The sequence below is a fragment of the Chroicocephalus ridibundus genome, chromosome 7 (assembly GCF_963924245.1).
Source record: "Chroicocephalus ridibundus chromosome 7, bChrRid1.1, whole genome shotgun sequence".
NCBI classification, from domain to species: Eukaryota; Metazoa; Chordata; class Aves; order Charadriiformes; family Laridae; genus Chroicocephalus; species Chroicocephalus ridibundus.
Genome location: NC_086290.1, coordinates 31,756,768 through 31,877,475, shown reverse-complemented (window position 1 = coordinate 31,877,475; position 120,708 = coordinate 31,756,768). Strand labels below are relative to the sequence as shown.

Below are 120,708 nucleotides of genomic sequence, written 5' to 3'. Positions count from 1 at the left end.
GATGCTTAGCATATCTAGATGTAGGCCAGGTTATTGCTTCAAATCTAAGCTGAACTGGTAATGATCTAGCGGTTTGTTTACCCCTGCGACAACGGAACCTAGCTTTAGGTTGGTGCTCTGAAGTAATAATGCCTGAGAACAAAAACTAGCATTAACTGATACATCCTTCTTGAAAGTTTCACTTCTAAAGACAACTTCCTGAATTGCTTTAAAGCGTGCTAATAGGAAATGTGAGGAAGTTTCTCTTGCTGCATTTGTTCTCAGGATGATAAAGGTACACACAACAGTGTGTGTACTACACAGAAGATAAATTGAGAGTTCCTCTGCTCCTTTTGAAAAAGGGACTTCCAATTAAAAAATTAGAACAATTATTGAAAGTGGAAAAAAAGAAGTCTCTTTCCACATACATTGTTAATCTGCAAAGAACAAGTCCACAAAGTAGTATTGAGATCAAACATTATTTAGGACGATAATTTAGAATATCCATAGTTAGGTTACTGTTTTTATGTTGAAACCATCTAAACCTTTTGTGTAGAGAGTACAAGCTAACCATGAACTCGTGGGGATAAAGAATTACAGGATATTCTTTGGGGATCTGGGGAGGTTAATATCCCTTGCAATTCATCCTGAAATAAGCCGGTACTGGCAACTTTCAGTGGCAGTTTATTTGACTAAATAGGCCAGTGGTCCGATTCATTTGTGCCAGAAAGGAGTGTTAACATTGACTTAAACTACTAGGACAAAAAGTACCGTTCTTTTGGGGTTTTTAGTTTTTTTTAATGTTAAATTTTATTTCTTTAATTTATATAATTTACTTGACTTGGTGTTTTAATATATTGTATGAGGAAAGCAGGCAATATTTTGATTTTTGGATGGTGGGTTCTCATTGCTAATTTACATCTTGAAGTTCTAATCCTCGTTCATGACATTATCACTTATACAGGGACAAGCACGGTCAGACAGGATTAGAGAATTAGCACAGAGTGAGACATCCAAAACCATTTCTGCTGTCTTTTATTAGACTTCTGTTTGTTTTGAGTGGCAGTAGATAACTGACTTATAATTACAGAGTCTTTAAGACCTCACTCTTTCTTTGGAAGGTCTATGCCCTGCTGAAAATTTTTTGTCATTTACAGGGTCAAGCAACAGAGACAGGCTGAAGGTGCTGCTGTTTGGAAAACAATAACTACAGAGCTATTGAGTGTTGGCAGGGGACGCAACCATCACCCCTATATCCAGCAGATGAGAGAACAAGGAAAGAAATACAAGATTGATATGACCCCTGTTTTTCTTCTGGTTGTACCCATATTAGATCAAAAGACTTCTAGGAGAATTAGTGAGCAATGCTGCAAGAGAAAGCAGAGGTGGGAGCCCGGTGATGGCAGCTGGTTGAACTTCTTTAAGTCATCCAGCTATTTCTGTAGCATTTGGAGTGAGAAGGTACTTTCCCAGTCCTCCTTCAGGCTGCTTGGAAGGAATATGTTTTATCCCAGACTGTCCATTCTCTAGTTCTTGGCTTTGTGCAGGGTGGGCAATGGCCACTTAGGCCAATAGGTTACAAAAGGAGGTGGCTGTTGGACAAGTGCTCTCTGCTCAGCCAACATTAATAGCAGTTCTTCCAAATGTTGCCAGTTCTTTGTGCACCAGGTTGTTCTGTATGCATTGAGACACAGCAAATTTAGGAAGTAGATATACTTCTGGAGGCTGCAAGAAAATTGAGATTTGTGTGTGTATGTATAGCCTCACAGAACGCACACACACACATGTAATTATGTATATGATTTTTTTATCAGACTCAGTCATTTGTTGATAATAACTTGCTATAAACAACTGTTGGCGTGAAGCCATTTTCAGTCATCCTATAAAAAGCAAATAGCTTGTTTTCATGTGACAGCTCGATGAGGCAAGAACCTTAGAAACTGTTTATAGTAGGTACAGCTGCTTTACGAAGACAGTCATTTAAAGATACATATTTCCTGAAGTGTTAGCTAACTTGCTTGTGTCTTGAAAGAACTTTTAGCATGGCTGTTACCTTGGATTGCTGCTTCTGTGCTGAGCAGCCAGTCATTGAAATCTACATTGTAAATTAGTCACATACTCAGTAATTTGATTATTTTTTATTACCTTTGAGTAGAGAATATAGAATCCAAGCTGTTTTCAATCTGACATGCATTATAGAAGAATTAGAGGTTTTGTCCTAATTAAATATTTAAATTTAAGAAAAGTTAATAAAATCAGTAACAGCTGTGGTCAATGACAGTCTTTCTTTTACTTCAGTGAATGTAAAGTCAGACTTCAGGAAAGGGTCTGAATGGTCTGTGAATCATTAGTGATACTGCTGCTTTCTCCAGCCAACATCAAAAAGACTTTTTCAGCTTGTATCAGCTGGTATCCAGGCATTGTATGTTTGCCTCGTAATTTTTAAGGTGCTGGCACTTAGCTATGTGCACGCAACTAACTTAAAGGATTTTTTTTATTTTTTTTTTTGGTCAAAAATGAAGAAAAGGGGCAGAATTTCCTCATCTGACTGATATTCCCTTACAACGTTTGCACTCTGTTCCTTTAGGATGGCAAAGGTACCAACTGCATTAATCCTTTTTGATACTAGAGGGAGCTCATGGCTTGGACAGTCAGAGTGAAACGTGGTATCTTGGACAATTCTTGAGGAAACACAGATGGGAAGTAAAGTGGCATTGATGACTATAATGCACCTTTTTCCAGCACTGGCAAAACTAGAAGGGCTGAATTTATCTGCTTAGGAAATTACACATGGCTTTCAGAGACACTCAGATAATGAAATGCTGCAGCTGCAATTTATTCTATGTCTGAGCACCTCTCTGTCACGGCTGGATTTATCTTCACAGCTTCCTCTGAGGAAATAAGCCCTCTCATATCCCTGTGAATACATGGGGGACTGTAACACAGGGTGCGCTCACGGTAGTGCAGCTTTCAGACTGTACCTGCCATAGCGACTTCGGTCAGGCATCAGTCTTGCACCTAGGCAGGAAAGCGGCATGTAAATGTTCTTGAGAAGTCCTGATGCGCTACATTTCTTTGCTCAGCCAGTTCCTTGAGGCACAAATGCAGACCTGTCACGATACCTTCTCGCCCACCATAGCAAGACTTCGGTTGGAAGAGAGTGCTGGGATGGACAAAGCTAAGAGACATGCTTCTTAAGCCTCTCTGTGTTGCGCCCTTTCCCCAGCTCTGGCTCAGCCAGCAGTCGTGGAGCTGGAGGGTGGCCCCTGTCTCAGGGTAGGGAGGAGCTGACAGCAGGTATCTCACGTGCATTCCCATGAGATACCATTCAGCAGACAACTGTTCATTGGATTTGAGGCAGTGAAAGGCAAATACATCTTGGACTCATTAAGGTCTCCTCTGAGACAATGAAGGCTGTGCCAGCCTGGTGGACCTAAGGCATCCAAGAATTTCATCAAGAAGATGAACAGCCAGCACTAGGCTGTAGAGAAGGCTGTTTCTCACTGGCCAGAGGTGAGGAACAGAGAGCATTAGCCAGAACAGAAGATTGGGAAAGGAAGCTGGCAGGATTTGTACCCTGGAAGAGCCCTGATATGGGAAGGAAGTATAGAGAGAGAGCGTAAGCAGCATGACAGTATTGCTGTGTGCAGGATTGGATGATCAGAGAAGAGAATGCGTGCATGTGTGAACAGGTGTATGAATGCACTGTACATATACATACGCACAAAGAAGTATTCCAAGGGGAATTTTCCAAAGTACCCAGGAACAGATTTGAAAGCACAAGGTAACATCCTGAAGCGTGTTTGACTGACTCTTTTGCTGCCTCCCTGTGTTTCTGCACTGTAACAGGGCAGTTGCAAGCAGATTGGTCACCAGGTCTTTGGAGGCTGAAACGCAGCCGCACTTGAAATGGGCTAGCTTAAATATCTAAGTTAAGTTTGCATAATTAAAGCAAATTTAATTTACGTTACAGCCATTTAATCACTCAGAGTTCTTGACATGTGGACTTCTAATCCTAGTGACCACTGCCTCTATCCTGTTTAATTATATTTCAACAAATCCTTATTCCTTTAGAAGTAGCTCAGCTGTCAGTGTGATGCTCAGTGAGGTTGCTGAGAGTGTCAGGGCAACCGTAAGCGGACAATCATGTTCCTTCAATGCCTGAGGAAAAGCAAAATTAACTGCTCTGCTGAGTTTTGGCAGATCTGCCCGGGAGAGGGCAGTGATGCACAGACACACACTCTGGCAAGGGGTGCTGGTGGCTCGCATAAACACAGACTTTTAATAGCCATCTCCTGCACGTACAGCTGAACTGTTCTTCTTCTAACTTAGTTTATTCTAAATGTGAAGTGTTTAATGCAAGATAAACAAGTGCAATACCACTGGATAGAAGCGTGAGGCTTTTTTGACCCTTTCCAGTTCAGGGGTGCGAAGTGTTCAGTGTCATGATTTTTCTCTTCCGCATCAGCAAGGAGGGAGCAGTGTCCTCTGAGGGGCTTTCAGGTGCTGTCAGGCCAGCATAGACGTAACGGGGAGCCTTTAGCCTGCTCTTCACCATAATAGCCATGGTGGGGAAAGTACAATATATCAGATAGGAAGGACCATACAGACAGGTGGATATTAGATATTACAGCCAGAAACAATTGGATATTACAGCCAGAAACATGCTCTCCTGCTGGAATAGATGCTGTTCAAGAGGCTAAAGGGCTGAAGATGGGAAGGCATTACAGCAGGTTGACTTCAAAGATACCTGTGCTTAAGTACTACAGTTTTCCTAACATTAAGTGCTGATGATTGCTATGATTAATAGCTCAGTCTAGTTTGTGGAATAGAAGATACTAGGATATACCTGGGTGCAGAGGGCTGAAGTTTTTCTTCTCAGTATCTTGTAACACAATTGCATAAAACTAGATTGCTTGGGCTTTACTCTTAAGGGATGCTGTAAGTACCAAAAGATGCTGTTACTTGCTGTCTTATAGGTGACACCGTAGAGAATCCTCTATCCAAGGCAGTCATGTTCCTTTATCACCTAAGCGGTTCATCTCCATGAACACCAATGACATCATTTTTATTTAGCTGGATTCCCTGTAAATTCTGTCAGCCTTTTTTTTCCTTCTTTCTATTTATACCCTAACAATAGACGTTGAAATTAAAAAGGCTCAGACTATTGTAGCACATATTATTTAGGTTTTACAAAGTGGTTGATCATGTTCTTGGATGTACTCTGAACATGAGTACAATGATGGATACATGGAGTAAAGAGGATTTTAGCTCTCAGGACAGTATTTGTATAGGACCTGCAAGCTATGGGGAAAGTATATCTGTGGGTCACGTTTATGCCCTTCGTCCTCATAGTGTAGAGAAAAAGAGCCTTGAAGCTGCTCTAATTTGTGTCTAACTGCAGCTGCACCTGAATGGCTACAATATCAGCCAGAGATCTCAGGAATGCAGCAGCAATGCAATCTTGCTTCTTTCCTCCCTACGCTAATTGCTAATTAAATTAGCATTAAGATGAACAGTCACTGTAGAGGAGTGCAGAGGAAGACTCTGAAGGTCTGCCTGTAACTTCTGATCTGAGAAGAAAACAAGCAAATTTCTAGCAGCAACAACTAGCAATAGCCAGTTGTTAGAGACATTTTTTAAAATAGAGTTAGCAGATTGCATTTGTGAAAGCTCTGGTATCTCAGATGACTTCTAGATGGGATCAGTTTCAGATCTCTCTATCCAAACTTTTACAGGGGAGTTCAGGCTGGAAGTCATTGCTGTGTAACATCTGTTCACTGATCTCACTCCAGCCCTAGGATTTTCTTCCTACAGCATTTGCTGCCCAGCAAGGAGCTCGCATAGGCTGCATGTACGTTGCATGCAAGCAGTGCCTCGTGAGAGATCCCTGAATTGGCAGGAGGCTGTAGGCTAGAGAGGGATTGGCCTAGGCTGTGGGTGCAGGATGGCTGTTAGCACAATGCCACAGGCAGGTGACTTAAGTGCTGCACTCAGGTGTCAGTATTAGTCCCAGTCCCAAAGCTGGCAGGATTGGCACTCGCTACGGGATCTCTGCACTGAGCTTCCTGTCATAGTATTGATATTCCTCTTGTCTGCTCTGTTAAAGGCTCCACAGGGAGAGTGAGCAGTGTCCTGGGACAAGAATCAAGTCAATGCCTGCGACTGAGAAGCTGGAGAAACCATGGACTGTACCAAAACAGGCCACAAAAAGCTAAGAAATCGGGGTGGGACCAGGACAAGGAGAAAGATGGGCCTGGAGCAAAGGTAGGCAGGGAGAGCAGAGCACAGACATCTCCGGAAATGACAGTACTGAACATTCAGCTGCATCCCTTAAGGCTGCCTATACCCTTATAACATGGGGAGGCTGAACACAGTGCCCTGATGATCCCAGTCCTTGGATTTTTTGGATACAGAAGCCACATCAGATGATTGGTCAGGAGATGAGTTCATGAACAACTTAATTTTTCAGTCCCTATCAGCGTAGAGTTTAAGTGTTCTCAAATGTATCCTCACAGCAGCATTCCCCTTTCTGAACAGGGAGATGGAGCTGTGGAGGCAAGCAGCTTGCCGGAACTCACACAGGAAGCCCATGGCATGCCCAAGGAGTAAAGGCAGAAAGTCACCACACTAATCTGGCTTTCCTGCCTTTAAATCTTTCCAAGTAGGACTGCATGGACAGGCAAAAATGTCACAGAATTGCTGCTGTCCTCCCAGTTCTTTTGGGGCCTTGGTCTACTTGGCTGTTAGTGAGTACTTCTCCCCTGCACCACTTTTGTTGGCCAGGAGAATGGCCAGCAGGAATGAAGAGCGGAGTGCAGCAAGTGCCAGTTGAGGGCATTAGAGGGAAAGGTTTTTGCTAAACTGGCAAAGCAAGACCTGTTTTGTAGAGAAAGAGCTGAAAGCATACCAAGACAAAGCAGGGAAGTTACACTGAACTAAACCGGGATGTGCCTGCAGAGATGAGTATCAGCTTCCTGTCCCACAGTTCAATGTGTCTTCTGCTTGCAGTAGTTTGCAAACATACACAAATGATTTCCTGGAAAGGCATCTTTTACTCCTTGTTACTCCTGTTCATTTTCCCCTGGGTTTGAAGGCACAGTTGCAATTGAAAAAGTGGCTCAAATCTACCTTAATGAGCTCAAACACGATTCAGGGCATAATCCAAACCTGCATAGGCCATGCAGACCTATTCATTGTTTAAGTGGGATTCGGATCAGATCTCGGTTAGATAGTTTAATTAAAGTGTGTCAGGATAACAGCAGTAGAGTGAAGTAGAGCAACCTGGTAGGAATCCACTTACACTCATTGTCTGTTAGCCTCAAATGGTAGAATTAATATGGGAAAAAAAAGGGAAAACTGAGGAGAAAATATCCCTGTACTAAACTATAGGTGTTAAAGAGCAAATCTAGATAGAACTGGCTTGACAAGGTCCAAAGTAGTCATTCCCTGCTCCCTGCAGGAACTATACCTGAAGAAGAATAAATTGGACAAAGACTAGACCACGAGATGATGACTCTCAGACTGAAGCTTTTGTTCCAAAACCTTACTCACTGTGTTCCCATCTCTTTCATACTAGTTGCCTCACCTTCAATTGTACTATTTTGGCTGAAGTTCCAGGAAATAAACCCACCAGCCTCTCATTGCCCATCCTCTCTCTGTCACTGCTGTGAGCTCTCCTCCCTTCTACCACAGGACCATCTCGCTTCAGCCTGCTATGCACAAGCTGCTCGCTGAGTTTTCCTTCACACAAGGTCTCAAACCTCCCCTTTCTCATGACAAATCTCTCTGTCTGTCTTGGCGTTCCCTCCTTTCCCAAGCTGCAGTTGCTTTTTCTGTGGTAAGAAAAGTCATCAACCAACTTCTTTGGGTTGTTTTGGTTTGTTTAGTTTTGGGTTTTTTTCACCTCTCCATTCATTTCCCCTTGTGGTGGATATCAACAAGATCTCAGTTATTTCTTCTGAGTTGCTATTTTGTTTTTGTTCAAATATTGTCTTCATTTGCAACAAAGCTGACTGTATTATCTGCTAGTCTCAAAGAAGGATGACACTTGGACACTTATAAAGCAAAACCCACACCAATCAGAGGCCAGGTCGCATGCTCCTAGTAACCCATTGGTTTATGTATCAGTGTATTGGCTGCGTCATTTATATTGCAAAATCCATATGCAAAGGCCTGTATATGTTTAATGATTATTCTTCTAAAAAGAAAAAGAGACTATGAACAGAAACTGTGATTAACATGAAGAATGAAATGCTGAAAATAGGACTGATTTTCTGTTTCAGAAGCATGATCCTCCAGACATTTCAAAAGGGGGAGAAGGAATACCACTGATCTCAGAACACTGCAGTAAGACTCTGGAGAAAGAACTGTATCCACTCCCTAGCTCTGCCATGGCAAGAATGACCTCAGGTATTGTTATTTAATTTCCCTGTGACTTAGCTCTCTATGTGTAAAGGGTGATGGCTCTCTTGACTTGCAAGATTGTTCTGAGATGATTTGATCCTACAGAGATGAGTCAGAGGAGCACCTATGAAAAATTTCTTTTGTTACAAGAGATGCAGTTACTGGTGAAATGTTGAAAGGAAAAGGCCAAAATAATGAAAATTTCAAAACTACGAAGCCCTCAGGAAATAAGGGTGAAATCCTCTGTGGTGTCTGTTTCTTCAAACCAGAGTCTTGTGGTTTAAGCAGTGAGGAGTTCCCACATAGCTTTCTTCCTCTGCTTGTGATAAACCTTTAGCACCAGGACATTTGCCCAAGTGGAGAGGGCTGGGTGGGTGTCTGTACAGATAAGTTTGTAATTCTACGCCTCAGCTGAATAAAACCATTTCTCGTAACAAGAGAGGCAGCACTGACATCGTGTGGGTCCCAAGTGCAGTTCCTGAGACTGTTGACGTGCACACATACAGGTACGCAGGCACTGCTTTGTCTGCCTTGTCTCTGCAGTCCCCGGGCCAGTTCTACAGTGCAACCATCCATTAGGAGTGCATCATTTGAAGGTGAGGTAGAATAGCATGATGTCCAGGGCTTGGCTTCAGTAAAAGACTGGCACAAAGTTGGGGGAATCATTTCCTTTTATTGTTCTTTAGTTTCCTCATTGGCTAAAAATTAATCTAGCCGTTCCCAACCTCGTAGGCAGAACACCTGGTTGAAACAGGCTATATTGTTCTTTATTCATATGTGTGTGTTTCATTACAGTTCACTGTTTGAATGCTGTCTTTTGCAGGGACCTCCTGAGACCTTTCATCCACATTTCAAATTTCAACGTGCATCTGGCCTTGTAATATTGCAAACTGCCTCAAAAGTTGGCTGCTTACAACTGGTGTTTGAAGATGAGGACAGTCTAGGAGCCTTCAGAAGCATTTTAGCTGCATGGTCCTGAGAGTGGCTCTGAAGGGTCTCGGGCTTTTGCCTCAGTCCATCTCTCCATCACCAGAAAAGTGCCCACAGAGAGAAGGTAGGAGCCATTGGCCGTTGCTAGATCCCAGCCTGCCTTCTCCAGCAGCGTGGGGAGGGGAGGCTGCTCTGGTCCTGCCTTCCCAGCAGCATCTCCCAGTCACAGCTGCTGGATAATGGACAGCAGCCCCAGGTTTTGCTGCGAGAACTTAATCTGCACTGTCGTCCCTCATTACCTCCACTCAGTGCCGTCGTGTCCAGCCATGAAGGGTCACAAGATGACATGAGAGAGGTCGGGCGGGGCGGGGGGGTGGTGGTGTATAAAAAGCCCTGGCAAGCACCGGGAAATATGGAAAGGCTAAAAAGAGAACAGCTACCCAAACGATGCTCCTAGCGGCTCGGTGGGGATGGGGCTGAAAGCGGCTGGGTTCACACTAAGTTTTCCCGAAGGTCACTCTGCAATATGCTCGGCTGTCAGCGCCCATAAAGGCAGCTCTCCTCACAGCGCGGGGGTGGGGAAGGGAAGGAGGTTTGTTTAGAAGCATTAGCGTGCCCCTCCCCCGGCCCCATTAGCGGCCCTTATTAAACCAACACAGACAAAGAGCAAAGATGCCCTCGTTAATGGAGAGTCTCCGATAATTACTCTGCTCTGCCGCTTCTTTTGGGGCCTGAATAGCCTTTGAATAATGTTTCTCTTGCTGTGGTTGCAGACAATACCCTCGCAGACTGCTTTAAGCGGTGCCAATCCCATTAGCAGAAGAATAGCGGAGCTTTCGGGATGGGTGGGTGCGTGCGCGCGCGGGGAGGGCGGCGGGCTCCCAGTGGGAACCGGGCCGTGCTGCCCGCCGCTTCCCCCGCCTCCCCTGCCCGCCGCTTCCCCCGCCTCCCCTGCCCGCCGCTTCCCCCGCCTCTCCTGCCCTCCCCGCGGGCTCCCAGTGGGAACCGGGCCGTGCTGCCCGCCGCTTCCCTCGCCTCCCCTGCCCGCCGCTTCCCTCGCCTCTCCTGCCCGCCGCTTCCCCCGCCTCTCCTGCCCGCCGCCGCCTGGGAAAGCAAAGCAGGGAGGTGCCGGGCGAAACCGCGTGCCCGAAGCAATCTCCCTGTTCCAGCAGCGCCCGGGCTGGGCCACTTGCCAGAGTCGTGTTGCTCCTCGCTGCAGGAGCGAACGGACAGGCACGTCTGCTCGCCAAAAGGGAAGGGAAGAGCTGGGAGGCAGAAGCCGGCAGGAGCTACGAATAGGAGCGCCCCCAGCCTTTGCTCGTGTGCCCCAAGCACAGCTCTCCTCTCGCACAAGATACCAACGGGGACGGAGATCCAAAGAATCTCCGAAATCAGAATCACACTGTGCTGCTGCTTTACAGATGGAGAAAATGAGGTGACAGTCATCCCTCTGCATCCAGTTGATTGCAGAGCATGAAAATGGCTAGACCGCCCAGTTTCGGGAGGGTTAATTTTGTGCTGCACACCCCAAGCAGGGAGCTAATTAGTGTGTTCAATAGGTAGCTATCAACCAAACTTGGAGGAGTTGGAACAACTCTACCTGAGCCTTTCTCTTTGATCTCCCCTTCTGCAAGATAAGTGAAAATAGTGTATAGCTGGGCTGGCTGCGGTGTTTAATTTAATCATCTGTTGATATTTATTTTCACAAATATGAACTCAAGGAACAATCATCAGAAAGGTTTCATCTTGTGCTGAACGTGCCAGTTAACGGCCTTTCTGTGAGGTAATAGCTTCTATGTAGGGAGTCAGTAATTAAAATGTGTGAAAAAAGGCCCCTTCTTCAGAGGCAGCGGGGAACGACAGTGGGTTTCACGCTCAGCCGGTGTGAACTGACAAGTCTGTCAGTGGCCACAATAAATGAGCACTGCTCCTTCCACATTATGCCAGCGAAGGACGTGGCCAAAGGGTTCTTGAGAGTTTCCCAGTTTGAGAAAGATGTTTGGATTCTTATCAACAGGAGTCAAGCTCAGGAATACATGGTACAATGATCTGGTCTTTAGAAGATGATTCTGCAGAACTCGTGGGATATGTTCAGATCTAAAGAGCATTGGTCCTGCAAACTCTCCCACAAGGAAAGCAGCTAAGTTTCTAGTGTTAACAGATAGAGCCATGTTCTCCCTCTTTCGGTATGAACTCTCTAGACTTCTAGAACCTCAATCAAAAAGCTAAGGAAAAGCTGACATTCTGCTCCGAAGCAGAAGGGAGGTGAGTTCATTTACGTCTTCATTGCGTGGACCTACAGGGCACAGCTTGTTTCCTCGTACTGTTAGCCACCAGGTGGCTCTGTGCACTCTGTTCAGTTTGGGGCTGTCGTCGATGGTTGACGAGTAAGGGGGACAAAGCTGGAAACCAAGCTGTGTGGAAGCTTTTGTTGGATAGGCACCACTATGTATATCCTGCTCATGACTTCATGTTGGAGGATGGTGATGTGCTTAAATAATGAAAATTGCAGATTCTGGGACTTATATTCTTAACTAGATATAGCCATAACAAGAATTTTTTTTTCCAAGGTTCATATTTCTTCAGAATTAGAATGTGTTTTCCTGCAGCTTTGAAGGAGAAGGTTGGTCATTTATTCTTTTCCATGGGTACACAGACTGTAGGAAGAGAAATTTCTACCAGACTGGAGGAAGAAAACATTGAGCCACCTGATCTCAGAAGGGTTCAATTGTTTTAAGCTGTGGTAGAGGCATATGTGATGGATCATAGATATAAAAATGTCATTTAGAAAGGGGATGGAATCTCTTCCTCCTGCCAATAAAATGGTGACAGTTGTTTATAAAGTGCTTCTTAGACAGAATGGAAAATTAAAAACTTCAACCCAAACGGTTCCTTAACATGTAAAGGTGCATGTTAATTGTATTTTGCCTAGAAAATGGAAAGTGTTACCCATCCAGTCCTTGCAAAGAGTTTACAGCAGATAAGAACTGAGTTAGGAATATCTGCGTCTGAAAAAAGTGCTCTTTAGAGGGCTAAGAAGAATGAAATTAAGGGACCGGTATCAGCCTTTTTTTATTATGTGTTCCCCTCCTTTCTTGGGGGAACATAGTGTTTCCTGCAGACCCCTGCAGAGCTGCAAGGATTTTGCAGGGGCCTGGGAAGTGTCTGGCAGAGCATGGAGCCCTGGCAGGAGGGGTCTTTCCCCATCTCCTGCACAGCTGGGGATTGCACAATGCCAACCAGTGCAATGCCTGGATGTATTTGGCAAATACCAAGTCCCAGGGAGCCCCGTGGGAGATGCTTGGGCTGTAGGAAAGAGAGGGAGGCAGCAATAGCGCCTGACTGCATGGAACACCTTGACTTGACTTGGCTGCTAAGAGGACTGGTGTTGGTTTGGGTTCATGGCACGTGGTCACTGTCCTTCTGCATTTCTGTCTGACAAATCTATGCTCTTTTTTTGAATAGAAGGGTGATTCTTCTTGAACAAGGCCTCTACTGTCCTGCCCTAGAAACAAATTATGTCTATGCCCTTCTGCAGCCTGAAATCGCTTTTCTGCTACAGGTAGAAAATGGTATATGGGCCACTTCACAGCAAACCATCTGAGCACGAGTGTAATGTTGAACACAGGCAATTTCTTTTCGACGCAGCAGTGAAATCAGAAACAGAGGAGGGATGGTTTTATACACTTCTCCTTGAACTGCCTATCTGCTCTCCTCCACTGACATTCGTGTCCCCACAGGCGATGGACCAGTGTGCCCTGTGCCTCCCATGCAAGTATGCCGGCCCTGGAAGGGGAGCTCATAGTTCATAGTCAGCAGAGAAGCAAAGTCCTGAAGCAACGTCAGACCCAGGAGTCCTAGAGAGCCCAAGAGATAAATGACATGGCACCATTTGAGAAAAGGCTGGATGGCAATAAATAACATGGCAAGTGAGGATACTGCCTTGTCCTTTGGGGGATCACAGTGCATACAATTGAATTAGAATAAAAAGATCAATCTTTGACTGTTACGCAGTGAAGAAGCCATTCATCTTTAGGAGCAGGACTTGAAATGTATAGTGCTCTAGTAATATATTATTTGTAAAGGCCAAGATTAATTAATTTTCAGTCAGATAAACTGGTATTTTTTTTTGTACCAAAGGTGCTCATTCATCCTTGCTGTCACTGAAATGAGATAACCAATACGAATGCAACTTTGTTAATTGCGCCAGTCACATTTTGCAGTATATACTAAATGGTTGGTGTGTGAGGACAGCTACTGATGGAAGCTAACCTAACACCTGCCTTTTGTCGTGGATTGTGAATCCTCTGTATGGACTCAGTTCAGCACTGCACTTTCGTGCAGTGGCGCTTCAGCGCTGACCTCGTCTCTGCTGCTCATCGCGGCATCCCTGGGACCCAGCCAGCGGAGCAGCACAGCGCCCGTGATTTTAAATGTGTACATGCCGTGCTGCTCTGAGTCGGTCTGCATCCACTGCACATCAAAATTCAGGTACACCCCTGACCCGTGCATGGGTATTTCTTGCCATGAAATGATTTTTACAGGGTGATTTTCACTTTGCTGGGGGGGGGGTGCCACGCCACATGCCAATGAAATAAGCCATTTGTGATTGTCCAGTAACTTTTTGTTTTCTTTGGGTAACAGGCTGTGCCAGAGGGCTTTCTGCTGCCCCGTGGCGGTGTGAGTTCAGGCAGGGTGCTGCTCCCTGCAGCCTTCGCGCCTCGGGAAGCGCGCTGGCACCTGGGGTTGTTGGAAACCCGTTTAGCATTTTGTGTTTCCCTTCTCTCCTGAAGTCAAGCAGCAGCTCCCTGAGAACCTCAGCAGCTTTACGCATGGAAAGCTGGTGCAACTTTCATGGAAAAACCCGAAGGTTTTCCTGTTGCTATTTTTTTTCCTTAAGGGGAAAATGAGAAGCTGGCGGGCTCCTGGGACGCGGTGAGGGCCGAGCCGCTCTCCCGCCGTTACTCTCACCGGCGGCCGCCGCGCCGCCCGGGCGCCTCTGCCCGCGCCTCCCCGAGCCCCGGGGCTGCCGGCCGAGCGGGCGGGCGGGCGGCGGCAGGAACCTTGGTGCCGCGGAGCCGTTTCCCGCGGCGGCCGGGAGGGCTTTGCGGCAGGACGCGGCCCCGCCGCCCGGCAGCGGCGAGGAGGGGCCGGGCCGGGCCGTGCCTGCGCGCCGGCGGCTCCGCTCCGCGCCGGGCCGGGCCGGGCCCTGGGGAGCCCCTCCTCGGAGCAGAGGCAGAGCGCGGCCTCCGGGCGGCAGGTAAATACTCCCTTAGGTCGGTGCGGGGGCTGCGAGGGTCCCTCAGGCGGGGCGGGTTTCCCGCAGCCTCGGCCGTGCCGCCCGCCCCGCGGGCGCGTAGTGGGGCTGTGTGCGAGGGGCCGGGCGCGGCTGTGTGTGTGCTTTATAGCGCAGACACGTCTGGAGTCATGTGCCCATCTGGAAAGGCACGTTCCCGTGTGCCTGGAAAAGCCCTGTCCTTTAGTTTTCCCCACCCATCGCCGCTCACGGTCTCAGCCGGAATTCGGGCTGCTCCCCCTGGGTAGGGTGAAATTCCAGCGTGTGTAGGCACAGCGTGCCGGCATCGCCCTCTGTTTTAACAGCCCCGGGCACGACATAATGCCATGGTCGTCTTACATTGCAGTAAAATTGCTTCTTTGACGGAGCAAGCACCCAAACACAGCCGGTGGAGTTATACCTTCTGGGATCAAACAGGCCCAACAGGAGAGTATCTGTTCTGTGGGAATGTGTGCTAGCTGGGGTTATCAGCGGAAATGCCAGGATCACTGGCATGGCAAGGTAAGAGAAGGGAAAAAGGTCGAGATTAGGCTTGTGTAAGGAATCATGACTTGCTCCTGAACTGTTTTCCGTTCTGCAAATATGCACTTATGGCCCTGATCCTGCAAAAATTTGCAGACAAATCTCATTTTAGGCACTGCATAATCCCACTAAGTGGCCACAAAAAGTTGCAGTAGATAAGAATAAAAAAGCATTGGAATCTTAGTAGGACCAGTGCCCATACACTTTAAGCAACAGTAGTTTCCATCTTGCCACTTCCAAGGCTTTTTTTTATCCAAAATTAGTGAATTAAATTTGGGATTAAAAAGAAAACCAACAGAAATCTAAAATGTGAAACAGGGCACTGTATAGTCGAATGAGCAATCCCATCAGTCTACAGTGACTAGATAGATGATTCCTGTAGAACCTTATCAGACTGAAGTCACGTTATGCGTTAATATTTCAGGTTCATCAGATGTTTTGAAGTTTCTGTTGGGCTTCTGCTAAGATCTTCAGTAGTAAAGTTGTAGTTCCGTTTAGAAAATGGCAAGCGCTTGTGCTGAGTAGTCACACAAGTCTGTAGTGGTACATGTGGTTCCGACCAGCCTGCGGGGTTAGCTGTTGTGGCAGGACTGCCAGGACCTGAGGGTGTGGGTTGCTGTGGTGGTTCGCCGAACTTCAGCATTATTTGGATCATTGCTTCCTTTCCTTCTCCTGCCCCTCTTCCCCTGATAATTAATGTGCCAAGCCACTGTCGTCCTGGCTGTTTGAAAGGCAAGAGAGGAGGGCTTAGAGTCTGGTTTGAAATGAGTTTGTTGTTAAACACTGTATTTCCATCAGTGTCTGCGTTCAACCACTAATAATTATGGGAAATCCAGGTCTCACTGTACAAAGGCTTGTACTGTCCCAGCTGAACTCCCTGGGTACCACCGTTAGAGAGAGGAGTTGGCTACAGTTGCGGATCAGGGCTGCTCAGAAATCTGTATGCTGGACAGATTTGGATGTCAAGTATATTTTCTTACAGCGGTGGCATGATTTCAGAGAAGAAATGTCTCCCATGTTCTTGTGGGACATGCTGTGTTTCTTATTCTCTTTCTGGCCTCTGTGGCGATGGCAGATGTTATTCCCAGCTGTGGGGTTATACTGGTCTGTGCTGGAGCTTGATCATTGCTTCCTAATTGGCGTGCCTCAAAGCAACTACCCTGCAGAGCAAAGTAAAAATTAATTGTGTAGTCCGGCATAGATGGTAAAGGATTCAGTTATTATATTGCTATTTATACTAGCTAGTGCTTCATCTAGAAAGGTCCCAAAGCATCTTACTGTCCCTGAGTCCTACTTATAAGGAGATAAATGTCTTCATCTGGCAACCCCCCTTCTGTATGTCCTTCCTTGCTCAAATGCAGCCTCCTCTGGGTGCAGCAGGAGATTGGTGCACACAACAGCTGAAAGCTCAGCAGCCTGATTTCCAGCAGTCTCTGTAAATGAGTCCTGGAGCAATATCCCCAAGAATGAAATGTGCCTCTTATTTCTGTTCAGAGCTCACAGATACAAACTGAAAATGTCTTAATTTCTGATCTCTTAAAAAAACCCAAAAGTCAAGATTTTAAGGGCCATCTTTTCCGTTCAGCATAATTCTAGAAACTGTGAAGTGGGGAGGTGCTTGTAAAATTTCAGTTTGCATCAACCGGAAATGTTTATTTAAAACAAAAAAAAAGTTTTATCTCACCTGGCATATACAAAGTTCTGGTACATCATGGCAGATACAATTAGAAATATTAGACTGAGTCATGTTCCTTGTTGTTTCTTGAATGTCCAGTTCAATCATGCTTCCCCTTGTACTGGAGGAGGTTTGTATTGTCCCTCTTGGATACCCTGTTCTCTGACTGTCTCTCTTTGTGCTGAGCTCGGGAGCTCAGGCTGTTTTGTGGTGTCTGCCTGGCAGAACAGGCAGGAGTTCTAGTAGCCAACAGCAGCATGTAAAATTAGACAAACCTGTACATGCAAAGCAAATGAACCCAAGCATAGAAATCATCCACCCTCCCTTGGGTTGTTATTTGGGACTACGGGTGTGTTAAAGACCACACATCCGTGCCTCAGGCCAAATCACAGCACTGCTTCATTCTGTTTGTCCACATGGATTTTGTGCCTGTAGTGTGAGTTTTGAAGTGTTTGCATCCAGACAATCTACAGGGGCAGTGCCAGGACTCGGGAGAGCCTCTCTTCCCCTATGCCTGACGTCCTTCCCTGTGAGCTCAGCCAGCCAACAGGCAGCATGCACAGGAGGGTAGTCTGGATTTTAGTCTGATGTAAGCTGTGAAGTTGCTCACATGCTCATGAGATTTGGCTGGGCTGCAGCCTGGGCTGTGGGTCACCATCCCCTAACTCCCCTCCGGTCAGCCTGCTTTGCTTTCTGTTCCTTCCCTTGACAAGGGTCCTTCACCCTTTCTGGAGTCCTAGTCCAGCTACTGAGATTTCAAGTGGTTACTCATCCACGGGAAGTGATACAGTCCCTCATTACTTGGTGGTGCTCCCCAGCTAGGAGGGATGTGTGTCAGATGGCTGGAAGGCAAAGGAGTCAGTGATAAAGATCTCGGGACAGCTGTACAGCAGTCAGTCTCCGGAAAAGAAGAGCTTGCTGTGGTCCGTCTTCCTCCACTGCTGAGTCCTCCTCAGCCTCTGGACCCAATTTGTTATGGTGCAGCAGGCTGCTGTGTGCTTTTCAGCTTGGATTTTCTTATGTTTTAATTACTGTTTCCAAAGTGCAATTAAAATTAAAGATAATGTATACTATAAGCACTGTTTATTATTCATTACTGTGTGCTCATCCCTGGATGAGCTGTTCTGTAGCCGTGATGTGTTAGTTCCCCACGCAGGGAGGCTGCCTGGGGAGCTTCCTTCTTAAAGGCACTGGGTCAGATCAGCAGCTGGGGGATATCTGTGCTTTCACAGGGCAAGACTCACGTCTCCTTGCTAGGGGTCTGCTTCCCCTCACAGATGGTGGCCTTCTGCTTCCTCCCTGGTTTCACCACTTTCTTCATTTCATCTTTTCTCAGTTGTTTTTTGTTTTGTTACATTTTCTGTAGCGTGGAAGAGATCACTTCTGTCTTTTAGCTTGACTGAGATTAGGCACCAAGTTAATTCCAGCTGTTCTTGCTCTTTGCCTGTCCCTGGGTCTAGCAGGCAGGATGTGGGAGCTCTTCTTCACTGATAAATGTTGGCAGTCGATTTCATCCTTAAGGGCAATGAAACTATAGCAGACAGGTGGGTTTGCAACCTGGAAACGGTTAGCCTTACGTTCACAGTTATGCACTCTGGTGCCTTGCCCTACAGCCAAGCATTCCTGACCAGAAAGCCTCTTTCTCCAGTTTTTGTGAGTTTTTCCTGGTTATTGTCAGTGTTTTTTTGCAGGAATATCAGTCAGAAGGTGTTTATGTGAAACACTTCAAAATTGGGATTGACTGAAAATTTTAAGCAACTAATTTCTCAGTTATGTGTTGGGGAAAGAGGCTTTTGAAGAGGGGCTTTAAAAATGGGATCTAAAGACAATTATCCAGGCCACATTGAACCAACCATTGACTATCATATGGCAACCTCTTTGAAACTGTGATCCCCTGTTCCATATGAAAAGTTTCTTGTAGTTGTATCTTTTTTGTGAGGCACTGTAAATTTCATCCAGACTTTAACTCCACGTAAATGATGACTTTAACAAGCTTCTGTGTTGTGTTGCTCACTTGGCATCCACAGCAGTAGGTCACCTGGGGTTTTGGAATCACTCAGGGAGAAGGCTTACCTTGTGCCGAGGGCCCAAAATACAGCCAGGATATAAGAAAATGTGACAGTTTGCACAGGGACGGTGTCCCAGCTAACAGTCATTCCCTGCAATCATCCCTTATGAAATTCCTAGTTATCAGTTGCCTCTCCAAATTGCGTATGAGAGGCAAACAGGAGTGCAGCTTTCAATTGCTGCTCGGAGAACTGGCCACTGTGTGCACGGGATTCGCAACTGCTAGGAGTGTAAGTGTTTTGAACCAGGACTGCTCTTTGGTTACATAGGGGTAGCACATAGTACAGTGGGTCTGACTGGGGTTGTTGTACGCCGAGGCTTCAAGCACAGCAGCTATAATGCTATGCTTCCTGTACAGCTAAAGGAGAGAGGGCTTCTGTCTGGGAGAGAGACCTAGATGCCATCATGCTTTGAAAGAAATTCTGGTCAGAACAAGTTGGTGAATGTTTACTGAGTGGGCCTTGCTATACTGTAAATAAATAAAGCATCATCTGCTGTCTAGTTACAGCAGGGGCGTGCTGGAAAGCACTCCACAATACCTTGTATTGTGCTGCCACTGTCAGTTCTTCAACTTTTTCTGCAAGCATTCTGTGCCAGTGATGTATAGAAGTGCATAGGCAGTGGTAAAGACTTTGTGTGTGACAGTCAGCCATCTGTGCATCCTCGTTCTCTTGTGTACCCATTCGAGTGTGCCCACCTGACAAATACAGCTCAACCTCTTAACTAAGAGGTAGCATGTAAGTCTTTATAGCTTTTTTCAGGGATTCTGCACAGCAATGCCTAATTTTCAGGGACTGTCATTGACCTAAGTGCGTCCCATTTAGATTCTGGACGATACTTGGCTGATGGGACTAGTCAGAAAGTCAGACTAGTCAGCTAGTCAGAAATCCTTGCAGCAGCAAAACACGTAGGCTGTGATTGTTTAAGGTGCCACTGAAAACAATCAGGTCACAGGCTGAGGTTGCTCAGACTTAGAGGCAGAAAAGTTGCTTCAGCCCCGGTGGATTGTATTAAAAGAGGCTGTACATCCATCTTTTCTTCAGATGAGCTGTTATTCAGACCAGGCTTGTCACAGCTCATAAACTGGACTGTAGTGGTCCAGGCCTGCAACATACCAGAAGTAAAGGAACCTGAGGCCGCTTGAATTAGAATCTGCTACCAAATTGTTACCCAGTTGAAAGAACGTCTCTTTCTGTTTTCCGTGTTGGCATTGGAGTTTCAGCCCACAGTTGCAATGCAGTGTGAGATAAGCAGAGCCGGTTCCCACAGCAGGTTCCAAGGTGCTGAGAAGGGGATAGGGCAAGCTCTCCAGTGACTGAGGCACCCTTGCTCTCTGTTTGCATACAGGTAACTTGTAAAAATCCGCTTGTAATCCTGAGATAAAATTCTCAGAAACACCCAAGTCTTTGCCAGGAATTTGAGCCTAAGAGTCATTAGCAATCATTGAGACTTGGGGGACTTTTAGCATTATTACCTGCTTTTTGCTGTCTTTTGCTGGCTTAGAGCTCCTCTCATTTATGCATTTCCTCCTGAACACATTGCTTGTGAACATCCATTGTTCCTTTATGATTCTCTCTCCAAATACAAAAGGAAAGGGGAAGTTCCTATTTATCCATTGTGTATCACTTGTTTTATACGTCTCTGCTACCTGTTCAGTGAAGAAGACGTCCTGTGAGCACCAAAATCAACAAGACTGCTTATTGAGTTGTATGATGGCTCCTATTCCTCTTTCCTGCTTTCCCCCTCTGCTTCCTGGTGTTTTCAGATCCATGTGACACTAACCACTTGTGCTGTGGCTAATTTGGAGAGACCCAAGTGGTGACACTGGCTTTCTCGAAAGCATAAGGGACGGAGTTTTGCCTGTGCTCCCTTAGCAGGAGGGTGAGTTTGGGCCTGTTTCCTGTCCAGTGTTGAACAACAGTTCAAGAACTGCATCTTTAAGGACACTACTGCTCTGTCACACCTAGTAGAAGTTACCTGTGCAGTTCAAAAGAAAGGGAGAGAAGGAAAATAACTGGCAGCTAGGCAGGATGGTGGCACAAACCCTGTTTCCTTTGGAAAGCTGAATGGATTTCTTCAGTTACTGGTTCCTAAACACATGCTGGCTCCAGCTTTCTCTCCTGCCTGAGCTAGAATGAACAGTCCTGAACATAATGTGTAAGCTGGGGGTACACAGCGAGTGCCTGTTGCAGTGGCCTGTATCCCCTGCAAGATTGCTTTCTACTCTTGCCTCTTCCATGCTTTTTAATTTTTGCCATGCGATGCCTGGGTATTTTCCCTGGCCTGTGGGGATCCAGAAAAGCAGATCAGGAAGTTAAATAATCTCTTCCAGCGTGTGTTCCTTGGCATTTACCGGCCATGATTTTTCTCTGCTGCCAGACTGTGCTGTCACCTAGGTTAAGTCCTTATGGCTTGTCTAAGGGAAGTAGTCTTGACTAAAGTGGACTTCTGTGTCTCACATGGCATGACCAGCAATCCTTCCTGTTTACCTCAGCCATATGAGTAATGTGGCCACTGTAAACTCATGACAGTAAAGACTTTACTCATGTTGTGAATGCACGTTAAACATCTGACTGCTGCATCTTCACGGATGAAAGCTGTATCTGTGCTAGACAGACATACAGAAAAGCATGTTTTTCAGCTGCTGTAATCCCTGTGTCCAGCAGTTTTTGCTAAGTATAATGCACCGTGTTCCTTCAGCTTTTCTTTTTTTTTTTTTTTTCAGTAAGACTAGTTCCCAGGGGCCTGTATGAGCTGTTAAGTTTCTGTTTCCCATAACAAATCCCTGCTTACACTTGGCTGTAACTTTGGCAGTCTTTAATGGTTCGCAGTGATGCTTCTCACTTCCTGTGCTTTTCACTGCTTTGGTCTGAATGTCTTTGGAAAATTTCAGGTGTTTCCAAGGAACAGTACATAAGGCAATACATTTTACAGTCATTTAAAAAGAGTTCAGCCTATCCTATTGTTTGCCTTTTTATCCCCTTCATGTGAAGGAAGTGATTTCCACTGGTTTCCCTCCTGGAGGAGATTCTGATGGAGCTGTTTACTGCCATATCAAATTTTGCTTTCATTTGGCACCAAATCCATGCAGAAGTCTGAACTAAAATTTTGTTGAGTGCCACTGTCAGAAAATACCAGATTGTGTTTATGGAGGATATGTGATTGCAGAATCCCAGCACTAGTGGGAATTACTGGTACAACTCTTTCTTTGATCTAAGGAGGTTCTTGGTGGTGTAGGGAAGGGATGAGCCTGCCACCATTGAGGTCGCCTTTCACATCTTTATTGAGCAGGGCAAACAGACTAGTTTGGAAGGTATGAGTGCTGCAATTTGTGAACCGTGTGATGCAGGGGCCTGTAATCTTCTCATGACCTTGTGATTCAGCATCTTGCTGGATATGAGGTCAGTTTGTAGTTCAGCGTCACCACGCTTGGCTGCATGACACTGGCTCCATTCTGAGAGGATCCAGAGAAACGTGCAGCCACATGAAGCCTCCAGCGTTTAATAATGAACCTGTTAAACGTAAGTGTCAGTTTTTTCCCCTTGCTTTTCACCTTTCCTAATGATTTAAAACAAAGGAGAGAGCAACATTAGATCTGCTAGCAGTGAAATGCTTTAGTGGCCTGTGCAAGCCTTTCTGGATTCACCCCTGTGAAATGGCATCTCTGCATGGGCCAGCCTGTAGCTTTCACAGTTGGGGTACGATTACGTTAGGGCTGGTTTTATTCAAGTGAATGCCTGTTGCAGTTTTGCAACTTCAAAATATCATTCTTGCTTTAAAGACATGCCATAGGAGGATGTAGAATAAGTGGACAGGTCGCACCACATCATGTCCCTCAGCCTGTTCCTGGAGCTCCCAAGCTCTAAGGTGCCAAGGAGCAGAACTCCGTTGTGGGGTTGCTGGCAGGAATGAGCTTCAAGAGTGAACTCCATGGTGCGATTGTCTATTGCTTTTGAAACTCATTTACTTGGAGCGTGTCTGCAGATATCATGGTCTGAACTGCTGATCTGTTAGGAGGGAGGGTGAGCTGCTGCTTTTGAACCCAACTGTGTGATGGCTGGCTGCAACTGAAGCAGGGATGGGAGGAAGCCTGCGGGTGATTGTGGAGGGAGTTGGTTTGTGCTACAGGATTCTGTGCCCCGTTCTTGGGGGGCTGCTGGGCTTCCTGTCTTACTATAGGAAAGGGTGACTATTTAAACGATTTTACTGGTAGAAGTTAGATGAATAGACTGTTCTGGATTAAAAAAAGGACCTTAAATAGAAGTATTATCTGTGTTTGATGCTTTTTAATAGGTGTTTTTTCCTGGTAGGTGTAAATCTTCATGGGTCCTGGTAGCTCAGCAGCATTCAAAAGCTAATGAGCTGCTAATTATCAGCCCTGCCCAGGCTAATTAGTTCTGTTAAGAGTGTATTAATCTAGGCAGAGCTCTGAGCTAATGCAGCTTTGCTGCTCTAGGACTTTAGCTGATGTGGTCAAAACTGGGAGGTAGATCTCTGAGTTTGGTCTGCTCTGCATGTAGAGGCTCTAGGTACTGTGATTTCTCCTAGCAGCCATGAGAGCTTTCCTCCCGCTAGCACAAATGCCCAGTCTCCAGGTCCCAAGAACTTGCACGCATTTGACTGATCTCCCCAATTTAAACATACCTACTGTGCACTTCCCTCGAGCATGGCAGCACTGTGGAGGGAACTTCAAGAGGGGGAGGTCAGAAGGCAGCAGGCTTGGTGGAACAGAAATCGGCAATGAGACACCCCATGATTGCACTAGAGGTGATAGAAACTCCCCTTCCTTCCTCCTCACAGGCGTGAGCTCAGGTGCGTCAATACAGCTTTTCAATAGTTCTAGCCCTAAAGCCCTTTTCTATTCTTATGTTTTGTCCAGTGAGTCGGTTGCTTGGAAATAAAGATCTGCAGATTTGTGATGGTGCAGGATGTGGTATATTTTGTTTTGCTGGTAGGTTGCTTTGTCTTTCTGGGGCTTAGGTTGCCACGTGGTTTCACTTTGGTTCCCGGTTATATTCTAGAAAGAAACTCTATGTGCAGTACTCTCCAGCAGCCTAATAGCATTGATTTATTAGGCAAATATCATTGTTCTGTTTATGCAGACAAGTAGGCAAAGCAGCTGCTGTAAAACTCATGCTGATCTCCTAAAATTGGGAGTGCAAGCCATCTGGGAGAAAAAGGCAAACTATTTGAGGCTGGTTGGCCTATTCTAATAACCCTTCATTTCTCAACTTTTTCCTCCAGCCCCATGGGAACCTGTACTCAGCATTCCCTAGGTGGCTGTATTTGTGATGTTGGTCAGTACCGCCTCTCAGTGCAGCTTTCTAAAGCTTGGTTAATAAATGGGATCCCTTTGGTTCCCCTTTATCTGGTGCCCCATCCTGCTCTCTGCAGGTTCCAGTTCCAGAAGTGATAATACACAGAGTTCACAGACAGTGAACAACAGAAACCCCAAAGGGCTTCTTCATCACAATAATGTTGGTGCCAAATAAAGGAGAAGGTAAAATCAAGGGGACTGTGACTGTGAAAGGAGTGATGCGATGAAACACACTTGTCTGGGAAAAGGCCCTTACTGACATGATGTTTTGCTTTGCTTTACAGGTACTCTCCGTCACTATGAGCTTATTTTATAGAGGGACTGTAGCCCGCTTGATCAGTGACTGTTAAGTCTCCCATCTGAAGGCGGGTTGATTTGGTTCCTTTCTGCCACTAAGGATTGTGGTTGATGAATGTATTTGCCCCACCATCTCTAAGTTAATGGTGAGCCAAGGACAGACGTGAAGCAGCTCCTTCCCTGGATGTTCATGTGGTATCTTTTTAAAGCATCGCAACATCTCGGGCCCCCTGGTAGCACAGGATATGGAGGCTCTTGAAGTTGATGACATCAGCCCTGCCTTGGAAGTGACTGAAGACTTTTTCAATAGTTTTGATACTAAGCTTGAAAAGATTGTGCAGCCCTCTGAGGTGTACGGTGTACAGGAGGTCCCCGAACTGGTTGGGCACGAAGTATTTGATCAGATCACAGAGAGCAGGAATCTGAGGAACGTCGCCTCCTTAGCCAAAAGTAACCTCATCTGGGATCACTGCAAAAATGGCCTCTTGGAAACCAAAGCTCAGACAGCATTCCCTGCCAAAGACCAGCGCGTGGTGCAGAGGGGAACAGCTGCTGACAACCTTGCTTGGGCAGGGGAAGGGGAGACCGCAGCTTTTAACATCTTCAATATCTGCCAGCGGAGGAGAGACAGGCCTCGCTCAGTGAATGACATCCTGGTGCAGAATGAGGAAGCCTCTACGTTCAAGCCAGGACACAACAGGTCACGCTCCGATATCAGCCATGTAAACTGGGGAGTGGTCTTCACGGGCACCTCCCTGCAGCAGCCACCTGCACCTGGTCAGGACAATAACTGTGCTCTGCTCTCTTACCTGGCATTAACCAAGGGAGAGGACATCCAAGGAAACACAGGTTTGTGCTGATGCTTTATTGTTTCTGGTGATATGGGGACTTTCCTATTTGTTCTTAATATTTATCTTGAAAGAGGAGCTGCATGTTTAAAAAAACCAAACAAACCCCCCAAAAAACAACTGTGAGGTAGCTCTTAAGATGATAGAAATCAGCACGGCTCTGTTATCTTTGATATAGCTCTGTCTGTTTGCCTGCCTAAGGATCAGTTTTTAAATGAATCTTGACTTCCGTTCCTTTCACTGTTTGATAAAGTAAGCTTGGTTTACTTTTTGCTTCTATTTTGTTCAGTTTGACTCAGGAAAAAATAATTTATTAGTTGCGTATTTCTGATCATTTCCTTACCTGATTTTCCCAAACTAAAAAAACTTTGAATGCTAAAGCTATTGGGAGAATGGCAAATCCAAACAAAGGCAGTTTTCATAAAAGGTAAAGAGTGGCCATTAAAAAGAGGGCATACAAAGCTTTACTGTAAGGCCTGAGATCTCTGCTCTGTTTCCTTAAGAAATGCTGGCTATTCAGTCCATAAACAATTAACAAACTCAAGCATGCAGTTTGTGCTTGTCAATATTAAGGCATCTCTGCCAGCTTTGTATGGGGTACAGGAAGCCTTGTTATCAGATTGAGGCAGGCGTCTCCAGTGAGCCATATGAAGGGATATTTCGGCAAGTGATACTTTTTCCTTTTCCTTTCTCGAGCACTGCACTGGAAGAGGTTGTGCTCAGGGCTTCGGAAACATTGAACCAGTGTCTCCATCTCCATGATTTATTTTGTATATGCCAGAAGGGGACTGGGCGCTTAGGGGGAAGAAAAGCAGTTAGTACCACAAAGGTTTTATAATCTAAATAAAGGCAGGACCTAACAAAGGAATTTAAAAATCAAAGGGTTGTGAAAGCATGCGTGTGTGTGTATGGTGGAATGGCTCCAGTTATGAATAGATAGCCTGTTTAGGGTTAAAACAAGCATTTTGGCTTAGGTTTTCCAGGTAAGTCAGCTGTTTCGGAGCATGAAAAGCAGGTGCCTAAATGGTTGTGTTTGTGGATGTGTGCGTATATAAATATATATAATATGTAGGTATTTATGTATGTATGTATATATACATACACAACCTGTAGGTTATTGTATTATATTGTGACATAGTTGCTGTATCCCAAAGAAGGGTGCTCCAGGTTTACAAAGGCAAGTATTCGTGCTGTTATTTCTGTTTAGGGAGATATACTGTTTTCTGCATAGTGGGGTCTCTGGTCTGTGTCCTTCCCGTGGAAGGGATGCAGAACAGGAGACAGAGCTCTCAGTTTCTGTTAGCTGTATTCTGGGCATCTCATGGGTTTAACTTAGCATGCAAAACTTTTAAAATCTAGCCATTAAATGTCAATACATGTCCCCGATAGTGTTTTAAGCTTAATCTTTTTGGCACAATTTCCCCATGGAGCCCTCAGAAAAAGAAAGGGGTTCTGTTACTTAGACTGTTTATAATAAGAAATACCTAAGCCATCCTGCATTTAAAGACTTGTTCATGTACTTATTCAGTGAGAGTGATTTCAAGCTGCCACTGGATCCCCAAGCTGCAAGAAGCGAGCTGCCAATCCAGCTGGTGCTGAGCAGCATGGTCCGAGGCCAAACAGGTCCTCCCTTCTGTCAGTCCAGGGCTTAGGCAACTGCGGGAGCACATTGGGGCGCACCCTGATGCGTTGCACCTCTGTCTAGGGTGAAGCAAAATACATTTGCTCCTCCCTTACACACAAATGGAAGATGGTGTGATGCAGCTGTTCATAAAAGGAAGCAAACTAGAAACAATGATGTAGGTTTTTCTTCACCTTCTGTCAAACAAAGAAATTTTATTGGGAAGTGCAGTGCTGGGACACTATTGCTTCCGAAGTCAGGGACCGCGTATTGCAGAGTCTCACCCCTCCTGGGTGAGAGTCGCCGCACTTTCAGAAGCTTCAGCCGTTCCAGTCCACTTTGCTTAGAGACGACAGACCCTGGGAGATGTGCCAACCCTCTGGAAACCCTAAAAGGACCTTGCTGTATCCAGAGTCGAGTCTATACCGGGACTTCAAGACAGCGTCTAGAAGAGCTTGATAGAAAACCTTCTGTGTTATAACCATGAGAGGAAAAGACAAGAAACCCACTCTGTGTACAGCTGGATCTCACTGTGGGATTCCTGAAGCTAGGTTGTGTCCAGGATTCAGTCACCCTACCCAGGATTCAGCGTGTACCCAAGGCATGCAGCTTTAGTACTAGCAGCGGAATTCAGCGGTGCTCTTCCCAGCCCCTCAACAGGCACATGTGCTGTTTAAATGCAGTTAATGCAATGAAGTTTTTCTCCATACAGGAGAAGTGAACAAACTGTGTTAGTGTGATATACTCCTTATTGTTATGATTTCGTGTGAAACAGTTTGTAGTTGTGAGTTATAACTGTGAAGACCTCCCATCTACAAAGTAGTTTTGTGAAGTATAGCAATATTAGCACTCGTAAGAAAAACAGAAATTGACAGATTTCCATGAAGAAAACCCTTGTTTTTACACTGTCTGCAACAGTCTCAGGTATCTTATAGCCCATCCATTCCTCAGTTTCTCTGTGGTACCATGAACAAGTCCCACTGCTGTGCTCAGTGCTGCCAGAAGTGTAGATCTCTTCAAAATGGCTTTTTACAGAAGAGACTCAGTATGGTCAAGTTCTGGGATTTCAAAGGTGAACCAAGCAAGGGAGGGAAATGGATTAGAATGAGTGGCTGAAGAACTTCTCCCAGTACTCACCTGAATCCCAGCAGCAGACAGTACGTCTAAGGTTCTCGGCCCATGCTTTTTCTGTTGCTTTTTGCAAAGGTGCAAGGTATTTGTCAGTGCCTGCTGTGTGCCCTCCAAGAGCCTTTCTGCATGGGATGTTTGAAGGCAGCGGTACCTTCTTTGAGGAAGGAGAACTTCTGTGCTCTGAAAATGCACTCTTTTCACCTGTTTCCTTAACCTGTTCTGTTCAGCTGCTGTGCAGGTTTTAGAAGGTAGCCGTGGTATTTCTTCCCTCTGTGTTCACAAGAGAGCCTGCCATAGAGTTTGCTGCCACTGTGAGCTGAAAAGAGAAAAGCAAAAGCAAGAAAGTAGATGTTGCAGGTACATGTATCTGTGACTGGTAATTATTCTCCACAAGAGACTGAAAAATGTAATTTAAGGTTGGATAAAAGCTGCTGCAGTGGTTGAAGGAGTCATGGTGGCCACAGCCTGTGGAGACATCCCTTTCCAGGGCTTGAATACATGTTAAATGAATGCATATGAGATACTGGGAGCAACTTCAGCCACTCTTTTCAGTCCTCATTGCAGTAAAGGACTTCCCTCTGGAGCCTGCAGAGGTCTCCCAGTCCTCTGAGGCTGACCGAGTTGCTGCATAGATTAACTCTTCACAATTTTTTTTCCCCTTATCTTCATAGTATATTTATTACTATGAGCTTATCTGTTCCTGCTGCTTGCTTTTTTAGAATACAAATAAAATGAAACTGGATCCTTTCCATGTACTGGGAAAGAAAAGGATCTGAAAAGAAGCTGTGCCTTTTGGGGCAGTATCTCCTTAGGCTTGCTGGCAAAACAGCTAGTGTACTAGAAGTGAGCACTGTCAGAGCAGTGTCAAGCCGTAAGCGGAGCTAGCAAAGACGGAAGTTGTAAGCAAATTCAGCACAGGCTTTTGTATTTCTGGGCATGTGGCCTGGCAAACAAAGGGAGAATGCTGCTTCTGTGGTATCCAGCAAGAGCTTGCTTAGATCAGTAAAACACAATGTGTGAGCAGTTATCTTTCTTTAATGGTCATGTGGATGTTTGAATGAAAACACAGGCACTCCCGAGAGTGTGGGTGCTACAGTACTTTTCCCGGGTAGCTGTGTTGTTTGCCTGCCATGCCTGTGAGCTTGGGGAACTCCAGAGCTGTCATTGCGCTGAGCACCTGCCCGCTGATAAACTGTCCTGACTGCAGAAGGCTGATGCCTTGTGCCCCTCTCCAAAAAGCAGCGACGCAGGTACTCAGCCAGCCCCATTCGTTTTGGCAGTATGCTCTGTCAGTAAGCTGAGCCTACGGGGTGTTTGCAGCACTGTGGCATGGCAAAATACCAGAGAAAGGCAACTGCCTTAAAACTGGCCAATGGGCCCAAATTCTACTCTGTCTGATCAAGGCCAGGATTTCACCACCTCCTTTCAGCAGACTGGTTTTAAAAAAATACCTTTTCCCCCCCCTCCCCTCCCTCTTCACAACTTTTTATCTGGCTGGGAGCCTACTAGTGATCATTTGGGCCGCTTTGAAGGTATGATTTTGTACTCAGTTGTGCAGGGGATATTTCAAGAGAGCTTTGAGCCCCTCTTCATATAGTTCTTGTACATATTACATACTTTTCTAGTGTGTTTTTGTGGAGGTGAGACGTCTAAATATGTATTCATGAGCAACGCACCACTGATTCACAGGCTGGGCATTGGAGGTGATCCTTGAATTCTGAGGAGTCACTTTACAGTGCTGCTTTCTCTTATTCTGGTGCCCACCCAGACTTTATGTTAGGGTGTTTTCTTTGTTTGCCAGATGTCCTCACCTTCAGCATGAGTAGTGGTGGCTGGTATTAGCTCTGTGCCTGTGACATCGGCTCATGCAGCATTTAGTGGTATATATCAGTGTGTTGAGCAGGTTTGTGGTGGTGGGTCACAGGAGCAGATGGCAGTGCCATCAATTGCTGACGTTGTTCTGCTCCGGGAGGAGCTGCAAAGACAGCTGGCTGGAAAAGCTAGCAGGTAAGGGAGCTACTGCGGAGGTGGAGGTAGCCAGAGATCCTGAGAGGTGTGAAACACTGGAGGTGTGACATTGCAGCCTTCATGCTTCCCCTCCAGTGATGGCCAGGTAAAGCCTAGCTCCTGACCCATCTTCCAGGGAGGTTTCTGAAGCCCAATTGCCATTTGTGATTTTGCAAAAAGCACCCCTGTAGCACTGTCTTTTGTCTGTGGTGTGGAGAAGCTGCACAGCCAGGGCAGACCAATAGCCTGTTAATTGCCGCTGGGATGGCAGGACATTATAGATCCGTGGTGTTGTGCAGAAGATAATGGTGCTGTCATCCAAGCGGCAGATGTGCGGAAACAACACTTCTGCACCTTCCTCTCTGGAGAGCCGGAAGCCTCAAACCACTTGGAAATAATCCTGGAGGTATCAAGCCAGTTGGAGAACTGATGCCCCCGCTGTGGCCCATTTATTTTCAACATTAAAAGGTAGTCAAGAAAAAAGTAGCCGTACTGCAGAGATTTGAGGCCTTTCAAGACTTAAGGAGGCAAAAATGTTATTTCAAATCCAACGTGACTTGGATGCCCTCCACTGTGGGGGTCCATAAGCGCCAGGGACTGTCTGTGCCTCTGGCAAGAGATAGCCCCTTCTCCCAGGAGATCATGGCTTAACTACACCACACAGTAAGGATAGGGAGGGTGCGCAGGGACAAACAGAGGTGAGGCGCTTTGCCCAAGATCAAATGGGAGTATAATTTGGATCACCTCACTTCAACTCATCTGCTGGATGATACTTCCCCTCTATCCCCCCTGTCTCATTTGGGGAGCGCTGCACTTGTTCCCTGCAGGCTCACTCCTGATTGCTCCTCAGGCTTGGGCACCCTCCAAGCTGGAAGGGCCATGGGGTCTGGCAGAGAGCAGCAGCAGCGGAAGGGGCTAGGTTAGGCAGCTGCCTCGGGTGGAGGGAAACGTGTCCTACTCCACTGCCTTGGCTGGGAGGCTGTGGGAGGGTGCAGAGTGATGGAGAGGGGAGTGCGGTGGGAGGCGATGGGAGGGGCTCATATACAGGGGATGAATTCACAGTGCAGGAGGATTACAGTTAGCAGCACTGATGAGTTTGGTTGTGAAGCTGTTCTGGTTGGGAGGGTTATTCTATATGGAGATTCTTGTTCTGGAGTTACAACACTCCATAAAGCTAATGAACAGAGTTTTCATCTCCTGGGGCAGTGCTGATTGCTTCCAGTGATGTTGTGGTGACTTTCATAACTGAATTTTCAGGTTAGTTGCTATTATTCCCTTAGTGGCGTCAGCTAACTCTGCTAATGTGAACTGACCCTGTTTTTGTAGCTTTGACAGTCACTTTATACCCTTTCTTCCTCCTTTTTAAAGCTGAATTGAGTGAATTTATTAAAGAAATCAGCAAATCCGTCTTCATTTGATAGTCTCACTTATTTTGCAAGTGCTGCTGTTTTATGCATCTCCTAGCATCTCTTTCAACTCATTATGCTTCTGTCTCTTCCGGAGTTGAGTCCTGTTTTGGGTTGGTCTTGCCCTTTGACTGAATCCAGCCTTCTTCTCCACTGCCCCCTTGGCACAGGCACTGTGTCAGCACGCACAGGGTGCCCGCGGTCTGCTCAGCAAACACTATGCAAGTGTTCGACTTGCTGCAGAGGAGCAAAAACAATTGGATGGAGTGACTGGGCAGCCAGGATCCTGCAGAGTTTCTCGTATGTTTCTTGTGCATTGCCATACCTGAAAGGAAACACATAAAGAGTAATTTGTTCAGGTTCTTTATCCATTGGTTTTGGCAGTTCATTCAGTGAGGAGCTTATTTTTGGTAAACGGCTAAGCCAGCCTCACTAGCGATGCATAAGTCTAAAATTAAGAGTTTGCAAGTTCAACATTTTCAAAGCAGGTTTTGCTTTCCCTAAGCCTAAGGAAGGTGAAAAAGAGCGAATGCCCTTCTGGTGGGGAGAGATGCTGTTTCTTTATATAAATTAATGCAAACTGCTACCTGGTTAAAAGTAGTGGTCTCTTGAAAAGAGTTGGCATTGAGAGAAGAGGCCAGATTTGGCTCCAGGACAGCCATCTGCTGGGAATTTGTGGCTAAATATCAATGCTATTATTTCAGCTCCAAGTGGAATCAGATCTACTCGCCTGAAAGAGATACACCTGCAGAGTCAGATGGGAAAACAGGTGGGAAGAAAAGGTTGTATGTTTAAGTAGGAAGGAAGTGGAAGTTGTGGGTCTGACTCACACTGGCTGAGGCACTGTTTGTCCCTGATCCAGCAAGCCCCACCAAGCAGGTGACTAGCCCAACCCAATTTCAGAGCATTTTAGGGCCTAAAGGTGTCTGCTGAGTTCTATGGAAATCAGAGAGGACTATTGACAAAAACTCTGTAACCTAATGCTCATCTCTTACTAAGCATTAGGGAACCCAGAGAGGAGTGCCACCCCTAAGAAACTAGGCGTTTCTGCTTCTGCCCTTTTCCAGGTTACTTGGTATTACTGTCATCCAAAATGTTTCAGTGGTGGAAAACAGCAGGTTTTTCTGCCATACCAACAGGGACACAAGTACAGTCGGTTGTTCAGGAGCATATATCTTCTGGACATGCTGAGGTGACGTTTGGGCTCTCTCTCCTATGGTGCTGATTGCACCAGTTGCCCCCAAGTGTGGAGAGGGGTAGGTGTCTGCTTGGTGCAGGGTTCCTGTCTGGGACAAGTGGGCAATTCCCAGAGGAGAGGAGAGACTCTGAGGAAGATATTGCCCTGCCCCAGCTGCTGAGTCTCTCTTTGTTTCTCTCTACCTCCTTCTCCCTCTTCCCTTGAAATTATAACTCCAAATGGCTCAGGCGTGGGCCATTTACTGTGATTATTTCCTTTTTTTTTACTCTTCCTCAATTTACTCTCCCTGTCTCTGTAGGGAGAAAAAGAGATGCAGTTTCTGTTTGGAAGGTGGATGGATAGATGGTAGCGTTTGCTCTCTGAGTGGAAGGTATTATCTGGCACACCGCACGTCGAGGAGATAAAGGAGCAGAGGGTTGTAAAGTGTGTGTGTATGTGTAGCATATGGATTCAACCTGTCTCTGCCAGCATCTATTGCCTGGACCTAAACAATACAAGGCATTTGAATTTTAATCGACTTGGCTACTGGTTCTGTCCCAGTTAGAGTGAGAGTCAGTGGAGCCGATTCGCGGGAGCTTGAACGGAGGGAGGGGGGGTGCCTCTGAAAGGCAGGGAGAGATAGCCTTTCTCTAACTTAACAAAAGACAAGCAAACCTGTGTGCAGATGAAGGGGGAGGTGGCTGGGGGAAGGTTACGAGTTGTCTTATTATGGAGAAGCTTGAACTGTCATCTGTACTTGATGGAAGCGAGAGAGATTGCCGTTGGAGCTGCAGAAGCGCTGCCTCCCTGATTGGATTAATAGAAAGGGAAGATGACTCTAGAATGGCTGCCCATTATCTGCACTACAAAGGGATTAGTGTGGGTTTCAGAGAAATTAATGGCTTTTGAGTTAGCGCAGAAATACTAATGAATGTCAGGGCCAGAGATGTACGGTGGACAAAATTGGTTCTCTTTTAGTGTGTGTGTGTATGTGTGCATGCGTGTATCTATCCATTTGGGATATGAAAGTGTGCTTTTTCTCTACCATTTTGAGTTTTAGATTAGGCTTTCAGTTTTCATATTTAGCTGAACTACTCTCGAGTAGCTTATTTGTTGGCAAAGTATAGTTATATTGATTTCTTTTCCACCTTTTCAGACCTAGTGCCAAAGGAGCAATTTTTAATTGTTGTTTTGGTTTTAGTCATATATGCAGGAAATCTTCGTAGATAAAGTATAGATTACTTTGAAGATGGTGTTAAATGCAAGCTCCATTCTGAGTAAGTGATCTATGTGGGGAAGCTGAGGCTGAGCTGGCAAGGCCAAACTGAAGTGCGTCCTTTTTGTTAGTGCAGATGGGAGGTAGCATCCTTCCCCCATTTTTTTAACCCCCATGAGGTTTGCATACTCGCATTAAGTATATCAAACAGTTAATTCTCATGTATGTTCAATGTGAAAGTTTAATTGAAACTTGTCTACTTAATCCTTATAAATCCTTAAAGTTGGTCTTCACTGAAGAGCTAGCCAAAGCTTTTACACTGTTGCTGAATTCTTCACCTGCCCACACACGAAACTCTCACAACCAACTACAGCAATGTTTTCAGCCAAGGACGGGAGCATCTCCTCAGACTGTAGGTTACAGCCCAAGTTCTCCTTTCTCACCAGTTGGTATCAGAAGCCCCTTTGACAGTAACTAAATCCCTCATAGTCCCTGACCCTCCTTGGGCCCCTGGGAGGACAGACAGACTCACCCATTAGCCAGCAGTGGAGAGAGCAGCTTGGTCAGCAATCCTGGCCATATTAGCTGGGAAGCCTGGTGCAGATGGGCATGCAGTAACTTCCATACAGGCTCATCTTTGGCTCTTTGTTTCCGAGCTTCATCAAGCCCAGATGCTTCTGTTCTCTTAGCTCTGCTTTGAAGACATCTTAGGTGCACTCAGAGCTGATCATGTCTAAAACTTGTTAGACCGTGGCCTGTTAATGTGAGTGGTAACTGATTAAGCTGAGATGCTGAAAGTATTTTGTGCCTTCAGCTGTTTACCCTATCCTTCTTTCAAAGGTTGTCAGCCTGAGGGCAGAAACCACGAGTGAAACAACTCCCCACAACTCCCGTATTTCTGCTGTTTGTAACAATACATGTTAAAGATCAATTAATGCTGATTTTGTTTTGACCTAATTGTGCCAGGCAGTGGATGAGGAGCTGTTCCCAGGTGGCTGCCTTCTTCCTGAGTTGGGAATAGCAGTCTCCAAGGGAGATGGACAACTGCAGGCAGAAACCTTTTCACTTGTGTCTGTTAATTTTGCCACCATTTGTAAATCAAGACCTATCGCAGGTACCCTTACTGGAAAGGTGAAGTAGAAGTCAAAGGGGAGCAAGAGTTTGTTCCTCAGGGCTGGGTTGTTTTGGGGTGCCAACTATAAAAGTCAGTGTTAGAGCATAACAGTGAATGCCACTGAATTTATACAGGTACCAACAAAAATCCCAAGGAGCCACATGTCCAGCCCAAGGTGAAGATACAACATTTGCATGTATCTGGCTGAAGTGGTGCAAATCAGACTGGAACAAATTTTGAACAGAAACCTTATTTAAAACTCAGAAGTGCTTTAGATAATTCCTTTTAAATTTGTATTACTTTTGTGCCTGGAGTGACTCATGTATGGCTGGTTTTGTAGGGATGAAGAAATGCCCCTCGGCTTTGCTTTGGGCCAAGGTTTATGAAGGGGTCTGCTTTGCAGCACTTGAAGTGCTAAGGTGCTTAGATAGACGTGTTCAAGTCTGGGCAGCCTCTTTCTTTTCATTTTTGGTCATGTCTGCTGGTCCTGAGTCCCATTCTTATAAATCAGCAAAGCTCCTCTCTAGTAAATGGAGCTATGCAAGGTATTTTGGTCCCAGGTCGTACTGAAATGTGGTAAGAAACTGCTGTTGCTGGGCACAATTCTCCATTCCCCATGTCCTGGGTAAGTCCAGGTGCCAGATGCGGTGCCCGGCTGCTGGCAACGGGGCTGTTCGGGCCAGATCCCATGCTGTGCCCCTCAGCCACAGGTGGGACCTCTCCGGCAGAGTGCGTTTCAGAAGGGGCAAAGCACGCTATGATGGTGTGAGGAGCAGCCCAGGGTCAGAGGAGGAGAAGGCACTGGAGACCCTGGGGAGATCATGATTGAGCAGGTATCTCCCATGTGGAACCTCATGCTGGAGAAAGTGGAGATTTCCTGAAGGAACTGTGGCCATGGAGAGCTCACGCACGAGCAGGTTTATCCTGAAGGACTACAGCCCCTGGAGAGGACCGACACTGGAGCAGGAGAAAAGTGTGAGGAGGAAGGAGCATCAGAGAGGAACAGACCATGACCCCCTGTTCCTCATCCCCCTGTGCTGCTCGGGACTGGGGCGAGGTAGAGGGGTTGTCTGTGAAAGCATGAAGTTGAGCCTGGGGAAGAGGAGGGCAGGAGGGAAAGGTGGAGTTCTGATTTGTATTTGTTTCTCTCTGTCAAAATCTATTTTAACTGGCAGTAGATTACTTGATAATATTGTACCCTTCTCGACTAGGCTCTAGGAGACTTGTGGTATTCTGTTGCTGTGTCACTATTCTCCTGAATAACCTCAGGAAAATTGCTTTGTTTCTCTGTCCTGCTGTTTCCCCGTCCCCTTTTTGTAAAGTGTTTTGGTACCTCTGGGTGAAAAAGTGCGGTAATTGTACCCTTTGGTGTGAAGGCTATTTCTGTGATCCCATCCTCCAGATACATCATGTGTGGGCAGGAGAGATATATAAGCCAGAATGACATAGCAATTTGAGATGATTATTTAAAAATAATTAATGGTAACTTTCTCATTTTGTTTCCTCCAGAACACAAGCCAATGTTCCCAAATATTCTGAAGAAGGGATACGTAGAAATTAGAAGAGACAATGACAGCTACTGGCAAACCTGTTACGCTGAGCTCTCCCCATACAAACTGTACCTGTATTGCTTGGACAGCAGTGGCAACCAGACTCTTCCCACCGTGTATCCCCTCATGCATTTTCAAAGGGTCACTGTTAGTGGTTGCATTGAAACCAAGGTGGTGGACGCTGTCTTGTCAGACAACTCGCAGCTACAGCTGAAGGCGGAGTCCTCATGGGAGGCTTTGGACTGGGGACACAAACTCTGGGAGGCAGTGCGTGCTTCTGTGCCTGCTTTCACAAGACAGCAGGAGAAACTGGAGAATGTGCCAAAGCCTGAAAATAACAGTGACCTTTCTCAAACCAATGGATTGTTAGAAAAGCCCGTGGAGCTCTTGCTATCCATGAATTTGACTGAAAACACTAAAGAGTACCAAAATATTCTCAAATCAGGGACTCTTTATAGGTTAACTGTCCAGAATAACTGGAAGGCATTTACTTTTGTCTTGAACAGGTCTTATCTCATGGCATTCCAACCGGGTAGGCTTGATGAAGATCCTCTGCTGAGCTACAATGTCGATGTGTGCTTGTCGGTGCAGACAGATACTCAGGATGGCTGTGACTCTTGCTTTCAGGTCATTTTTCCTCAAGATGTCCTCCGCCTGCGTGCAGAAACCCGTCAGAGGGCCCAGGAGTGGATGGAGGCACTGAGAGCAGCAGCCAATGCTACTAGAAGTTTAACTCAGAACCCACAGGTCACACTTAGGAACAAGCCTGGAGATCGGCTCTTTGGAAATGATCTTAGAAAGAGCAAGCGCCAGTCTGTGACCACCAGCTTCCTGAGCATCCTGACCACGCTGTCTCTAGAGAGAGGGCTCACGGTTCAGAGTTTCAAGTGTGCAGGTAAGCAACCAGGCTGCAGCATCTTTACCCACTCCCCTTCCACAGGAAAAAAAAAATCACTTGGAAGAGCATGTATGTGTTTTGGCAGCACACAGCCGTTCCCTGCTTCACACTATGGCCGTAGACACTTCCGTGTGTTAGCCTATTTTTGCTCTCTGTAAAATGTGGAGAAAAGCCTTTGTGATATTTAGGGATTCACCTGCATTTCATAAGCAATGCTGAAACATTAGATTCTGCGCATGTAACATATAGCACTATATGGGCCAGGGCTGCCTTAACAAGGTGGCTGAGCTGTTTTCTTTCTTCAGGACACTGGAAAGGTGGTCCAGAATCAAAGGGATTTGAGTTCTGAATATGATGCAACTTTCCGACTTCTATCGATTTTGTTTCCTTTTATTACCGTGTCTCCTCCAAGTTCTTTTTGGAGCTCAGTTTCACCTCTGGGTCATCTGGGGAGACTCCTCAAAAACATATATGCTTCCCTGAAACACTGTTGTTTAGCGACATGTGTTCCATGACTGAAGTTCAGGCATGAGCTTATCTGCTTGGTTCTTAAGGCGGGGGTGAAAACATGACCTTAAGCCTCTGCATCTAATTGTAAATCTTGCTTCATTTGAATGCTGACTCTATTCTGAGGCAAAAGCATGATTTTATCCAGTTTGGGAATGAAGTGAAAATAGAGAGGACCCGTATGAATGCAGTTCTTTGTCCTTTTACTTCAGCGGGGGCCGTCTTTGTGGAGCAAATTTGGGAGCTTTGTGCCTAAATTGTACTCTGGCTGGCTTTAGTTGTATCCACTTAGAAATAGTCAGCTGTATCAGAAGCGGCGTTTCTGGAGGGTTTTCTTGTTATGGGAGCTATGAGGGTCCTGCCTCCTCCCCACTCTGCTCTGGGGTAGAGGAGCTGTCTGATGTGGGTGTCTCCTCTTGCTCTGGAACCACACATGGCTCTGGGGGGGCTCTGTGCGGGCCCAGGACCTGCTGGCTGGCCTGAATCCCTTCCAAGGGAGACCTGAGCCCCAGAAGTACTGGGTTGCTGTCTGAACTGGCTGTGGGTGCAGCTGGGTTCGTCCTGCTCTGGTGGTCACCTGCAGGTGGTGTTCCTGCTCACCTCTCCACCATGCGTTGCGCCCACCTGGCAGCTGGAGCATCTTGAAGGTTGGCCTCACTGCAGTTAATGATTTGGTCACACTGGGGCTTCTGTGTGAATTCAGTTCTGTTCTTGGCCACAAACTTTGTGTGACTTCACGTCCATTTTTTCTGGGAGTAATTATGTGCCAAGCTACGGCTGAAACTGCAGGTGCCTGGGTCCTGTGATAACTGATTAGCTGAACACTATTGGGCAACGGTCATGTCTTACCTCTAAGGGTAGTTGTGAGAGTGAAAGCTGCAGGGAGACTCTGGGAACGGCTCAAATAAGTACCCCAAGATGGATCCAGCCCAGAGTGTTACCCAGCAGACAGACTCGTGAAACTCAAGAAGACAGCAGAACTGACAGCCTCATTCTAAGATAGCGTCCCAGATGAGGTTAAAACTTTATTCCTTTCTTCTCGTTTCTTTTAATTCAAAGCTCAGTAGAGGAAAATTTTGTAATCTTGCCTCATTCTTTGACTGAGGTCCCAGAGAGTTTCAAGTGAGCGTTTCCAATTACCTCCTCAAAAATAGGATCAGGCCCTAGGATGGCAACAAAATGAATGTCTCTACTGTGACACAGGTTTTAGTCTTGCATTATATAGTATGGGAGCAGACTTTTCTGTGTGAAAGGGTGGATTTCCTCTTCCAAACGTGGGATGATTTGTCTGTACTCACTTATGTGTTCCCAACAGAAATAAGGTGCTCTGACCGTGTCAGCGTTACATGGAGTCTTTTCCTAATATACAGGCGTTCCCAGTGCTCCTGTGATCTCTTTTTAGTCTGCAAAACTGAGCAAACACTCTTGTGCAGAGAAATGTGAGTTGCGGAGAGTCTGTGAGAAGCCGGCCACTGGGATTCCCCGTCCCTGAGGATGGGGATGCACGGGCGCTTATGGTAGGAGCAGACCCTTTGCCATCCTTGAGAGTCAGCTGGAACTTGTAGCTGTTACCATGGTGCATAGACGTGAATAACTGTAATTATAACTGGGAGAAACTGGGGACACTTGTGTGGCTCAGAAAAGTTTGTGCTGAGGAGGCTTTGGAGGCACAGCAGCCAGCTGAGGCTCACTCCATGTACCTTGCTCCCCGCGGTCAGTTTGCGCCGTTCCCGGCGTGGGCTGCTGTTTAACCCAGGGGGCCTGCTGTTGGTAATTACAGCTTGCAGGCATTGAGAGCGGGTTTTCCCCAGGGCTGCTGGGAGGGGTAAGCTTGGAAAAGGATGAGGAGGGGGGAGGAAGAAAAGTTTTGCTGTGAATTCTTCAGCCATTTAGTGCAAATTCCTGTAATTACCGTCTTTGTGTCCTGTCCCAATGGCACATAATACAGCAGAAGCCTTTCCTAATTGAGACCTTACAGGAGGTACAAATCCCTCCTTTGTTCGGCCTGACAAATTAGTGCCAGAAAGTGGCAAGGTCCGAGTGGGAATCAAAGGCAAGCAACACAAAGATGGAACTTAAGGCTACAGTAATAACCCTCTCTAGTCCTGCAGGGGTGGGAGGGAAGGAAAAGTAATGACCAATGAAAAATGAAGGGGTTTTTTGTTATAAATTCCCTTGACATGACAGCACCTCAGGGCTGCTTTATTTATTTAGGAAAAGTGATTAAATAGTAATACAACAGGACAGACCATTGTCTCTCAAGCTACCCCCCTTCCTACAGACCCCTGCTGTCTTGGCTAATTGATTGACAATGAATCTCTGATAAAGAAGGTTGTTGGGAGGACCTTATGTGGGGACACGTTTTGTTTTTTTTTTTTTTTATTTTCTCTTTGCGGTCTTTGTGGGGTTTCCCTCCTCGGTTTTTTTTCTGTTTGAAATGCCCTCTGCATCCCCCTTTCCTCTTCTCCCTCAGCAAAAGCTTTTCAAGGGACTGCTTCCAGACAAACAGCTGACACTCACAAGCAGGTAGGGAAGAATATGAATGTCGGTGCCTCGCTATTGACAGGTTTATCTTGGAGTCTGACTAGCACTTTTCAACGCCTGATAGAAGCCAGGGCGGTAGTGTCAGATGTAGTCATGGGGCAGGGGGGACAAACTGTTGATACACTGGAGTCAGAAGGGCAGTCTGAAAAAAAGTTTTCTTTTGCTTGGTGAGCAGATACAAAAGCTTCTCCCCACATTTCTAACCCTTTGTCTTACTGCGGAGGGCAGGGCATTGTTTCTCATAATTTCCAAAAATTAATGAATAGGCCACTGATTAACAGTGGAGAGGCATGTTTTTTATAAACACTTTTACCTTTGCTGCCAATATTATATTTTTGGCTTGGAACAGCAATACATTTTGGAACGTGGGGTTAACTAGAAACTGCTGGCACTGGAATGGCAGCCTTCTCTGTCCTTTGCACATTCATATAATACAGGCTTGGTCTTGCCCTGTTGCTGGGGTACAGCAAGGTTCCCGTGGGAAGTGTTTGGGGCTCTGAGCAAGAGTGGCATTTGTGAGCATCGATCTGCTCAGGTGAGATTTTGGAGGGACTTATCCCTTGTCTTTAAATGGGTATGAAGTGAAAGTTGGTTGCAAGTCCAAGCAGGTAAATACCAGGTTTTATGATTTGTTCTTTAATAAGTGGGAAATGAGAGACATGCATCATGTTAGGATGATATCTTGGGGGGGGGGGAGAGATGTTATTATCTTTTATGTCTTTATTTCACCTGGATTCAAGAGAAATCCCCAAACTGTTCATGTTACAAAGTTGGGATGAGGTGGCTTTCATCAAAACATGTGTTTGGCAAGTGCAGCATCTTGCAGACAGCGGTAGATGGATGTAAGTACTCCAGTGGCTGTCCTGTCTCCCTCTTGGGCCATCTGTGGGCTCCTGGGGAAGGGCAGGTGTTTCTCCTGGAGGAACTCTACTGGAGGTCTGTAAGGAGCAAATGTCCTTGGCTGCCCTTTACTATTGCAGTTCCCTTGGCGTGTGCCTTCACGTTTCCATAGATGGGGAAGACAAACAGCTTCTGCCCTTGCCTCCAGTTTTTGCGTTGCTTCTGTTCTTTTGATGTCTCTCTTCCTTTTCACCTTTTATTTTTTCCCTCCCTGTCCTTTATTAAAGCAAGCGTTTTTCCAGAGAAGTCAGTTGTGTCTGCCAGGAACTCTCGTTGCTTAGACAGCAAGTCCTAATGGATGTGGGAATTTCTGCCGTCTGCAAAATGTGCTCTACACCCTTTTATTTGACTGTGTGGCTTTTCCGTGCTCCTCTTCTGGGGTGCCTTCTGTCTTTCCCTCCCTGCTTTCTCCATGTCCTGCCAAAGGGATAAATACTGCTATTAGGGCTCCGCTGGCTTGGCTGGCTGAGCTGAACACTGGGTGCAGAGAAGCCAAGATTAGTAAATGGGCTATTTCCTGAGCTTGCAGCCCTGTCAAATTGAGCAGCAGGTGGAAAGCTGGTTGGCTTTCAAGGAGTCATCCTGCTTCTAGTGCCGTGATCAACATGGGGGACAGTCCGCTGCAACATGACCAGCTCATGCAGCCTATGCTCTAGCTCACCACACTGGTCTGAAACTAGCCCCTACTGAGGTAAAAGTAAAGTTCCTTCCCCTCCCCCCCACCTCCAATGAAAAGAAAGTATTTTCCTAGTAGCTTGCAAGCCAGTAAGTGTGATTTTAAAAAAAAAAAAAAAAAAAAAGGAAAAAAGCATTAGCCAGGTTCGATGTTGACTTTGTTCAACTTCTCAAAAAGCCATATAGTTGAAACTTCTCAAATCCAGATAGTTGAAAAGTGTGGGTGCCTCTTCCTTGAATTTAGCAAATACTTTGTGAACAGTCGTCACACCCAGCGCCTATTTGTAGCATGTCACTGAAATAAAAATACTAGGGGACAAATCTTGGCAAACATAGCACAATAATAAAATACCAGAAGGTCCTTTGGAAGCTTGTCAGAGCTCTTGTCACATTTTTAGTCTGAAATAACAATTGTTCTCACCTGTCCAGGGCTTTTAGGATTGTGCTTTCTAAGTGCTGTGTCTATTTTGTGCTTGGTTTCATTTCAGTTGATCTCTTTGTTCCAAGACTTCAGCAGCTTTTTGCCTTCCCTGTATATGAGAATCTGTAAAATCCCTTGAGAATGTGTTTTGCACTGTAAAGGTTTTATTGTTTAAGTATCTTCACTTTAGACCAGAGTCTTCCAGTCTTGTATGTGACTTTCAGGCTCTGCTTCTATTCATTCAAAAGTAAAACTTCCACTGCTACCAGTGGTATTTCTAAACTCTTACTCTTTGCTATCCAAAACCAGCTGAGCAGAAAAAACATCATCTGTGTCTAAAATAGTATTTGGAAAATACACCATGTCTAAACAAGGCCACTGACTTGTTGGGAGGAGGAGGGGAAGGTTTCCAGACAAGGGTGACTTGAATTTGTGTAGGAGGGAGTACTTAATTTGCAGTGGACCTGCATGTTTCAAAACACAAGGTTGTTGGTCCACAGTGCCTTGCCATGTGATAGCTTTTGTTCGGGGAAGGATCAGAAGATACTGTATGGTATCTCATTTACTTGCTTGTGTTGATTAAACCTGTTATCAGTGATCAGTTATGATCTCAGAAGTCCTTTAGTCTTCAGCGGTAGGGTGAGTGAGCTCTTCAATCCAATTCTAAAATGGCTTGACTAGGAGGAATGGCAGCTTTGTCTAAGCTGGTAGAAGGTTAGGTCCTTCATCTTCCTAGATTTGGCTGGCACCTTTGCAGAGTGGGATTTTCACCTTCATAGGATTTGGTTTGGGCTTGGCCTGCTGCTGACCAGAAGAGCAGTTTAGATGAGTACTTGGCCAGTTTGGTGCCTGTCCTGTGCTCTGATGTGCACTTTGCAGTCTTCAGATGGTGTTTTACTGATTTCTTTGCCTCAGCCCTGCAGGCAGAACAGCTGATACGAATGTCTTAGCTGATGAATCTACGTATTCCTCCTGGCAGGCTTATTCCACCTGTGCTGCCCGTATGGGGATAGGTGACCCCATCGCTCTAATCTGGCTCTGTGAACAACTCTGCAGGTTTTCACCATGTTGGGGGTTTTCTTTTTTTTTTTTCCTTCCCCCATTACACACAAAATATTTGTGCTTATTTATTTTACTGTTGTGAGCTCGGTTCTGCTGTGTATGAGCATGTTCCCTACTTTCAGTGTAGGCTCTGTGTTTGTCCTTGGCTGTGCCTTGCTTCTTCCTGGCTTGTGGGTGCTAGGTATTAGTTCCACTATGTACCATAATACCTAGGTATTACGTTCCACCATAATACCTAGGTGTTAGTTCCACTGCCCCCAAAGAACTCTTGGTTGCTTGGGGATTTTTTGGTTCCATTTATTGTGTGAAGCCAGTCTTGATGAATCTTTTGGCATAAAGTTACAAACACACACACACACACTCTCTCTCTCACTCTCACACTCTCTTATTCTGTAGAGAAACCAGAGGTTCCTCATGAATTGTATTACAAGAGACAGCTTTATCTGTTGGGCTAGCATCTTTTAAATCAGTCAAGCCAGCTTTTGCTAATAAAGGCCTTCCCTTCACAGAAAGGCATAGGCAGGGTATACCGGCACAACACTTTTTCTGCAGTTGCAGTTTATATGAGGTCCCTGAGCTGGTTTGTGACATGATGGTTAATTTAGTTTCCTAAGAAGACAAAGCTTGTGCTATAATGCTGACCCCTGCCCCGTAAGATTTGAATCTGCCTGACTGTTTTAACAAAATTTGACAGAGGAGAAGAGGTGGCAAAGATGTGGGAATCTTAGAGGTTTTGCAGAAGCTGGCATCATAGGGAACCCCTCTTAATGCTGCTCTGGAAAAAAAGCTGCAATGCGCACTGTGCATTTGCTCATCATCAGAGCATCCTCGCAGCTGTGCACCTTGAGGGACAAATACAGAAGGCAAATGGCTGCTTTAGGTCCACCACCGTAAAACTAGCGTGTTCATGTGTGTGTGTGTTAGCAGGGCTCCCCCCAGGTTCTGTCACATGCCAAAGCAGTGTATTATCAGCAAAACTATTACATGTGAATCAGATCAGGGGGAATGTACAACAAGTTACAGAACAAACCACAGGCCAACTGGTGAGAAGTTTCATGTTCTGAGTCTGGCCTTCTGCAACCTCAATAGACTCTGGTACATACCCGTGCTCCGTAAATCTGAACAGTGCATATGCCCAAAATAGTGCTGTGGTAGTGATGTGCGACAAGGAAAAAATTCAGCCAAATAGCATTGGCAAAAATATATAACCACACTTACTGCATAGTAGTTCCTCATGTTAACAGGAGGTACAAAACCAGCTGTGTGTTCAAACAGAAACAGAGATGATTATTTCTAGGTATGTTAATAGCTGCTGTATCAAATAAATGAAACTTAGCAAACCAGGTAGCCTTCAGTGTCAGTAAATGAGTGAGCTGGCCAGGGGTAAGTGATGTTCAAACTAACTGCGGAGCAGAAATGAAAACTGAGTTAAGTAGAGACCCTTTTTGCTAAATGACCTGGCCACAGATGAGGACACTGGCACCAGCATTTGCTCTGATCACACAAACAGCTGGCCTGCTCTTTGCGCTGTTCTCTTGTCACCTTCTCAGTATATAAAACTAAGCATGAGTGTAATCAACTGTAGGAATGGGAATATCATTATTAACTATGCTCAAATTATCAACTTACTCCTAGCTGGCAGGCTTCAAGAGCTGGCCCAGAACATGCGTTCAGTTCCCATCCCTGACTAAAGAGCTGGTGAATTACTGAATCCTGCCAATAAGTCGTTCCACAGGAGCTCCCATTCCCTTCTGTCAGACAGCACTTCAGAGTCTCAGCAAAGCGCCAGATACTGCATGGAATAATCCTATAATAGCAAATCAACTTGAAATATATGGTATTCTTCCTCAGCACGGTTGTCCTGGGAATGGGGAGAAAGCAGTTGCAAGGATGCACTAGGTGAATGCAAACTGGCCGTGCATTTAAGGATTCACAACCTATAACAGTGTGTGAAGCGTGTCTCCGTAGCTGTTTGTAATTCCCATGGAGCAAGTTCTCTGGGAAGAATGGTGTCTCGGCCCCTCCCAGCATTTGACGCTAAAGGTAAAAGAACCTATATTCAGGTGAAATTCAAGCGGGGAAATCCAAGCAAATAAAAAGCAAGTGTAGATCCACATCCAAAAGTGTCGATCCACACCTACACACATCCAAAAGTGTAGATTTGTTGCAGCCATTTGACACACGGTTAGTATTTTTTGGTCCTGATTTTTGACGAAATGTTGTTCTTGACATATATGCAAAATGCAAGCTTACGCTTTGACATTTATGTTTTTCCAGTGTTACATTTGCAGGCTTAATTACTATTAGTTTATTGGGAAGGCAGAATTTAGCTGTGTAACCTGCATCAGGTTTGTACGCTCTCTTCCACAAAAGATAAATATAATGCAAATATGCAGAATGTTGCGTATGCACGTATATGTGCTATCGCCTGGCTTGTTTCCACCAGTGATTTTTTTTTTCTTGATTGTTCATCTTCTTGCAGAAGGTCACAGCTCTGTGTGATCAGCACGACTGACACTAAAGGGTGTTGTTTAGTTTGCCTACCCCTCACAGTCTAAATATTGGGTGTCTACGCTAATCCAGTCTTCCCTGATTGGGAGAAAGCCCGTGTGCCTAGGGGGTGATTCATCTCATCTGCCTTGGAGAGATGCTCTGCGGCAGTGTGCCTGTGAGATGTCACTGGTACCATGGGGTGGGTCACCCTCTGGAGTGGCCTGTCTCCCCAGCCCAGGTAGAGCCTGTAGCCAGCAAGCCTAGACTGGGCAGGCTAAATCAGCTGAGCGGGATTGTGCAAGACAGGAAAGACAGGGCTATGCATTGTACCTTCAAATGGAACTAACGAAGATGGGGAGAGTGTTAATTTAGGGCTTAGTCCTGAGCTCCAGCTATTAGTCAAGGTTTCCATTGATTCAGAATGGTTGCTCCATCCTTTGGAGTCTATTTAAAAAGAAAAATGAGTCTGGGAGTCAGGGACTAGTGAACCCTTCCTTATTTCTGGAGAAGCTGATCTAGATTATAATTAAAGTAGGATTTGTACGTTGCTGACATAAATAATGTGAGATTTATATGTTGCTTAGATAATTATAGCTGGATAGGGGTAAGCCCACATGGCTTCAACAGGGAAAATTTTTTGCCATTAATCTGTTAAGGTTTTGCTGTGGGTTTTTTTTGAAGTCCATAAGAAACTCACAAAAAAGTAGGCAAGGTAAGTAACCTGTCAGACTTTGCTTGGAGGTTTATGAGTTTTTTATTATTTCTTTAGAAAGAGAATTGCTTTGGAAAAACAGTAACGCTGGGAAAAGGACAAAGTGTAAGGCAAATTCGAACCTGGGTAGACGTGAGGGAGAACTGAGCTGGGCTGTTAGCGTGTCTTCCTTGTGAGTTTGAGTTTTCCCATGGTGGAGTGAATTGGAATAGATGCATAGAAACACAAGGCGAGTAACTGAAGTAATTCTCACCTTCTCTTTCTGTTTGTGCTGAGCAGCTACAGCAATGTTGTATGTCTGATCTAACACTGAAAATTTGTTGCTGTGCTCCTTCTGCTTAGTCTGCTTTATGGCTTTATCAAGCTGAAAGCTTTTTGAAGTCTGTGGGTCATTTTCTTTTCTTGATATTGTATGTTGTTTCTAAATGAATTAGCTTCTAAGCTAATCTGTCACAGATTTAATTATGGTACATAATCACAAGGGAGTTGCTTTTTCCTGATACTGAGCAAGGAACTTTATTGAATAATGAAAACAGTTGTGTACTTAATTCTAGTTCCACTTTCTCTGTCTCACTGTTGAGCTACTCCAGTCTTTTCTTGCTACAAGATTAGAGAAAAAGGTATCTGGATAAAAATAATAGTTGTGTGTATCTTCCTTGACCGTAAGAGCATGCAACATTCTGAAAGCGGCAGAAACTGTGTTTTCCACACTTTGCAGAAGAGGGATTGTATTCGAGTGTCTTGGATTCCTCCTCCATACTATCCTTACCACAGCCTTAAGTTGAGAGACTTGTTATAACTTTTTAACCTCATCTTCCTGTAGTTTTTTCTTCCCAAAGTCTTAGCACTTGGACATGAGCCTTCTTGGTATTGATACTCCTGTTCTGCTCACCAACATGTTGTTGAGAAAGGTTCATCTGTGCCCAGCAGCGCTTTCTTGCTGCTATTTTTTCTAACCCCTATTTTCTTTGCTTGATTCCAAGGCTGTTTCGTTATATTTTCTGTGATGAAAGGTTTGGGATTACTCCTTCCCTCACTTTGCTAACAGTATAGCTACAGCTACACTTCTTCCCTCTGTAGCTTGCTCTGTAACATCCTTTAGGTAGGGATGATTCGGGGTAACAGTAAATACCGCACTATTCTCCTTGCTCTAGGCTCAGGGTTTGCCAGACCTTTGTACAGATGCTGTGTGGATAATATTCTGTATGAGCATTAGGAATAGGTGAGAGGGGCTTGGTGAAAGTTGTGCTGCTTTTTCCCCCCATCCTGTGGAAGGTGCTTTCTCTAGCTATGGGCAAGTAAATGTTTTCTCTGCAAACATGAAATGATTCCTTCCCCCACCCCAAACTATTTGTTGAGTTGTGTTACCGATCTCTGAGGTGGTCAGCTACATCTGACTATCTTGCTGGGAGGGATGTTCAAGAGTTTAAAGCCAGGAATCAGTACTAGCTTTGCTTCTGGTAAACGTGATGGCAAGTTTATGTACATGAATGTCCAGGTGTGGGCCAAAGGCATTAAGCCACAAGCTATTTCTTCCTCCTCTTCTTTCTTTCTCATTCTCGCTCTATTTTTTCCATCTTAAAAAACCAAAGTAGCATAAGTGGTCTATGCCACAGAAGTATGTTTGTCACACTACATCACTTTGAACTGCATAACATCAAAGAAAATCAGGGCTTTGATAACTTGATTTGAAAGGATTGTAGAAATAGCCATCATTATGATTCAGATACAGATAGGAATGGAAAAGAAGGTGATTTTCAAACAGCAAAGCTTGTAAGGTAAGGGAAAATGTAAGGTAGGTGCCAGTGCCAGATTCTCATCTAAAATACCCCAACCTTACAACTGTTATGTAGCTTTGCAGAATGCAATTTACTTGATATGAAGAGGAGTGGGAAATACACTGTGTAAAAAATGTGTTTCTGAGGAACAAGGAAACAAACGTGGCCTCAGAGAAGGGCCGGAATAAGGGAGAGAGCAATGCATGCTGCTTGGATAGGAACTTCTTCCACTTTCTCTACTTTATAAAACCACCCTTTCTGAAGGGAAGGGCATCCAAGGTTGCTTGCTGAGACCCTCTTCACCCTGGAGACCTTCAGTGCTTACGGGCTGGACACAGGGAGGAGAAGTGAAGCCCTCCCGGCACTTCTGTGTTTTGTCATTCCTCTCCTGAGGAAACTCTCTCAGTGGACTGGAGTGAGTTTCTGGCTCTAGGAGGTTGCAAGAAATTAGGCCCTAAAATGTTGACTTCTCAGCTGCAAACATTTTAGCTTAGGACGATGGCAATTCAAATTGGAGTTCAGCTTATTCTTGCCTTCAGTCTAACAGATAGGAGTTAGGGCACTAAGACAAACTAGCAGCCTGTGGAGTAGCAGGGAGCACACAGTGGCCGTTCAGTGAAATCAGTGTGTCCAGTCCCATCCCCATCCTCGTCCCCCACATGAGTAAGTGTTGGCTAGTGGGAAATATTTATACAGGTTTCAGTGGCATTGAGTTTGGAGACTTCAGTCTCATTCGGACACAGCTTTACCGCTAGTACTTCATCAGGTCGTCCAAACACATTGAGCTAGAAGATGCTACGTGTCATTTAGCAGTCTCTGTTTCATTGAGTGTGAGGTGGTGGCTGTGTAATGAATGCTAAAGTTGGAGCCAGTTGGGGTGTAAAGACAGATGCTTCAGTGCTTTTCAGTGATGGGAAATTCGGAGGCAACTACTGAGGAGAAAGATTCAGACCCTTCACTTCTTCTAGCAAGGCTGGAACAGAAGAACGTGCTGTACTGAGGTATTACTAACACAAACATCCTCTCTGAGGGCTTGTTCCCATTTAGCTTGGGAAAGAGGAATGCTCTCTTTCCTAGATTCCTTCAGCTTGCTCCATGAGGAGAGCAGTGGGCATACTTTCTGTTTTCTTTACAGAGGGACAAGATTTACCTATGTTGTGCTTTTAAAAACATGGGCTCCATAGCAACAGTGTGAGTACCTCTGCAAGCATCTTCCAGGGCTACTAGTCAGACGAATGTCATGTCACATGAATAGGACTGGTATTTCATGCCTTGTCAGCTGTTCAAAACCTTCACCTTTATGTATGAATGCATTTTAAAAAATGGAAAGAATAGTTTGGTGTGTATTACAGAGCACTGATACTGAGCTTGCTACCAGGCATGCCTGCTGACTTCATCTGTAACAGCATAGTGGAGCAGGACTGCATGGAAACTCTTTTAACTGACTAGTCAGGAAACTGCTTTTTTAAAAAAAGAAAAGAACAGGAAAGGAAAGATGGGAAAATGTGTGCTTTGCACTGAGAGAAATATGAAGTTTTTGGCTTCTAAGTTCTGATTCTAAGCCACAGTCATAGGTCATCTTTTTTTGTAACACACTGCTGAATTACTTGAATTGACTTTACCCTTATAAAAGGCATACCTGCATTCTTTCTGCCCTAAAAATACTGCTTTGCAAAAAGTCCTGCCAGTATTTACCATATGGAAATTATTTCTACAAAGATAATAGTTTACAGTCATAATGTTTGGGGTTTCTGTGTGATTGTTAACATGAGATCATATTTTTGCATTATGTATGTGGAGTTATACCATTGGAGATACATGTTTATACTCGTGCTCTGATCTTATGAATGGTAAAGGAGGAGATATTAACATAAGTATCTCTTTCATTAACTGACCTGTTTATATATTTGCTTTTTTCAAGAAACTGCATATCCTCACTTCAATTAAAAAAAGGGGGAAGGAGGAGAAAGAGATGGAGACAGGACATGTCCCACACGGATTCACTTGATAGTGTGTGTTGCAGAGAATCAATGGCCAAATGGCTCTGGTGTGTGGAACAGGAGGAAGTGAACTAATTGTGTTGGTCAGGTTATTCTTATTATTTTGATTAGAGCAGAGGGGACATGGCACCATCAGCTAATGGGGAGAAGGACTTCGATTTATGCCTAGAGTAGTTGGGCTGCAGTCTCTCCTCAAATCAGAGTAACTTCTACTAGGGAAAAAAAGATGCCTTCAGTGGGAGAGTTTACATAATTACATTAAACAAAATCAGTTATACTGACAAAAGCAGTCAGTTATTTGACTTCTGCCTGAAAAATACTGTTTTACCAATATTTTCCCATAAAAGTGATGTACAAGGATTCTGCCAATCAGCATGACTAACCAGCTCCAGCAGGGACTGTCTGAGCGTACAGCACATGCCGGAGTGGGGCTCTGGTGCTAATTGTGTCTGTAGCTGTAAATGTCATACAGGGACACTAGCATTTGAAGGAAAAGCAGAAATGCCGTCATGTGTACTGTGTCAAAGAGGTGATAATAACAACCACAGACATCTCATTGTATGTTATCCAAACATTTTTAGCCTCGCTTCCTGAGCAGGTTGTTTAATGACACTGTCAACCCTCCACTCTAATATTGTTTGACCCTGTTGGCTTGCTTTAGCTACAGTTGAGGGAAAGGCAGAGGTATTAAATACATTGAGTTTCTATGTGTTTTCTGAAAGCAGGTGCTCAGGTGAAGGAGAGTTCTGCATTAGTTCTTTCCGACTAAAGCAGCAGCTTCTCAATACATTATTTTACCCCAGGGACTCCACGCAAGAGGGCATGGGAAGAGGCAAGGGATCCAGCTGTGAAAGACGTATCAGGCAGACTTCAGACCTTGTAAGACACAGGGTAATCCAATCATAAGGGAAAAAAGCACCTGCAGGAAACTGAGCTATGTCACTACTGCTAATCAAAGACTACTCCTTCTCAGTATGACTGCTGCTCACAGTTATTATTCATGGGCTGACTGTGGTTTGCCTTGGCTGTGCTAATTCTGTGACCAAATCCTACCTGCCAAGTCAGCATCCCTTCTGGCTGTCAGCAGGAGCTGGCTTGCGCTCCTCCAGGCAGCCAGTGCTGGCCCGCTCTGTTGTGGGGAAAATGGGAGCTCTGTGGAGCAAGTGCGCAGTACTTCTGTGGTCTGGTGTTTTCTGTCTGAGCTTTAGGTCATGGGTTTCAGATGGCCATGGCTTTTAAATGCCCCGTGTCTCAAAGTTGGTCTTCTGACTTTGTTTCGTGAGAAGTACTGAGTATCCTTTGACAGCTCTCTAAACTCTTCGTCATAGATGCCCAAGTTAGTGTATGCTTGTTCAGCACTAATCCAAGAATACTGATATTTCTCTCTTTATTTTTAGGGAATAAGAAATGGCTTATCGGTAAAATAAATAAATACAATTTAAAAAGGGTTTCAGATCGGGGAATAATTACTTTTCTTACTGCATCCTGAGTTTGTACCTCTGGCATGATGTACAGACCCAGACTTTTTCCCCTCTCTCTTCTCCAGGCTGTCAGCGCTCCATAGGCTTGTCCAATGGGAAAGCCAAGGTTTGCAGCTACAGCGGATGGTATTACTGCAGCACCTGCCACGTGGATGACAGCTTCCTCATCCCTGCACGGCTGGTTCATAACTGGGACACTTCCAAATACAAGGTAATGTTTCCTGCAGGTTGGCTTGCTAGCAAGTGACCTGAGTTGCTCTTTAGATAGAAACACAGACATTGCAACAGGTTGAAGGTTACAGGCATTGACTGCTAATACTGTTGTCTTTGTCCCTCTTGCCAGAATGAGCCATGCTCTCTCAAGAAGGCAGATGTTTTCATCACAATTTCCTTAGCCAGGCCTAAGGCATTCCTCCACAGGAGCAGCCATGCTCCTCTTTCTTGGTGGCATCTTTTCTGTGATTGTTTATCTGGTTCTTCAAGAGCTCAGGGAGCATGTGCTGAAACAATAACAACCTCATAAGGAATCTGGACCATGCTAGAGCTTCAGACCTAGCAGCCCCTCTCAGGGGGAGAGGCTGTTTGATGTTTTGTGTCAGCGAATATTATTATTATGCGCTATTTGAAAAGGAAAAAAATAACCAGTAAATGCCCTATTAGAGGAAAAGCAGCTCTCTTGAAGAAGAAAATTTGTCAGACGGTGATATTATTAAAAGGTAGCCAGAGCCTGCCATCAGGAAAATGATAGTCTTGCGCCATGAAATGCAGGTTTCTTCGGAGTTACAAAGCTCCTATATGTGGAGACAAACACCCCTCCCTTTCCTAGAAGCCAGGAATAAATATTTAAGAGTTCTTTCGATGTTTTTACCGAGGACTGCACTTGCTAGCCTGTGGTAGTATAGGTAGTCCTGATATGGGGCAAGCGGATGGTAAGGCAAAGACCTCATTTCAAGCCACCGGTAATACTGCCAAGAAAATAAACTGTTTTGTTTTCTAAACCTGCAGGGTAAAAACTATGCTCTGTTTCCTGTGGTTTTGGTATAGGCAACTGAGGCACAAAAGGAAATGGGACTTTCAAGCATAAGTGTTCATTGAAAACTTAATCTACTGTGATGACACTGTAATAGTGAGAAGTTACCAATTAGCGCTTTTTGTAGACAGGCAGAAAAGCTATGAGGTGGCTTGGGAGCACAAGCAAATTCTCTGCAGATACTTTACTCGACTCTGTGCCAAAGGCTCAGAGAGGCGTATTTAAGAAAGGAACAGCATCCCTTAGGTAGGAAAACACTACAGCATCCCCAACAATTAGAGCGGAAACTAAGGCAGGGAGGGAAGGTGAAGGGGATATCATGTGCCACAGTGGCAGTGTGACAGCTGAGCTGAGAACACTGGTTGGATCTCCTCAACTCTGTCCCATCCATGTCCAGCATAAAAATAACAAGTAGTTCTTGTTACTTTTGCGAAATCGTTGGGGTTTTCCCCTTTATGTTCAGTTCTGCATACAAGTGCTTTTATTTCTGCCCCTGCCATGCCTCCATGGGAACTAAGCAGTATTTTCCTGAGGTAGAGCACATATTGCCTACACTTTTATATCCACGTCTCCTTTCTCCATTCAGGGATAAAGTCTGGCGTTTATTTCCTCTGTATGATCTGAAGGGCAACTTAGCACTGGCTGCTGCACTTAATAGTTACAATGAAACTGCATGATTCCTCAGTAGTGTCTTGATTAAATGTGCTGATTTGGCAAAGACAGATACCATGTCCCACTTCCTTGAGGTGATCTTGGTAGTAATAGTTTTCTTTGAGCTCATTTTTAAAGGAAGATCACTTAATTTGTCAGCGTTTCACCTCCCGTCGTTGGCCAGCGTGCCCACACAAAGCTGTGCAGCAACACCCCAAAATGAAGCTAAGCAACAGAGCTTCTCCTAAATGCACAGCCCTGCCCCACGCAGGTCGCACAGCAGTGCCTTAAAGCAGAGCTTCTGAGGTGGGTGGCTCGCTCCTGGCTGGAGTGACCGCATAACCCAGAGAGGTCCTGGAGAAAAATGAGCACGTACCACGTTTGATGGTCAGAACTGACACAGGGCTTCAGTCTTCAAAAGCTTCTGTGTTTCACGGAGTCTGAAATGTGCCCGTCAGTCCACCAAATGGAAGCAAAGTGAATGAAGAGTTTGAAAACCTGCACTCCTTCCCACTGCCGCTTTTTCCCCACCTCTGCGGCGGTCTCTGGGGGTCTGTCCCATCTGTGTCCGGCAAAGCGAGCATCCGTAGGTATTCTAGGACCTGAGCTTTTATGATGGTACAGTGTAATTGGGCATGGTTCTCTTTTAGGTTTCATGGACTCCCAACACATCTAAGCAGCAGCTGTAAACTGTTGCATCAGTTAAGTAGCTTTTGCAAATGGAGAGGTTCTTGTCTGCTTTTGGCAAGACGGGTCATGGAAAAATGGAAGTGGTAGAAATCTGTAGACTTGTGTCTTGCCATACCCAGGATCTTGAAAAACAACAATGCGCTAGACACCTGAAAGTGCATGGATAGGAAAAGAAAAATCCCCTTGACTGCAATAAAAGCTCTTTGAAAGGACTTGGCAGTGAGGCGTGTTTCTCCTGTCGTAACCAAAGCAGCACATCGGTCCCCGGGCTCACTTTTTTCCCCTCTCTCCCTACTGTTTTCATATTTGTGTTTTTCACGTGTTTTGCGTGAAGGGAAAAGAAAAGAGGCGATCTTGTGCATGTCCTTTCTGCCTTCTACTTAGGCCAACTGTTTTCCCCATTTGCACGCAAAAACCAGTAAGTATTGCAGTTTGGTTCAGGTGGCTTCCAGCCTGCGCAAAGTGCCAGACAAACACAGCAGGAAATGAGCTCCCAGTGCCAGAAGGCTTCAAGGGATGCTGACTTCTGGTAAATTGAATTCTGAACTGTAAGTTTGCAGCCTCTAGAAAAGGAAGGTCTGTAAATGTTAGCATCCATCCTTGTTTGACATGTAAAGCTAAAACCCTGTTGCACTTTGCATCTTCTTGCTCCGTCTGGCTTATTTAACGGGATTGTCTAGTCTGCCCAGTAAAATTGGGGGACTGTGAGTATGTTATTACACGTACTAGAATATTGGCTGGTAGCAAGCTGAATTACTGTGACTGCCTGCCCCTTCTCACTATAAGACTGCATTTCAGCTTCTTGTAACTTTGCTATGGTTGGCAACGTGAGTTAATGTTTTACATGACCTGTGTGCCTGTGTCAGGCGTGCAGAGTGAACCAACACCTGCACATCAGCCAGAGATGCTGGGCAAAGCTACTTTTCCTGCAATCAACACTCTGCCGGTACATTGAATTGGCAAGGAGAGAGAAAGGTTTGCATTGCTCCTCTCCCCTCAAAGGCTGCATTCAGACCATGCAGCACCAGAGCCGCACAGTAATACTTTGTCATCGAAGTGCACGTGTATTGTAGAGTCACTCAGGTGGCCTCAGTTCTGGCATTTTTTTTGTTTCTGTACACTTAACATTGCAGGTTGCCCCATACAGAGCACAAGTGTGCGCAGGTGTGGATGTAGTAGAGTAATCGCCCTCTGGCTCCCCAGATATCAGGGCAGGTGGATGAGGAGCCCATCGCTTCAGCAGGGTCTTTAAAGCAAGGAAGTAAGACTACAAAGATGTCACTGAGCATCAGGTCCTGCTGCTGGGAGGTGCTAGTCACTGTACCAAGCCTTCATGTGCCTTCTAGGGAATCACTGAATATGTGGCTTAATTTGCCCATTGGTGGGAGACGAATAATATTTCCTGTAGATACAGCAGTTGTCAGGGGATTGCTGAGATATTACAGCCAAATAGTTTAATGATTGTAAAAGCAGGTTGTTTAACTGCGGTCTTTTTTGTGCACTGCAGTTAGCATGTTTAATAAAACATCAACGCTGATAGTGTTAGAAAACTTGACATATTTGGGGTTTGTAGAGTTTTGTTCTGCAAAATGCAAGTTGCCTGTCTTGCTTCTTACACGGCATGTTACCTGTGCTTCCATTCAGACAGCACAATTCCTTGTACATGCATTATTTAAAAAAAAAAAAAAGGAAAGAAAAAAAAAGGGTGGGATGTTTAATACAAATAAGTGAGATATTTAATACAGCTTCAGGGCCTGGGAAACCTGTAGAGTTATGGTCTGCTGTATTTAAAATTACGCATTGTATTATCTTTGTAGTTATTGGCGGGAAGGCCGGCTTTGGTATTATTTCTTATATTTTTATTATTCATTGTGAAATGGTTACATTTGGGGCTAGCTTTCCCTGTAAGTAGCTATTGACTCCTGTAGCTAGTAACTTATGCTGGTTTTGGAAGTGGTGCTATTTATAAGAATGTATATTGCTTTTCCCTACTTCCTACCTTACAGCCTTACGGCACCAGAAGGGACATAACATCCTAAATCTCAAGAGTGTTGTGCCCTTTCTCCGTTTGTTAGCCTAAATCATCCCTCCTGAGACTCGATGTAAACACTGATTTAAAGGTCTAGGAGGACTAATTGAATTGTAGAGCGGATAGTATTTCTGTAGCACAGTTTCAAGTGATTTGCAGCTCATTTCAGATAATTCCATCTTTTCCAGCTGTGATAAAATGCAGAAATAAGGAATGAGAGGGAATTTGGCCTTCTCACCTGAGAAACAGGAGTATCTTTTCTAGTGGGAACAAACGTCTCATTAATTTGTCAAGATTACAGTAGCTTTTTGCAGATGGAGATAGAACAGAGTACTATCATGAAAAAGGCATAAGAAAAAAATCCTTGCAGATGAAACATGGGGAGTGAGTAATACCAGTAAAATTCAACTTCATTTATCTGTAATTTAAAAAGCACAACAACTTGATAGATGTGCTTCTGGTTATTTTCTTTTTACATAATTCTAACCATACTGTCTGAGCATGAAACAAATGGGAGTAGTACTTTACACTGGAATCTGGGGTAGTACAACGTGATTGGATTTGCAGCGTGTATGTTTCCTTTTCTAATGTTGTGCTTTGGTGCTTACCAAAGCACTTGCTTCTTGCCAAAAAGAAAACAGCGAACAAACAGAAAAATATTAACAGGGAAGAAACTTGGTAATCGGTTTTTAGACTTGAAAAACATCTAGTAAGCTATGTTACCCTACAGTGAAAACACGTGTGGCTGCAGATATCACTGTACATTGGGTAAGTAAGCAGTTATCTCATACACTCAACTCTGATGGGCTTGATGAAGTTTGACTTGGCTGTAAGCAGATACAGTTGGATCTCTCTCAGCTCTGTCTTCATCTGTAATTGGTAACAGAGTAAGTTTTCAGATGCAGAGAATAGCAGACAGATCACAGAGGGGAAATGCTGCGTAAAAAGAGTTGGGAGGAAAGCCTAGCTGAACTGCTTTATTTTTCAGGTATCAAAGCAAGCCAAAGAGTTCCTGGAATATGTTTATGAGGAGCCATTGATTGATATCCAGCAGGAAAATCCCATGTTGTACAAGCATGTTGAACCTCTGGCAACTGTCGTCCGCCTGAGACAGCAGCTAAAATCTCTCCGAGCCTATTTGTTCAGCTGCAGAGCAGCAGTGGCTGAAGATCTGCGTAGAAGGTAAGAACTACAACACACAGCACAAGGATGTAGTTTCCTTGTCATGTTGCTTTTGTCCTTTTCCTCCTCCCCCACCCCTCACAATCTAGTTCTGAATATGTCACCCGTTTAGAAGGACATGCTTGTATCTGACTTCCCTGGGCAGCTGAGTTATCTACTGGCAAAGAAAATGGTTTTATAGGGTCTGAATATCTGAAGTTGTTCTTGATAACTATTATCCCAGGGGTCACACATTATCATGAGCATCTTTTACTCCTCCTCAGGCTTCCTGGCTGCGCGTGAGTATTTTCAGTCAGGTGTGACTCCTCATGCTCCCTGCCACAGCATCGCAGTGTGGTAGCCACTGTTGCGACCTTTGAAACACCTCACAGTATGGCAAAGCGTGAGAGAGGCCACGCTCAACCTCCTGTCCAGCACTTCTGCCCTCCTCTGTGATATCATCTCGCACAGAGGCAGAGGCCAGATGTGGTCCCCTGGCACGTGACCCAGCGTATGATTTATGTGACACCAGAGCAGTTGTGCTCCTGCTCAGCCACTATCTTTTCCATCCATGTGTTTTGGATGTGCTAAGTGTTTTGTTTGTTGCAAAACACATGGTCACAGCACAGCAGAAAGTGTTTTGTGTTGCGTTTTCTGTGGTGGAAACAGTAGTTTTCTGAAAAGTGAACTTCATTTTAGAAATGCTGTATCTTAGTCCATTCAGCTGCTGCTGCATTTTTCTAACAAGCTAAAAATGAACAGTTGTCTTAAAACCATCAAGCCACAGTTGTGACCTTAAAAAAATCAAGTTACTTTTGTTGTGGATCTCCAAAAGAGATGGGAACATGTCTCTGTACATGCCATACTGTGAGCTGAGTAGCTCCAGGCCCATGTGGCTGACCTGACGGTAAATGCGTCTGTAAGCATTTGTATAACCCCAAGTTTGTAAGTAAGGCAAGACTGCAAATAGGAAAGCCACTGCTTTGAAATTATGAGCTGCCAAAGGGCAAGAAAGCAGGTGACATCAGTGACTGTATTTTGAGCACGGTGTTTTAGGAATGAGGGACCTGAATTCTCTGGGAGGGAGAGGAGGCTGCATTAGTGCCTTTATCCCAGGTAAGGAGTGAGGCGGTCTGCTATTTGTGGCATAACTGATGTCATTGTTATGATGAACCACCTAGAACAACTAAGAGAAAGATATAGCAACAGGTCTCTGGAGAGCACTGCTGAGTTCTTATGTCAGACCCACTGTGTGTTAATAATGTCAGACCCCCTGTGTGTTAATATGTTTGTGTCTGACTGCTCAATTCCTATTATTTGATGGGGCAGCTTACAGCATTTTAAAAACTAAGAGGAGTTTTGTTTTATTATAGAGGATGGTATTATCTTGCAGAGCTGTTTTGCTATTCAGCTATAATAACTTTGCTATGCCATCCTCTTCAATTGCAATAAAACTAAAAGGAGAATAGGATTTGTGAAGGCTGCTGTTCAGAAATAGTGACAGAAAAGAAATTATGCTTTCTGACTAATGTTGAAGAAAAGAATGCCTTGATTAAAATAGACAGGAGGAGGCATGAGACTGAATGGACTTGGGTGAGAGTGAAAGAAGAGAGATCAAAGGAGGCCTAAGAAGAGAAATCAATGGACTAGAGACAAAGGGATGAGGGAAAGCCAGGAGAAACAGGCAATTCCAAGAGGGAAGGGATCTCAGGAAACAGAGCATCAATGAAGAAAGCAGGACAAAGGGGGAGCCCCAAAACCTGCCTCCAAAAAGAAGAGATGACAAGTGCTGAGGAAATGGAGAGAAGAGGGAATGGACAAAAGTTAGCACAGAAAAGTATGCATGGTCTTTTCTTGGGGCTGGGAGGAGACAGAAAAGACTCTCTGTATCAAAATGAAACACCCAGAATGGCAGGAGGGGAAACTGGGAAACACTCCAAATGCTTCCTTTTGGTATCTAAGAGTTCCTTGACATTGTCTTCAGTTAAAGTTCTCTGTGGTGGAAAGGAGGACCCCAGCCCAAGAAGGGTTTGCTTTTGTAGTAGGGAAACATCTCCAGTTTGTTAGGACTTGACAAGTGCTGTAAAAGCCACTGAAGGAATGTACAAAACACGCCTTAGAGTCCAGCTCCTCCTTGTTTGTGGATCCTGTGTCGGGGTGGGTTTGGTGCTCAGTTGGTCTCTCAGATCTCCCCTAAGAGGTTCGCAGAGGTGGAAAGGAAGAAGGGTTCTTTTCACAGAAGAAGTTGTTCCTTGCTCAAAACGATCCCGGTGGCTTTTCTTTCTGCACTAGTATTCCAGCGTGCAGACATCCACTATCAATGTGATGGCTTTATAGAGCACAGTTGAAAAGTAAACACAGAAAATAAGTGATTTAAATTTCCATTTGGCTCATCACATGGGCAAGTTGCAAGAAAAGGAGGAGTTTAAACAATATGGTGAGACAGCATTCCTAAATTTAGTACTGTTTCCTAGTTAGAAATGAAAGACTGGGGGAGAGAATCCAGTTATCTGTCCTGTGCTAAAAACATTCTTTTTCTGCATGGTCTTCACCTTAGTATGTGAATGACTATTAATCACACGAAAGTGAACACAGCATCTTGAAGACCTGTCAGACCCATATAAACAGACTGAAACAAACTGTTAATATTGCTGTCTCGGGAGAACTAAAAACAGACTGATTAATTGTATTGGCACCTTGCTGCCTTTGGGACACTGATAGAACCTGCCTTATTAGGGAAAAAGCAGATCACTCTGGGCTTTCTTTTATTAATACTATTTGCATTATCATCTTCGTTAAATCTATACCTTGCTCTTGAACCCAGATCACAAAATGAAGATGGCAATGAAGTTGGAAACTCTTGGTGTCCTCTGAGAAGACAAAACTGTTTACAGTGCTTACAAGTCACTTTTTCTGAAGAATTCCAGATGGCTATAAACCAGTTTAGCTCAGGATCCAGTTGGCTTAAATGTAGAAATGTTATTTATAATGCTTGGTGTGCATAGATAGGTACTTTGGGAACTTTGAAACTTGGCATCTAGCAGAGAACTCAGGGCTGAACCACATTGTAAACTTTGAAGGAGCAAGTAACTAAGTAGAAAGAAAGGAAGAAAAAAAGGAAGGAAGAAATGAAAAGAACCAGAAGAAATCCTAAAAGTAGCTAGAAGGCTCACAGTAAAAGTGGTCTTCATCAGTTATAATGATTTATCCTCACCTATTGCTCCACTGGATTCTAAGCTCTTTGTATTTGCAAGGGGAAAAAAATAAGGAACTTGGACTTGGCTGGGAGGAGAAATAAGGCCCTCCACCGGCGCATATCAGCAGCGTTCCTCTAAGATTAGCCGGCTGAGACTCCAAGCCTGTTGCTGAGCTCCCTGTTTTACAAGGGACGTTGTTATGCCTAGTTTGCTGTGGCTGTCACCTCAGTATTGCAACAGACATAAGTTGCCTCAAATGTCTTTACAAAACAAGTTCTTGCTTGTTTTGTTTGCCTTGCTTGTGTGGATGCTGTTCAGGCAGAAACATACAAGACCGAAACCTAGAGCCAACACAGCATTAGTACAAGTGGAGCTGTACAGATCCCACCACCACCTGCAGATTGTGGGATAATGAATGAATAGCACAGGCAAACAGGATGGAGTCAGTAAAACCGATAGCTGGGAAAGAATGAGAATCTCTGAGTCCATTAAATAATGAGGTTATTCTGTGAAGCCATGCTGAATGATGCAAGTTTTATTCTGGTTTTGATTTCTTCCTTTTATCTCTAGACATAAGACACACTAACAGTGTGTCCAATTGCCATAGCCTCTTTTCGTCTGTTCTTGTCATGGTTGAATGCTCTTCAGGTCAAGGAACTGTCAGAATGATTTTTTGAGAAGTCTTCAGGCACCTCCACGTCTACTGTAGGGTAGGCTAACCCAGGTCAACCTTGGAGCTCTCTCTGGGCTTTCTGCTCTCTCAGCTATACACCTAAACTTGCAGTTCAGGCGTTGCTAGACCAGATAGTTTAGACAGGTGGCAGTGACACAAGGTGAATGTTCTCCAGCACATTCCCCTATACATTAGTGCTTGTTGCAGTGCCCTCACTCTGTAAGTAAATCTTCTCAGGAGTGGTGAGAAACTGTATGGAAAAATTTCTCTCTTGTTACTCATCTCTGATACCATTTGCCTATCAGCTCCAGAACAGCAATGTATCAGGGTTACCCTAGCAAAACTCCGGTGCTGGATACATTACTTAGCATCTTACAGGAAGACCAAATTAGAGCTTGCTGTTGCAGCAGGAGGTTAAAGGTACACCTCCAGTGCTGCAGACGTGTGGTCCTGGCTGAGCCTGCCGGTCTGTCAGCACGATGCGAAACAAGCCCAAATTCAGTTATGCTGAACAATAGAGTCCTGTCACTTCCTACAGTGAGGCCTTAGACATATCACTTCTGACACAGGAGTAGATTACTTTCAAAATATTTGTGTGGCAATTGGGGAACCTGTCTAAACACATCACAGGAATCCTGATTGATGTTATGCAATCACTATACCACCAAATACCTCACGTATGTGAAGCTGGGGCTATGGCATCTTTCAGACCAAGGACAACAGAAGGTCATTAAGTCATGTCCAGACTGTCAAAGGAGACTGTTTTCTACATTTTCTTTGCAATGGGTAGGCCATTTGAGGAGTGTAGAGTCCCAAAGCAGGAGAACAAAGAGACAACTTGTGAAAGCAATAGACTGCAAAAAGAAAGTTTGAGCAGGAAAGGAACAGAAGGATGTGGTTTTGGTAGCACTCAGGGCTCTGAGTTAATGGCAAGATCAACAGAAGAAGAAAATTTGTTGCACAGGTGACAGGAAAGAGGGCGAGAGAGCAACTCATTCAAAGAAGATATCTGGATATCCTGAAAGGATCCAGTGTTAAGATCAAACAACACCCCAAAGTGAGGAAAGGTGAACAAATAAATGCAGAGAAGTATGCATGAGCCATTTGTTGTTTTATATAGAGCCTGCATGCGTGTCGTCATTGCAGTAGCTGAAATAAAGCATGCCTGTTGATGGAGCTCTTACAAACAGACCACCTCTTTGCTTCAACTCTCATGTCTTTTTGAAGAAGTAATTGTGCATGCAGGGTCCTTGCAAGTTAAGATCTTAAAAAGCATTTGGCTAAAACCGTAAGGGGTGGAGTTAAGGCGGACTTGGGCCTTTTGTTTCAACTAGGGGTAACAAACAGGGCTGGAGCAACAAGATGTGTGCCAGGGCAGCCAGGGTGGAGGCAGTACTGCTGTCTGTTCGAGCCAAGGGAGGGTTAAAACCACAAGCCAGTGCTCTACCATGGTAAGCATCCAGCTGAGGAGCGTGCTGGGGTATATAAGTTTTCCAGAGGGCAGGTGGGTCTTTCAGTTCATGTTAGCATTTTCTGCTCTATGGGCACGCCTGCGTCTCCTTGTCAAACAGATCAGTAATATTAGACATCTTTCAAAATGGTAGTTCCCCTTCACCTTTTGAAACTACATTGCTTTAAAAAAACCATAATGATTTAAAAAAGAAATTCCAATTAGATATGGACACTATGTTAAATATGACTTGTGCCATTTTTGTCTCTGTTTTTATATCAGAACTTCCATCATCAAACTGCAAGGGTTCAGAAGTGCCTGACAAAACCAGCATTTTCTTATTCTTCATTTCAAGTTAATTGGGGGACCTAAGGTGTTTTGATTCCAAAATGAAACTGTGTGCTTCTAATTCTCTGCATCTTGCTTCTAGTAACAGCGGTACTTGATTCCTGAGTTTGATCTGGAGTAATGCTTGTCTTTCTCAATGTTACCGTAACCTTGCTCAAGTAACCACAGAGGAGTGAGAGTTAGTGTGCTGCATTTTAGTTGAAAGTTTATATACTGGTTCAGGATTACTGATGGATGAGAAGAGTAACTGTTTTAACATAGGGGTGCTCATGGGGAATTTCATAACAACATGAAACAATCCCTTAGCTGGACATGCTAATAAATCTAGCACTTAGTGTGGGCTGAAGATACCTAGGAATGGCTGCTCTCAGAACACAACTAGAAGAGTGTTCATACCTTATGAATGTGAAATGGTTCACAAATGCTTTTTTAGCCAAACCCGTAGAATTAGAAAAAAAAAAATCATTAGTCTGATGTAATACCACAAGAATTAAATAAATAAGTAGTGTATTGTTTTGTTTTAAATTCATTCATTTATTATTACCTTTTGACTTTCAAATCAGTCGGTTTCCCAGGGCCTCACTTCCCTGAGTAACTTTTTTTGGCTGGAAAGTTGGGGTTCTCCTCTCCCAACATACTTCTGGGACCTGAGGTTTATGAGGAAATACAAAATCAAAAGCCTGAACAAAACTATAAGAATTAGCAACACTGGGGAAAAAAATCCTACCTTCCCCCCTCCCCTCTGATGGTGTTCTCTACCTTAAATTCACAGATTCCATGTCAAATGAATTGCAAGAGAAAACCTAGCAAGAAATGCTGTTTAACCTGCCACACATATTTGGGTTAACTGGCAATTCCCTGATATCCCTCTGTACTTTTGAAATCAAATAGTAACTCTGAAAAACTTGAGTTCTTGTCAATGAGATTGGAGTACCCATGTGTGCTACGCAGATGGCCGCAGGGACATCAGAGGTCCTCTTGCCCCTGGTCTAGGGGACAAAAAAAAGATGGGAAAAAAAAAATATCAGTGTATGCTTGCCTGTCAGCTGCTTTAGTTTGCAGCGTGGTGCAATAGCTTAAAAGTAAATTGGCGGTGGTGCAGGCTGCAGTGCCCGGGCATGAACTGTGCTGGCTGAGGAAGTGGACTTGGTCCCTGGGTGCTGCGCCAGCTGTGGGCGCAGCAGCTGCCTGCAGAGGGGTGGAGAGGAGGTCTGAGCCGGGCTGCCTGCTGGGCTGGTGCATCTGCGTCTGCCGTGAGTCACAGCTCACTCATACCCTCCTCAACCTGGTCAAACAAGACACTCCTTGGCGCGTGAAATCGAGTGCCAGCTTTCCCTCCCTTTCCCCCCTCCCCTCCTAGGCCTCAACGGGCTTTTTGGTACAAAAGCGACTTGGTTGTGCCCACCTGCCAGCTAACTTGATTTCTTTTGATTGCGCTGTAAAAAGAAGAGTTCGCTCTGCTTATCACGTTTGTACTTTGGTTGTAGTGTCAGGCTTGGGCAGATTAATTGGTTGTAGCTTTAGCAGAGCTGTCAGGGTATTTAACCCATTGGAGAAAAATTACCTAAGCTGATGATAAACAGGCTTTAAATGCAGAGCAATTACTTAGTGCTAACAAAGCACCGTGACTACACACTTTGTCCAAATGCAAAAAGCAAAGTCTTATCAGTGGTTCTGTTTGCAGGAGGACACTAAAAGATAACCTTTGTTTGTGCAAATACTTACCTGATAAGATCGTCCTAAAGGGAACGGATGAAATTTCTGGTTCTATCTTGCCTGAAGGTTATGCTGCACATTACAAAGTGTTGAACAAAAAAAGAATAATAATCGCTAACTGAGAATGCTCAGTTCTCTCTCTTAGTTGGGCTGAAAGTCTCCGATGGTGGGTTTCTTTCCTGCTGCATTGATTGCTTTTGTTTCTAGCACATAACAATAAAGCAATTTAGAGACCTTTAACCGAAGGACTTTGGATTTCATTGTTCACAGGAAGTGGCAAAGCTAGAGAGCTGGTTAGCATTGAACTTGGTTTGTTCACCACAGGCTTAACCCTGACTGGTAGCCAGGGTTTACAGCACAGCAATCCTGTGACTCACAACTGTTCTGGTTTGCATCGATGGTGAAACTGGTCCGGGAGTTTCCAACCTGTGAAGACCTAAGGAGGTGCTTTTAGTGGGACGTGCACTCGATACCATTTGCCTCTCAGGGGTCACAGGTCACATTCTGAAGCAGCAGACATTTGAGTTTTTATTGTGATGAGTCTTAACATCTTGCGTTTGACCTCTGTCTGGCTCACTCCATTTTTTTTTCTGTGTTAAGACTGGACTGAAAGGATGCTGTTTATTTAATGCTTTTAATTGACCAGCTTTAAAAAAAAATCCAGTTCGTTATAGCGCATCAATCAAAGATTTACAAAACTGACATCTTTTATTTTGCTTTCAAGTAATTTACCAGAGATTTCCTGTGTGGTGTTAGTAAAGGACCTTTATATCCAGGGAAAAATAAAATGCAAGCACATGTTTTGGTCTTTTTGGATCAAGGCCTTATATTAACCCAGGCGTGCTCAAAGCTCCATCTCATGCAGAAAGTTCATATGTATTTTCTCTTGAAATGTTTCTAAGTGTAGTCATCTTAGCCTGCTCTGTGTCAGATTTTTAGACGTGAATGTGATTTTAGGTTGATTTGGATGCCATGTAGTGCTTTGTCTGGGCGCTAATGCAATGGCATGGTGTTTGTGTGAGCCCCATCTCGCCTGCTGCACTCTACTGACTTTGGCTTCCTTTGTCCAGTCCCAGTTGCAGAGGGATGGAGATGGCGAGGGCATTGGGTAGTTACATAGGAGGAAGTGTCTGGGTCGAGATGCTGGAGGCTCTGAATTAGTCCTGTGTGTCCCCTACTGAAAACGACTTCATATAAGCCATGACCTCAGAGAAGCAAGTTGTTGGAAACCAGCCGTCATTCATTTTCTTACCTACTGGACTACTTGATCGGTGTGGATTTCTTACCCCGACTGATTTTCTTGCATTTTTTGATGAGGTTTTTTGAAAACATGCTTCAGTTTGATACTCTGATGCTCCTTACACTCTTGTTCCCCACCCACTAGAGGCTGACAAACTGGCAATAAACAGACGCATTTTTGCGTACACAAGTTATGTTCAGGTAGCTGTTGAGTTTCGTTTTTTCTTTCCAAATGGGACTAACAGAAGTTTTCTGGAGGAGATTTTAATTGCAGATGTGGAGCACAGCAGGATGTGTTTTGAAACAGCCGCTCAGCTCACCACAGGTGTGGTGAGGGCACGTCATTTATATTTTAAACGATCAGGGACTGACTTGCCTGCTTTTAGGTGATTTCAGTGGTTTCATGCTCATGGAGCTGTGTGCTCTCCACCTTTGGTGGTGTGGGCAGGTGTTGAGGGAGTGTTTTGCACCTTCACATGCGTTGGGAGCCACCACAGGAACTGGTCCAGTTGCTTCATAAGAGATTTTGTAAATGCTGTTGTACATGCGAGCTCTGGCTGCTCAGGTGTTTTTCTGTGGCCCACCACAAGCAAATCACGATTTTTCGAGTCAATAGAAGGACTGCAAATCTGAAGCTGGACCAGCCTTTACTTACTGAGGGTTTTTTAATGCCTCAGTTTCCATAGCAATGGAAATAAGCACTCCTCTCACTTGAGTGCCGGGTGTGTGCGTGTGTATGTGTCTTGCATAAGACTGGGAGGGCAAAGCCTACTTCTTTTCCTGGAAATAGGTTTGGAAGGGAGGAGTGTTGGATGCTGGCTCTGCAGGGCTGCTGCTGCAAACTAACATATCTCAGGGAGGGAGACAGATACAGGGAGAGGGTGACTGTCACCAGTGCCTGCGCTGGCTGAGACCCCCCTGACAACGGGAGTCCCTCGATCTTTTCATCTGCACACTTTTTATTAGGAGTTAGAACTTGCAGGAAATAAAATTCAGTCCTTGAAGGCAGGGGAACGTGATGTTAGTCATCGATATTAGTCATTAACAGTTTCTGCCTTATGGGCTATTCAGGCTATTTCCTGAAAAAGGAAATCTTTCATTAGCTAATTATTTTCCTCAGCAGTGCTGTAAGGGCATCAGCAAATAATACAGTTCCTGGCAAAGCTGCTGTGCTGTTTAGTGTCTGCCTGTGTGATCAGGGGAGAATGATGGGAAAATTTTAATGAAAGAAATTCTGTCAGAGTTGAAAAATAGTAACGGCTTCAAAATGCTTTTCAGAGTTGACTCCTTAGCAATCAATTTTAATAAATCTTCTATGTGCAAATGCGGAATCACAATGTCATATATTGTCTGATATCTGGATTTTGACTGTTTTCTAGTGGTCTTTGACATTGTGCCAAATATGTTATGAAGGTGTGGTGCAGCAGAGCCACTGAAACACGTTCACTTCTAATAGGAGCGATGGTATAGGCTACAGAACTGAAAGGGGAAAGTGCAGTATCCCAGTGAGACTGCAGCTGAGAATTAGGTAGGTAGAGGTGACATGCTTGGTGAGTCAGAAGGAGCGAGGGCACAGTCCTGCTCCAGAAGAGTTCTGTAAGATAGGCAGTGCCCAGTTGTCCCTGCCTTGCTTGCAGAACTCAAAGCTTACCTTTTTTTCAAAAGCACAAAAGGAGTATAAGACTTCATGCAACTTAACAGCAGTGAAAAGTCCTGGTCCTTCCAACACAGCTTTGAAAGCATCGGTTAAGATAGCTGTTTAAGATAACAAATGGAATACAATAAATTGAGGTGCTTCCATTATTTCTTAGAGTCAGTGTTCTGTCAAAGATTGCAAATGGTAGTGGTTATCCCTGCTGATCTGCATTTTAGCCACTTACGTTGTTGCAGCTTCTGAAATCTCTTCTCTGAGTTCCTGTCTACTTTCTCATTAGTCTCATTATCATGATCATGTAAGTTCGTATCGGCCTTTTGGTATGTTTGTTTTTTTTGAACGTGCGCAGTGGTCTTTCTGTTCTCTGCCATTTCAGTTCTACCATTACAAACCAATCTTTGCCAGAGCTTTGTTCATGCATTTAATAATATTGAGAATTTTGTTTCTGTATTGCCTTAAAACTACACGATTGTAACATAGGAACTGAGTTGAGTTCACAATTTCTTCTCTAAGGAACATGTAGTGTAAAATAGTTGCATCTCTTGAGATATTTGGTTGCCTTTTTTGCAAGAGTGGTGTGATTCTCCATTCCCCATGATACCGTAGCATGGTGTTATATTTGTTCTGTGTGGGTGGAAAATAAAGCTGGTTGGCTGGTTGTTTCTCTGTGTGTGCACACAAAGATAGACATTTTAATTAGATGCACTTTTTCTCTTCCTGACATCTTTATGGCAGATACATAGGTTTTCATAAACTTTTCTTGCTAATATCCACTTACCTTTACAAGGTCCATTTTTCTCTGTAATGTTACTTTAACCCAGTTTTTCATTTTACTGCAAGTCTCTCTAATTAGGACATCTCTTCTCAGTTCAGGTTTCGGTAATTTAGCTTTACTGAACAGGTCTGTGAGTGGATAATCAATGGTCTTGCCTGAAACCTTGGTTTATGTAAGGAAAATATGCCTTTCTCAAATAAGTCATTATAAAGTCTATACCAATACATATATTTCTGTATGCAAAAGGGAGTTTCTATCAATCAGCTTGATGTTGGCAGAACAGCATCTGCTTGACATTTTTCCCAATAGAGTTATTTCAGTTACAAAACCATAAATCACATCAGAAATTAACTGTTACAGCTTTCTAGCAGACCAGGAATCTTGTACTAAAACCCATTAGAAATACTTTTAATGTGCAGTTTGAGTTATTTGTTTTTATTACTGGGTTAATTGTTTAAAGAAACACCTTTTGTGCTCAGGATGAGCTTTCAGTGGTTGTAAATGTCACGGTACATGCTTACCTGACAGTTGGAGTATGACACTGGCAAAGCATTCATTCTTACTGCGGAATTGTTGTGCCCATGAGGAATGCTGTAAAAGCAGCTGATTCTTACAGGGCGACATAGTTCCAGTTTCTGACAAGCTTGCTCTCTAGCATCATTATTCTGCAGTCTGTTGTTGGGGAGAGGAAATCTTTGAGTTTCCCAGTCAAAAAGGCATGACATGCATCCATTTTTCTCTTTTCCAGGATCTTTCCCAGAGAGTATCTTCTTCAGCAAATCCATCTTTATTCTCTCGCAGACCTTCAGCAGGTAAATTTCTTCAATTAATTCTACCTGTTATACATCAAGCTTCTTCTCATCTTCAATGCTAATTGTATATTCCCCCTTGTAGCTAATCGTAGCATAAATAGCTTTACTTCCAAGCCATCTCTGTGGTTGATAGTTTAATATAAAAATGGGTTAACAGGGGCATTGGTTAGGGATGAGGGAGAGAAAGCCTAGAACCTCAGTGTTGAAATGGGGATGGAAAGAGGCTGCAAAAGAAAACTGTAGTCTGCAAAGAGAACTTTGCTGTGAGAAATTTTTCATCTGATCAATGAAGGCTCATCTAAGACTCAGCCTACAGATGACAAGTAGTATTTATTTCTTTGCTTGAAAGAATCATTATTCAGGAATTTATGACTTTGTACAGTCCCTAGTGCAACATGCTTATTTACAAAGTCTGCTAGGCATTACCACAAGAGGGGAAAAAATACAAAAAAAACCCCATCACACCACAAAAAGCTTAGCAAGCCTGCTACACAAAGTTAAGCCATGCAGTGTTACTATGACAGATGTGACCGCACAATAGGTAATGTGCCAGCAAAATGTGTCTTTGCATTGATACTGATTGAACTAAGCAAGCACCTCGCAGTACATCTGCCTGAACAGCGGAATTTTATTATGTACCAGATTAAACAAGCAGAATTTGGCAAAAAGAGCTGAAAGGAGAGGATAGGGAATCTAAGGTGAATGTGCTGCAGTGCTCAGATGCACAATGGAGGAAGCAATGAGGTAAGATGTGCTGGCTGACCTGGGCACATCTGTGTTCACTCTCTAGTGCCATTGCCAGTGATATGTAGGAGACATTATTTTAAGCTTCTTCCAGCGATGTTGCCCATGTCTAGTGGTGCCTTTTCTGCGGGATGGTGGGTAGCGTAGTCAGTTCTGGATGTTCAGTTGACACATTTAAGCTGAGGTGGTTCAGATGCCCCTCAGAGCTGGAGACTACAGAACTGCAGGAAACATGGATTTTGTTGGCTGGTGAAGTGACAGGGTAGAAATGATTCCATAAAATAAAAAGGCCAGTCACCTGAGCTCTAAAACTGTTTCCGCATCCTTTCAGCATGTTCTGCTATCTCATCTTTAATAATCAAGCCATGAAAAAGCAAGCTACTTAACTCCAGAGCTGCAGTCTCCCTGGTGGGCCTGTCTATTAGCCCCCAGTGCTTTGTAAGCTGCTTAATCAGTTCCTAACATTGGTAGTAGATGTTTTAGAAGCAATCAGCAGCTTATCAAGCATCCTGTGGGAGGGAGGGGAGGGTAGAAGTCACAATTTATCCGTTGATTTAGCAGTTCCCTTTAGCATGTTTCTTTGTGTTTGTGTTTGCAAGACACCTTCTCTTCCCCTGCGGGCCTCATCCCCAAACTTATCATATTTAGAGGCAATGTAATTTGATTACCATTTCTGCTGGGGTGGGTTAAATTGCATTTACCTTTTAATCTAGCTATATCCTTGTTGTCAGCCTGGAGAGGGTTTTCCACATTTCAGAGACTCCCCAGGTTTGAAATCGGATTGCCTGTTTTTGTCAAAGTAGAACCAGAGTGGAAAGGGGAGGAGGGCCCCAATTGAGAAAACAAATCCAGCAGCCGGAGAAACACTAACGCCTCTACAGTCCCTGCCTCCTCTCTGGCTTGCCCCTTACCACTGCTTTCTCACGATTGCTCGTCATTTTCTACTAACCTGCAGTTTGGGTGGGTTTTTTTAATCCTAAAAGTTTCCTCTCCTTTTGATTCCTCTACTGCCTGTTTCCTTGTATCCGTGGGCTGCTTTTGCGCTGTATCCTGCTGTCATGTAGATTGCGTATGTTTGGGGAATTAACTAAAAGGTTTATTAAAGATTAATGGAAAGATAAGGCATGGTGAGTGAATTAGAAAAGCAGAGAGGGGTAATCTGCAGATATAAGCAACCTTTACCCTGGTTAGTCCCAGCTCAATTCTGATTTGTTTCCTAGGCCAGTTCTCTCTAAAGATCCTAGAAAACATGGGTTGTTCCCTACCAAGCAGCTGACTTTCAAAAATGTGGTATGAGGGTCTGTTCTTAGGTGCAAAAAAGTTGAAATGCCTGTTTGCCAGTAGATGAAGCAGCACATAATACTATTCTAAAATGAAATCCAATTTAAATCTCTTTCCAAGCTTAACAGAGCTCAATGCCTAGATTTTATGGATGTGGCAGAGTACATACTTGAGCTATCTGATGGTCTGAGGATGGTTGTCACTTGGACAGGGCTCTACTGGGGAAGACCTAAATTGTGAGGTTAAAAGCAGAGTGGAAAAAATTGAAACAAAATATCATTAATTTTGGAAACTCACCAAATCCTAGTGAGTTATTGGTTTTGCTAGTACTTGTTAACAAATGCTCATAGTGCAGATGTGAGGAGGCCTGGCCTTTAACCAAAGAGGCAGCAAGTGATAGTCTTTATTTGTATGTGCATGTATATTTAAAATAAACACAAACGCACACATGTACCCCAGCAAGGTTTCAGTGCAGACCAGAGCCCCAGGGACTACACAAGGTTTACAGCAAGTCTATCTGTGGGCATTCCCGTGAGGTACATATTCTTAGAATCTTCTTGTCATTGTTGTCGTTGGAAGTGTTAGCAGATGAGATAACTAATTAGGTGCACTCAGATTTAAGGAGCAGAAACACAAAGTGTGACAGCTTGCCTGTTCTGCCCCATTGGCTACACTTGCTTTCCTTTCCAACCCTCCCTGGCGTCATCTGCCCAAAGAGTAATCTGCCCTGCGTCACCCCTAACACCGCTGCGTCTCTGTTAGCCAATTTATCCAGGGCTATTCCAATCAATTAAAGCTTTAAAGAGGCAGACCTCCAGTTGTTAGGAAGCAAGTATTCACTCCCGAAATTGCTGGTTTTGGCAGACATAGTACGCCAGAAAAATGGATTACTCTTATTTGTGTGCAGTATAGTCTCTGATGGTGCAGTCACAGTCCAGGTTGGCTTCACCCTAAACCTACTGGAGGTGTGAACTCTGTTCTATCCTGACATTAGTCGTTTGGTGGACGTGTGGACACAGTTCATGCAAGCTGGACTTAAAAACTATCCATTCATTTTGTGTGACTATGGCGATGCTTTTGGTGAGGCTAACAGTTTTTACACTCTTAAAGATTGATTTGGACAGAAGCTGACTCAGACAAGACTCGTAGATTTCTTAGGAAAGGTAATTCTTGCTACTTACACTAGATTCTATATTAACTGGAGCTTTTAAAGTAAAAGACTTGAAGTGGCTGTTGTGACGAGTTCAAAATTCAGGTGCTTAATCCACACAGAGAGTTAACTGATGTCTTGCCTATTTTTTATGATAAATAGCAAGATATACAAGTGTACAGAACTTACTGCAGTGATAGTCTTTACTGGAGAAACACTCTTAATCATGGCAATTACACTATCCCCGAAAGATATGGTAAAGTAAAAAGGATCCACATAACGGCAAAAATGTATAGACGTCAAGGATGGAAACTGTGAGACAGGAGATTTGAAAAGATGATGATTTGAAGACTTGTTTACACAGGAACACTTGGGGAAAAAAAACGAAGTGACAAAAAATGGGAATTTAAAACAATGAGTTGAATTACATTGAATCACTGTGTAAATACTGTTATTAAAATATGAGTGGCTTTCATTTGGTTTATCTCCATTTACTTTGGAAGCAAAGTGAGCTAAATTGTATTAAGGCCAATTTTCATTCTGAATGTGTATGTCCATACAGGGATTTAATGTAGTATAATTTATCCATTTTAACATTGTAGATAAACTAATCCGTTAAAATTTAATTAAAACATCCATTTACTTCAGATCAACTTTCCTGACTATCTACCTGTAGATGAACCTATAAACAACGTGAAGAACAGTGGAGAGAAAGGATGAACAGGAGACCCCTCTTCTCACAATAATATAGTGCAGGTCATACAGTGAATATGAGATACGCATAAAAATCCTTAATAGAAATACTTCTTTGCAGAACACACAGCGAGGATGAGAAACTTAATGCCACAGTAATATTACTGAGGCCAGAAGTTTATCATCTTTGAGAGGATTAAGTATCCATAATGAGAATGTCCACAGTTACACTACGTAAAATAAAGAGATTATAAGGTTTCAGAATAGACATATTATTTACTGAGGGGATTAGGAAGATGTCTTCCCTATTGACAGACAGATCAATGATTTCGTCTTCCTCTGACGTATATAGTACTGATTACAGCGTGTGATAGGGTTTTGGACTAGGTGAACAGTTGGTCTAACAGAAGCATTCCCAATATGGAAATCTTAATGTTTCTATTCACAATTTTGTGCATATAAGGTTCTCTAGCAAAAATATGGGGAATAAAAATGAACTTCAACGAAACATAAGTTCCACCTAATTTGAGCCTAGTATATTTTTAGATCAGGATTAGGAAGCCTTAGAAGAACAAAGAAAATCTTAGGTCTTCTTTGCTTTTCCAGGCTTTTAACCCATGCGGTATTTTCATCACATCTCCTTTTCCAATGTCAAATTTGTGTCCTTCCTGTATTTTCCTTGACCGAGATGAAGGAGAATTTTGGGGATGCTCTTTCTAGCATTTTTGCATGTGCAAAACTTTAGGTTGATTTAGACAAGTTGTTTTATGAGTCCCAACAATAGCAAAGACTGCAAGGAGATGTGGACTCTTTTTGCTCTTGACTTGCCAGTTTTTTCGGAGGTAAAACTCCTTTTCAGATCACTCAGTCCTCATACAATAATTGAGAAATACTGGGCTTAGATTTGTAATGTACAGCCCGGCAACTTCCAAGCCCATCGGTGGTGGTGTCCTTGCCCAGCAGTTTCTTTTTATTCACACACAAGAAGCATGGGAAGTAGCATCTAAGCCACATGCCTGTGCTGGTGAAAGCCAGTAGTGTGCGCGTGGCTATATTGATTGACAGAAATGGGGTTTGGCTAACATACGTTGGGCTTTCTCTAGTTTTAGAGGTGTTACTGGAATAGGGGCATGAGAAATACCCCCCACCCCACCCCCTGCTCTTAACAGATACAGCTATACCTGTAAAAGCGTTAGTGCAAACTCAGTTATATCGATGAGAGAGTCTTTTGCTGTCATTTGTTTCATTGAGTGATTCAGTATAAACTGTATCAGCTTAAACTTTATTTACCAGAGAGGTTTACCCATGTAGCTGTACCAGCAGATCCTTTTAAGTTTAGGCAAGCCCTTTTTTGTGCTTGAGGGGCAGGAGGTAGCAAATGAGGAGAAGAATTAGGTGTTTGGCAGGCCTGGCTATGCTGAGATTGCTAAGGTTTGTCTGTCGCAGTTATTTGCAGGAGTTCATGTGCTCAACAAGGGCAGCAAAATGCCAAGCACATCTGTGCTGTAGCTGCCACAGTTCAAAGTTCGGCACTGTAGTGAAAACTTTAATTTACATCCCCATCCTCCTAAGCAAGGGTTGACACAGCAAGTGTGACAGAGATGCAAGTCCTGCAGCACGTTACTACCGGTATTCAACTGGCCACAGGTTGGAAGATGTTGCTCAGAGCAGAGCTGGTTTAAAACACTGGTGGGTTTTAACTTGCATGTCAGGTACAGCCTCTGTTCTTAAATATTTGGTAGGAGGTAGACAGAAACAGATGGTCGTGTGGGGAGGTGAGAGGTGTACACATTGTTAATTTGTACAGTGGTGCAGTTCTCATCCTGACGCACGAGAGGTCTGGACTCTCTTCCCAGCTCTGCTACCAGCTTTCTCTGACACCAGAACAAGTCATTTCTAATGGAACGAAGGTGAAATGAGTCCCACTTTACTAGGTGTATGTTTAAAATAGACATCCTAAGCACAATTAAGTTCAAAAGAGGGAAACCAGCACTTTGGAGGGGTAGTCCCTCTGACCTGTTTTAAATATGTTATGTGATTTAAATACATTAGGATTTTGAGGCACATAGATAATTCTGTACTTGAACTATGTAAACATGCAGCTTGGACCATAACAACATAATGCTAACAGCCATCTTTACATCCTTCCTTTGCAACCTGTGCCTGTATGACTATGGTAACTGTATTAGCAGAAGAATATGAAAATAGTCCTAGGATGGGAAAAAATACACAATATACATTTCCATAAATATTAAAAGGTCTGCCAGCGTAACACCAATTAAACAGCTTGTATACTTTCCTGTGGCTATGACTCCTTTATCACTCATTTCTGTCACTCCCTGGAGTTTGCTAGCACTGAGTTGCCTTTCAGCAGAACAGGAAGCTTCAGGTTAGCTGATATTCCAGGTGTGTATATAATTCCCCAAAGCGCTGACAGCTCTGCCTACAATTAGTGGTAATGGCAATGATCTTACTGGCGTTTCCTTTTTACCGCAGCTCTGCTGGGGCAGGGAGTTGCTGTCATTCAGAATGGCTCGTGGTCAGGCGGAGATCATGGCAGAACCGGCCAGGCTCGTGGGGGAAGATCTGGTCAGGAGCGTTTTGGCAAGTGGCAGCCAGGAAGACAAGTTAATCTGAGTTAGGTGTGTTAAAGTCTTGGAGGCAAAGCGTGGAGATACAGCAAGATTGTTAATAGGTATTTTTAATAGCACAGCTGGTTTTTGCACTGCTTGAAACCAGAGTTTTCAACAGGGCTTATTAAATACATGTGGTGCTTTTCCACGTGAATATGTAATCTAGGCCACTTGGGGTAAGTGTGGCTTTTTAGAAAGAAACTCTGTTTAAAACAACCCAGCAGTGGTGCCAGTGGCTCGCAGGAGCTTCTGAGTTGAGATCTCCAGAGATATTTTAATTTTTTCAGCCTCTAGAAGAGGCAGTAGCAATATAAGCTACCACTTTTCTAGTGCTTTGTGATAACCAGGTTTCTTCCATTCTTTTTTTGCTGTGCAGAATGAAAGGCCCAGCACTGATCAGGGTTAGCGGTGTGAAAGATTGGGCTCTAACCTCATTGCTGTACTTCACATAAAATGTCTATTCAGGAGAGGCAGCTGGACGTATCTCAAGGAATAACATCCCAAGAAGCCAGATTTCCCAAGGAAACAAAAATACTGTCTCAGGGCTACCTGCGTGGATGAGAGAAGAAAATTTTTTATATAAAATTTTTTTAAATATACTTTGTGCTCACAGAGTTTTTTTTCAGAGTAGCCCTGTTTTCTTGGTATGTTGCTTTCTTGTTCTAAAATCCTTCAGAGGACTCCTACTTAAAATGCCCTGATCCAGTCCTGTGCAAGGCAGGAGAGTTTCTAATTTTGTGATATCACTCATGAAATAACATCTTACTCAGTGGGCATGTACAGTCAGTTAATATCTCTGCATGCAATTGCCTGCTTAATCCTAAAAAAAAAAAGGCACATGTATACTCTCTGCCTGAATGTGTATTTGCTTGTGTGTGTATTTAGAGTCACATATGTTTTTGAACTAAGGAAAGTGTTTTCTATTCTCCACCAGCCAAATTCCTGGTACTCTTTCAACCTTGTTTGATTAAAACACCCTTTAACCTTTGCTTGAATACCTGTTTCTTAAAACAACCTATAATTCATCCCTGCAACAAGATTAGGAGAACTTGGGGTGTGACAAAATTGACATGTAGCTGCCTGGAAACCTTGGGGGAAGGAGAAGGAAAGACAGTTGAAACACAGTGGGCGCAAAGGCAGAGGCTGCAGGGCTGGAGTCTCGTTGCCGGGCTGGCTGGGGAGCTGGCAGGAGCGATTTCCAGGCGTGTTGTTTATACTGAGGCAATTCCGTCTCTTCCTCGCTTGTGTCAGCTTGCACGGGGACCTGCAGAAATTTCAGGCTTTTCTTCCCTTCCATGAGAGGAGTTGGGGAGGACTTGGAGGGACCTTGTCATCCTCTGTGCCTCCTGCTGTAAATTCACTTGGACTGTCACCGCTTTGTTCCTCTCCCCCAACCAATGTAAAACTCCCGTTTTCACCTTGCTCCCTGCCTCTATCTGCTTGTCACAGATTAGCAGCATTTGCTCTTGACCTTGTTTTGTTTTTCGTCCTCTTCCCAGGGCCTATTATAGCTAGTGGCTAATTTGTGGAATATAACTTTAATAACAAATTAAAGTGCAACATATCGAGTGATCTGGTTTGGAAGGACCATGAACAGCAAATGGCTCTGCCATCAGTGTGGACTGCCTGGTGCAAAGAAGTCAAAGGGAGCTCGGGATTTCTGTTTATTCAAATTCTCACTTGTTTCTCCTTTAGTTTGATTTATTTGGTAGTTGGTTTTGTGGTGGTTTTTTTTTTTTGTTCTTTGCAGTGTTTACTGCCAGGTTTCCTTTCGGGATGTTCTCTGCCCGGTGTGGGTGATGAGTTAGCACGGCACAGCGTGTGGCTGCATGATGTCGCTTTGTCTGTGTCAAGGCCGGCGATGGCAAAATGGCGTCATGTGCGTCAGACTTGTGCTGGTGTCAGCAGTGGATGAACGGAGACCCTGGCCTCACTTATTCCCGTCCACCTGAACAGGCCCTTGGGACAGCCAGGGACCTGCAACGGGAAGAGGAGCGCGAGGATGGGGTGGTGTCACCCACCATAACTGTCAGGAGCAGGGGTTGTGGCCCATAGCATGGCTGTAGCAACAAAAGATGGGGCTCTCCTGTAGTTATTGCTGTGGGGTTTTTTTATTTGTTTTACAGCAATGCATGGTGACTGATTCTAATGTGTGTGCACACAAATATTAAGAAATCATTTTTCCCTTAAGTCACTTACAATTTAAATAAACAAGGCAGGCAATCTGAAAGAGATGACTGGGAGTCAAAATGGAGCAAGGAAAGCTGACCAGACCAGTATATTGCACAAAAGATGGGGCAGAGCCGAGATCTGATATCTGCCTCCCTGGGGCTTTTTTACCTCATGATCATCCTTCCTCCTTCCATTTCCCTTTCCTCTGAACTAAAGATTAATTGTGCATTGAAATCGTAACAAGAATTCGCAGTGTTAAGGATCTGGCAAACGGAAGGGAAAAAATCCTCAAGGAAATTAGCAGTCCGCGACCATTGTCTGTTCGCCAGATATAAATGACTAGGAACTTCCCAGCCAGGGAATGTGTTTTCCCTTTCTTTTCTCTGCAGCCTGCATTATCCTTAGCTAAGCATATTATGGCGTGCTTGTCTCCAAGTCTGTGTTTTCATCGCAGAAATCCCAACCCTGCGGAAACCTGGTGTGGGGCAGAGATTCTGTTTTACCCTCTGTGCTGTAATGCCCAATCTCCATGCTTAACAAATGCTCAAAATACGTGCCTGTTCTGCAGCTGGCAGAGATAAGGCAAGCACTGTAGCTTTCCTGCACCCCAGTCTGCTCTTGCTTGCAACAGGGGTCACCTGTGACAGAGAAGAGAATGCGTTCAGAAAATGCTTTCTGAAACAGATTGAGCAATGTAGGGCTAGGAGGTAGAGTGTGGAACAAAGACTGCAGCAAAAGGCATCTGAGGCAAGCATCAGGAAAAACTTCCCAGCTGCTTTGAGCACTGGAGAGCTGTGGAATCTTCTGTGGTGAGAAGTTTTTAAGCAAGTCAGTCATCTGTCAGTTGGTTGTGCCGCAGGGTGAGGAATAACCTGGAGGTTTTAGAGGTGTTTTTTCTAGCCCTGTTTTCTTATTTCATTGGTAGTTCTTTCAAAAGCATATTTCTTGTCTGTCCTGGAAGTGAAGAAAGATTACTGGGTGTTTAGTCCTCCTCCACAAAGCTTCCACTGGTGGAATTTGGAGAGTAGTGGGCACAGTGATGAACTAACCAATCTGTTCGGAAGGAGATTCTATTTTCCCTTTAATTCAGTCCAGGAAGCACGTTCTCTGTGGTACCCTGAAGTCTAGGCAAAGCTGGAGTTTACCTCTGAGCTTGTTAGCAAAAGATATTTGATTCAGACTAGCTGTTTCTGTAGAGGTAGAAAGAAAACAACCAGGAGGAGGCAGAAACCTTGACTTTGGAGGATGGTGGAAAGCTGTGCATGATTGTTGACTGCTCCTTCAGATAGCTTCCTTCTGCCAGGCATGCTTGTGACACTAATCCCAATAATTAAAGGACTTTCTGTCCCTTCAATGTATATAATTGGGAATGGTGAATGAGCTTCATGTCTACCACCCCTTCTATTTTCTCGGTGCCTCTTGGCCTTTTCATGTCTCTTCTGCATTGCGTCAGTGCCTCCTGGCAAATTCTGTCTGTGTCTGTCTCTCAGATAGAGCCAAGTGTGTGTCTGGCCTTGAGAAATAATCATAAATTTTGCTCCGTCAGGAGGAGAGGCCGGGACAATCCAGTTGAGATTTGAACCTGTAGTTCAAGGTGTTTTAGGGATTTCATATCACTTAACCCGTCCCCTCCAGGCATCACTTGTGTCTGACATGTAAATCAGACTGGAGGAAGAAGTGGAACAGATCGCTCGGTGCTCCAGAAGAAGGTTATGAGGCAAGCCTGTGTCTTTAAAGAGAGTGCCTTCTAATAAATGTTATCTGCAGAGAAATACACCAGCCCCTACATAAGTAGTTAATGTTACTGCTTCAGTGTTGGCTTATAAAACAACTTTATCACCCCTATGACGATAATGATTAACAAGCTGATTTAAAGGGTGGGGTCACAAAACCATTTGGCAAATTCAGCTTGTCTCTCAGTGGCAGTGATAGTGTACCTGAGTTTTATAGTATTTTCACCACTTTACCTAGGATATGAAACCCTTGTGGTGGGGCTTTTAAGCAGAGCAGTAGCAGCAGGTTTTCTCCTGTGCTTCCCATACATGAGGAAATTATAGGTCCAGGTCTGAGAATTCGGGAGAGTGGGGGACATTTCTGTCTCCCTTCTCAGTGTTTATTCACTGATCACTTAGCCACAGTGAGGTGACGGTGTTCCTAGACAGGCTGGTACATGATGCCTGTGGTCATTGGCTGTCCCTTATGTCAGACTGGCAGAATATACGTATGTGGGTAGATTTCTCTTCCTTCTCTTAGATTCTGGATAGTTTGTGTTAAAGTATCCTTTATCTGTGGATTCTCCATTAACTACTACTGATTTTGCTTTTATTATCATATGTTGGAAATTACTCAGACTAGAAAATTCAATCTAACAATTATTTTAATCCAGAAACCCTTGATGTGGTTTAACATACCATGACACTTTTCAGAATTTGGACTTTTTAACCTTGGCAGTTCCTCACATCGAGCAGAACAGTGCGTCTGAAAGCTCGGCAAGCTGTATCCCCTTTACTGCCTGTCTTGACAATCCTCATGTAGGTGATCAAAGGTATTTATCATCTCCATGCTATGTAAACATCTATTGCACTTTTAGAAGTTGGAAAAAATGCACAGACAGGGTAGGATATTTGATGACCCTCACTCCAGTTCACAATGTGGACTCCTGCAGGGACGGAGGTCTTACTCCTTACTTTTTACTTCTTAGCTAGCATTGCTGACAGGAGCCTTGCCCTCAAAACAAACACTCACTGCCCTGAGAAATGTCTGAAAACTGTACTAATTTTCCTCTCCTGTCCAGAAAGCTCATCATGCCTGATAGATTTCAGTGTTGATTTATGTCGCATGGTGCAAAGGTTGGGTATTTCTGTGGACCTGGTCTAATTCGTGGATGGAAGGCTATGGAGGCATTACTTGAAGCAATAGTGGATTACAGCTGACTCATTTTCCTTCTCTTTCCACACACGCCCCCTCTAGTTCCCCCTAAAAGCCCTTGTAATATTACCTCTTTGGGAGTGACACAGTCTGAGTTTGGAGAGGACTTCCATGCTTACCTTGTCTAATCAATATTTGATTGCTTTTCAGTGCATTTTAATTTTTCTATTATGTCTTTTCTAATTTGAAAACTCTCAGGGACTAGAACAAACTCCGATTTTGTATTAGGTTTTTTTCATACTTTTTTTTGGGTCGTGTTCTGTTTTCCAATCAGAAAGTTATTACAAGCCAGGAGTTTAGGTTACCGTATCTCTGGGTTAGAACTCTCAACAGGGAAGTTCTGCCACTGTTACCTTGGCCACTGTTCTAGTTTGGTTTTTAATATGAAAACATATATATTGCAACACTGTGCTCACTACATTGCGCTCCCGTGGGACTAGTTTGTGCAACCCTCCTTCATGCTGGTAAGTATGTTCTCATACAAGGAGTCTTTGTTGACTGAGAAGGGGAGGCAAAGTGACTTGGCTTCTCTCTGCTGCGTGTAATGGGCTGGAGGTTTGGACCCCCCGTACTGTGCTGCATGGGAGGAGGAAGTTTAGGCGCAAGCTGGGGAGTGGGGGCCTTCAGAGGTGGACTTCTGCCAGCATAGTGCTTGGCCCGAAGAGCTTGGATGAGGTATGGGGTCAGGGCAGAGCTGTATGAAGCTCAGTGTGTGTCAGGGGTGAGGAGACTGCCTCTCCTCTGGTGCGTCGCGGGCTCAGAAATGTGTCGTGGAGGTCGGGCACAGGGATACCAGCAGGAGTCCCCTGGGCAATACATGCTGCTCCTGGAAGTTGTCTGTGGGCAGCAGCACTGTAGTGCGCATAGCAGGCCACTGAATAGTATTTCTCTGCCTGTGACTATGGCCTTCCCAGTTCTTATTCTCTGGAGATAGTTGGCTGCCCACTCGTTTCTGACCACATCACCTTGATAGATCGAGGGAACCATGAGTAACTTCCAGTCTTTGGATAGAAGGATCAGGAAACCTCTGGGGGCCAGCAGCCCTCCTGACAATGAGTTAAACTTTGACTGATCACATGTAGCCCTCATGATCATATTAATGTGATGTGTCCAAAGGGATTTCAACTTGTGCCGTAGCCCCTGCTGCCTTTCATCTTCTCTGTCTTCCTGCTGAACCAGGAAAAACTTAACCCAGTGCACATGCATCGTGTCTTCCCACTGCCCAGGGCTCTCACAGCCGCTGCCAGCATTGGCTTGTCTGCTGGTATTCGGCAGTCCCTGGTTTTCCCCCCACCTGACTCATACAGAGCGTTATTGTTTCTTTGGATTTATACTGCTACCCCAGCAGCCGCGGCACCTGCAGCCCTCGCTCTCACCAAGGGGATGCTCTTTACAGTGTGTGCAGGGAGGCTCCTCCAAAACACAGTTTGTCCCATTTAGGGTGGGAGATACGTGGCAGTTAGTGTAAAAAGCTGTGTTTGTTTTGTTGGCTTAAATTGTAAGTGCTTTGAGGGCAGGGCCTGTCTTTTATGTGTGTACATGTGGGTGTGTATTTTTTATACAGTTCCTAATGTGAGACACGCAGTTAGGAGCTGCAGTATGTAAAACAACAGCTTTCTGTCCTGTGGTAGCTTAGAGAATTGTTTTTCCAGATCCACAGAGGTGGACAGTGATTCTCATCTGGGGCTATTCAGAGACGACTTGCTTTGGGCCTTCGAACACACGTATTTTCCTCCCGTTGTCACCAAGCAGCGTAACCCAATATATTCCAGGCGCAGCAGCGGTAGGTAAGCTAACTGTAAGAGCATGGCCCCATATCCAGAATCATTTTGGGATGGGTTCCTTGACCGGTTTAGGAAGAGAAAGCCACATTGCTCCCTCCATCAATTGATGACCAGGATGCCCTCATCAGTCACCTTTCACTCTTAATTTTGGACAACGAAACAATTGCTTGCACTACAAAGAATTTGGATTAGAAAACAGACCTTGCTCTCCATGTATGCTGTAGGTAGAAGAGAATCTGAACTCAGCAAAATTTTAATTTGTTTTAAGCTTGATGCTATTTTTTTAATTTTTTTTTTAAGATGCAGGAATATATTTTTAAGTCTTTGCAGGTGCATGTTGCGTCTGTATTATGTTACACGGATAAGCCAATGGTGAAATTTTTGTTTTCTGTTCCTCTGTCATACTCTTAACTTAGTTTTGTGCTAAATTTCCACGTTTCTTATGAAATGTGGTGGACTGTTCTGCAGCTTGTAGTGTGTGATTTCACAGTTTCTCTATTTTGTAAATTTATTTTGTAAGCTTATTTTGTAAACTGAAATGTCCTTAGGAAAGGTTCGGGTCAAAGCTCAGGAGTGACTCCAACAGTGAGAACAGACGTGTGCTGGGTTACACTGCACTGGGGGCTGTGGAGTCTCCGTCTCTGAAACGCTTATCTTTAGTAACAGATATAGCTGTAAAGAATGACATAGATGTTACTGCCTTTGCCAAGACGGCCTCTTGAGGTCTTCTTCCCCCATCCCCCTGCCCCCCCATTTTCCTGATACCTGGATAATGCATTACATTTGTTTAACACGCTTTTATTGTTTAATCGCTTGTGTTTTCCTTGAAACTCAAGATCAAATTCCAGCATCAACTGGGAGAACATCCTGGGACTCTGCCATTGTGGTTCTGGGTTGTCTAAACTGACCGACCCTGGGCCTCCAGCTATCACAAGAGAGTGCTCAGTTGCAGGAGAAGTTTTGACACCTTTGATTACATGTCCTACGCTCCTTTTCCCAAGCCACAAAACAGTCACTAGGGAAGTGTTACCATGGAACTCCTCTTGGGGACAGCAAGTAGAAATCTTCCTTTTTGCTTGTCAGGGTAAATGGAGATGAGGATTTTATTCTTATTAGCTACAAACACGAATGACAGAAGGCTGCAAGGAAAGGTCATATCCTGTGCACAGCCTTGGGGTCTCTGATGAAACAAAATGACACAAAATTTACAGATGCTAAAAACAGCGATAACATCAGTCTGATGTTGCATTTTGTCTTCCTCCCATAATACAGTAAAATGGCCTGTAATTCACATTGCAAAATTGGCATGCATGGCGCTTTGAAGATATCACCTTCATTGTATCTCTCCAGTGGCCAGAGTTACAAGCCAACCCACTACAGTGCTACAACGAGCTGTACAAATAAATAAATAAACAGGGACAAATAACCCCAGCTCCTCGGGGGCAGCTGCCCATTCTCAATCTATCTTGCTTGGGTTGCGAGCTCTTCAGCATAGGAAACCTTTTGTGCCTTCTATAGACTTAAATTCACCCCTGGTGCTTAGGAAGGTAATAGATTGTGTTAATTTTGTTTATGACATTATATAAAATGTGATTTTTAATTCAGAGATTTAAGCCCTGGCTGACAGTGACATTAGTACAGCCTTAGAGAGTTTGTTTGCAGCTCTGTCTTCAGCCTGGTATTTTAAGCTGAGCTCTTGTGGCCTGAGAGAGGTGGTTGCTGTAGCATGAAAATGCTTTGGAAAATATGTATGTGTTGTGGTTTATTTATTGTCTTTGTAGGCCCATTAGTGATGATGGCTTTTTGGAGGGTGATTGTAGCCATGTCACTAGCTGGGTGGCTTCACTGTTTCTCCCCTCCTGTGTGTTGAACACTATCAGCTTCCCTGTCTTCCCTCTACTTCCTACCTTTTTGGCTTTTAGACCCTCTGTAGCTCTGGAGTCTGCAAGCAAAAAAATTCTTCCTTTAAAATGAAAAACAAAACCCAGCCTAGGGGAGCTAAGCTAACTTCTGACCATCTGTTAGAAGGTTAGTAATCTCAGTACCTTGAACTATGGCTTCATTTTTGTATTTCATGCAGCAGCTTCTCTGCATTGTTTATATTCTGGTTGAAGGGGATCTTCCTATACCAGGATGCAATAGGAACGTCATTTTTCCTCTAACATGAGCAGATGTCCTATCTGCAGTACTAGCAATAACATTGCTGCTTCCTGTTGTTGCAGATGTTGTTAGCAGGCGAGAGCTGAGAGCGAAGAGGGGGCACATCTCAGCCCCTATCATTCAGTGCCATCAACATCAGTGCTACCTGTGCACTGTCTTTTCCACGTGTACTCTTTAATAGTGGCTATCTTGGCTAGCGGGCAGGAAGTTGCCCTGGAACACAAATTTTTTTCCTTTCTACTTTAGGGAAGGTATGTTTCCAAAGTCTCTGTTGTTCTTCTCTGCCTTGACCATCGCTTTCTCTAGATTCATTTACACTAAACCCAAATTACAAGTGGTGTGTTACCATATTTAGGGAATGGGTGCCTGAACTGAATCTGGCACACATTTAAGTGTAAATCTCCCCACTTTTAGGTTTCAGGACACAGCCCGGTGCAAGCCTTCAGTCAGCAATTATTGCATTCTTTTTCCTTTTTATAGGAGTTCACTATCAAACCCCGTGACACATTTCTATCGCTAATCTGGCAGGCTGCCATTCAGACCACAGGAAGCCCAGGAGAGAAGAATATACACTTAGGGCCTTATTCCATCTTCATTATTGCCTACACCAGCAGAATTCCTTAAAGTCTCTGGAAGTTTGATCTGAATGGAAAGTATTTTGCCTGAGTAGCACCCCTTATTGAGGCATTGTCACTGAGTCACAAATTTAGATGAGTGTTGTGGCTAGCAGTTTAATCTATACTGCATGGCCCTTTTTTCACACCAGCACAGGGAGTGCTAATCACTTCTAATGGTCTAGCAGGATTGTCTGGCAGTGAGGGACTTCTTGATTTGAGAGCTGGACACTGAAGGAAAAAAACACAGTTCCTATTCAAGAGTTTATCTGAGAATTTATTCATTTTGGCAATGAGGGGAGTATTGTATTTTAATGGTTTTCAATGGACAACTCAACCTTACTAAAGAAGGAAAGCCAGGGTTCTGTTCACAAAAACATGCAAAAAAAAATTGTGCTTTGGAGGAAGAGGAACAAAGACAAAACTGCAATTTGTACATAAAAATTGCAAGAAACTAAAATCATAAATGTAAGGCAGTATCTGTAGCTGTCAGTTAGATGGTAACATGGAAGCCTTAAACTCTTTTCCTATCTACTTTTTTGTGCCTTAGTATATGAATTGTTGTACTTAAAATGGCTGTTAATCTTGTGTTACTGCCATATAGACTTACAGAGAGATAGTAACTTCGGTTTTACTTTTGGATCATTGCTAGTTCATTGGCTACTGTTGTCACTGGTGATTTCATGGAGCTATAATTGTTGGGAAGTAACTTTCCTGTTGTTTTAACCAGCAGCACTTACCTGCATTTCTGTATTAATAAATATTGTCTCAGTCCTTCAGGTAGTTCTGGTCATTTTTGGGGGGGTTCCTTCAGTATTGTCTTCTCCTCATTTCAGGTTATTGAAGGAAAGCTGGCTCCTTTCTTGGGGAAGGTGATCAAGTTTGCCACCTCTCATGTGTACAGCTGCAGCCTTTGCAGTCAGAAGGGTTTCATCTGTGAGATTTGCAACAACGGAGAAATCCTTTACCCCTTTGAGGACATTTCTACAAGCAGGTACTGTAATGTCAGTCATACATTTGACTCGTGTATCGTATCCTTGAAAATTCTCAGCCTTGTGACCTCTTATTTAAATAACTAGGGGCTGGATCCCACTAATGCACGTTTCTGGGCATCTACACTAGATTACTGGTCCAGGGAGGCCACCATGAGTAGACTTGGAAATAGACGGGAAGAGCTACTTTCCAAAGCCCTGTAAGTCTCAGAACAGCTGTTCAAAAAGGGAAGAGTCCCCCGTAGCACCACACAGTGTGATTTATCCACAGCTCTTCTGAGTTTGCAAAATGTCCTGAAAAGCCAAGTGGGTTCTCTGGAGTGATGACAGGCATCTCTCTGGTATCTGATGTCACTGGGCCCATGATGTACTGGGATTGTCCATCATAAAACCATAACCATCTATTTTGAAGTGTTATTCCCATTAAATGTTATGGCTAATTCTCTGCTTTCTGTGTGCATGCTCCTCCGTGTCTACGTATGCGAGACTTTTTTTTTTTTAATGACATTGCTATTCTCAGGTGGTTACAAAATAAATATAAGCGTATGCCAGTCCTAAGCCAAACAAAAGAACCTTTATTTCACATTATATGGAGTACTGGATGCCAGATCAGGGACAGGAGTTGCGTGGAAAACCTAGAAGCAAAATGGAGGAAACCAGAGTAGACTTGGCAACGCAGCAGTGTTACTACTCTTTTTCAAAAATGTCTTGGATTTTCAAGAAAGGAGATTTTTATTTTTTTTTAAACTCAACAGAAAGACAGTATATCTGACAGCACAGCATTCCTCCATAGATGAGTACTTTTCTGGCTGTTTTAAATACAGTCATTTTAATTTGTTCTCCAAAGTGTTTCACTGAAGGGAAAAAGAAAAAAAATTGAAGAGCCACCTTTGGAAACAACCAGCCTGTTAAAAGGGCTTCATTATGAATCTGGTTCCCCTGCGTGCACAAAGATGTTAAATTACAAGTAACCAAGAACTACTCTTCGGGGATTTTCAGCCTGACCTGAGTTTCAAAGACTGTTTGCACATTCTTTTTCTAGACTCTTATTCTAAAAAATGCATTGACAAAGCAGTGGATGTAAGCTAAATAAGGGGTGCAGCTGAGCTCTGTAAACGGTTTTCAAGAAAGAATGTATCTAGGGTGCACGGTGGGATAGGCTGAGTTAAAAAGAGAGAGCCTAAGATGACATAAAACATAAGATGTCTATTGGAACTGTATAAAAGGCGATTGAAGATATTCACGAAAGATTGATGAGAACGTGTAAGAACATCTGGGAAGACAGATTTACTTGAAATGTCTGTGCATTTGATTTGTCTGGGGGATTTTTGGTCACAAAAAAAATAGTTGAGTGTGTATTTTTCCCCCGCCCTTTAGCTGAGATCAGACGTACCTTGCAATTACAGAGTTTAAAACCTTCTGGAATCAAATAGTATTTATCAGCAGTTCAGTGAAAGCCAAAAGAAGCTGCTCTAGCTCCCATTTTTATGTGAATTAGAAGCCAGAAAGGACTTTTGTTCATGTTTCACAAGTGGGAAGTTGTGGTTGATGTCATGCCAAAGACAGCGGTCTTTGTTAATGATTTTAATTAAAACACAATCAGCATGAAAGGTTCTCCAATATTTCTCTTTCTTATTTTGTCAGAGGTCATTCTGCTTACTCCTTTTGTACTCCTTATCACTAAACCTTGCTTTTATCCCCAGCATTTTCTATTTCCCTTCCTAGTTAGTTTTCTCATTACTGCTCATGTGTGCACATGCACCTCTGTGAAACTAACCAGATGATTATTGCAGTTCCGTTTTTTTGCTCTTTTCCACCTTCAGGCTGGAGGCAAAGTCATGCCAACAGAGGATCTTGTGTGTTTACTGTGCAGCTCCATCAGCTGCAAAGCAGTGAGGGAGAAGGCCAGGCAGAGGGGTTTCGTGTTTGCTTCCATCTCTTACAGATGAGAGAGATTTCTGAGGCAGGTGTGCTGACCACTGCAATGACAGGCGTAAAGTGAGGAGAATAGTTAGAAATAGGTAAATGTAGAGAGTAACCTGCAAGTCACAAAAGGTTCATGTGAAGACTTGCAATTATACCTGACATTTCTGATGACACGTGTGCAGCTTTCCGTTAGTTAAGCGTCATACAGAGCTCTGAGTAAACAGTTAGCTCAGATTTGTGATTTAGTTGTACTATTCTGAGTCTGCAGTGTGCAATGAGAATTGACTACGATTCCCTTTCTCCATCCTGGCTTTCTGGAATTGCTGTCTACAGTGTAGTGTTCACATTTTGCAGTCAATGCTAGGCTGCCAAGTACCCTGGCTGTAGCTGCCGAGTTAAGGAGGGAAGTGCAGCTGAGCTCTGAAAACCATATTTTTCCTTCTTGCTTTTAGATGTTGCTCATTCACTTCTGAGCACGCTACTAATTCTACCAGCAAACTGGGCTGTTGGGTTAGAAGTATTTGAAGGTGGGTGCACGGCAGCTTTTGGAAACTTCACCTCTCTGTTGAATGCGTGAAAAATGAAGTCTGTTTGTGTGTGTGTGGTGTGTCTGTGAGTGTGTTGGGATGGCATTCGTTTTTCTGGCTACCTCCCTGACCTTTCTTACTCTTTGGAGAGAAGAGTGACAGCTGTCAGAGGAGCCGTTACAATTTCATGGTCGTTCTCAGCTGGCTGTTACCTTTCCGTCTTTGTGGTCTCTTAGGTCCTTTCTCTCCAAAATATTCTCAGCAGTTTCTGGAGCAGTCTTCAGTAGGAATTTATGAAAGATGGGTCGTCTTTAGATAGATAGAGCTGAGAGAAAAGGAGGGCCCCTCTTGAGGGCTGGAGTTTCTCTTTGGTCAGGTTATTTGCTTGAGAGTCATTTTTGTCAGTCCTTGAGCAAACAGAGTGAATACCTGGGTTATGCACTCCTCAGGGTTTGAATACACATATATTACATACCCTTCTCTCACTAATCAGCATGACACATTCCTTTGTTGGCAAACGGTTCCAAAACAAACACAATCAGTTCAGTTAATTAGCGGGTCTGTGGGCTGTGCTTGGCAGGCTCTTTACATCCTGCTCAACAATACAGCGCAACAGTTTGCTGCCTTGAATGCGAGGGTGGGCTCACAAAGTCATAAGCTTTCTAATGATACTTCCTTTCTGTGGCTTTTCTTGGGAGGTGGCCATTCTGCACAGAGCTTAATGAAAGCCGTGATTCAGTAGTTAAACAATTTCTTAAAAATTGTCCCATCCTTTTGGATGCCTCTTCCAGTCAGTTTCATTCCTCTGTCCCTCATTTTCCTTTTTTCTGTCTTACCCATATTTAGGTAACAGTTCATCAGGGTTCTTTCTAAATTTCACAATTTCGGCATCTTTTTGAAGGCCTATAAATCATGAGAACTATATTTAAAGCCTCCTGAGTTAATTGCACGTTTCATGGAGCAAATTGCCAGCTAATGTAAACTCTCACAGCTCTGCTTTTGCTGGAGCTGTGGCAATTTAAACAACCTGAGCATCTACCTCCTGTTTTATTTCTTGGACTAAATTTGCCCCGGGCTTAAATTTAGCGAATAAACATATAAAATTATCCTACTATATCACTAATATTTTTTTTTACAAGTGTTGTGAAATGAGTTTAAAGATCCCTGGTTATAAATTGGCTTGTTAGAGCTATCCTTGTCCATTTGTTAGCAGCCAAGCACTGCCCTTCAATTTGTTCTGATATTGCTTGGTCTTTGTTAACGTGGTGAAAAGTTTCTGTTTCTTTCTCCAAAAAAAAAAAAAAAAAGCAGAAGTGAAAAGAAGATGCCTGTGTAGTGGTACTGTTGTCTATAATATGCGTCTGTATTTGTTTTATAACCTAGAACAATTTTTAACAAGTTTTAAATCTTAAGGAATACTGAGAAAAATACCATTGGAATGAGAATAGAATTATTCATTAAAACGGGTTTTCTGTCCAATTAGATAATTAAGTAATTACAGTTATGGTTAAGATTATTATATGCTACCCAGTTAATAAAGTTTTGGTCTTGCTTGTGTGTTGGCATCCTACTGTCTACTCTCACAGGCAATTTGTTGTGTTTTGCTAGTAAAGCTACTTGCTTGGTTAAGAACTATTTAGTCAATTCCATGCCTTTTATGTGGTGTCTACAGATGTACGTGAACCATGGAGAGTTGCTCTTTTGTGTTCGTATTCATTTATCAAGGCTAAACTGTTTTCACTTTGCGAAGTTAATTTGTTCTGCAGATCAGTTAAGACATGTAGAGACCTTTTAAGATACAAACCAGAAGACCCAAGTTTAAAATAGACGTGCCACAGAACAGGCTTGACTGTATCAGCCAGCTTGGATGCCTCTATAATCTTTGGCCACCATCCTGATAAGACCTATGAATGTACTTAACTTTACACATACTGAGAAGTCTTACTAAATGCTCTGAGGCTGTGCTTAGGTTTTTGTGCACGTCAAAGTCTTTGCAAGGTTACAGATGTGTTATGGATGCTGTGTCACTGGACAAAAACGTCTTGAAGCGTTTGGGAGAATGTTATGAGTTGGAGAGTCTGGAAAACGTAGTGTAGAGCATTTCCAGGAAATACCTTGGCACAGGTCAAAGGCATCACTCAAAGTACATAATTTTCCCTCTTGCTTTGATTAGTTTGTTTTATGCTAGACAGCCTTTCCCCACGCCCAGTTCCCCTGAGCTGCGTTAGTAGTTTAGAACCTAATTTTTGAAAGAGCTTAGCTTATTGGATGTTGATAGTTGGTTCAAAGCACTCTGAAGTGCTTTAAAGAAAGCTCAGCACTTTCTTTAAAGAAACTTAGGCATCTAAGTAGATGCTAAGTTCTCTTGATAATTTAATTTCACCTGAATCTGTCAAAACTGGTCAAAATCTTCTGGCCCACATCTTCTGGGTTTTGTCTGTGCAGACTCATGCAGTAAGGTTGTCTAGAATACATAAAAAGAAAGAGATAAAATATACTGTTTTTTTCATCAAGCACTGTATTTTGGAACTGAGTTAGCTTCAGAGGTCAGTTTTACCTGCCTGATGTCAGAGTGGTGTTAACTAGAACATTCAGCATAAAGGCAGATATTTATTTCAAGCAGGAAGGTCTCTGCAGTGCTGCCTTTGCTCTTCCCCGCTGCCTGAACACGGCAGCCGTTTTGCTTCCACTCTCTATTTTGCAGCTTCCCTGCCGTGCCGTCTTCCTCACTCTAGATACTTCCAACTTGCCAGTCAAGACCTTTTAATTCTTCCTCCTCCTTCCTCATGCAAATTCCCCTTTTAAGATAGACTTCTTCATCTCCCAGATATGATTTCATGTAGACAAGACAAGAGCTTTTCAATTGCTTTTTAGCCCATGAAAGCCAACACTGCCAGCTCTTAAGTGCTCAGAAATTCTAAGATTACCTTAGTAATCTTGCTGTTTATACACTTACTTTATTTATTTTTAATTTTAAGTTCCTTTTTCCCATCTTGTGTCCAGGTAGTCTTGTCTTCAGCACTATGGCAGAGCTACGAAGTCCAGGTGCCTTTGCCTTTCTCTTTTATTGAAAGCATAATCCTGGCTTAATCACAGGATTTCCAGACTTGAGACTTAGAGAAAAATGCAAAATAGTAGAATCATGCAGTCAAATTATAACAGTTGAGGGCAGTATGTTAATACTACTGTTAATGGTATTGCCCTGACTCTTTGCTTCTAGGTCTTCAACCACCACCTTGTGAATAGAGTTCATTAATAATAGGAGGGGCAGAGGGACGAAGTGCCATTCATGGCGTGGCAGCCAGCAGAGGCAGAGGATATATATGTGAGCGATGTAAACACTTGAATCTCTGTGGCATCTCAGCCTCTCCAGTGGTTTGCAGGTAGTGGATCTACCACGTGTAGGGCTTTTCCTGTTTCCAAAGTAACTTGGCTCCGCTGACTAAAATGTAATCACAGGAATTTCAGATTAAATGTTTTAATATTGATTTTAGTGTCCCTTTACTGATTTCTTGCGAACTGCTGTGTACAGGCCACATTACTTGGCTGGGGATCTCTGAACTTAGACAACTTGCAAAGTGCAGCACTGAGGTCAACAGTCAGTCCTTAGTTCTCCTGTTGGATGCAAGTATGGAAATATATGTAGGTAAGTGTAGGATAAATCCCTGCAGCCACAGCTTAGGGGGAACTGAGGACACGATTCCCTCCTTAATCATGAGCTTCAGAGCTCTGGGAAGAGGGGTCTGGGAGCTGCAGGATCCCTTTGCTCCTGCTTGACCCTGCTGCCACGCTCTGGTGCGGTAACTCAGCCTGTGAACACAGCTGTCACAGGAGGATAGCAGGTAGTTAAATCAAGCAGTGCCTCTTGTTCAGCCCCAGCCTATAACAAGTTGTTCTGTGAGCACCAAAAACAAAGGCCTGTTTTGCGATTTATCTGGGTCTGGCAATGGAAGAATTGATGCTGAGGCTCCTTTTCCCTCCAGTGAGCTGCCCACTTTTCCCCTCGTTTGTGAGGCTTTAATATCTCTGAGCACTTTGCACACCTGTTGGATGCTGTTGACCTTGGCAGTGGGTGCTGGCATGACAGGACAAGGGGCAAGAGACAGCACAGCTGAGGAGTCACCCGATGGCAAGCCCTGGGCGGCCGAGCCAGGACAGGGGCTTATTCATTCATCTTACTCCCCTGCCTGAGGTGCTTCTCCAGCATCTCAGTGTAACCCATGCTGGGTAAAAGGGAGCAGACCCTGGTCTGGCAGTTTTCATGCAGGGACGCTGCGTAGCGTGTCATTTGGCCACCCTGGGGTGGCATTACTGGAGCAGCAGTGGTGGTCTTGGTCACGGACGCTGCATCAGGCTGTGTTTGGGCTGGTCCCCGCAGCTGTTTCAGAGGTACGAATCACGGGCGCTTTCCTTGGTGAGTCCTATCAGTGGTCACTGTACACCCTTTCTTAGCTGCTGCCTGTAACCAGCTCACCCCTGGCATCGGTTCCCCTGGTGGTTGGCAGTTACAGCTATTTCCCCTGTTGCTGTACCCTCCGGCGCCAGCCCAGGGCCCAGCCATGCCATTATAAACGAGGAGTGTCTTCAAGCTCTGCTCCATATCAAGGGTAACCCCCGTCTGATGAGCAGGTCTATGGAAAGGAAAACTATGATTACTCTTATGAATCACCGCTGGCTCCCTGAACACTGAATTCATCATTTAGGTGAATTTTCAGACGTGTAACGATTTGAGGGGCTGGGTAGTGGGTTCTGCTCTATTTTTGTTTGGCCTTTTTTTTTTTTTTTTCTTCTTGAGAAGCAAATTTTTCAAAAGCAAATCTGAGGTATTAACAGTTTTTTAAAAAAAACCCTGTATCTAGTAAAGACCATAAGTGTGTCATACAAGGCGTTATCCTAACAAGCTCCTTGCGGGGACAAATCAATGTAATATTAGTGCCAACTTTCTTCCATTCATTTACTACATGGGCGTCCCTCCCTCGGCAGGCTCCTTGTGTCGGTTCCTAGGCAACTGTAATAATATTGCTGCACGTGTGTGTCAGGCATTGATTGCCTTTGGGGCTTTTTTTGTGTTGTCAGTGAACACAGGCCAGTCCGTTTTCTTTCTCTTTGTGCTCTGCTAAAGTCTCAGAGTTTTAAAGGGTGCGTCTCTGATACTCGCAGCTGAGCAACTCAGAAATACTTGCAGACAGGCACATGTGCGTAGCCTGGGACGGTGGTCACGCTGGAATCCCTAGGCAAGGCTTACTTCAGCTACTGTGGTTTGCTCTCTGGGGTTTTTTAATAGACAAGTTACAGGTGGCTTAGTATTTTGGATGCTTGATGAATGTATAGCATCGTCTAAAGAAAACATAATGAACAACGCTGTTTTATCTTGTTTTTACTCTGCATGGAGGGAGAGGAAAAAAAACCTGAAGAGTTCTAGTCAATGAAAGGTTCAGCCATAAATCAAGTTCTTACTGAAATTCCTTTCAAGGGATTACTCACGTGAGCAAATGTGTGCAAAGTCTGGCACAGAGGAAGTGGGGTTTTTAAATGAAAAAATGAAAGTTAATGTATAAAATTACAAGAGAAAGGATGGTGGGTGAATATGGCACTGCAATGAGACAGGGGAGCTCTTTGCCCTTCTCATCTCTTGCAGGAGCTCCTGGCTGACCTTGAGCAGGTCAGTTCACCTCTTGTTTCCTGGGTGAGAGGTGGGAATGGTGGTATGTCTGTCATCCACTGTTTGTTCATTTTAGGGATGAACAGCATAACCGTGAGCTGCTTTGATTCCCCACGTGGTGTTTGGAAGCCAGACAGGTACAGCCCATGTGCATGGTACCGATGCTGTCCTAATAAACCTTACTAGTCCCAGCAGCTTCATCCCAACACAGTCATGCTGGACAGTCTGTCAACCTCTAAGGTTCCTAGGAGACAAATAAAACTGTCTTTCGGATGACATCCTGGGCCACCGGTTGATCATCCCTGGTTCGTTTTGTCTGCTCACAGTGGAAGGTCTTTGAGGCCTCTTTGTGTTGCACCACCACCTTTGGGTATCTGATCTTACCCATGGGCACCTAAATGGTGGTGAAGTGTGGAGGGGAAATATGAGTACAATCAATTGATTGTGCCAAATCTAGAATTACTTGAGCCCTGAGCCTGAGAGATACATGTGGGAAGCATGAAAACAACTTGCCGGAGTTTACAATTTACCGAATATTGATATGTAGATGTTTCAAATGCCCAGACTTAGTGGGAGATACTAACATTATAATTTCCTCAGCATACAAGGAATGATTTTATGCTTTTAATGTGGAAAGGCTTTTATTTTGTAACTAGTAATGATAATAATAAGAGCATTATAATGCATGTCTGGCAGTGGAGAGCTTTGCCCTTTCTCTCTTACACTTTTCAGTGCAATAGAAATTATTTACAGGATTGAATAATTCTCTGCATTTTTTTTTACTCTGGTATTCAAACAAGTAAAACGTCCTTAAAACATAAAACACCCCCTATAGTCTCAATAGAAATCGAGTTGGTCAGGAAGGAGAAAACACTGAAATAGAGAGGAAGCTGTTTCAAATGCGTTCTTCATACAGACTTCTGAAAGTCTGTATGAAAACAACATGCAATGTTCACCGATTCTTTAAATAATGTTTGAAAAATAGCAAGAGGCTGTCAGTGTGCAGTATTGCAATATCATTCATTAAAGAAGGAAACATGAAAGGCCTGAATGGCTTTGCAGGCTCATCGGTGTATTATCCATGGTGTATAGAAGTCTCACAAAAGATGCAGGGACTTTCTGGCCTCTAGCCAAAGAAGTAGTCAGGATTCAGAAATAGTACGTGAACTGTGAATTACCGATGACAACAACAAGGGTTAAGGAAAAGGTAACTAAGTGTAGCAAACTATTACATGAGTCTTTTATAGACTACAAAAATGTATTTTTTTTCTCCAGCAAAATAAAAGCATTTTGTAATAAGGAGGCTTGAAAACAACAGTAAAGAAAAACTGTGAAACTCACATGTGGAGACAAAACTAGATGTCAGAATTAAATAAGAAGCAATCTGTTTGTAATATTCTAAGAAGGAATAAAATTTTGGTGGGGTTTTTGGTCTCACTGGAAAATTTCTCACAGTTAGATTAGGAATGGTCCGCCAGTTGACATTTGCAGGGTCGGATAAGACTGACTGTGTTTGATATGCTGAAAAGCAAAGCTGTAGATGGCTTGGGGTAGCACAGCTCCATCACTTTAAAGGGAGTAACTTACCATTTGCCCAAAGGCAGAACAAGATCAGCATTGCCCCCCTGCCCCGGTGGCTGAGTTTCTTTACCAATGAGAGGACACAAGCATGCAGTGAAGCTTGACCCGGGTATCCTCTCCGCCTGCAGAGAGCAAGAGCCAGCTTTGTTCTTCAACTCAGAGCACCATTCATCCAGGCTGCTGTTTTGTTGTCATCTGCACCCCACAGTTGGGGCTGGGAGTACATCAGCCTTCACCGGAGAAAGCAGAAAATAGGTCTTCAGAGAAGCAGTCAGGGGTGGACCAATGGTGGTCACCATCCAAATGGACTGATGGTGGTCACGATGGCTGCTGGTGCAGTGGATTCTGAGATGCAGGACTGGATCTGGTTAGTGCCTGAGAGTGTGGGATCCTACTCAGAGCTTCAGCTATTGCACCAGCTCTAATAAGTAACAGTGCAGGTATTTCTTCTCTCTCTTTTGGTTCTGAGCAACATGAGAAAAGTTTGTTAATTTTTTCCAGTTATTTCTGAAAAATCAATTCGTATTAATTTAAACCCCATCAATCTTTGTTCTCTCTGCTGTTGGCCTTTGATTGGGGAGAGCAGATGTGCTGGCTCCTCTCTCATCCCGCTCCATCCAAATCAGCAGCAATTTTTTATAAGTTTTGTCACCTCCATGCATACTGTGGAGACATATTGAGCGAGTATAGGGAGTGGCAATGTGAGAGTGCAAAATTACACTCCTCATCAATCATTACCCTCTAGCAACTTCCAGGGCACTGTAAATTGCTGACTAACAAAGGAGAATTACCTTGATAAAATCACCATTAGTGTCAGTTGAGAATGATGTAAAGTTTTAAAGACACTGCTGTCTTCTCTGTCTCTCCCTCATCCATTAGCTTGTCTGTTCGTGGAGATCCCAATCCAGCAAAGCACGTAAGCACATGCCTAATTGTAGGCAGATCAGTAATCCCAAGGAAATCACTGGGATATGAGTCCTAAGCATGTGTTTATGTGCTTCACTGGATCTGGGCCATAACACACACTCTCTGAGCAGAGAAATTATAAATATCTCTGTGTGAGCCAGTTTCTTGATTTAAAACCAGATTTAGACTTAGTAGTTGGATTTAGAAATATGACAGTCAAGTTTTACTGCAAGAGAGCATAGTAGTTAGTAGATATACAACATTATACTTAGCTTCTTTAACTTCCCTTTTCTTACTTGTTATTTGAGTTTTATCAGTTTACGTTAGCTAGAAGTGTGCCTCTCTAAACCTCTGCATAGTCTTCTCAAAGCTTTACAATTACTAAAATTTAGGCCGTGCTTGAACCCATGCATAAAACTTAAAGTGCAGCCAGATCAGGAACAGTGTTTTAAAACTTACAGGTGAGATGCAGATGCAGCTAATATAGCTAACATATAGCTTATGGACTTCTCTCAGTATTGACAGACTGCATGCCAAATACTACAATTTGCCTTTTGGCTTCTCAGCGTTTGGCATTTATTTATTCATGTTTTCAATTTTTCTTCACAGTCTTGAAGACAAGAACCTTATTTCTAACAAAAACAACACAACAAAAACAGCTCAAAGCAAACAAACAAAAAACCCACTAAAGATGTAACAATGGACACTTGGATATCATATAGTCATTTGACTACAATAGCTGTGAGAAAGGAAAAGTGTGAGGCATTTCAAGACTTCCCACAGAATCACGGGGGTGACCAGCGCCCCTCATTTGTATTTCAAAATTGCTCTCAAGTTTGGTGTTCTGTTGCTTTCATTATTTGATTATCCAACTGGGATCTAAGACTTTGTACCCCTGACACTGCCATCCTTTTATTTTGTCATTTGGTTACAAAGCTGTAGTGACTTATCAGTACAGATAGTTATTTGCATTGAAAAGGCTGACAATGTCCAACTGTTCAGTTGTAGCCCATTCCGTGATCACCACATGTTTCATTGCTCCACAGCCATCTGGAACTGGGGCTTGATCTGCTGTGAGGTTGTATCCATTGCCTCTAGAGTGCCCCAAAAGTAATCAGTCATCTCGTTTGAGCAGCTTGTTTGTTTGAAGTCATATTATCACCTTTGAGAACCGAATAGCCCAGCTTTGAATCCCAGAAGCGATAATTGTGTTGATCTAGTCCGATCTTCCATAGGACATAGGACAGAAAATGTCACCTACCTCTGTTCCATTTTTAACTTTGTGGAATGACTTCTCCTGCTGTTGAAGTGGGCTGTACTTTACTCTTTCCATAACAGCTGACCACTGGAACTGCGATGAGGAACATGTCATATCCCGACTGCTGCAAATGCTGATATAGATCTTAATGGAAATGAATGTTGTTACTCTTCCTTTACAAACCAAAGCAGCAAACTTGTCTTTCATAAAGCAAAATTAATGTCTATTCTGTGCTAGCTCTGAATGTCAGTTAATAAGAAGATAAGTATTAATCCTTCTAAAAATTTCTCTCTGTGAAGCAGAAGTGCTGGGACAGATTCTCAGCAACTGCAAGTGAACGCAAATCAACTTACTTTAGTGGTCCTGAGTAGCTTGACACCAGCAGAGGTGTGGGCAAGCCAGTGTCTTTTACAGCTCCACCCTTTTGAAACACAGTGCTCTCTGAGCTACCAGAACTTGTATCAGGAATAGCGTGGCCAGCAGGAGCAGGGAAGTGATCGTGCCTCTGTACTGGTGAGGCCTCACCTCAAATACTGTGTTCAGTTCTGGGCCCCTCTGTACAAGAGGGACATTGAAGTGCTGGAGCGTGTCCAGAGGAGAGCTACCAGGCTGGTGAGGGGTCTGGAGACCAGGTCACATGAGGAGAGGCTTCAGGAGCTGGGCATGTTTAGCTTGGAGAAGAGGACGCTGAGGGGAGACCTCATGGCCCTCTACAACTACCTGAAAGGAGGTTGTAGAGAGGTGGGGGTTGGCCTCTTCTCCCAGGTGAATAATGACAGGACCAGAGGAAATGGTCTGAAGTTGCGTCAGGGGAGGTTTAGATTAGGTATTAGGAAGAATTACTTTACTGAAAGAGTGGTCAGGCACTGGAACAGCCTGCCCAGGGAGGTTGTTGAGTCACCATCCTTAGAGGTATTTAAGAAATGTCTAGATTTGGCACTTCAGGGCATGCTCTAGTGGCAGAAATTATAGGGGGGGGGGGGTTGTGTGTATGGTTGGACTCGATGATCTCAATGGTCCTTTCCAACCATGAAGATTCTATGATCTATGACTGTTTGAAGGAATATGTACTGCCCACAGTCCATATGAAGTCCATTGCATGCTCTGGTCCTATTTTGTCATTCAATTTTGATGCTAATTTGTGTTTGCAGGTGTGAAAGCTGTGGTGCTGTCTTCCACTCGGAGTGCAAAGAGAAGGCTGTACCGTGCCCCAGGTGCGTGCGTAAAGAATTGCAGAAGAAGCAGAAATCCTTCTGGAGGCGACTGAATATGGACGAAAACTTCGAAGAGTCATGCAACATGTTTGAGTTGTCCTATCAGAACACATGAGTTCCTTAAGGCAGTGGCCAGCCTAAAGAGAATCCCTTTCCCAGTTGCCAGCTCAAGCAACTTCTCAGCTTAGCCAGGCAGAAGTCGTCTTTCAAAATAGTATCTGACCTTCTTCATCTGTGAATAGCAGCTGCCAAAGTGGCTATAAAGCCTTGTTGGCTTTGAAATACCAATGGCTAAACTGCATTTTGCGTTGAAGTCCAGCCGCTAGCTCTCATACAAAATGTGGTTTACTTGAAATGCTTTAGGTCTAGCTAAATAAGCACCCAGTTTTTCTTTTCCACCTCTGGAGAAGACTTTTCCTCAAGGCAGAAAATATTTGCTGCCATGACCACATTATTTTTTATGTTGTTCGTTTAGAATTGATGAATTATGTACTTATTTATGTGTATCATTTATTTATTATTAGCCTTGGCAGAGGTTCTGGTGAGGTGTTTCACAGAACCCAACAGGGCAGGAATGATTTTAAACCCACCTGCTCCTTCTGATGTGGACACATGGTTCCATTTCCTCATGTTTCCAGAGCGCTATTTTTAAAGGATCAGTGCATTTACATGTCACTCCTTCCTGAGGAAAGAAAAGTATCTGCCGTCAAACCTTATTGAGGGTGCTTGCAAACATAATACGCAGAATAATTCCTTCAGCTATGTTTATATATTTACAACCACCCCAGTGAACTATTCCATACGTAGATAAGCAGGGGACTTGCTACTGTTTTTGTTCCAGCTGGTTATGTCCATCAAGCTCTGTCACTGAAGTCCATTGAATTTTACCTTGGTTATTCTTGATCTATGCGACGCCACGTCCTCATCTCCAGTAACATGATGTTGGTTCTGACCTTCTGCTAGTCTTACGTTTTAAGACATTTTAAGTGTCCACGTTGGTTTGGGTTTTATGTCGTGAAGTTTACTTTAAATGTTTCTCTAACCTGTTAGACTGATAGTCAGGAGAGTGGTCTTGCCTGCGTTAGTTAGAAAATACCTTCAAAACTGTGAAACGGTAGATTGCTGTGCTCACGTGCAGTTTGTGTCCTGTGTTCTCTGTGAGCTCTAAGGGATCTTATACTTCTGTGGTGACTTCTGTGGTGGAGAGCGAAGTTCCTCAAGGTATGGTTCTGCTCCACAGACCTGGAACACAGGGAAGTATTAAACCCAGTAAATTACCTATATTATGAAAGGGGAGTACACGGTGGATTATACTGGGGAGATGTGTGTCATCACTGGCGGTGTGTTTAATTCGTTGTGGCTTCACCTCCAGTGAGCACTTCGAGATCCTCCTCCCTCCAGTCCACATCCTTAACTCTTTCTCCAGACCCTGCAGTAATGTGTGTATTACATACATACGAAAGCATTCACATATATATACACATACATTTATATACAGAAAGCAAATACAGTTTCACGAGAAAAAAGCCAGTCATGTGCATGTGTATTTTTCCTCTCTTCTCACATAGGTTTGTGAAAATGCAGAATATACTGATCTTTGCTTCCTATATAATCTGCAGGCTGTTGTATTCAAGGCAGAAAGCAGTCTTGATCATTGAAGCACCTTGAAGTATTTTAAATAAAAGAACAGGGTACATCATGCCTACGTGAAAAGGTAGAACGCTACATTGAATTGCCTTATACTGGAGTATAAGTGGTTACCTTTTCCAGCCTCCACTTAAAGAAAGTAGCTGAATCTGCGCGTTCTCAAATTTGAGTGCAACTACTATATATATAGAAGCATGTTTATATCTGTATACATTAGACAACCAGTGCCTTTCTTATCCAGAAGTCCTTCTCTCAGTGGGATTCTTTGGAAGGAAGTGGGGGTTTTTCCATGTTCTTGGCAAAGTAGTATAGGGATTCCCATAGTTAATAAACCTGGTGAATCATGTACCATTGCCACTAAAATTAATACTTCCCTTACACAGGGATGTCTCTGTCTCAGCTCACTGTTCCTCCTGTGAAATGAGTTGCTTTTGGCTATCATCCTTAAAGATATAATGTTCCTTGCAAGTCCATTCCCACGTGAAGAATTCCCTGCATGTTCACAAATGCAAACACTGGGGAAGTATTGTGGAATTAGTCATGCAAACAGGAACTGCAGTGGTACTGGCTGAATAAACAGTACGCTCCCATGTTTTTCAGCATGTGTCACCACAACTGGTCCTGTGGCAAAGCCAGTAGCTCTGAAACTGTCAGAATCTGGCAGGTACGCTTTTGAATTAGCTCTAGACATAATGGTGAGTCATTAAAGAAAAGAAAAAAGGTGGTGTTTTTCATGTCGTCGTGCTCTGGTATTTAAGATACCTTACAGCACTGGTTTCGTGTCCAGCTCGGTTTAGGGAAGGCTGCTTGTGTGGACTGTTAAAAACCCTATGGAGTCAAGGAATCAAGGTTCAGACATTGCAAACTACTAGTTGCTTTGACAGATGTCCGGATCTCCAAAGTACCAGTCATGTGGGAGGTTAGATATTCTAGTTGAATTCTGGAATAACAACGTAGACAGCATTAGAGTTACTCTGGGTTTGTATAAGTATTACAGAACGGTTTCTTTGCTAACTGAGATTTACAGGAAAAAAAAATTGTATGATGTCAGCGAAACTGCTGGCATTAGTCATGGATCCGGAACTACTGCCATTACTAACGGCAAAGGGCAAAAAGCATGTTCTTACAATATACTGGCAGCGCCCAAAGCTTTATGTAAAAGGATACTGTAGAGTACAGATCAGATTCATTTCTTGAAAATCCAGTGTTGTTGTAAACAAGCCAGTTCCTAAAATGGATACACATTCATTTCTACCTTGGAAAAGTAATATAGCTTCTCGCAGTAGCTATAGGAGCAGAACATAGAACATCATGTGGAAGATGCTTTCCTCTCAGGGATGCCTAGCTCCTATTCAAAAAAAGTTATTCCATATGAACAGGTAAGATAAAGTCTTCTGTCACTGCCTTTCGTAAGCACGATGAAAGGCTTGATCCTGCCCTCAGAAGGTGCCGATGCAGTAGGAACAAGCCCTATCCATTTTCCAGGGCTGCAAGGCAAAAGAATAAACTGAAACTACCACTCACATTACTAACTCTCAAAAGACCCAACTCTAAAAGGACGGTTTTCCTGCAAGAGCCATTTGCTAGTAGGAGACTCAGCCTGGGGTTCTGCGGGTGGTTTGGGTGTCAGACACCGCTGCACCCCTTGCATGGTTGTCTCTGCTGGACTAACGGTGCCGCTGCTGCGCTTCCCGTTCTGCAGCCCCCAGCCTCCCCACGGCTCTGCTCTGCAGGCTTCTGGGGGGGCATCAGCTGGAAAAGCACCTGGGGTCTTTCCAGATGGCACAACTGTCTTCCCCCCCCACACACACACACAGGTGAAATTACGTATTGGTACTTCTAGTCTTGTCCCGCCCCCGTATGAAATAAGTTTGAACAATAGCATTTCATTGTGAGTCAAGAATAAAATGTGCTGTTTGTCCCTTTCACAGAGAAGGTGCTTTCATAGCTGGTGGAGGAGGAATTGGACTGTGCATCCAGTTACTGCTTTTGCATGTACAGAACTTGTAATCAGTGTAGAAATAGGGTGCTTCCCTCCAATGGGCTATAGCCTGGCCCTCTATAGCTACTTAGAAACTTCTCATCTCAGTTTAGTTAGTCTGAGATTATTTTAACTAGGACACTGTAGAGATCCTTACTTAAGTCTCTTTTCCTGTGAACCCTGACCCTCTAGCTTTTCTTTAATGGGGAGAAGGACCTACCTAGGGGATGCAAACCACGGCTTCTTTGTATATTATCAACCTGTAAAAAGAGAAATTTGGATCTTTTGTGTAGAAATCTTTCTCTTGCTTTTCTTTGTCTGTTTTAGGTGATGAAAAATGATGGTTTTGTGATGTGACACAATATCCTGGCTGGCACATACCAATATGAGCTCATTGCTGGGATGGTAGAAATTGGCAGTTGTGCGGGTTTCCCAGATAAGAGAGAAGGTACTTGTTGGTGAGGAGCTTGAGTTCTCCACAGTACTCCATGGACTCTGATGGCCCTGTTGGGAGTGAGGCATCAATGTACCTCTAGAGCTCCTCTTGTCAAGGTTTCTCTTAGTATCAGGATACTGTGTGTATTATATTGGATTGATGATAATGTTCTGAAAGACTTAAAAAAAAAAAGCCGAGGATGACTGTTTACAATGAAATAGGGAAGCTGCACTGTTGTATTTTGCTTTTTCCCTGCAGCAACAGAAGCCACCGAGTTTCCCAGGCTTCCCAAGCTCACAGCCTGGATTGCAGCCGACTGTTAATCTGCATAAAAGAAATGTAATCGAATAATCATCATAATCTTCTCTCCTTTTTTTTCTGCTGCTCAGCTGCAAGCCAGTCCCCTCTCTCTCTCTTTCTCTCACTGTCCCTGCCTTTGCCCACAGCGCTGAGCCTACAGCCAGACTTTGAGCTTCATAGCTCGTCGTGTTGCTCTTGAACTAGTCGTGTCTGATCATTCTCTCCTTCGTAATTTGCCTTCCAATTTTCCCTTCCCGGTAGGAGTGCCTTACAGTACTGTATATTAGTGTCTATCTTCCTGTTTTGGATTTCCTGATTGAATCTGCTGTTCGATTAACTTGGAGGCTTAAACTGAAACTCTCCCGCGGCTGCACACGCTCTTTCGCAGGGGCAGCTGAGTAAATGAGTTTGCTTGTTCTGCCCTCGTGAAGCGAGCTTTACAGGCTGCACATACCAGCTCTGAAAACACCAAGCTGCATAGAAGCCCCTCACTTTTGCTCAATTTGGTGCCTTAAATTTTCAAAAGTGAAGAATGTTGTCAGGAACGCGCCGCCATGACGCAGCGTGTTTGGTATTGGAGCTTGAAACCCTTGCTCATGGCAGTTTCCATCTTGCTAGGAGTGGTGACCATAAAATTTGTTTACTATCTGTGATTTGAGAGGGAAATATGAGAAAGGACGGCATGGAGATGGCGTTGGTTTTTATTACCTATATTTTGGAGACTAGCTGGGCTTCTCTTCAGCCAGAAATGCAGTTGTGCTTATGCGAGACCTTCAGGAGCTGTACATATATAATAATGGCAAGCACTGGGCATTAAAACAGGATCAGGTCACGTGCAATTTTGCTCCTCCTGGAACCAGGGCCAGCCCGTGCCACGTGGCGAGGGACTCCCGTGCTGCACTCCCTGCGTGGCACGGCCGGGTCCAGGGCTGTGGCAGCGAAGGCATTTCCTCAAAGCTTAATTTTATCGCAGCCTGGTTCCCTGAGGGCTAACCCAGTGAGGGTTTGGTCAGCATTACCTTAGAGAGAGGGTTAACCTGCTTAAATTTTAGCATTATTTGCTAAAGTATGTGGCTAACTCTTCCAGCAGGTGTTAGCCCTGGGCACGTGTCCACACTGACTGTCATCTTCTAAGCCCATGTTTGACAACAGCAGTGCTGTCGCTGCCTTTTAGCAGCGCAGTGAGGAGGCAGCCCGGCTGATAATGTGCAAAGTCCTTCTTTACTTGAAAACCCTGGTGTGCACACACTGGCTTGGGTTGTATCTTAAAATCCCAATTTTATCCAAATTCCTTAGGGTGGCCACTAATCCAGATCACAAAGATGCCACTTGCGGGCACAGGTGTCAGTGGCGCAGTTACTTATTTATTCACGTCTAATCCACGCGTTAAACCAATATAAATCCTTGAGTACACAGTTTTGTTTTGGTGGAAAAAAGGATTTGTTTCAGTTTTGCTTATGCACTTGTCTACAAAGTCAATCTTGCTTAAGCTAAAGCGTGTTTTCAGGCTGATATTTAATGGCATTGAGGCCTGTGATACCGGGTTAGCTTATACCCGTCCCTTCTATACTTGAGCTAAGCAAAAGTAAGAGTTCATGAGCAAAGCGTGCGTTTGAAGGGGTTTAAGCGATAAAGGCAGCTTCCGAATCCGTTTTAGTTCAGTCGAGGCAGTTGGGAGGCTGGGGGAAGCAGGATGCAGTGGCTGGTGCCGTCCCTGGCAGCCCATCTTCCCATGCTTCCCATCCCGACGGAGCACCAGCTCACCCGCAGCACTTGCAACGGATTTTAACACCACCGGCAGCGCACCCTGAGTTTTTGGAAAACCATTACCTATGTGTGCTACTCTCTTAACTTATTGGCAACATCATTACGTGTGTTTCATTGTTCTTGCGTTTATTTGTGGGTTTTTTTTTTTACTTTTGACAAGGATTTTTTTAAAATTATCTGCAACTACTAGGCAATAGTCTTAATTTATTATTGATATGTAATAACGTTATAATTTAAATTCAGTGAGTTGAATTGCTTGTTGACACTTGAGCAGGGTTTATTTGGGTTCACTTGTGACAGCATCAGAGCACCAGTCCCTCGTGTATAAAGGCAATTCTCAATAAACACTAAAAAAAAATAAATTACTTGTCCTTTTGCATTCGCCTTCTGGTCGGTACTGCACTGTGGGTAGGACAAGTTTTGACAGAGTACTGGTTTCCTTAAAAATGCTCATCTGGTGAATGATCTTCCAAAAGAAAGAAAATCTTCTGGTGAAAATCTTCCAAACGTAAGCAAATTCTGATATTTACTGTTCTGGGTCTGAGCCAGGAGGTCTCTGGAAATGCTGTCAGTGACTGCGTCAGGCTTTGTGGGTTTGGATTCCCAGTAAAATCTCTTAAGTGTTTTTGGAAAGCCACAGATGCCTGGATTTATAATGGTGCTGACCCGCAATGGCTCCCAGGAGGGCTTATTGGGAGTTGTTGTTGGGCACTTTCGGGTACGGAGCTCTTGGGGGGCAGAGGGAGGCAGCTTCCCACTGTGTGGCTGTCGCGTGGAACTGCCAGAAGGGCCCAGGCCTTGAACCCTAAGTAAGGGAGGCATCTCCCAGCTGGACTGAAGGGACCACTGAAGGGCTGGGAGGGCAGGATTTTGCCCCCGTTGTAAGGGATCTCCAGCTGACGGATGTAGGAGCAGGCATGATTCCTGCTCTTCTGGGCTGCTTCTTCCCAGTGCACCAGCTGAGGAGCTTCTGCAGCTCCCCGGAGCTGTGGATTTGGTGACTAAGGATTGCAGTGCTGAGCCGTGGTGGAGCTCATGGACCTAAACCCCCTGCTGGAGGGTCCCCAGAGAAATTCACACCTAGCCCCATGCTCACGTGGCCTTCAAAGAGCAGGATATATCTCCTCCCTCACTGCCCTCCTGCCCCTTCTCGGAAAGACCAGAAGTCCACCGGGAATGTCAGTCCTCTCTGCTGCAGGAACCTTTGGACTTCATGCTTGTGATGAAATCTGCTACAAGCAAGGAGTTAATGTTTGACCGGGACCACACAAGCTGCACAAAAAAATCCATGTGCAAGACCTTCTCTTCCTCCTTATTTGCTTTGCAAGGTGAGCAAATTCCGTTATGACGTCTCCTTCCCCTTTCACTGCCGCCTCCCCTCCTCACTTCACCCTGCAAGAGGTGGTGGGAAAAAGCATCAACACAGAGCAGAGACCGTGGGGTCTAGAGAGCCCTGGGAGGAGCACTTTGCTTGGTTCCTTTTTGTCTGTCCTCCTGTGGCTGGATTTGCTCAGCCTCCTCTCTGCTCCTGGCCCCTTCCCGGCCTCTCTGTTGCGCTCTGTTACAGCGTAGGAACCGCCACTGAAATGAGCTGCTGGAGGGACACACTGCAGCAGCTGTCATGGGCGACCTGGGGATGGAGTTTCAAGCAACGTTTCATTTGGTTTTGCTCAGGAGCTAAAGCGGTGGGATTGTTCTCCCTGTTGTGCATTGGCGTTACGTGAAAGCGGAGCCCTCCAGTGAAACGCAACTCTGCCGGCGAAACCTCCCGTTGGCAGCCCTGTCCTTAACTCCTGCACGCACACCCCCAAAGGCCATGCTTCTGGGGGTGTTCTGTTAACCATTTGTGTTAATTTATCAGCTAGCCTTTAAGGCAGCAGGCCACAGAAAATATTAGATCACGGGCAAATCTTATAACCCACTGGGTGCAACAGCCGGTCTTTTGGATTTCGTGCTTTCACGCTCTCGTTGCATGTTAAACACCTTACAATAGATCGAGCCAGGAGAGTCGGTCATCTCCTGCGGCCAAGTCCCATGAGTGGTATTACGGTTCGTGTCACCGGAGCATGCCAAGCCAAGCTCTGGCGCTTCTCTCAAAGGTCAGGACAGTTAATTTTTTAAAAAGTTACCTTCCTATCTCTTAGACCAAAATTAATGGTATTTGGTTTAATACGGGAAGTTGGCTGGTTTTCTAAAAGGTGGCAGAACTGAAGTGCAGCCCTTCTTCTGGGAATAAGTGACAGTTTACGAAGTCCTGAGGACACTGTCTAAAATAAATCAAATGGCACAAGCTCCTTGTCCAGAACTGTGCCCTAGGTTCAAGGAAACAAATGTGATTTTTTTTTCTTTCAACTTTTCCTTAACATGTATGATACGATCCCAATTACAGTATAGTAATTGATTAACCCAAATGGAGCTAGCTTCCTCCTCCTTTCCGTAGGGACAGAGAGGGACCTTCCAGGTCTGAGGCTTACCATACCTTTTCAGTGAAAGGCACGCTGAGGGCAAACGAAAATATTCTGGGAGTGTGTGTACATAGCTCTGGACTGTCTTTTTAAAATAGTTCTTGTTTAACTAAATACTCTCCAAAACGGTGGTCCCATCTAGAGGCCTGAGTGTTGCCACTGTGAGAGGGTGGTGAAAAGCATCTCAGATAATCAGCTGTCACAAGCAAAACCAGACAAAGTCTCCAAGGCAAGCAGGAGTAAATTCCAACCATTTTAAGTGTGGACAAATATAAAACTTGGCATTCAGGCTGTAAATATGCTAAAAAGTCAGTCTGCTGTTTCTAGTAAGTGACTTTTGATTTTCTATAGTTGAGTTTCAGGCATTAGTCTCGGATATTAAAAATGAAGTTGTGAGGCTCATCTGGAAAGCAAGAGAAGTCAGGTAAGAGCTTGTGTTAAGGGATGAGCCGTCATTGACTTGAACGTTCCCAGGTTTATCATGTAGGTACAATATGATGTATTTAGAGGTGAATAAGAAGGAATTGTTAGTAAAAGTTAAGTGTTGTTTAAAAATAAGGAAGTGCAAGTTACTGAATCTGTGTAAGAGAGTGACAGATGTGATCGGTGTGCATGGAGCAGTTCAGCCCAAAGTGCTTTCACAGCACTAAAGGTTATAAGTTTATCTCGTTTGTGGCTGACGCTGCCGGCAGGTACCTGAAGTACAGCGACTAAGTCATGGAACATGGCGAGTGTCTCTCCACTGAACCGTGCCTTTCCCTGCAAGCAATCCCACTGACTCCTGAGAGCAGGGGGTACCGACGCCTGCGGGAGCAAGGTTGGGGTGGAAGAACTGAGACCCCAGCACGCACCATTCTGTCATCGGACATCGGCACGCAACTGCTTGTGACACCGGTGGATGTTGTTTGTTGTGTACATATTGCAAAATGTCCCATTCTGACCTGGACTCTGCACTTCTGAAGAACACTTGTCTCTGATTGAACAGGCAGCGTGATCGATCCTTTAGGCAGATACAAGCTCTGCTGACTCCAATGGAAGCTGCAGTTTGTGAAAGGACCAGCGCTGGGGTCTCGGTGTTCAGAGACATGAGGGTAGCAGTGTGTGAAACTGGCAGATCCCTTGTAAAATGCAAGCGCACCTAGCACAGAGTTAACCCTGGGTGACAGCAGGTAAAAGAGGGCAAAAGTATAATAAAAATGGGTCTCTACTGTAGGTATTTACACAGTATTGACATTGCTAGCTGTGCTTAGAGATTTATGTCAAATGTTACCGTGCTGTCATAAAACAATAAAGTACTTCTGTGAAGGGCTTAGGGCAAAGGGGAGGCAGAGAAGCCTCGCTATATAAGGCCCTCCTCCAGCACCCATGGTAATCCATGGGAATGTTTCCATAGCTGTGTGGAGGCCTGCTAGGGGAGGGCGAGCAGAAGTGGCACGCTCACTGTGTTTAGAGCAGGTAACTGGTGATTTTGTCTCAGGGAAGATATTGCCACCACCGAATTTTAGGAGCCGAATGCCGCTGACAAGTCCACTTTGCAGTCAGTGGAGAGAGATGAGGGTTCCTCCCGGGAGCAGGGATATATCTGAACTGAATTGTCCTCTCGTGTTTCATAGAAATGCTGACAAGGACCCATAAAAGCTGAGAGATGACATTAAGAAATACACTGTGCTGAGGGTGGCCACGAGGTGAAAAGGGCGGGAGTCCAGCGTCCCAGGGTTTCTACACAGCGTGCCCCGGACTCGGCACGCTTTCAGCTCTGGGCTGCCGCAGCTCCGCTTCTCACATTGGGCTCACAGGGGGCTTCCCCTCGACGTTTTGGCTGCAGGACCAGACTTTGCAGCTGAACTCAGTGTTTGTATGTAGTGGACCAAACTGGAATGCCAGCCCCAATCAGTCAGGGCGCCAGGGAGTGTCGATCCAGGCACAGTGCCTGCCTGTCCGTGGGTCTGCGGTTCCGGTTTGTCCTTCCTGCCCGTTCTCTCTGCTCTTCATGAGGTTATGGCAATATTTCTTCTCCAAGCCACGCTGACAGTCACACTGCAGAAAAGTATTGCTCCTCCACGAGAGGTGGTTGCTTTGTAGTCGTTCCCTGCTTAGATGCCACTGCATGGGAAGGTGTTTTCCTGCTTCTTTCCAGATGCAGGAGGTAATTCTTTTCCCTCAAAGCATTTAGCAGAAGTGTTCCCCCACCATAGCAGTCCCACAGCTGTTCTGTGAGGGGTGGGAGCGCTGCCTGCTTCCTCACCCTGCTCTGGACAACACTTCCCAAAAATCAGCCAGCTTCAAAAAAGAGAAGCATTTCTGTTGAGAAGGGACATCTTAGAGCGCCTTCATAGACCTGAGTGTTGCTGCCAGCCTGGCGTGCTTTGCTGTCCCTGTCAGGAACCAGAGCGCTTCACACCTGCTGGTCTTCACTGTTCTCTGATACAGCTGATACGGGCTCTTTGGAAAACAGGTGGGAAGGTGTTGAGCGCTTCAGCATCTGATCCCACGCCTCTCAGCTGTCTGAATTAAGTTTGAGCCTAGGCAACTAGATGAGCCTTCCATACTTCTTGCTCAGAAGCATGGCCCATGCCGTTTCCTGTCACAGATTTTATCTTACAAGCTAATGAGTAGAGCCAAAAATCCATGCCTCACTCGTTAGATACATCAGCCTCCAAACTCCCGGGCTGACTTCACACAGGGGCAGCTCTCAGAGTCCAGGGGCCCACTCCATCTGGATCTCAGCGTGAGGCTGGGTTGGTCCTTCCTTGCGAGACCTGGGAGATGTCACAGTGGCGTTAAACAGACTCAGTCCCTTGCCACCTGATGTCCCTTTCATTCCTCTGGTTCTCAGCTCAGCTGGTGCTGAAGGTGTGGCCCAGGTTCATTCCCCTACTCCCAACAGCACCACAGGCTTCTGCTCCACAGGACCACCCCCTACCCCAGCAGAGCACCGTAGGACACCCTGTCCTTGCACCCCACTGTCCTTCTGCAAAAAAAACCCAAGCGTATTTTAAGCTCAGTTCAGTCAGAGGCGAGCACTCTCTCACATGCATACCCGGAGCAGAGCACCATGGCACCAGCGTCCCCTTGGCTTTGTGTGCGATCTTTTCCCATGAATATCTCAGTGGTGTCTTCATCACATGAGCTCCTCAGCCTCTGGGGTGGTGAGACAGCCCAGGAGATGGAGATGACCCTTTTTAGTTTGCACATCTCTTGCTCCACGTAGCCACCCATTAAAATTACTCGCTTTACCCTTCCCTGTAGGAATTCGGGGGGGGGGGGAACCCTGGCACAAACGGCGTGGGACTGGCGGGGGAGACGCGGAGCAGAGCGTGTCTCTGGCTCCTCACACTCCACACTCCTTCTCTTCTTTTTATTGACCTGCCTCGCCGATTGGAAAGGACCCATGTGTCCGTCCCCCCGCCACGGCCCCCTCTTCCTCCCCAGCCACACAATTGTCACCGCCAATTAGTGCATTGTTAGGGCGCACAATGGCGCTGTGGCCACTGGAATGGGCCGCTTTTGTGCGTCTCCAGTCGGCCGTAGGGGCAGTCAAGATTCATTTAGGGCCTTACACAACATGGACAGAAAATACTATCAGAAAAGCAAAAGGGGGAAAAGAAAAAGGGGGGAGAGAGAGAGAGAGAGAGGTAGTAAGGGGGATGTAGGGGGGTGGTGGGCGAATTCTGCTATTCAGGGGTGAGCCCAGCCCCATGAAAGGCCCAAGAAGCAGTGCCACATTGAAGACGCCCCTTGGAACACAAAAAGGAACCAGGGCTTAACAGTAATTAGTGGGCGAACCGCAAAGAGCGCCGTGGCTCTCCAGTGAATTGTCCCTGCACCTACTGCCACGGCCGCCCCTTCCCCCTTCCCCCCGTGTCCGTGCGGGAGGGAGCAGCGCGGGATGGGAATGGGCAGCCCTGCGCTACCCACCGCGCTCGGGGAGGCCTCGCCTGGCTCCTCTTTGTGGCAGGTAAATTGGATTTCCTTCTCTAAAGCTGGCGGCCAATTCCAGGAGATAGTCCGCAGCCGGAGCAGGGCAGGGGGCGATGGTTTTGGGATCAGCACGGTGCCCGCACCGAGGACCTTTACAGCAGCCCTGTCCCTTTCTGCAGCCTGGAAACGGCTGTGCCCTGTGTGTCCCTGGCACGTCCCTCTTCCCCCAGCAGAGCCTTGGAGGTGGCTGCCCTTGTTCTCTTCTGCCTCCGTTTCTTGCCTCTTTACTCATAAAATAGCCACCCATATGGGGTTTTTTTATGATCTATTTAGGGAAAGGCCCTAAGGATGAGATGAGGAATCCGCTCAGGCTGAAGACCAAACCTTGTCCTTCCTTCTCCGCGGAATTCTGCACAGAGCAAATAGCACTTGGCATCCACCCCTCTCCCCTCCTCTCTGTGCCGGCTCTCGGTCACGCTAAGGCCTCCATCGGTACGTACAGAATTTCTTAAAGTACATTTGGCCCAGCACGGCTTGGGCTTGTTTTGGGTGGCTGCATTAGTGTGCAGGTGAGTACGTTTAATCTCTGCTGCTGTGGCGATCAGCTTGTGGCTGTTACCAGCCTCGGCCCATCTCCTGAACTGCTTGTGCCAGGTTTAGTCAGAAGCTTCTGTGCCCAAGAGAGTTTGCTGCGTCTCAGGAATATGCCAGGTTAAAAGATCCGTAGGGCAGGTTTGGCCACACATAAACGTGCTTAAGTGTTGAGGAGAAATTCAGGGCATCTTGGCCCAAATGGAAAGTACACAGAGACACAAAATTATGAATCGTTCCTTTTATGTTGTCAGGGAATCTTAAACAAAATCTATGGAAGAAAGCTGCAGGGCCTGGTGGTTCGTTTGCTGGCTCTTCTCAGCTAATGGATGTGTGTTTTGGCTCTGTTTGGGTACAGGGGTGCTGGAACAGGTGCTCATCATAGAATCATAGAATGGTTCAGGTTAGATGGGACCATAAAGATCATCCAGTTCCAACCCCCTGCCCTGGGCAGGGACACCTCCCACTAGACCAGGCTGCTCAAAGCCCCATCCAGCCTGGCCTTGAACACTTCCAGGGATGGGGCACCCACAGCTTCTCTGGGCAACCTGTTCCAGTGCCTCACCACCCTCACAGTAAAGAATTTCTTCCTAATATCTAATGTAAATCTCCCCTCCTTCAGTTTGAAACTGTTACCCCGTGTCCTATCACTCCACTCCCTGATAAAGAGTCCCTCCCCAGCTTTCCTGTAGGCCCCCTTCAGGTACTGGAAGGCTGCTGTGAGGTCTCCCCAGAGCCTTCTCTTCTCCAGGCTGAACCACCCCAACTCTCTCAGCCTGTCCTCATAGCAGAGGTGCTGTAGCATGGAGCTCAGGCACAACCACACACAATCCCGCAAACTTAAACTGGGCTCTTGCGGATTCGGCTCAGTGTAAATTAGACCAGACACCAACTGACCAAATGTAGTAGTCTCTGCTGGAAGCGTTTCCAAACTGCAGCGCGTGAGTGATGCACCCACACATATACGTGTACAGTTCCGGACTGCCATCTCTCTTCTGGTAGAGACTGAAGATACCTCCTCATTTCACCTGTTAGCCCCAGGTGCAACGCTCTCCTCTCTCTAAGATACTCGAGCAAGCTTAGGAAATGCAGTTGCTGCTCCAGGACCAGTCTTCTTCCACGACCCGGAAACCACAGCCGCTCTCTATGGCTATGCAAAATAGGTTTGATTGCACTAGAGCAGCGAAAATAAGATTCGCGACCAAGACTTTTGGTCCCTCCAAAATCCCATCACAGGTTTCACAGGCGGCTGAGGGCAGCGCAGCGGGCATCAAGGGCTCGGCTGGTGCTGCCGGGATGGCTCCCGCAACGCAAACACGATCAGGGAGCTGACAGCGTACGTGTCTCACAGATAGAGCTGGTGGAAGGCACTGTCTCGCAACACAGGACGTGTCTGTCTCTCACCCGCCACAACACGTCCTCTCTCTGCTAATTAGCAACATCCCTGGCAGAGTCTCAGCTGAAAGGATTACGTTGTGTTCTCACCTTGCCTTCCCCCTGCCTCCCCCAACAAGGGATGCAGCCTGGCTGCCCCAGGTAAGGAATCGGCCTCCTTCCCCTCCAGGCTGTCCCTCTACCAGAAAGGGGTTTTTGCCTGCAGGACGGTCAGGCTGGCCCTGGCTGCACGGACGCGCAGCCTCGCATCCCCGCAGCCTCGCATCCCTGCAGCGTAGCACCGGAGGTTGTCAGCCCGATGTGCTCCAGTGGAACGGAAACGCAGAGCAGTGACTGCAGCGGGAGCCAGAATGGTCTTTTTCCAGCTCAGGACCGAAGGGCTGATTTCCCAGCTCTGTGTAGCCATAAGGGCAAATCACAGACCTCGTCTGTCTGCAAAAACAGGGAGAATTACCTGCCCTTTCTCCCATTTTTTTGTGTTCCTTGTGTGTCTGCTCAGCCCGAGAGCTGTTTGTGCTGCAGGTACGTTCGTCACCTAGCACAGCGAGGGGGCACATAACGAAGCTGCATGGTGGCAGCTCGCACAGTGATTTCTCCGAGCGCGCCCGGTGGGGTCCTGTCTGCCTGGCGTGGGTGTAACGGCCAGGCTCTGGCAGTGCCAGCCTGCCGGCGGCACGGAGAGGGGCTCAGCGGCTCCCCTGTCCCAAATAGTGGAACAGTCAGTTCCACCAGCCTAAGGGAAATACACAAAGAGAGGGAAATCTGCTGCAGCTGGGCAGACTTCTCTGAGCAGAAAGCTGAACCAAGCTACCCCACCATTTTCATGCCACGAGGAAGGTGCTGGCCTGTGTGAACCCCATCTTTGCAGCTGTTGCGCTACCTTTTTTGTCAGCTTGTTGCTTATATAAACTCAGGTTGATTGGATCAGTTTGATAAAAAGACCCTGTGAGAGGACTACACAACCTGGCCATCAGAGATTTCTGGCAGCCCTGTGCTAGCACTTGTGGAAGGACTGAAATGTTTTGGAGCGCTCCCTTGCATCACCAGGATGTATCCCAAGCAGGGTAACATCGGTGTGTGCTTGATGGTGCTGCACACGGCAGTGAGGTGCAGGATTTAGGGAACAGATTCCTTCTTTTGCCCAGCAAATCTCTTGATGTGCTCTAATTCTGTAACGCTAGTCCCTGCTAAAGGTGTTGCTATTTAAGATTGAGCTCGGTGGGTTACTTGCGTGTGTTAATTCCTCACATCTAACTAATGCCTCAATGCGAAGGTTGCTGGCAATATCCTTTCCAAAATCACTTTGACCTGTGTATTACATTATCCCATGAATGGCTTGCAGAAGGAAGTCATAAAAACATGTATAGTTCCAGCAAGTGCTAATTGCCTTTTCATCTGTTTCTGTCTCTCTTTACTTAGGTCCAATAAATGTTGATTATGCAGGGACTTAAATCTGTATTTCAACATAATTTGGTTCATTTGATGTGAATGACATGACTCGCTAAGCCTTAGCTCCAAATATTCCTCCAGCCCCATGTCAAGCACTTCAAGGATGTCGAAAGCAGATATGGAGAATCTGAAGTGCCTAGTCTTAGAAGGAGTGCCTGAAAGGTCAGGGAGAGGACGTTGTTTCAGGAGGTCTCTCGTCTTGATACTTACTGGTTCATGAAAACCTGAAAACATGGCACGTGCGTGTGTTGCATGTGACCTTTCTGCTTCCAGGGTGCTACAGATGAGTACACATACAGGATAAAGCCTTCAACTGGTGTGTGATTTTTTTGGTTGCCTCTGATCTTGAGTGGGCAATGTGGCATGTTGTAAAGGAGTCCACGGGACAGGTCTGTAACGATTTCTGGAAATAAAGATCCCTTAAGGTTGCCTCAAGACGGTCCAGAATCACTGCATTGGGAAAACCTGCGTCACAGCGTCTTGAGAGGTTAGCGAAGAAATGCAGTCAGAGTGCCTTACGTGTCTGAAACCCATTTCAACTGTATGAAACTTCATATTTTCAGGAAAGGCCAGACTGAACTTGAACTATTCTGAACACAGACTGAAGTCACTCCTAATGGCGGCAGTTGTTATCACGTGTTTTTCACCAATTCATAGAATTTTAAGGCCAGGAGAGACCACCCATAACCGCGGATGTTCACACCCGTAGCGGTTTCTCTGTAAAGTGCCAGTTCAGCATAGACAGAAAGTTTCTTGGAAACTTTTCTATTTTGACTGACCGACTTTCTCTGAAAGCCAGGCAGGACCTAAGGGACAAGTGCTCACCGGGCGGATTCCTGTCTGAATTCTGCCCGGTTTCCCAGCAAGCTCCTGGCACCCCAGGATTTCCGTGTCCCCCGCTCCAGGACCTCCCCCATCCTGTGCTCCCAAGGCCTCCCTGGGCAGGGGGCTTCTAGGACTTCTCCACGTTGTGACAGGAAACCTCCTAGCTTTTCCTGATGCTGCAGGATTTCTCAGAAGTGTGGGCAGCTTGCCCTGCTTGGCACAAACTGGTGTGTTTTACATTGTTTTTTTAATGTTGGAATTTTCCGCAAAACAGAAATTACAAGTTTCAGCCAGCTTCGGGTCCAGGCCGCTTGAGTGTTTTCTCCAGAGGACTTTGCACATTGGCCATTACAAACTGGCACCTTCACTCCGAAGTATCTGCTACAACATTTTCAGCCAGAGGTTGCTCTAACCTCTCTCTCTCTCTTTGCTGGATTAGAAAACTGCTTGGTACTTTTGTCCCTGGAAATAAAGTACTGTAACAGATATTATTTTAATTTTTGGTGCAAAACAAGCAAATAGAAACAAGTTTCCAAAGGCTGTGAGCTGAGGCAGGGCAGGGAAAGCATTGTGCCAAAGCTGAACTGCTTTGAACACCCTAAAGGTCTCTCATAGCAAAGGAGGGGCAGAAAAAGTAAATAGCTATTTAGAGATGGTGTTGATCAAGCCAGCATTGGCCTGAAGATAAAGCAAGCAGTAGCTAGTCTATATTATTATTATTTCATAGCGGCATTTGATAGCCCCTACATATGAGTTGGGGTTTTGTTTTACTCATGTGATGAGCATCAAAACTGGTGTAAGCCAGCGCTGACCTGATGGCTACCAAGATGATTAGGGGACTGGAAGACCTCTCTTAGGAAGAAAGGCTGAGGAACTTGGGTCTCTTCAGTCTGGAAAAAAGACGGCTGAGGGGGGATCTTATCAACACTTATAAATACATAAAGGGTGGGTGTCAGGAGGATGGAGCCACGCTCTCTTCAGTGGTGACCAGCGACAGGACAAGAGGTAATGGGCACAAACTTGAACATAGGAAGTTCCATCTCAACATGAGGAGGAACTTCTTTACCCTGAGGGTGGCAGAGCACTGGAAGAGGCTGCCCAGAGAGGTGGTGGAGTCTCCGTCTCTGGAGACATTCCAAACCCGCCTGGACACGTTCCTGTGCAGCCTGCTCTAGGTGACCCTGCTCTGGCAGGGGGGTTGGACTAGATGAGGTCCCTTCCAACCCTACCATTCTGTGATTCTGTGACCTTTGCCGTGCTCCTTCATGCCTGCCAAGGAGCCTGGCCAGGGTTGAGGCTTCTCAAATCTGCACCTGTGCGCAGAAGCCAATGCCTGTATTTTTGCATGCTGCCCCCCACCCCAGCAGGTTACTGGCAAGCCGTGATGGTCCCACCTCACATGCACAGAGAGGGTTAGATGTGCCATGGTGGAACCCACAGCTTTGTGGCCATTAAGGTCACCTTTGCTGGACATTCAGATCAGACTCGGGCGGTTTGCAGGAGATGCCCTGCTCTCTCAGCTGGAGCCACTCAGACCACTAGAGTGGGGAGCACTGGCCCCTTGGCCAAGAAAAAAAATCTCAGATTTCATGCTTCGGGGTTGCTCATTTGGCAGCTTTCCTGAGAGCTCAACTCACTTACAGCTATAAGCATAGAAATGTATGTGCGTACAATCACCCTGCTTGGAAATCCCAGCCGAGCAAAGTATTTGACTCTGAAAAATACTTGGAGTAACTTCTTTGCAATGTATAGAGCAGCAAGCATTTCAGAGAAACAATCTAACTGTGTATTTAAACAGTCATTACTGCCTTCTGGGTAAATAACACATGTTTTTAAAATGGTCTTTATACACAATAGACGCTAACACAATAAATCCTAATTGCTCTGAAGGACCCATTAGGCTCTATCAGGTCAATACATGGCGGAGGGTTTTTGAAAGTCACTCACCCTGTTGTTACATGAGCCACAATTTGAAAGTCCATAAATAAGTATTTGCCCAATGAAGAGTGAGGGCTTTGCCAGGGCCATACTAATTTATCATGTCAACTTCACTATGGGGAGACTGTTTTCTTTTCAAGGGCCCATGTAAAAAGAAAAAAAAAGAAAAAAAAGAAAAAAAAGAAAAAAAGAAAAAGAAAAAAGCACGACGTGTTGTGTTTCGAAAACTACATAGCTGAAAACTTTCAGGCTGCAACGTGTGTGTGTGTGTGTGTCCCAAGAAAATCAAACGTAAATTCACTGCCTCCTCCTTATCTCGGCACGGTGTGAATCACAGCAGGGAGATTTGAAAATCAGCTGTGGCCGTGGAGCTGGTGGCTGGGCTGGGACGTGGAGCCTGTGGAAGGGCCCCTTCCTCATCCCCACTGACCCTCCTGCGCCTCTGGGCCAGGGCCCTGGTCCTGTCTCTGCCTTCTGCGTGCTGCGGTGGTGGCACCTGGGGACAGGAACACCCCTTGGGTGAACCAACCCTGCCACGCAGAAAGGGCTCCCAGTCCCCAGGGAGACCAGCGGAAACTAATTATGTACCTTTTATGGGCACTTATATGTGCAAATATTGTTAAGTAATAATTGATGAGTCCGGGAAGATGAGCTTCAAATGCAGCCACTCTTCCTGATTTTGCTTTAGTTTTACTTACCTGAACTTCTGGTAGCATTTTACAAACTGCAGCCCTTGTGTCAGGTGTTGCTAAAGCCTGTGTCACTGTTAGAAATCAAGTTTTGCATTAATTCACTCAGAAGTTGTCTAGTTCCGCGTAGCTTTTTGAATATCACTACGGTTTGGCATGGTTTTGTTTCCCTGCAGTATGTTAAGGCGTGCAATTGCAAAAGTATATATAAAACCAAACAGTATTGATGTAGGTTAGGCTTTTCAAGGGAATTTCAACAAGGCATCCATGGTGAAAAGCATTTGAGTGGTTTAAATCTGAATTCCTGTCCCCAGCCCACAGCTTGTAGCTCATTCAGGCAGATGACAGAACGTTTGCCCCCGCTGCTGCTGCTGCGCTCCGGTAGGATTTGGGTGCCAGGATCCCTCTGCAAATGCCGGCGGTGAGTCTCGTTCTGCTCTGCCCGCTCTCCAAGGGCTCCGAGCCGCCTGCGGGGCAGCAGGGACCTTGTCTCTTCTTTAGGAGCCTGAGCTAGCGCAGCCTCGCGCAGCCCCCAGCTGGGGTGACCGCCAAGTTGCCCACCAGCACCAGGAGCCCACAGTCACTTCTGATGGGCCTCTCCCGCTCCTTTCCTGGGAGCCGGAGCTTCGTCAGCCGTGCGGACAAAACCAAGGAGGGTGGAGGACCAGGGACGGCCTGATGGTCCTACAACAAGAGGGGCAGGAGGTTCCTGCCCTGTTTTGGTACAGGCCAAGCCAAGAGGGAGATCAGTGCTCCCCGGCTTTGTCCCTGCCCAGAGCCCGGGCTGAAAAGCTCTTTGCAAAATCTGCCGAGCTCCCGAACAAGGGCCAGGGCAATCGCTAGTCGTCACAGAGGCAGCTCAGTCCTTTCTAAAGTCTTTTAAAAGTCACCGTATCCTTCACAAAGGCAGTTTGTCCAAGTAAACAGCGTGGGCTGACAATACAGCAGGGAAAGAACCAAATAATAGAGAAATATTTACCACCTTTTTTCTTTCTGCTTCTACCAGGAACCGCTGCATGCCAGCTGAAGCTGCCTCAGTGGGTGGAAGGTATGTCCGTGGGGACACAGGTGTGGTCAGCCCATGCCCGTATCCTCTGGGATGGAGCCAGGAGCAGGGACTTGCTGGACTCTCAGGCAGACCTGTCTGGTGTGTGGTGGAGCTTCACGAACACCTCTGCACAGGGATTAAAGGTAAAGCCATTCCCGGATAATTTGTAGAGTTTTTTTAACAACAACAGCAAGTTCTGAGGGGCGGGAAACACCTTCTCTTTTGTCTCCAGGGTTTGGCACCTGTCGGGTTTTGTGCAGGCCCAGCTTGTGTCACTAACAGTGCTGGGAGCACATAAAGCACCGTGCCCTCATACTGTACGGTGGAGATGAATAACAAGCCTATCAACTGTACTTGCGCTTACACCATATTTAATCCTGTTCTGGTTGCTCTGCTACGTATTCATAAAAAAAAAACAAACCAAAAAAAAAAGGAAACAGAAGCACAGAGCAAGCCAACAGATGTCTACCTGGCTCTTAATTGGATTTTATGTGTCCCCAGTGTAGCAAATACAGCATTATTTACAGCCAGGCTCTAAGAATTAGATGCATCTGGAGGAGTGGCGAAACCTGAACC

The 120,708-nt window shown here is 44.8% G+C and overlaps 1 protein-coding gene across 2 annotated transcripts; it reads left to right on the top strand.

Moving 5' to 3' along the window:
* The first annotated feature begins 14,451 nt into the window (after positions 1–14,451).
* Positions 14,452–106,151, top strand: PLEKHM3 (pleckstrin homology domain containing M3). Of its 2 annotated transcripts, none has more exons than XM_063341524.1 (8): positions 14,452–14,575; positions 24,477–25,338; positions 36,519–37,454; positions 52,096–52,241; positions 57,419–57,612; positions 69,392–69,455; positions 86,451–86,608; positions 99,618–106,151. In XM_063341524.1, the coding sequence occupies exons 2-8, from the start codon at positions 24,735–24,737 to the stop codon at positions 99,793–99,795; spliced, it is 2,280 nt and encodes a 759-aa protein (XP_063197594.1). In that variant the 5' UTR covers positions 14,452–14,575; positions 24,477–24,734; the 3' UTR covers positions 99,796–106,151. The 2 variants fall into 2 exon arrangements, with proteins under 2 accessions (XP_063197594.1, XP_063197596.1); XM_063341526.1 differs by lacking the exon at positions 14,452–14,575 and adding an exon at positions 15,007–15,112.
* Positions 106,152–120,708: the final 14,557 nt, after the last annotated feature.

Bases quoted from the DNA above. Each gene is read 5' to 3' on its own strand.
- PLEKHM3 (XM_063341524.1), top strand. From the start codon at position 24,735: ATGGAGGCTCTTGAAGTTGATGACATCAGCCCTGCCTTGGAAGTGACT. The intron at 52,242-57,418 runs GTAATGTTTCCT...TTTATTTTTCAG, and splicing joins GGGACACTTCCAAATACAAG to GTATCAAAGCAAGCCAAAGA. The intron at 57,613-69,391 runs GTAAGAACTACA...TCTCTTTTCCAG, and splicing joins GCTGAAGATCTGCGTAGAAG to GATCTTTCCCAGAGAGTATC.